The 144,179-nt window shown below is 39.8% G+C and overlaps 5 protein-coding genes across 8 annotated transcripts; 2 read left to right on the top strand and 3 right to left on the bottom strand.

The window, feature by feature from the left end:
• The first annotated feature begins 23,190 nt into the window (after positions 1-23,190).
• On the top strand, positions 23,191-24,417 carry LOC125907414 (uncharacterized). The gene has a single exon (XM_049609359.1). It carries the CDS (start codon positions 23,263-23,265, stop codon positions 24,409-24,411), a length of 1,149 nt encoding a protein of 382 aa, XP_049465316.1. The 5' UTR covers positions 23,191-23,262; the 3' UTR covers positions 24,412-24,417.
• A 7,520-nt stretch (positions 24,418-31,937) lies between these two features.
• LOC120957396 (uncharacterized) lies at positions 31,938-117,093 on the bottom strand. 4 transcript variants are annotated; one of them, XM_040379594.2, is made up of 9 exons: positions 116,911-117,088; positions 115,363-115,424; positions 100,620-101,012; positions 62,579-62,793; positions 56,063-56,198; positions 45,054-45,187; positions 40,408-40,530; positions 38,295-38,487; positions 31,938-33,297 (listed from the first exon to the last, which is right to left on the bottom strand). In XM_040379594.2, the coding sequence occupies exons 3-9, from the start codon at positions 100,681-100,683 to the stop codon at positions 33,158-33,160; spliced, it is 1,005 nt and encodes a 334-aa protein (XP_040235528.2). In that variant the 5' UTR covers positions 100,684-101,012; positions 115,363-115,424; positions 116,911-117,088; the 3' UTR covers positions 31,938-33,157. The 4 variants fall into 4 exon arrangements, with proteins under 4 accessions (XP_040235528.2, XP_040235530.2, XP_040235527.2 ...); XM_040379596.2 differs by lacking the exon at positions 115,363-115,424 and having other exon boundaries at positions 116,995-117,093; XM_040379593.2 differs by lacking the exon at positions 115,363-115,424.
• LOC120957398 (prostaglandin E synthase-like) lies at positions 86,852-87,930 on the bottom strand. Its single transcript, XM_040379598.2, has 3 exons — positions 87,693-87,930; positions 87,486-87,562; positions 86,852-87,201 (listed from the first exon to the last, which is right to left on the bottom strand). The coding sequence occupies exons 1-3, from the start codon at positions 87,816-87,818 to the stop codon at positions 86,961-86,963; spliced, it is 444 nt and encodes a 147-aa protein (XP_040235532.1). The 5' UTR covers positions 87,819-87,930; the 3' UTR covers positions 86,852-86,960.
• A 14,281-nt stretch (positions 117,094-131,374) lies between the features above and the next one.
• LOC120955603 (trans-1,2-dihydrobenzene-1,2-diol dehydrogenase-like) lies at positions 131,375-133,082 on the bottom strand. The gene is made up of 3 exons (XM_040376631.2): positions 132,717-133,082; positions 132,108-132,649; positions 131,375-131,940 (listed from the first exon to the last, which is right to left on the bottom strand). Exons 1-3 carry the CDS (start codon positions 132,922-132,924, stop codon positions 131,671-131,673), a joined length of 1,020 nt encoding a protein of 339 aa, XP_040232565.1. The 5' UTR covers positions 132,925-133,082; the 3' UTR covers positions 131,375-131,670.
• A 1,375-nt stretch (positions 133,083-134,457) lies between these two features.
• LOC120955602 (retinal dehydrogenase 2-like) lies at positions 134,458-136,430 on the top strand. The gene is made up of 3 exons (XM_040376630.2): positions 134,458-134,738; positions 134,820-135,600; positions 135,676-136,430. The coding sequence occupies exons 1-3, from the start codon at positions 134,703-134,705 to the stop codon at positions 136,326-136,328; spliced, it is 1,470 nt and encodes a 489-aa protein (XP_040232564.2). The 5' UTR covers positions 134,458-134,702; the 3' UTR covers positions 136,329-136,430.
• The last annotated feature ends 7,749 nt before the right edge of the window (positions 136,431-144,179 follow it).

The raw sequence follows: 144,179 nt of genomic DNA, 5'->3' as shown, positions 1-144,179 counted from the left end.
CCTATACGTCATGCTGGTACATAAATTAGCTATTTGCTCGCTGTTAAATGTGTGAGTCGCGAGCAAATAAATTCCACATAAAAATAGTGCAGACGCATAGAAGTGGCGTGTTAAAAATGCATCCAAACGACAGGCGTGAGCGATGTAGAGTTGAGAGGACTTCCAGTCTATATAGCACCGATGGTGGAAATGGAAGCTTTCGCAAGTGCCATCGCCAGGATGCGTGTTAGTGTTGCCGGTGTGCATTATGTGCACCGTAGTGACAGGAGGCATCATTATGCTTCTGCGTCCCCGTTCCATCGCCATTATCCCGTTATCTGCTTCCGAAGGATCGGAAATCGCTTGACAACGCACTGCATGAGTTGCAGCATTTTGTCGCTGTTTGTCAAGTCACCAGGTACCGCCAGTTGTTGTTCCATGCTGGAGTCATGCCGGCTGCAGGTGCAATTATATGCATTTGAACTTTCACATCCGACATCGCAGTGGTACGGCTACGAATGGGCCGGATGGGGAAAGCGCTTTAGTGGTATGCAGTTATTAGCATTTAATGTGGACTTGGTGGCTTCAGCGCTTCTGGTTGTACGGTATTATCAGTGGAAAGGATCGTGCACTGGCACGCAGACTTGTGCCCGTCCTGTGGGTACATTATTATCATTTGCGTGTACAAACATAGACACTCCGGTGTATGTACACTTTTCGAAGCATACCCGGTCCAGAGCTGTAGATGTGTTTGTGCATAATGAATAATCTGAAATGATAACGCGCAATCGCACCGAGTATAGGGCAAATGACCACTAATGACGAATTAGTCCTGTAAAGTGGGTGCGAAGTGTAAATCAACATTCAATTACTGACCAGAAGCGATTCGTTTCCGTTCCGTAGACCCTTACTGCATTTTACTGATGATACTTTGTGGAATGGTTCGATGTTTTGATAGCACTCTTTGAAATATCCAGTTTAGTAGAGAAGAGTAAATATCATGAAAGTAACCTAGAGATCATTTACACCTGGTCTCACGGCTGCCATAGGTTCAAATCTCGTTTGGAAGTCTAGGAACTTTACAAAATGCCAGCATACACCGTTGTGCTAAGCCTCAAGTAAATCGTTGCCAAGAAAAAGTTTGGTATAAAATGTATGAATTGTGTTACGTTTTAATATACTACACTTACAAAATTTTGAAAAAGAAAAAAAAAATCTGTAAAAAGTATAGAGTATTGAAATAAAGCACGAAATATGAAAAGTGTATCATACATTAATGTGTATTAACATGCAATAGTAACGTGCTGTCAATGTTACTGTTCTATCAGGGAAATCCATTGAAGAATTGCTTTACACAAGTGACTCAATTAGTGCATTAAGCAGTTTTCCCTAGCAATCCGCTTATTAATCTGTGAAAAAATGTGGACAACGACGATGATCAAGTTGAATGCCGGCATAAGCCTTTTAAATAAAACAAAAGACCATCCCTCGTGCAAGTCCCTGACATTTGTGTGTGAGTGGGGTGTTTTTTGTGCTGCTTCTCTCCTTATCCACTGTAATCATTGGCTGCATTTTGTAACAGGAGGAAAAAATACACATCTGAAACTTCATTCCATTTGATGCACTTCGCAGCATCGCATGAATAATTAAACTGATCCCGGCTGCATTACGCATAATTTCATTAATCAGATGCATTCCGGAGTTTCTCACTCCCAAGCGAATCATAGGAATAAAAGCGTAAAAATGAATAAAATAAAACAAAAAGAACGTGGAAACGCACCAGAGGCTGGCCTCCAGGTTGGGCACAAACATATACTTCCTATTTCACGGCAGCCACGGATATAGCGCGCTAGCAATCTGATTACTACTTTTGCTGCGCACTGAATTTACTTTCCCATTCATTTGATGTTGATGTGCTGTGTGGTTTTTATTTTACTTCTCGTCCATATACACCTTTAATTATCTATTAAAGCAAGCTATATAATAAAGCGAAACAAACAGCCACAAAAAAGAGAAGCCATTCGCACCGTTACAGCGGCCACCTGACGTATCAAACTGATGATACAATCCTGAAAAGCGAAGAACAAAAACCGGGTGAAATGAACAGAAGGCAAAAGGAAAAAAACCCCGCATGGGGTATAAATTGAATGTGGGATACACTCAAAAGCACTTCCCATTCACCGGTGTGTATTTGCATTAATTTATTCTCGAAAGCCTGTGTTAATTATTGAAAATAATTCCAAAGGGACGCACTACACACTGAGACGGGGTTCACTTCTTCGATGCGCGTTGACTATTGTGCTCTCTCTCTCTCTCTCTCTCTCTCTGTTTCTCTCTCATTCCCTCTATTTATCTTTCTTTTTCTCTCTCTCTCTCTCTCTTGCGCGACACAGCGGAGTAAACCGTCCCTTTGGGGGGTTCTACCAAAGTTTCCATTTATTATATCGGCAACTTCAAGCATGAGTATTCGTTTGTGACTGTGTTCATGTAGTCATGTGGATGTATAGTACACGGAACACATTAGCCCAACTTTCACCAGAATTCTCTGGCGCAGGAGATGGTGTGAAAATTTGCGCCTCCCCGTTTTGTTGGGGCTCCGAACTTCCGCTACCCAGCGTCCACGTTGCTGTCATCCTACAGCGCCAGGCTACCGGTGGCACCATTTTGTCACGCCATATCGTGCTGTTATCCTTCGCGTATCCTGTTGCGCCATCGGGTACATCGAACGGGGTGACGCGAGCGTAACGATGTGCGACATAATTAATGCTGGGAAAGTTATACCACCCACCGATGACGACCTCCCTCGGTCTTGTTCGGTTCTGGTTTTGTGCCTTGGTTTTGAGCACTTGACGCGCACGAGAAAGCATTGCAACGCCCGGTACACTGCGGTAGGAAAATCCATCGCACGTGGCTTCCGCCACCATAGCTCTGCCATGCACATGCGAGTGCGCGCTGTCCTTAACCAACCGGGGGGGAAAGGCCCCGTGTAACAAGGGACGGTTAAAAGGGAAAGCAAAACAATGCAGGCAAAAACAGAAATTATCGAAACTAAGGGTAACCGCGTTGCCAGTAGCAGCGCGTGCACGGGTGGGACCAACTAACGTTGATCGTTAAATTGAACTGGGAGTGCCCGGGTGGTGTAGTTTATTGCATTAATTAATGAAACGAGCAATCTGTCAGGTTCGGTTGTGATTATCGTTATTTTTCATCATACTTCTGCATTATTAATTGTTTTATTTCTGTGTAAACAGCCCGCGAATGTCCGGCAACGGTTCTGCACTGCACTCTGAATCTCGGTGGGATCGGTAGCATCGCGCTAACAAGTCAATAAACGCATCGCATCGAGCGCGAATTGGATGATGATAAAAATGAGCCATAAAAATAAAAGTCGGTTGCTGAGGTGACACGCTGTCGATGCCTTCGACGGTTAGGCGACGGTTTACTAGGGTACTGAGCATGCGGAAAAGGGTAAATAAAATAAGCAAACAACACTATGATCGGGCACTTCAGCTGGCATATTCCCCGGTGTGGCGCCAAAGGTGCCAAAACGGAAGCGAGTGCGGCCGGAGCTCGTGCACGAGAGCAAATTAAACGGGGCTGAAAATGATCGGAAATGACTGGTTGGTGCATTAATTATTCAGCGTCCCGATCGATGGCAGCAATGCGATGGCATTTATGGGCTGCGAAAAATTAAGCCCGTGGTGAATGGGGTAAGAAGGGTGCGATGCCACAGCTCACAATGGAATGAAGCGGGGTGCAAAAATCTCATCTTCATTTACAACGGTTTACCTTGGTGCCGTTTGTTGGTGAGTGACATGAATCAGTGCGGGTATTGATGAATATTAATCGTTTATTTTAGCATCAAGCTGGGTACCTTACACTTGGTACACAGGATGGTTCATTTTCTAAAGAAATTCCCAATGAAATTGGCAGAAAAAGGCAGTAAACTAATATATTGTTTTCATATACAAACATGTACAAATTAACAAAACCCTTTCAGTACAGACAACGGAAGTCTGTGTTTGGGACAGGATTGCGAATTGTTCCACCCTGTGATATAGCTTAGGCATTGACGGGGTTAAGCTCTATGGTGAAGCAAAATTTGAAGGTGTGAGTGAGCATTAACTATAATTATTACAACAGACATCGTCCATGATTAGACAAGGCGTGAAATTATAAAATTATTATGCATATTTTTAGCCATTTTGTTGACAACAATGTAGCGATGTTTCGTGTAGCGTTACAATGTTGCTCATTGTTATTTTGCAAGAAATTAATTCTGCACGTAACGTTTATTGCTGCTTAGGATGGCATTGGACAAGTAGTTTTTATTTAGTTTGAGAATATGTTTAGATCTGTCTACGTTTGAGTAGATGTATGAGAATATATAGCACGAGCTTCAAAAGTAGTTGGAACAAATATATTTTAATTTATTCAACTGTAGCAGTTCTTGAACTTATATAGCACTAACTCTAAACACTGGGCTGAATAACTTACTTAGGGTCAAGCATTAAGTCACTTCATATTCATGCCCATAAACGGTTTAGGCAGGCATTGATTGACTGCGTATGATGTGCTTAATATAAAAAATATGTTAAAAATAGTTCGATGTAACCAAAAAGCTTTTCTATTATTCAAAATGAACTCATCGTCGAATGGATGCTCAAAGTGTCTTTGTGGCAAAAATCCTAACACATAATATTGACTCTCCGGATTTGTTCGCAATAATGAGTATAAATACTTCAACTTCTAAGGATTTATAGGATTCTAAGATACTTTGAACACCTAAATAAATTTCGTTTAACACATTTAAAAATCCAATTTTATGCCCTATATGATTGACCCCACTTCATTATTTAGTCCGTTAGCCACCGCAAAGTGTTAATGTATTTTTATGTTGCTAAGGCCATTACGAAGGCCTCGGAAATGTTGCGTGATGTAAACAAATTTCATGAAGCTTATTACATGTACGCTAATACTTACTTAATTAGCTTCTTAATTAGGTCATCTAAACTACAACCAAACTACAACTAAAGTATTATAATCCTAAGGTACCTAAAACTGGACGCATTACAACCGGTAATCAGGCATTTTCTTTCTCCAGCCAATGAGCTGAAATTTGAGTCTGTTAGTACAACAGTATTCATCATCCGGGTTGTATCCATGTTACAGTTACGTTTCGATATACTGGATTTCAGAAATTGTGAACAAACTAAAATGTATTTTATGTTTTATTTTTTTGTTTTATTTTGTTCTGTTTGAAATGAGTTCTAGTACTTTTATTATAATAAAAAAATGAATCCAAACAATTGTTAACCTTTCTTGGCACCAAATTTATGAATCAACAACACAATCCATTTTGTAAATGAACGTTCATTTTTATGTATATTTATGTTTGGCATGATTAGAATAGCACCTGAACTAATTAAATATAAGAATAACTTATTTAACTATGATTTGTTTCCGTCTTTTGTTTTATTTGCATGACTACAGCTATTTAGTATTTATAAGAACAAGTTTTCTCGTACGACTTAACAACATGCCCGTCATGGGTTCAATCCCCAAATAGACCGTGCCGCCATACGTAGGACTGACTCTCCTGCTATGGGGGGAAATCAATTAGTCACTGAAAGCCAAGCCCATAAGTGGTACAGGCAGGCCTTGACCGACAACGGTTGTTGAGCCAAAGAAGAAGAAGAAGAACAAGTTTTATAAATTCCTTTTTATTTTATCTTTTGCGTCACCAGCATCTACGTTACCATCTATCGTACGAATAGTTCGCTCGTGAAAAGAAATATTAAAATTCGAATGATGTTGTTAATTACATCTAAATGTGGTACACAACAACATCTTAAAGTGTGTTTAAAAGTTCAGTTCTGTTATGAGTGTGCCTTCTCTACATCTCGCTCAATCGTAGGCTTTTAAAACTGCCTTCATACATATTTAATGAATCGTATAGAATGATAAACCTGGCGTTGCATGCGTTATGTGCTAAGCCAACCGTGTCCGGTGGCAGCAAGCATTTGAGATATTTCGTCGACATCCGGCCTGTCTGTAGTTCCGGGCGATGATGCCAGGACGCCAAACGCCGTGGTGCACCACAAGATGTTGCTTGGTCTGGCGGTAGCATCCGAATGGAAAGGCAAAACTATCCTATGAAGAACGATAACTAGAACGAAAGCATAAAAGTTGGTCCAGCTGCTGCCGTAGCAAAGGACAGTATAGGTGAGCTATGTTTTTTGCCCGTTGCGTGTTTCTGGTGGAGTTTTTTCCTATCACATTTTATGTTTCCATTCTCAATGAACAGCGTTGAAAATGTCAGATCCGGATAGGTTTACCGGACGACCCACCGGGTTGCCTCTATTAGAGAGTACTTTTTATGTCACAGTTTCAGACTGGAACGAATGAAAAAGTACTTTTTTTGGTGTATTTGTTCACGTTTTAGTTCCTCTCTGACGTTTTGCGAGACGCTTCCGACTGTTCCTCACCTTGTCAATCTCATCAATCGAAGCGCATGCCATTGTTAGTGTGGCTTTCCTTCTTTCACCGAAGGGCTGGAATCGATGGCTGCTCCTCTATATAGGGTTTTTTTTGCTCATTGGTTGGCGTTGATTTGGACTCCGGCCGATCGACTGCTAGGCTGTGGTAGATTCAAAATAAAAAAAAGTTCCTTCCTACCCTGCCGAGCGAATTCGTACGTTTCAGTAGCAAAGTACAAACACTTTTCAAAGTTTATTATCAGCCTTGTGCCTTGCAGATATATACATATAATTCTGGTCTGCGGTTTAGTACACTTTCGAATCGTGGATAGTGCCATACTTATTTCATTTTTTGTTACGCAGGATCGCTTCATACACTATTTGATTGTCAAAGTACACTTTTACTCCGAATGTTACTTTAGCCAAGCGACCCGGCTCCAGTGTTCGTGCATTCAAATAAGCTGGACGGGGACGGGGTTTTGTTTGCATTTACTTCCGGAATCACTTCCGGAACACGATGAGCACGTTCCGGTTTGGTTCGTTTTCCGGCGAACGTGATCTTCTGAGTGCGCAGCTTGTTTTATTTCTTGTGCTAGCACCGCATCTTTTAGCGTTTTGAAAAATGTACACATAAATTCAATGAAAAAAATGACAGGTTTTTGGAGCACTTATACACCTGTGAATATGTACATGTATCAAAAACATATTGAAAACAATAATGAAATAAAAACAATGCTTCATTGTTGGAACTATAAGAACTTTTCATTGTGTCGAATAAGTCACGCACTTATTCAAATTATGTTAAAAAAAACTGCTCATAAAGTTTGTATACTAAACTTCCCCATAGCAGCATATTGAATGAGCTCAATGAACCGTTTAGTTTACAGTCTGAAAAGAGAAGAGTAGATACTTAAGGTAAGATTTTATCTTCGTGAACTTGTGAAGGGGACACCTTCTTGTACCATTAAGTGATTGGTTCGGTTGGTGCACTTTGTCAACTTTAGCGGATCAATGTTTCATCAACGTTATGGTTGAATCATCTATTCTTATTCACCTACCCTTACTTCAAGGGAAGTTACTACCCTCGCTTATCTGCACCTTATCCAATGTTATAATGATAATCTTCAACCACAAGGTTTACGTTTATGGAGCGTCTGTTTTCTTTACTTGCGTCGATTGTATTCATGTGGCTGGTTTATGCGTCTGTTGACTGTGCGGTTGAATGTAAATGGATGATTTTGCGAGTGTTTTATGTGCACGTTCGCATAAGCAACTTGGCGCATCTGCGGGGTCTGGGATACGTCTTCATATAATCGGACGATGAATGTAGCTATCACCAACAACAGCAGGGAGCATCTTCAGTTGCAGGGCTATACAATCGATACCGTGTGAATGATTTTCTAAAGGAATTTTAAGGCTTCACAAGGTTGAGAGCAGTGGCATTATGTTAATATGATCTATAAAACAATAGTGCGTTAATAATTTCACTGAAAAAAGTTACACTTTAAAATTAACCTTAGCTGTATATAGTTATGGTGTTTTCGACAGTTTAGTGATATTTCACAAATAAAAGATATTTCGAAGAATTTTCATGTAAGTAAAATTATTGTAAAATATTGTCATTCTTAATTGTCGCAAAAAGCAATAATCCCTTAAAATAACCCAAGAATAAATATAAAACTCATATTAATATGCGTCGTACTCGTCTTCGATTTATGGTTTGTTAAATGAAACAATGCCGGGATCGTGGTACAGCCGTCAACTCACACGACTTAACAACAAGCCGTTGGTAAACATTTCTCTCTGTTTCTAACGACTTCTCTTCCAAAATAGCTACAACACAAATTAATTGTTTTTCTTATACTAACATGATAAATTATTTTCTTTTATTAAATTTTTCATATTTTTTATATTTATATTTAATTATATTATTTCTTTTAAATTAATTTTTAAAGATTTTTGCTAGATAATTAATTCTATTCTAAAATAGCTATAAAAACATAAATGACGACCTAATCGACAATGCAGGCTATATACAAGCTTAGTCAGTTCCCGTCAGGCCCGTTTACCATTGGACCTATTCCCAACGATTTAACAATTTCCATCCCAATCGATACTGGTAAACTTGGACTGATCTGGTGCGCAAACTATTTTCTATTTTCTTCTTTGGTACAACAACTGTTGCCGGTCAGATCATTAGATCGCTGAAAACTGTATGAAAAATACTCTATGTTAATCTTTTTTTAAAACAGTGTTTGGTCCTAAACTTTATCTACTAAACTGAAACATACTTCGTTGTTGCTAATTATTCCATCTAACATTCTTTTCAAATATTTTTATAATCGTTGGGGAAAATATTTGGAACACCCCATGTAGAAGCTATGTGAAATCGAACTTGTGCAATATCGCTCTCATATTTAATAGGGTGCAATTATTTAGCGTTTAGTAGACTTTGAGCGTTTTGCGTGTGTCCGTGTGTTCGTGTCAGTATGCACTAATTCTCGATTGACTTTTTTGTGTTTTTTATTCTAAAACATGTTATGGACTAATTGAGGTAGCAAGATGGCGTGGAGACGTCCTCCATTAAGGCCGGGATAACGGACTGGCAGACGAAGGCGCGAGACCGTGAGCGGTTTCGGACACTCCTGAGGCAGCCCAAGACCGTAAAGCGGTTGTAGCGTTGGATAAGTAAGTAAGTAAGTTATGGACTTTTTAGTATTTTCTGGCTAAACGACCTCTTTTGTGATTGGCCGCGTAGTTGATTGGCTGTGTTAAAGTGATCACATTCTATTTCGGGACAGTATTTTTTAAAGTTTGATGTTGTTCGTTTGTGCTCCGTTCACATTTTTACCTCACTGTGTGTTTTGAAGAGCAGATTTTACTATAAAAATCAAACAGGAAATTATTGATTCTACTATAACAAATGTTGATTCACTCAAATTACTCAAAACAATCTTATAATCGATTTTTCAAATGTTCCAAATAACGCGTTTAACTCCAAACATAGAATCTGCTAGACTCAACTACAACTTGATTATATGACGATATAGTAATTTAAATCAAAATGATGGTTACCCTGAATCTGGAGTGAAGAGTCGACACAACGGTTGAATACTTCTGACGCACTTTCGCATATCGAAGCAAACGGAATGCATCAGGAGGCTTTACAAAAGTTCTATCTCAGCCGTAGATAAGACTGTGGATAAAATAGGTACACCATCGCTAACCGTTAGATCGTACACGAGGTCGCGAGTAGTTCATTATGGTAGGAAATACCACGGTGATTTCGGGGACAAGTGCGGTATTTTACGAGCTTTATCCGATTAGGTCGCTTCATCGTTAGGGAAAGTTGTTGAGTCTAGTGCAATTTACTTTGCGCAACTGCATCCACTACGTGCGTAACTCCGTGGTTATCGAATGTTTGCGTGGAATTTATCAACACACTCACACCTGCTGCTTGAAAGCTGACCTGACAGGTGCGACATGGTTGGGGGCTGATGGGTTGGGAGTGGTGGTAATTGACCGAACGCTGACTGGAGTTGGAACTTCCATTCGTGTTATAGAATTTAGTCTCTGCTGTGCTGCCTCACGCTGTGGCTGATTGGTTGTTGCGTGCATAATCGGTTCGATTGAAAAGTCGCTACGCATGCATCCTGCGTGTCCAGTGAGGTTTCCGGTGATGGAAATTGTTTTGCAATGAGTCAAACTATCAATCACCTACAGCGACGGCCAGAGCTGCGTTGAACGCACTTTGTTGCAGTGGACCACCGCTAATGGTAATAGTCGTTGGATGCATAAACACTGCTCAGCCGAGTAGCCGTCAGTTGCAGTATCCAGCAATAACAGCAAAAGCATCGTATGATTATCTATTGTTTCGCTGATTGACCTCTTTCAGAGAGTGCAATCGAGGGACTTGAACCGTTCTCACCGGGTGGGCAATTTTGCATAGGAATGCTGTTGCGTATTATGTGATGGTGTTTACTATTAAGTACCATAGTTAAAGCAGACTACATGCTGATTGAAGAGTTAACATGGATGTATTTAACGGTGTGAAATTTAACTATATCTATAGTTTAGTGTAGGTTATATAGTTTAGATTGTTCTGCATAAGCAGTTTCTATGCATAGAGCATAGATAATAATATGTGTCGGTTACGCAATGATGTAAATAAATGTTTACAGTGAAGTTGTATTTTTTGGGGACGAATAGCCATGAGTAGACTTTAAAACGAGCCTTGGATGAACCGATAACGTTTTTCAACATGACAAACGCTAGTTTATGTTAAAGAATATCTAGATTCGATGCAAGTTGAAATTTTGCATTAATTACAGTACTTCAACAAAATAATTCTAAAATGCGCCACACGCCATATAAAATGCGGGTGTGTCTCAGTAGTAGTTCAAATAACTACGCTACGAGAAACAACAGCCGGTAAATATTACAGGGTTTTCAATGATATTATTCAGCCGTACCGGCGAACTCGTTCGACGAGAAACATTCGTCGCTCATGAGTGGACAGGGTTGTACCACTAGGTTGGATACCAGGGTTGTACCACTAGGATATCATTGAAAACCCTGTAAATCAATCAGCCATACCGGCGAACTCGTTCGTTCCTGGGAACGTTCGCCGCGACGCTCATTTTCACTCATTTCATAGCCTTCTAGATCAAAAATTAGAATACCATATAGATTTTGTACTGGCCAACCTAGTGGTACAACCCTGTCCACTCATGAGCGACGAATGTTTCTCGTCGAACGAGTTCGCCGGTACGGCTGAATCAGCCATACCGGCGAACTCGTTCGTTCCTGGGAACGTTCGCCGCGACGCTCATTTTCGCTCACTTCATAGCCCTCTAGATCAAAAATTAGAAAACCGTATAGATTTTGTAGGGGAAGGTAGGTAAAGACGGACACTGCGGGTAAGATGGACACTTCTCATAAATGCATGAAAAAGGTAATTTTCGAGTAATTCAACAATGTAGAATCCAAACTGAAGGTAAAACAACACATTTGAGAACATTTTTGGCATAATATATATAAAATTGGTAAGATCCACGAACAAAACAAATTTTCAGTCATGTGCACCCTTGTGGATCTAATTTGACTACTGCCGATCTTAAGCTCTACAACTTGTATTGTTTGTATTTCCGGAAGTTTTATTTCATGAATGGGTTGTCGTGATCATTAATGAAAAAAACTGGCGAAAGAACGAGGATGAAAGCAATACAAAATATAGTTTTCTGGTGGTTTGAACATCCTGATACCAAAGCGGGAAAGACGGACACTTTGTTGTAGGGAAAGATGGACACTGAATTTGTTGCTTTATTCTACTTCTTATATCAATTGGTGATGAATATATTTCTTCAAATATCTTAAATAAGGGTATTCCGCTGTTATAAATCAATCAGTAACTAGAGAAAGTATTGAAATAAGCGAGAAATTAAACATCGGTCTAATGGTCTAATGGCTACTATCATTCATTATGCTATTACTTGCTCGACGCTGATGAGGCGCTTCACGAAATCTAATATCTTCTCACGACTTGGACAACTTTAAGCAATAAAAAGATGAGGCATTTATACGACATTGTTCAGGAATAGATGAGAAATTCTATTAGATTAAAAAATCAATTGTTGAATTTTGACATGGTGGAAAATGGATTAAACTGTTAACAAGTCCCTCATGAATACTGGGGTCGTGGACTTTTTGCGGAGTAATTTCCTAAAAGGAAGTTCTAGACTGTTGTTCTGTAAGCTAGAGCAACGTCAGCTGTAAGTGCGCGATATGTCAATAATGCATTAGATGCTGCATTCTACGATATATTACAAGCGCCGTTTACAATTCCTAAATTCATGGCTGCAATAGACCAAGAATTGGTTTATAAACGTACCAGGACGTGGAAAGCGATAGAATTTGTTAAAATAAAGTAAAACTCTTCACTTTCTAACCTTTTCTACAGGTGTCCATCTTACCCTTCATCTTTCCCATATCAGGTGTCTGTCTTACCTGAACATTTCAAAACTGCACGAAAGAAAACATGTTTTTCATTCATGGAAAAAACGCAAAAATCGATGGAAACTTAAAAGTTTTAACACATTTTCTGATAAAACATGAGTGTAAGATAATGTATGCACATTTTCATGGTCGTTGCACTTATATATCCCTAGATTTTTACCATTTCCCTTAACGTGTCCGTCTTTACCTACCTTCCCCTACTGCCAATCTAGTGCTACAACCCTGTCCACTCATGAGCGACGAATGTTTCTCGACGAACGAGTTCGCCGGTACGGCTGAATAACACCAAATCGCCGAGAATCAGCATATTTGAAATAGTAGCATTTAACTATTAAATTAAAGTCATTCGGACCTGACATTTTAAATAAACTAATTCTTGGACAACTTGGAAACTTATCAAAACTTGGTTGATTCATTTTCTTGGCAGTCTTTAATTTGATGCACGCAATATGTAACAATATTCCAATGAACGATAACGGTTTGTGTATCACAAGGGAGATTCCTCTTTTTATAACAAGACAAATCGGAACACTTGTTGTACATAAAAATAAGTAAACGACCTGATAATGAAACGACATTGCTACTGTGCCATTCAAATATGGCATCCCATCTAATTCTCTTTTTTATTAAGGAAAAATTGCCTAGCCTATCGTAATGCACTTTTAATACGATTCTTTCGACGATAGGAGGAGAAACTCCGACAGTTTGAGCCAAATTTCATATCCTCTCATTCTCACTCTAAATGCTCCCATGTGCCATGCCATGAGTCCTTGTGCTTCGTTCGATGCGGACCAAAATCACCAGATAATTTATCTTCGTGCAGTTTTCATTGTTCGTTTATCTGACTCCACTGACCGTGTCTGAACTCCGTGTGTGGATAAGAATGTATGGCGGTGGGATAACCTAAACGAATATGCTTCGCAACCTACATCATGTTATGGATACTATCGCAATGGCGTTGAGTAAAGGTAACAATAAAAAGAACACCATAAAATGACTGTGTAGTGTGGCCTTTGAATTCTACAGCGAAAGATTGATGTGCATGTAATTTGTACGAATAACTTATGCGTTTTAGACGAGTGAAAAATTATACGCCGCCCACGAAACGACCCGTTGACATGAAGTCGGACACGAGTGATGTGTCGGTGGGGAGGTGGAATAAATGACCCTTGTCGGAACATACGGACGGCAAACTGTTAACCCATCTCGTTGTCATTTGTTTGTAGAATGATATTTTCGATGCATACCTTGAAATGTAACGTGTTTTTTTGTAAAATGGTAAAATTTATGCATGTACAACTGTAAATAATTGTTGATATGCTGTCACATTCATAAGACCTTTCCTTTGCGATTATTACAATCGGGTCCAATTCATCGAATTGTTAGGGCTCGTAAGTAAATGTAGAATGAAATATAACAGTATTGTATGAAGGTGAAAACTTACTCTTAGTTACACTCCTATATACCTTATTTGATTAGGTTCTAAATTATATTAGAACTTTCTATATTTTCCTCCTCTTCTACTTCCAGTTTTCGGTAGGTGAGAACACTGAATCATAGTTTATTATGTATATTATTTTACTATTTTATTATTACATACTATTTTAGTAATTGATGAAACTGAGCAATGTTTCAGCAATTGCTTATAAAAAGAAATAATATATGTTTAACTGTTAACTAGAAATACTTTCAAGTACTCAACATGTACTCAACTCCTTTAACTGCGATAATTCAAAACAACTGATGTTGATCGTTGCTGAAATGTGGTTATTGATTTACAAACTCCTCGCTTATCACATTTTTGTTATTTTTTTGTAATTAATCTGCTTAAATATCTCCTATAACGAAAAACACTCAAATGAGTTACATTTTACGATCTACCAATAAACATATTTTTATCGAATTATATATATTTTTTTTCATACCCTTTTTTTATAACATTTTATCGCACGGAAGTGCTCAAAATTACCCAAAAATACAAAATTCAAGCATTGATCCATACATTGGTTGTCTTACGCGGACGTGACCCCATGGTTATCTCTTCTCTCAATGCTCTTTCAGAACCGCTTGCCAAAAACTATCTGCAGCAAATCCCGCAATGACGATGCACCGTGGTAAGCTCCAGCAATACATTTAGGTAAAAATGTGAGCACATTTACAGTGTAACAACATCCGCCGCAGAAACCGTGGCATGGGAAATCTACCAAGTGCCGCCACATTGTCAAATTGAGGCGTACCCTGTTGGCTCGCGGCTGATGGTTTATTTGCCTTCTGGCACGCCACGGAAAATACTCATTCATGACGACGAAAACTGAGGTGAACATGAGGTAAGCGTGTGCGTGTATCGTGGCAGTGTGCAAATGTAACGGGCAGTGTCCGGTTTTGGTACGCACATAACCACGACGCATCGCTTATTTGCGTGGTGTAAATTTCCGATATTAATCAAGCGCGAAGTAGATGAATGGCAAAAGGAACGGAAATTGCATTCGAACGAAGAGAGCGCGCTCAACAATTCACCAACCCTCACCAACAACCAAAGTTATGCTTGCCATGCATTCATTGGATCGAACGAGCATAAATTTTTCCCTGTTTTTTTTTTACCTCGGCGGCCTATTCAACCGGTGGAGCACTTCGGGTGACAGAGAAGAGAGCCGCCTGTTTGCTACTAAAGCATGAAAACATACAATTTTTCGTTATTACTGGTGTTTGCGTGCATACGTGCGTGTGGGAGCTTTTTTTTTGTTGATGAATTCGGTGTGTAATTTCGCACCACCCGTCCGAATGCACACCCGTCCAAAACACTGTCACCCACAAACGACGCAGCTGCAATCGACGGCAGGCTCATAATGATTGATAGTAGCAAAAATGGGAGGGTTCGATTTTACACTCATGTGTCGTTCTTATTGTGGACAGTATTTTTTTGTTTGCATTTTCCTATCGCTGTGGTTTGTTTGCGAGTTTTAATGAAATTTTGTATCGATTTATTTTCTTTGATGTATGTCTCCTGCAAAGATAGTCACAGTTTGTCTATCTTCTACATGTTTGAAAATTATCAGTAAAACGATTATAAAACGAAACGGTAACTGAGTGGAAAACATTCAAGATTTAAATGGTGATTTTGTTTAGTATTCCTTAGGTTACTTACCAGTTTTGATCAACGTATCTAAGAAAATAAGCATATGAATAATTTGATTATTGACTAATTATTCTCATTCCATATCCATTTTCAAAATAATCAAAACAAATATTACATTTTACAGAAGACCATTCGTGCCTCTTCATTCTTGATCGCAAGAGAGATTACGCAGCAGAAATGCTATAAATATATTATATTTACTCAACAATCTACATAAGCCAAACCACAATGGAAAATAGCTCAACCCTAAACCATACATTGCTTATCGAATGGCTCATAATATTCAGCATCTTTATTGGGATCCTCATTCCACTGTACTGTACAGCCGCTGGTTGGTGATTCAATTGGTTTAAGTTTTAAACTTGTTTAGCAGGAGTGAAGGAGGTAGAGCCGATTGGGAAATATACTGAATTTTCGGTGACTCTCATATGATCTTACCTTCCCTTTTTCGAGTACCCATAAGAGGTGTACGATGCAGTGCGGATCGGGTGGCTGTAATACCTTTCGGTAGCAAACGAACTCTCGCTATTGGGCGGCCCCGACCGATCCAGCCAGTGTTTCGGAAAAACCACACACACGGGAAATACGGCCACGCACAAGCACAACCGCACCATACCGACGTCCGAAAGTTGTGAATGCTGAAAACCACAAGAAAGGAAACCATAATTTCCTCGGGGAAAAGGAGGATTAAATTTAAATTTAATTAGAGAACTACTTACAGCACTGCACAAGTCCGCCTTCGAAGGCAGGCCAACCTATTACAAGCCCGGTCTGTTGCAATATGTTCTTACGCCGATCGGTGAAGGTCAGGCGAGCGGCGGTTTTGCTGCGGGTGAGTTCTTGCCTTGCCGTCCGGCAGTTGCTTCATCACTCTGGGCTCTGGACTGGAGGATGGCCAAGTATGGTAGCATCACCACAATCTACCGCAAGCGTCAATCCTTGGAACCCTTTCACAACAGCTCCCTTTCGCCATTCCTAGCTGCCGTACTCGTGGAGCTCACACCAGGAGCCGAGAGCCTAAGTCTTCGTTAAAGTTCGGTCAAGCTGAAGTAAAGCACCATCCGTATCGGTACTTTCATATCCCCGATGCTGGTACTTTTCAGCTTTTCTGCTTCAACGGGTCGCTCGTCTTTCGTTCCGGGCGGAAGAATTCGAGCGTCTTGTTGGTTCGTGCGCTCACTGAGCTGCAATCCTTTTCCAGCGTTGGTACGACCTCGGCAGCAAAAGAACGGAAGCGTAAGCTACATCCGTTGCAGCAAGATGCATAGCGATGCAGCGGTTGAGAAGATCTAGTTGTTAATTTTTTTCCAATCTCGTTTCTACTCACCGAGACTGTTTCGCACGCCATTCGCACATTGCTGTTTATGCTGCTGGTGCTGCTGCTATTACTTATGCGCTTTAGTAGCTATCGCCCCAAAGCATTCCAAAATTTAAGCACAAACAAAAAAGGGGCTGTAGAAAGCTTCTTTCATGGCTGCTGGTTGAAGTTTGCTCTGCATTGAAAGATGAACTACGATGAGAATGGTGATGATTATGGCGATCAAAAAAAGTTTGGCCAAGCAGAATGAGCTGAGCGTGTAATTTGGAAACACAGCTGCAGTAAATGCATTTGTAATTATAAAGATTATTCAAATTCAAAGCAAGAAGGTCCATGCAGATGCATGCTGTTCATCTACCAAACGATATTCTGCAACCGTGGAGATGATTTTTATAACGTTGTGATACATTCTGCTCGATTTGGTGCAAGGTGTGGTGAATTCAGCTTTATAATGCTTATGACGATGTAGTACAGCACATTTTATTATAATTTAGTTGAAATACAGACTTTTATCAATTTGTCGTATACCAACATCACAGTTTAATTCGCCAAGAACTTAGTAGGAATAATATGGTGATAAAAGAGGACCATTCCATTTCTGGTTAGCATAGTCGAATGAGCATAGCTCTTCTAGCCAGCAAGCGAATACTGCTCTACGATGCACTGACAAAACTCGGAGGAGTGTATGAAATAGGAGAATCGCCCAGTTTTCTGAGCGAAAGCAATGCAGGAAACCCATCAACTTGTCCTGTTTTTTTCCAGTGCAATGAAATTTATCCATCATTTACTTTAGGCGCACGCAGCCAGTGCCTGCGAGTGCCAATGCACGCCCTTGCACTCTGATTGTTTTTCTGGTGAAATATAACTACTGCTCAAATCTTTCATGCAGTAAAAGTGTGAAAAAGAAACTTTTTGTTATGCGTCGTTCAGTTTCTGTACACCAACCTTTTATTACATTATACTAAATGGAAAAAGAAGACAACAATACAATATCTCTTCTTCTTATTTTGGAGTAACGACCTACGCAGCCGTGCCGGCGCTATGCAGGCTTTCGGGACTTATAAAGTACCATGCAATCAGTCCTTGCTACGGGGGGACGATCCATCCCATGAAACATTTCCTAAACTTTTTACACTTATGCATGTCTAAAGAGTGATTAACTATGAGTGTACTAAAACACATAGTTTTAACATATCTTTTGAAGATGCTTAGCAGTCTTTAAAGTTGTTAAACCTTTAAAACATTCTGAAGACACATAAAAGACTGGCTTATAAGTCTAATAAGTTGCCTGGATTTAATCAACCTGTAAATGTTTTCTTAAGCACGTTTTCAGACTTGGTATTTGAGACTAAGGCATCAAGATTAACTGATCTTATTAAATGCATATAAAGTCCTGGATGAAGGGAACTTGGGACAAACTATACAGGCTGTACCTGAGATACATTACACTATTAACACAAAACGAGGAGAAGCGGTTTTCAGCCATAATATATTTAAGTTTTTTTTCCTCATGCTTACAGTGGGTGGTTATTTTACAAAGTCAAGATAATTTTTCTTTTTTTTAATCATTCGACTATTAACTGATATTGTATCAAATCAATAAAATTTGTTCAAAGAACTGTAAAATTCAGAAAACTGCGATTGTGTAAATGTGCGTGTACCAGGTTCCGCGTATCTCTAACACTACCTATCCGTGGAGAGTTTTAAAAATTTTTAGTCTGCACAAGTGCTTCCTAAAGCAATTCCCTGTTTAAAACTATCTTAGCCACATAGATAGCACTACAAATCGACTGAACTTATGATAAGGAAGGACCTTCTGATCTTAAGCCAGTGGAATTTATTTTTATTGATATGATTGTTGATTTGTGAAACCAATATGTGCTAGCCATGTTGATATTTTAAGTAACAAATTCATAGTTTATATGACAAATAGAAAAATGGCAATTTTCTAAACATTTTTAACGTCATGTTTATTATGACACAGCCTTGAAATTGCTTTTGGTGTAAATGAAGGGTGTCTAAAAAAATATGTATTTTAAATATGAAGAATTTTTATAACTAAAAAGATGCATATTATTGAGGCTTTTTGATATTTTTCAAAGTATAATAACGTAATTCAACAGTGAATTCTTCTTGGCATGGATTTGCAAGATGCTGCTGCTGCTACCAGAGGCAAGATTGCACCATCTAATCAGCCCTGGAATAAGGATTGTATTAAGACTCCTGCAATGTCCACTGTGCCTAATTAAACGGACAAGATCAAACCAGCAATGCTCGAGCAAGCCGTGGAAAATTCCATTTCACATGATGAACGATAGCTCATAAAATACTTGTGATATTTATGGTTTCCAAATTGTATGTTGCCGAGTCGACTGTCTGATTGCTACTAATCCTTTTTTATATTTTCGTCATTAACCCTAACAGTCCTACTTACACTACTAGTAACGTTATCCTATGTACCTTTTTCCTATAATCTAAAATTCTATTCGCTTGCAGCCATTTAGGTGCCATGATAATGACAAAACATATGACCTCGACCTCTTCCACCCTTTCTTGGACTACTCGTCAAGGCAAGTATAAAATTTCGACAGCAAAGCCCGAGTACACCCGGGTGCCCGGGTGATAAGGTGCCTTCCTAAAGCTGCGAGAAGGGAATGTCTCGCAAATGTCATGGATTAAAGCGCTACATGCGCCGAATTTATATATTGTACACTAATTTTAAGGCAAAGCCGTTCCTCCTGAATAAAAAAGCAACTTAATGTTGTAAGCAATCATTAATGCAATATTAATTACTATACATTCTCACAATTCTCCCCCAGGCATTGTAAAATGTAGTAGAGAAAATTATATTCGTAAATAAAAATTAACTGAGAGTTCATTTATCTACGATCTGATTTTGTTGACTTAATCTACTCCGCCTTGATAAACTAATCCTGCATAAACGAACGTTCGGAAATCATTACACTACCCCAGGAGAAGAACCTAATTGATTTCTGTCTGATTGAAACGATTGAGAAGTGATCGGTTTTCACTGCTCCAACGATATTGCGTCCTAAGCATGATTAAAATCATTAATCCTTGCTTCTTAAAATTATGCGCGGCGTTTACTTATTTGTTTGGTTCCGCCGCGGTACGTAAAGCGGCATAACGAGTTTGCTTATGAATAAAAGATTGCAACTGTTTTAATTAGGCGCATATCATGGTTGGAGCTCAGAACTACCGAGATCGAGCAGAAAATGAACCAAACATAGCGATCACAGAGGTAGGAAAGTGATGAATGCTTGTGTCGTAAGCTCGATGGAGTGGTGTTGGAATGCAAAATGGGTACAATCAATTTTCCTCCCGGTAGCGTATATTTTGGGCGTAAATTGGGCGACGACCCGTGCAAGAGGAAAAGGCACTGCTTCAGTGTAGTGGAATTCCAGGAACAACCAGGTTGATGAATGTTGGAAAGGGAAAACATCATGAATATTTGACTAAAACCATTCACTGCCCGATTTAGCTGAACGTGTAGGCTATTGTAAGCCATTTAAAGCAAAAGCGATATGATTCAATTTGGGGTTTGTTTTTTACTGTATTAGTTCTGGAATGTGGTGGATTTTTTGTTGGCATTTTAACATTATTTGAATGCATTTAAATGGAAGTTATTCTATATTGCAGAGAAATTGTTGAAATGTCACAAACTACATTCCTATTGTTAAACCCAGAAGTTTGATAATCATTTGATTATTTAATTTCTGAACAAATTTGTGTACAAAACAATGCACATAAATTCTGCAATTGACCTGCAATTAATAGAATATGACGTACATATCACTATTGATAAAATATTCACATGTATCAAATATTAAGTGATAATTTGTGAAAATAAACATGACCAGCAGGATATGATACGCCCGAGGGAGGTCGACAGGAGGTCGAGTGTCTACATCAGCTGTGTCAAACTCATTTCATCAGAGGGCCGCAAGTACAAATTTTCAGTGATTCGCGGGCCGCAAAGTTGAGAATGGAAAATATACCCCAATATTTATGTAAAATACTTTTTTACATTTTTATTGTTAAACAAATTGACTTTTTGTACTCCTCCTTGTTTGTTATATACAAATTCGCGATGTTATTTTTATATGTGCTCTTTTTTATATGAGAAAAAAATTAATGTACTTTCAATGTTATTATTAAAATAGGACATTTTTCATTACTCGCGTTCTCTTACGGCAGTTCTGCTAGAAAATATCTGTCAAACACACTTTTTCACTGAAGTAGGGGAAGTTTAGCAGCCTGTAGTTAATCTTTTTCAAGCAATCCGAGCTATCCATCACTGGATGAATAACAAAAATATTTGCTTGCTATTTTTGAGAGATCAAGAGAAAAATTGTAATAACTCGTGTTTAAACATTATTTTTCGCTAATTTACAAGTTCCAAGTGTTCTGGTGATATATTCATTTCTTATAACTAGAACCCGTATTTTACGAATAACTTTTTTTTTTTTAATTACGATAATTTTATCTGACGAAGAGTCGTGGTGTGTGATCCCATACAGATCGGCAAATCTGTTTTTATTAATTAATTACATTGGTCAATTGGTTTATTACATTGATTCGTCTTGCAGAATGTTGGGTACAAATAATTCGAACTTGGCTACAATTATTTTTATTAACATTTATGGTGGCATGATTATGACAAAAAACAGAAGTGGCTCCAATCGAATATCAATGATGTAACATTCTAAGGTCGGAAAAAAATCGGAGCCGAATGAATCATTTACTCGGCAATCGGGGGCATGGAGATTGACAAATTCCGTGGGACAACCGATTGTGGCGCATACACATAGGCGTAATGAATATAATTATAGTAAGCTATATAGCAGAAATTATAGTAAGCTATCTTTATAGGAATAGTTGTGATTGGTAGAAGCGTGATAGTATAGGTTAGAATAGGATAGCTAATACGAAAAGATAAGGATAGAATAGGTAGCATAGGAAATTAGGCATAAGACGGAATTAAGGATACATAGGAAGTAAATGAATTAAGCTAGGATTAGATAGGGAAATTTTAGTATAAATAGCGGGATAGGATTTAGGATAGGCAGATAAAAGTTAGACTTCATAAGGGGAAACTCTGTCCAATTATAGAGAAAATTATAGAGAGTATAAATAAAAGTTACAGTGCCAACAAAACACCCCTTTTTCAATTGTACACTAAAAGTGATATACCACATGGCGACCGTGATCGTGAAATCCAACGACGACACGAATCTGTGATAAATCCACGCAATACCAAATCGGATGTGCACAGAATACCAACAACAAAACATCCATCGGTATACAAAAAAAAAATAAGTCTAACGGTAACGTGTGTAATTCCTCGACTACGCAAACCCGAAGCTAGCAAGTGTGCTTGAGAGTACATTGACCGACGTTTGGAGCAACGACCGAGGATCACGTCGAATCAGGACTAGATTCCCAAGCGGTCAGGTGAAATCGAATGCGTGTCAAGAGCGAGAGAGAGAAAAAAAAAGAACCGTACGGGAATAGCACACCACGGCAAATAGTGATCGGTAATAGTCGGAGAGAACAGAGGTGTGAGAAAATTAATAGCGTAAAAGCGGGCGTAATGAGAGTGGTGGATTGCTATCATCATCAGCAGTCGAAGGCATGAGAAGAGTGCGACGAAAGTAGTGATCTGTACGGCGAGTGCAGTGTACAGTGTTAACGACGGCGACGACGGCGGTAGACGGCAGGAGTATACTGTGTGACGACAGCAGTGAACAGTACGAGAAGTGTGCGACGACGGCGGTTGAAGGCAGGAGTATACTGTGTGACGACAGCAGTGAACGGAAAGAGAAGTGTACGACGAGAGAAACGAGCAGTAAGAGAAGTGCATCACATTATCAGCGAGCGGTACGAGAAGTGTGTTGTGACGACGGCAGCGGAAGGTGCGAATTAACGAGAGCAGCGGACGGCGTTTGGCGAGAGCGGTTGACGGCGTATGAAGTGTTCGAGAATATCGGACGGCAAATGCAGCAGCGAAATACGATAATGACCCCTCCCCCCCCCGTAAGGTAGGATATGCGTAGTGAAATAGAATTGGGTTACAAAGAATATTTTTGGGTTTAATTATACTAAGGAGCTAAGGATTAAGGGTTAAATTATAATTGTAATTGCTCAATTAATTTTTTTTCTCGCGCAAAAATAAAAAAAAAATTAAAAAAAAATATATATATAAAAAATTAAATATATATGCATACATATATAGAAAAAAAAATCACTATTCAATATACCCCTTCACGATTATTTACCTTCGTTGCCTTAAAATAGTCGACATGCTCGTTTAAATGTTACCTAAGATCAAACAATATTTAAAAAGACTACAAGATATTGAAGAAAAATTAAAGCCGGGTGATAAAAAGTTTCGCAGATGTTTGATTGAACACTATGGTGTCACTGCAAACAACACGTTCGAAAAAATTAAAAATTTAGTATTCAAATTAAAGATAGCAGAGGCGCCAGTAGAATTAGAAACAATTACTAAATTTGCAAATATCAGCTACAACAACATTAATTCGTACATAAAGTTTCAATTACAAAATAAAGTCCAATTTAAATTTAAAACACTTGTTAAGATTAGCATTGCATTACGCCGTTGGAAAAGGAAAACCATGGAGGATTTTGATATAAAAACCGCAGCAACATTAGTACAATTATATGACGGAAATGCGGACAGCTTAGAAAATTTTCTGGGTTCAGCAAATTTATTAAGGAAGCTTTTTCCGAAAGACACGAAGCAGATACTAGTAGAGTTCCTCAAAACACGATTAACAGGTAAAGCTCAACTAGGGTTAGCACCAAACATAACTGATTTTGAAACCCTTATACAGGATGTAAAATCACGATGCCAAGAAAAAATAAACCCCGACAAGGTTATAGCAGAATTAAAATCGATATGCCATACAGACACGAAGACCCTATGTGACGAAGTGGAGATACTATGTACAAAATTAAAAGTGATGTATCTCAAACAAAACATACCGGAGCAAGTGGCTAACGACATGGCAGTCAAGCGAGGAATAGAAACACTTATTGACAAGGTCAAACTCACGGAAACAAGGATTATATTACAAGCAGGGCAGTACACCTCTATATCAGATGCAACAGAAAAGGCACTAGAAAGCGAAAGAATGCACAATTCAGCTCAACAAGTGTTCGCATTTAGAAAAAACTTTAGTGCTCCCAATCGCTCCTTTGACAATAGATATTCAAATCAGTACACACGTAATACGTACAACAGGTCACAAAATAGAGGAAATTTTACTTCAAATTGGCAAACAAATAATCGGCATCAACATAATAATTTTCACAACACCAATAACCGACGATTTTTCAGAAATACCAACAGAAACAATAACAGGATTTACACTACACAAGCCACAGAACAAGAACATTTTTTAGAAGAAAACCCGCAGCATACCGATTACCAATCTTAGCCATAAATCTAAATGCCAATAACCTTATCAAAGTAAGAGTAGAAATGTCAACAGAAGAATACAGTCACCTAATCATAGACACCGGAGCAGATGTTTCTTTGTTTAAAATAAATAAAATCAAGTCCAACCAACACATATCTGCGCAAAACAAAATTAATCTGACAGGTATAACTACTCATACAATAGATACTTTAGCCACTACTTTTACAACAATACATTTCGGAGAGACGTCTGTCAAACACCAATTCCACCTGATACCAAAAGAATTAGATATTGGGGCAGATGGCATTTTGGGCAGAGATTTTTTTGCAAACTATAGATGTGTAATTGATTATGAGCATTGGCTACTCAATTTTACTCACAATGGCATGGCCGTCTGCCAACCCATAGAAGATAAATCCAATGATGGTTTCATATTACCCACGCGAAGTGAAGTGATACGAAAAGTAAAACTGCCAAACATCGACGAAGATTCTATTGTGTTTGCAGAAGAAATAAGGCCAGGATTATTTTGTGGCAATTCAATCATATCGAAGGAAAACCAATACGTAAAATTTATAAACACAACTGAGAAAAACATTTTCATCAACCATAAGTCCTTCAGACCCCAAGTCGATCAAGTGAAAAATTATAATGTTACAAAACCCTCTGATAACAAGGAAATAACCAGATTTGATAGTATAATAAATAGCATAAATATGAAAAATGTCCCACAATACATAGAAAGTGGCTTAAAGAACCTCCTAGCAAAATATACAGACCTGTTCTGCGTAAATGAAGATAAAATTTCCATTAATAATTTTTACAAACAATCGATACAGCTAAAAGACAACATACCGTGTTTCGTTCCGAATTATAAACAAATTCATTCCCAATCAGATGAAATAAAACAACAAGTCGATAAAATGTTAAAAAATGATATTATCGAGCATTCAGTATCATCCTATAATTCCCCAATATTGTTAGTTCCGAAAAAATCAGAGACAGAGAAAAAATGGAGACTTGTCGTAGATTACCGGCAATTAAATAAAAAAATAATGCCAGATAAATTTCCATTGCCCAGGATCGATGAAATATTAGATCAACTCGGTAGGGCAAAATATTTCACAACACTAGATCTCATGTCAGGTTTCCACCAAATACCTTTGGATAAAGAATCGCGGAAGTATACTGCGTTTTCCACCGCTACAGGCCACTATCAATTCAAAAGGTTACCCTTTGGACTAAACGTGAGCCCAAATAGTTTTCAGCGCATGATTACAATAGCAATGGCTGGGTTAACCCCTGAGAGCGCGTTCGTTTACATCGATGATATAATCATAACAGGTTGCACTACTAAGCACCACCTTGATAATTTAAAGAAAGTTTTTGATAGACTACGGCATTATAATCTTAAATTAAATCCTCAAAAATGTAAATTCTTCCAAACCGAAGTTACTTACCTTGGGCACAAAATTACAGACAAGGGAATATATCCTGACGAATCCAAATTTGAAGCAATTAAAAATTACCCCAAACCAGTTAACTCAGACGAAGTTAGAAGATTTGTTGCTTTTTGCAATTACTACCGTAAATTCATTCGTAACTTTGCGGAAATCGCGAAACCTTTAAACGAATTGTTAAAAAAGGGAAAAATATTCAATTGGTCGTCCGAATGTCAACAAGCTTTTGATACCCTTCGCAACAACCTTCTATCACCTATGGTCCTCAAATATCCTGATTTTACAAAAGAATTCATTATCACTACTGATGCGTTGGACACGGCATGTGGGGCCATACTATCGCAAATATGCGAAGGAAATGACCATCCTGTGGCATTTGCTTCTAAAAGCTTTACCAAGGGTGAGAAAAACAAGCCAACCATAGAAAAGGAATTGACAGCTATACATTGGGCTATCAATTATTTCAAACCTTATGTCTATGGTCGAAAATTTAAAATTCGTACCGACCATAGACCCCTAGTTTTTCTGTTCAACATGAAAAATCCGACCTCCAAACTAACACGAATGAGATTGGACCTTGAGGAGTTTGAATTTGAAGTAGAATTCGTAGCCGGTAAAACTAACGTTGGGGCTGACGCACTCTCAAGAATAGTAACAACCTCTGATCGTTTGAAATCATTGCAAGAATGCACTAATGAGGCCAACAACAATCAAGCTTTAGTAGTAAAGACTAGGGCAATGACTAGAGCTAATAGAGAGGAAACAAATCCTGTAACACAAAACGACACAAACGAGAAGATAGGAAAACCAGCATTTTGGAACACAGAGAACCCATCAGAGGTTAATAAATTATTAAAAATTCAGTCAAAAATAAATAAAGATTCAATTAAAATAACACTTTTTAACAACAACTACAACAAGGAACTAGAAAGTACAATAATCAGATTAAACCAGAATGGAAGTCAGGCATTCGAGGCTGCTCTTCTAAGATTATGTACTTATGCAAAAAAGCTTAATAGAGACAAATTAGCTATCTCCATGGAAGACGAAATTTTTACTCAATACTCGCCTCAAACCATTAAGGAAATCGTAGATAGAACCATTTTCGGTTGCGAGATTATTGGATTTGTACCACCTAAGTGGATAACAGCAAGAAAAGAAATAGAAGAAATTCTACACAATTATCACATGCTACCTTCGGGAGGACATGTTGGGCAATATCGCCTCTATCTAAAAATAAGAGACAAATATAAATGGAAAAACATGAAAGAAGATATAAAACGCTTCGTTAAAAACTGCGAAATGTGTAAGATAAACAAAATAACACGACACACAATAGAGAAGCCAGTAGTAACAACGACACCCTTAAGGCCGTTCGAAATAATTTCAATAGATACAGTGGGCCCTCTTCCAAAAACAGCCAAGCACAACAGGTACGCTGTTACTGTACAATGTGACCTCACAAAATATGTAATCTTGATACCAACAGGAAATAAAGAGGCCAACACAATAGCAAGAGCTCTCATAGAGAATGTCATTTTAACATACGGTAAATTTGCAGAAATGCGGTCGGATCAAGGTCTAGAATACAACAACGAAGTGTTAAAAAAAGTAGCAGAAGCACTGGGGATCAAACAGACGTTTGCGACTGCTTATCACCCACAAACAATAGGCGCTTTAGAACGGAACCATAGAACTTTAAACGAATATTTGAGAGCATTTACCAACGAGCATGGCGATGATTGGGATAACTGGGTCAAATTCTATGAGTTTAGTTACAACACCACAGCACATACAGATACTGGCTATACGCCATTTGAACTATTATTTGGGAGAAAAGCAAATCTCCCACAAGACATGGTGACAGGCAAAATAGAACCTGTGTATAATCACGAACTTTATTACAATGAATTAAAGTACAAACTACAGAAATCAAACGAAGTAGCGCGAAAGAAATTAATTGAGCAAAAAGAAAAAAGACACATCGCTCCAAACTGCAGCATCAACCCGCTAATAATTGAACCAGGAGATGAGGTGTACTTAAAGAACGAAAACAGGAGAAAACTAGATCCTTTATATTTAGGTCCATATATTGTTTCTAAAATACAAAACCCAAATTGTACAATCGTGAGCAAATACAGCAAAAAGGAAAGTACTGTACATAAAAATAGGTTAGTCAAACGATGAAAATCTATGCTATACGATTTTCATTTCTAAAGGGGGGAGGTGTGGCGCATACACATAGGCGTAATGAATATAATTATAGTAAGCTATATAGCAGAAATTATAGTAAGCTATCTTTATAGGAATAGTTGTGATTGGTAGAAGCGTGTTAGTATAGGTTAGAATAGGATAGCTAATACGAAAAGATAAGGATAGAATAGGTAGCATAGGAAATTAGGCATAAGACGGAATTAAGGATACATAGGAAGTAAATGAATTAAGCTAGGATTAGATAGGGAAATTTTAGTATAAATAGCGGGATAGGATTTAGGATAGGCAGATAAAAGTTAGACTTCATAAGGGGAAACTCTGTCCAATTATAGAGAAAATTATAGAGAGTATAAATAAAAGTTACAGTGCCAACAAAACACCCCTTTTTCAATTGTACACTAAAAGTGATATACCACACGATGACTTCAACGGTTCCGAATGGCTCTAAACGGCTCTATAGGCTTCGGATAGCACCGAACGGAACTGTTGGTTTGATTTGGCCGGATTCGAAGTCGGAATAGCTATGATCGGAAATGGTTTTGAGCAGTGGATGCGATTCCGACAATCAATCACTAGTTGTTGCAAAGTTTCCTAGTGTATGTTTATTAAGCATCATCGGTATCAATTCTAAGCTTTTTACAGCGGCACCCACAGTCTGATGACAGCTCCACAGTACGCTTGAAAAATTCCCCTAATCGATTGCAACACTCCCCTAAGTGATTGCAAACATTCACAGCTTGCATGCAATATTCCCCTACCGATTTGCAACATTTCCCTAAGTGATTGAACTATTCCCTTATATGATTCGAAACCCTGTAACAACATGCCCGTCATGAGTTCAAGCTCTGAATAAACCGTGCCCCCATACTTGCCCCCAACTGTCAAAATCCATACAAAAAACTGGCTAGAATCGTGAAGGGCCTGGTTGTATTGATAGTCTCGCTCAATTAATCGTATAATTGATAGGGCTGGTCCTTCAAAAAATTTACTTTCTTACACTTTTCTTATTACACTGTGCTTGGACACACTTCATATCACCTGGAAGCTAGTCAGTCCAAAAAGTATACGTCTAGCTGAATTTTTTACAGATAAAGACGGATTATGGCCCAAATAGGCATGGGATGTTGAAAGTAAAGATGAGGTTTGATAAAGGGTCTATCATTACATACGTATTGCTAAAAAATGAGCAGTGAAGTAGTGCAATAACTACTAAATTATTTTAAAAACTAAAAAAAAGTCGTTTGTTTGGCGTGCAAAAAGTATTAGTCTATCAGACTTTTGGCGTAATGTGCGTAAGAAAACAATGATTATGAAATCAAAAAAGTCTTGATCTCGTTTCTGAATGGATTTATGACTATTGGTGACTACTTGACCAACGCGCTAAATCATATGAGCCTTAAAATGGCGTATTTTTGAGCCACTCATCCTACAAGACTTGTTCCAATTAATCTCTGGTAGAAATATTGCATTTCGAGGCCACGTGGCCAAGTTCCATTAAACAATTGACTAATATCATAAAACGTAAAAGCGTTTACGTGCGGTTATCAAATACAAGTAGAAAAGATTTTAACTCAACTAAGATAAATGTAATTTTACTACTTTAAGATTGTTCGATTCTGCAGATAAATACAATCTGGTTTGAATTTTATGACTTATAAAAGAGTTTAATTTTTACATTGTCACTGTATACATCGAACCTGCAACCCGGAATTGAGCCGGTCTGGTGGTACAGTCGTCATCTCGATCGACTTAACAACATGCCCATCATGGGTTCAAGCCCCGAACAGACCGTGCCCCCAAACGTAGGACTGACTATCCTGCTACGGTAACAAAAAGTCACTGAAAGCCAAACCCACTTCACTAGTGGGTACAGGCAGGTTTTGACCGGCAGCGGTTGTTGTGCCACAAGACGAAGAGAATACATCGAACCACCAAATTTTGCTGGTGAAAGACGCTTGTAAAGTTATAATTAAAAAAAAAATCATTGAATCGATACTTTATTATATTTTGAATGAGCCTGTCCAAAAAGTGTACCGTAGAGTCCACTTCTCGATACGTAAAGTACAATTCCCGTAAGAAAGAGTCAAAAACGTGTCCCAAAATTATCAGAACTTCTGAAAACCCCAGTAATGATTAGTCAATTAATCCATATTACGCTAATCAAGGGTGTACAAGTACGATGGAATGAAATGTCATGTTAAAAGTTGTCCAGTAACATTTTATACGAATAGTTTCTTGCTATCTTTAAACATCAGGCAATTCCTTTCGCCGGCGGGTCAGATCTAATGTTGCGGCGGGCTGCATTTGGCCCGCGGGCAGGACTTTACCGACCGCTGGTATAGACGATTTGTCAAACTCATGCTATAAGATTTTTTTTTGCATTGGAAACAAATCGATTTGCATTACGTTTATTTTTAGCAAGAGCATTTTCGGACGTATGTGCTTACCAAAACGGAGACAAAATAATTGCATAGAGATTTAAAAAAAAAGTGAGCAAATACGTGCCCTTTGCTTGAAATTAATAAAAAAAAAACACAAATTGTTTTTTACCATGGAAGGAATGTTGCAGCATGTTGTTCATATAACTCAGTCTTAATAAAAACCAAGCTACGAAACAGAAAAGCACTTTTTTACTTCTAAATTCTTTGTCAAAGAGCAAAGAACATTTCGTGCCAACAGAAACAATCTTTATTACTTCTAGCTTATGGCATATGACCTATTTTGATGTCTATTGCCACTATTATTACTACCACCACTACAGGTATATTTACCATGAAGAGTGTTTGAGTCCGAATGATTTGTCAGAATCTGGACATCACGACGGAAGCATAGTGTTCTTTGAAAACCATCGATCAAAGGGACCTTTATTTCCCCGTATTTTTTAAAACAGGGCCTTAAGCTGTAAATGGATGGCCACTGAATGCTTCTGAAAACTGTTGTGAAGCCCTTTATTGAAAAAATGGTCAATGGTAATCCATGTGTGTGGTAACGCGACACGCTACCTTGCCATTTAGTTGCCAAATGCCAAACCACCACGAAGCGAATTATAATAACCACGCGTGACCTTCCCAGAACTGAGTCCTGAGTTGACTATTCTGTTTTCAGTGCAGTTGAAGGAGGGGTTAACAGATCATCAAAGTACAATTAGTCACAAAAATTATCACGAATCCTTCCCATCCTTCCCAATCGTCCTAAGAACGATTGACAATAAGAGCATTTCATCAGGATGTGTTCCACCGTGATCCACATGATTGTAATCTGCAATCTAAACCGAAACAATCTGTAGCCATTTTGGGCCATACAAAAACAAATGGGCCATACCATACAAACTGTATGTTTAGTATGTATGACTTTCGATTTCTTTTCTTTTTCAGTATGGACGGTCCCGTGGTACAGTCTCTAATTCGAACGACTTAACAACATGTCCACCATAAGTTCCAGCCACATATGGATTGTCCCCTCGTAGCAAGGACAAACTACTGGTTGCGTGGATTAACTGGCTGCGTGGACTAACTGGCAGCGTGGTACGAAACAAGTCTGGAAACACTTTATAGGCGAGAGATAGAGAGATAGTAAGTATCGCATTATTAAACCGTTTCGCGACAGCTAATAATGTGAATGCTCGGTCGCTCAGCAACATAATCTTCCAAAGAAAAGTTATTTAACAGAATTTAGTGCGCAAAAACTGTATATTGCCTGTTATAAATTAGTGAAGTAAATTGATTCATTGCAGTAGTGCATTAATAATCCATCACAATAGCAACATCGAATTTTGAGCGAAGTAAATGTTGTACCTATTAAACTACATATACAATCAAGGGTTGACGTGATATGAATCGAAAACGCGGTTTAGCTTACACAAAGTAGAAGTAGTTTATTTCCATCTGTCAGTTTATTGGTTTCTTTTCTGTTTGGTAGTGAACAACAAATTGATACATGTTTATCTATTACAGGTAATTCAAGCCCAGTAACTGAAAACCCCTTTGTGTGAGGGTGATCTACCCGATATGAAACGCAAGGTAAGCATACATTTACTTGGTACATTGGTAAAGGATGCATTGTATTCTGCTTGTTTGTATTTGTGTACGGCCATTTACGTTCCAGTTGCTTGTCGGTAGGTATTCTACATTCTTGCTTGGGTGTATGCATATTTACAGATCGTAGTATCTTATAATTAGCTAGTTAAACCTGTTTTGTTTGCCTATGTTTACTTAACGTGTCACAGGTTTCGGTCTGTTCGCTTCATTGTACGTGCTATATCTTAACCATTGCTATCATTCGATGGACTAAATTTTACACCATAGCTTACGCTGTATAACGATATATTAAAATTCATTTGACTGTGTCGCAAAAGGTGGGGAAGGGGGAAAAGGAAGGGAAACGATAGGAGTTGGGACAAGCAAGATAGTAGCGTTTTATGTACATTTAGTTAAAACTTTTTACAAATTGTACCTAAAGAGAAGGTAACGTAAAGATTTGTTCAGTACCAATGATGCAACTGTTGTATTGTTATCACCTCGACACATCACTTCCCCCATATTGACAAAACCTTCTGATCAATTCATCAACCCGCCACCTTTGTCATGGCAGCTGTCCCATACATGCTATAAAAGTAGATGTTTGTACGCTGGAATAAACTAAACCTTCATGTTTAGTTGGATCATTTACTACGAACTTCATGATAGCAATAATGTTTTGCTATTCGTATTTGCGTCGATGTAGCAATTTTATGCCGTTCCTGTGTACCGGAAAACACATTTACAGTAACCCAATTTTTAAGCTTGTTTTTGAGATTTGTGATTTTCACCAAACCGACTGGCCGGTCGGTTGAACGATTGCCTTGGGGCGGAAGTACCAAACAAAGGTATGCACACAGTCATCGGCACACTGGTTCGCAACGTGTTGCATCACCTTGGAACGAACAGGACGCAGCTGTCCAGGTTGACGAGGGCCGGCGAAGAAATGGTGGCTGCAGACGGGGGCGGCGGAACAGGATAACTGCTCGGAAGCGTATCCAGCTCGAGTGCCGTACCTTCTGCCATGGAGACATTGGCCGATCCAGCACCGCTCTTGGCCTCCCTCTGCTGGGGTCAGGTGACCATCAGATAGCGTATCGAGTATACCATCACGGTACAGATGATGCAGATGTAGAACGTTACCCAACACACCTTAACGTAGGAATCGATCTGCAAACTGCCGGATGACGATGCGAGCGGGGATGATTTGTCCGCTGAAAGTGTGGAACGGAAAATTAGATCGTTAGAATATGGAAAACGTTGCACTACGTTGGGGAACGAGTGCATTATGCAACTTTGTGTGCTGGGTATGAAAGTGGATGCATGGTAATCGCTTCGTTTGTATGCAATTATGTAGCAAATGATGTTGGAAGGTAGTGAAAAGCGAAGCTTATAGTGCAACTGAAATAAAACTAGTTATTTGTTTTTTTTTTGAAAATAAAACAATTTCTGAGTTATTTCGTTCAAAACTTTTTCCCTAAAACTTTAACAAACTGTTATGAACGAGATTCAAATTATGATCGTTATTTTGCAATTTACAAAGTCATATTTATAGTGTCTTTAAAAAATCAATCATGTTTGTCCGCCCTTAAGATAGGAAAAACTTAAAACAGTAAAGATAATGTTGAAATGCATCAGGGTAACAGCACCATACCATGAAGTATGGTACGTCATGAACATGGAAAATATCATATAACATACGGTAGAACACATCACCCACCATACTAAGCCACATCGTCAACAGCCAGTACATTTTAAAATGTTTTTACTTTCATCAAACTGGCACCGCCTGTTTTGTTTCTCTTCTCAACTCCCACGACAAGGAAAAATGATAAAGGTAATCTACCCTTCGAAGACATCTCCTCGTACTCTGTTACACTGCACCTACATGCACATCGATTTATAACAGCTCACATGCTGATACACGACCTTATTTCCATAGTGTCCCATAAGTGTATATTTCACACAAATCGTTGTAGCAAATGTTTTCAAAACTTCCGTCGCTCCTTCCCAACGCTTCGGATCGTTGCAACTTATCCCGTTCCAGTACGCCCTGGTCAGAAGCGTGGTACTACATCAAAGTTGTCTGCATTCCGGTCAGTGTGTACACGGTACTGTGGTTGAAGAAATGGAAAACCTATTTTCTTACACCGTTGGACAATCAGAAGCGCGTGAGCGTCGCTAAGGGTACGGTGTGGGCAACAACGGGTAAAACAACATTCAAGATATACGGGTTGGAAATTCTTGTAATGACATACGACAATCCGGACGAACCGGCCTGGAAGCTGGTTAGTGTAGCCCTTTCCTAGTCCACCTAGGACTGAGCAGCAGCATGATTGGTAGCGATGTAAAGTGCTACCGACAGCTCTATTTGAACAGACGTCTGTCCGGCCAATCCCTACCAACAAGCCAGCCCAGCACCCGAAACTCGTCGGAAGCGATCCCGGTAGTCAAATGAGTGCAGCAAGTTATTCTCATTTGACCGCCAGAGGATGTCAGAAAGTGCAGCATGACTTTTCGCAACACTGTCACCCGACCATGTTTGCTTTCGGTTCCCATTTTTTTTCTTCATTTTTTCATGCTTTTTACCCCACAATGGACAGAGGTTGTTTTTCCTTCATAAAACATTTCTGTCATCTTCAACTCGTCTGGTAGCCGGGTTCGAATTAACCCCCTTGGGATGTGCTGCCAGAGAGCAGAGAGAAAACATACACACTCAAGTGCACGGGAAGTAACCAAGCTTTTGCTTGTATGTTGCTGGCAGTGGACGCGCCAGTGAAAAATATGATAAAACAGTCAGCCCGCTTACCAGCAAATATGAGGAAAGTATAAATTTTCCATAAAACCCTCGAAGCAGTACCTTTCGAGAAGTTCATGCACTCCAAAAACGAGCGAAAAAGAAGCCCCAAGGAACAACGGGCTCAGGTCTGGGCAGTAGCCGGTACGAGCGTTGGAACACTTTCATAGAGCACACGACACCATACATGGTACAATTTACGAGCACTCGGTGAGTATGTATCGGAAAGGCAAGGTGGGGAATGAAATCTGCAAATTGACAAACTGGGAAGCGTTAGTGTTTTGAGTTATGTGCAAATGTGCCCGGCAGCTACCATTGGTTCGCTCGGCGCGGGTGAGCTGACTGACTAAGGAAACCGTGCACATGGCACATGGAAGGTACTAGCAACAAGCGGCCAGCTGGTTCGAGGTGTCCTGAGCTTGCTCGTACTGGCTCGCGATGGAATTAAATGCAAAACCCTGAGGATACTTTACGTTTGCTAGCGTTATGCAGCTCATACCTCGCGTTCGGTGGTGTTTTGCCCCAAAGGGATATGAATTCCTACGATGTTGAAAACGCTTGAAAACGTTTCCGGGTTTCCTTACGTTTAAATAATAGTTTGGCAGTAACCGAAGCATACAAAGATTTGAAAGAAGGTTTCAAAAACAATAAATAATATAACACAGATACGTGCAACGTTCATAGAATACGTTGTCTCACGTGTATTACTAGAATATTTCTATCGCTTATCTTTGTTCTGTTTCTACAAGCATTTGTCCACGTTGAAGGAAGTAGAGAAAACACAATAGACAACAACAGGCAGACGCAACGGAGGAATGCATCGTTTGATTATACATGGCCCCTTTGGTATTCTATTTGCATCTTAGGCAGCGTTCTGTCAACTCGAACGGGACATTAGACTAGAACAAACGTGTAGAGTTAGAATGGTGGGGTATAGGCGCACTGTCAGACATTTCTGAACAAATAAGACATACATTGTCTAGGACATGTCAGTTTGATTTTGTTTGTGATGTTTTCTACTTATACTTGTACTGTGTGCATCCTATCTGCCAAACGCTTTAGAGCACATAGTTTACGTCTGTTTTTCTGCATAAAATTGGATATTGCTTCGACAATGATTGTGCAAAATATATAGATTCAAGATAAAATGCATTGTATTATACGCATTAGAACATTAAGTGTTTTGCCATGGACGTTTGTTATAATTAAATTATAAATAGTTTTGAATGATTAATATCGAAATTATTTTTGAAAACACTAGCAAATTATTTGTTGAATGCTCTCGCTGTAATTATATATTCATTTAAACAATGCAACTAATTTATTTTCCGTTTAAAACTGTAAGTGCTTTGGATTACGTAAGGACAGTTCTGTAAGACATGGAACAGACAGAAATTGAACAGAGTCTTAGTTGCATGGATTGTCAGATCGCTGTCTTAGGTGGCTTGTAGACAGAACTATTGTTTTCAACTCATTCCAACGATATAAAATATGTTCAATCAGATTTAAGAAATTTTTAAATATAGATCTATGGTTTTCTATACGATAGCAACAATAATAATTTGTTCCAATCCAAAATTATAGCAATCTAAACCCCTTCTACATCATGAGGCTTATTAATGTGAATTAAAATTGTTTCTTTTTCACTCTCACATTTCGTTGTTCGTGTTGTTAAGCTCTACAAAGACTTAAGGAACAACTAAATCATTTAAATTATATTGCATATTGCTCCCAAGTTCTAATACTTTAATTATCATCCAAGGGTTAACCACATCTCTAAAGACAGGGACTAGCAAAGCACCTACCAGCAGCCCGAAAATATCAACAACCAGCCCCAAAAGCGGCATATGAATTATCGTGCCCATTTTTCACACGTCCACACCATCGCACAATAACCTCAATCTTGTGCCATTTTGGCCACTTTCGGTACGGCCGGGAGGAGGAAGGTTTTCTGCATATTTTCTTGCTATCTCGTTGGGTGGAAGTAAACTCGAAAATGCTGAATGTTGTGCCACCGGCAGGAGATGCTGCTGCTGCTGCTGCTGCTGCTGCTGCTGTTTAGAAGTTGCTTCACAAATCGAGCTGCATTGTCTTTGTCGGCACCCTCATCTTCCTTCGGTGTGTAAAATGTTTCCAATGCATGCAGAACGCGCGCACAGCCCAGACTTACGGCGGCCAGTGCGACAAGGGAATCTATTTTGCGCGATGATTTATACCTTCACGTCCGACGGTTGTAGCTTTTCTCATTTCGCAAGTTCTTGATGTGGAAAATGTTGTCACATACGGCTGGCGTAGGCAATAGCAGGCTTATAGCCGTACTGGTGGAAGAAAAGCTGATGGTGGCAGTGTAGGAATGCTGGAGTGTACTGGGATGGAATTTATTCCCAACCAGATATGAAGCTATCCATGTACGAATCGTGGCTTCTGTTCAAGCACGGAATGGCCCAGAGACGCCATTGGATAAGGATGCCTCTGGGAACGGTTTTGCCGCTCGGTTTTAAGTGGCACGAAGTGTGCTGTTATTGCTCTTAGCTCCAAAACAGGACAGAAGTAGTGAAATTACTTCATGTGTGGTTCAACAGCAATATCATCTTACTGTTTGCCCATATCTCTCTTGATGCTACTCATCTTGCAACGTTTGCATCTGCACTGTACGGAGTATGCGCTGTAATTGCTGCCCTGGTTATCGACACAAATTCTTGAAAAATACACAGAAACTGTTCATGATGGAAAAGTAATGTTCAGAAACGAATGATAATACTGATATAGTTTGCTAGACTGCTGATTACTTCATTGGCTGGATTAAAAAACCTATTTCTATAGAGAAATTTTATAACACAATTCTTCGATGCGTCCGTATAAATATCAAATTTGATGCCGTAGAAATACGTTATAATTTATAGTGGTTTAAAATGATCCGATGATAAAATTGCAAAAGAAAAACTAGCTGTTAAGCTTGGTGTTTTAAATTTTGCTCAATTATTTGCCTTAAACTAACGTGGTAAGTGCCGGTCTCATGGTACAGTCGTCAACTCGTACTCGTACAACATGCCCGGTATGGGTTCAAGCCTGAAATGGACCGTGCCGCCATACGTAGGACTGACTATCCTGCTATGGGGGGAAATCAATTAGTCACTGAAAGCCAACCCCATAAGTGGTACAGAGGCAGGCATTGACCGACAACGGTTGTTGAGCCAAAAAGAAGAAGGTGGTTAGATGAATACAGATTTTGAATTTTGAATACCTTTTAATAGAGTCATGTTTTTATTAACAACTTTGCTTGATCGTTTTGAATCTCCGCAAATGGCTGCATTTCTCGTTCAACAGGTTATAGCAATTCAAAGTGCATCATGGAAAGCTGCTCGTTCTATCTTGTACAAATTATCTTAAACCACGAAGGTTAATACCGCTTACCTTTGTAGCCGTTCACGGTGAGATAGGCGTCGCTCTGATCCGTCTGTTCGGACTCGTGTACCGTGCCTTGGTAGAGGCTGATGCTGTGCCCGCTCGCCGATACGCCTGTTGCCAATATCCGCGGCCGATCTTCCGGCACGAGCTGTTCGACGGTCTCATGATATAGCTGGTGTATAGAGGCAGAGCATTTCAACTAAAGCAGGAGAGAAAAAAGAAATGGTACGATAGTGTAAATGAAAGAGCATAGCTAACTGCTTAACAAACCCTAGAAACGACTATGCAGTGAACGGATTCTTATTTATGCTTTCATTTGGTTAAATTTCCTTGGGATTGCCAAGTTCGTTTGTTATCTTTTTCGTGATTTTTGTTCGGGTATGAATAAAATGGTACGGAACGCAAAAAATAATCTGCCTTTCATAAAAAATAAATACGGCATCATCACAAAAAGCGAAACTCCTCGACCAACACAAACAATTGTGTGAAATATGACGTGAATCGAGCTGATCCCAGACTAAAAACACCAACAAAAAAGCTCATTGAATATGGCCAACCAAGCCAGTGCCAGAACTAGCACGTCTCGTTAAAATCAATTTAACTTTTAATTAATATCATGTATTGTTTGGCTAGCTCTTGTAAAAGCGTTTGTTGAAATTAGTGGTAAATTAGTTTCGAACATTCCTGCTTGTTCTGTTGGAGTAAAATTTGACGAGAGCAGTTTTCCGAAAAGTGCTTTGGTTGGGTAAAATATTTCTAAATCGTTGTCCAAGTTAAGCTGACGGTTAAGCTTTGCTGTCGTTTTCATTGATTAGAGAAGACAAAAAGATCAACAATGAAAATCAATTTCTTTTCTCTAGGAGTTCGTCACAAAAAATTCGTCACTTTTTTCTATTAGTTAGCAACTGGCGGACTGTTTTGCTAAAAAATCCATAACTTTGTGGTGTTTAAAATTGTAAAGCGATGTTTTCTGTTTTTCGTACCATTATACCTTGCTTATTGTTTTGTTCTCGTATCTTCCGCTTTTCTGTTTCTTTTGTCAGGTGTGGCTTTGAAAATTTATAATTAATTAATTAAACTTTTCCTCTTGACCGCTTGAAAGCGATTCTCTTCATCTCATCCGTGAGTCATTGAACACATTTCCCGGACAGCCAGTCATAGCCAAAGGAGAAATAAATCGAGGTAGTTGAGATTTTTTACTTCGATAGGACAGTCGGGCATTAAAAGTAAAGGATATCCATGATCAGCGTTCCCGTTGCTTTGTTCGTTTTGTGATTCGTTAATCTGCTGCGCTACAACGGTGTCGCTATCGTACTGAATACAATACTTTCCCACTTTATACAATACAATTGTCCCCCAGCTGACTTGTTCGCAATCAAAGTTACCGGAGCTTCAACATAAGACACTGATAACACAAAAAAAACCAACAAGCTCACACAATGTACCATCGACCGGTGTTTTATGTTCTGCAGAAAGCATTACACATTACTCGCAGCATCTAATGGAAATCATTAAACTGCTTCTGGATGCCTTCCAATCATCAGACTGAATGCACTTCGAAGTTGCGTGGTCCGCTAACAAAGGAGAGGAGGGTTTGGAGGATCCAAATTATTTTGCATTGAGATGGGAAAAGTTTTTCCAAGCACGCAACACACAGGCGCATGAACTGTCGGGTTGAGGACTTTCCAAACTCCGGTCCGATTGCTATGGAATAAATTTAGCTATTTGTATTCACCGTGTGCGGTAGCAGAATTTTGTGTTCTTGTTCTATACTGCACTCACAATCCGGGGCAAATGTTGTTCAAGTATGTCTGTGTGCGAAATATGGTCACCCTCTGAGAACATGGTAACAGCAGTACTAGTTACAGTACTAGTTCCGCAATAGCAGGAATGGTGTAAAGAATAACACGCATCGACAAGAATAAATTGTGCGGTTTTTGATTAGATCAGACCAGGGAGGTGACTTGATTAAAAGATGAAGAAGAGTTGGACAGCGTTAGATAAAGGACAATGGCCGAAATGACAAGAAGGTACTCAAACTTCCGGGTGAGTGATGAAGGATGACAATAGCTAGAAAAAGCAGATGGTAGATGCAAATTTTGGTCGGGTGAATAATTACCTTCAGCTTTCCCTTTACGAAATGATCGTGCGCCACCATAAAGTTGACACCGGCAATGGAAGTCTCCAGTCCAGTGAACGTATCCCTTATAGGTCGGTACAGCTTCACGTACTGTGCCGGAATCTGTGAATATAAGGCGAGAGAAGGTGAGGCAGTGTAAAGGATGATTTATATGAAACAAAACGAAATTTTGATTAGTTTTGCCGGTAGATAACGGGAAAAGTTTGAAAATAATTCCAACCCAACTGGCAGATGCGTGAAAGTTGGCGGGGAAACAGACCGGTGCATATGCATTAAGGATGGAATATAACCCATGATATGATTTATTATCTAGTCTTTACCGCGTTTCATTGCATTTGTTACATTTAATCATAAAGATCAAATGATGGACTGTATTATGTCGTATTAATTGCAATTATGATTATGCTGTATGTCTGTTTCAAGAATGGTCTCTTGTGAACCATCAATTGATCCTGAAGTTTACTCCTAATGACATTTTAAGGCATTTTTTATTTTTTCTTCCAAACTAATTTCATTTCATTTCTTCTGTTGTGTGCGCTATAAACGTATGTAATTAAGTTATATTAAATAATGGTACATCATGTAGCTCTCAACTATCGCATAACCAGGATTAATTAAACGAAATTACTTATATGATTTAAACATAAAGTTGCTGATGACAGTTATTATTTCTCGTTATACCGCTATTAACCGAAAGTTATTGTAGCAAACACATGCATGAACTAAATTGATGGTTTGTTGGTTCAGTTTTATAAATAAGCAACAAATACTTAGGACACATTAGTCGAAGCTATCCTCAGTTATTTAAAGGATTTACTTAATGAAAAAACAGGCCAACATATGTGACTGTAGAGAGTCGAAGTCTATAAACAAAGAGAGAGAGAGAGAGAGAAAGTAAGCCTCTGAATAAGGATATTCAAACAACCGTTCGTTGTTTGAATACTTTATTTTTGTTTGAATACCCTTATTCAGAGGCTTACTTTCTCTCTCTCTCTCTCTCTCTCTCTCTCTCTCTCTCTCTCTCTCTTTCTTTGTTTATAGACTTCGACTCTCTACAGTCACATATAATGGCCTGTTTTTTCATTAAGTAAATCCTTTAAATAACTGAGGATAGCTTCGACTAATGTGTCCTAAGTATTTGTCTATAGTCCTCAACGAACGAACATAGGAGGATATAACCCCTCTCACAAAATAGAAGAAGAATAAACTTTACAATACCTGATGCAAAACTGAAATCATTACTCATAAACAAGCATATAAAAGAAATAGACTACAATCTTTCCCTTGGTTACACGAATAATGCGTTCCAGAGACTTTCGCGTAACTCGGATTTACGCTTATGTCGAATATTACGTTTTACAGGCAAAATATAGTTGATTATTGATTATATTATATTGATTTTAGTACTTTTATACACTTCATTATTATTTATAAGTATCTTAAATGTGATTAGTTTTGTCTTTCAAACATTCAGCAATAATGCAATTTATTTGCACAATTGTTGGAGCAAATTGTACCGAGTTGACATACGAACTGTCAAAATTAATTAATATGCAGCCAGGTTGAAAATGTACTTTTCAAACACTTGTTTGGCTTTGCGGATTCATATTTAACATTAAAATATAGATTAAACACAGGTATTGCAGTAGACAATAATAAGAACGAGTGCTATTTCATGATTGTACTGTAAAAGACACTACGTTTGCGACGTATTGATTAGAACTTGGTGAACTTGGTACTCATACCTACTTGATTTTATGTTTTGTGACTAAAAAACCATCAACTCTTTCGTTAATATGACTCATTTTTCCGATAATTTCAATAAACATACTAAAACGCGCTGTTCTAGAAATCTGTTCTATTTGCTATGTACGCGGAAACTATTGGTTAACCCATTTCAAATGACGTAATGTCCTTCAAATATACGAGGAAGTAGATATTGTCCTCACTCAGGTACTCACGGAACACGGGTTCTTGCGAAGCTACTTCGTAGAGAGAGGCATTCTGGCTGGCTCACCCAACTACCTCGCGTGCGAGAACGCTGTGGAAGACGTAGAACACGTGCTGTTCCGCTGTCCACGATTTAATTGGGCCAGGATTGAGATGCAGCAGCAGTGCCGTTCGCTTTTCTACTATCTGTTCTCTTAAATGTACCTTGGCATAATTCGAATTCGTGTAACTCCAGAGTAGTGTAAATCAGGGAAGCATGATACAATACATTTAATACACGCATAAATGTATGTTTATTATAATGCAAACAATAAGTCGGAATTCTCCCAGCAGCAAATGTTCCAACCTCAACAGCTAGTACACGTACAATACAAACGAATAATCATTTCATTCATCGCTCCAGACATCGTATTAACTATAAATAATAACCTGCTATCAAATAGTCATAGTTACAGTTAGCTGAACTACACAAATTAAGCACATTCCATTGCTTACTGCAACGGAGCAACACATCCGTCAGTAGATCAAAGAGGAGAAAACGTTGCAATATGAAATCTAACGTTGCAATATGAAAAAATACTGGGAGCAAATTCTGTGAAATTACTTGAAGAGCTTGATATTAAAGTACCACTTGAAGTTTGAATATACATCAAACAAGGTAGTGGGGGAAAATATAAGGCACCATTTTGCCATTGTGTGATCAATTATATTTTCTTTTCTTTCTTTTGTGGTATTCACCCGCTGGTAGAAGAACAGAAGTTGGAGCAGTCATTAAATTGATTTGTATTAAGTAAATTGTAAGTAGGTATGTATTATTATATATTATATAGTGTATATATTATTGTCTACCATTCCCGGTATCTGCTTTTAGAAATTAAGCCGTTGAAAAAGTGCCATGAGATAGCTAAATGCCTTTTTATGTCATTAACTACTCAACCACCACATTGATGCTGCTACTTTATTAGCTACGATAGAATTTAACGAGCCATCTAGGAATCTACGTACACGTCAATTCATATCCGTCCCTGGTTATAGAACTCGTTTTGGCCAGTCTGATCCTATGTCAGCTATGTGTCGAACTTTCATCAATAACTATAATTTATTTGATTTCAACATATCAACTATTCTTGTACACCAGTTCTCACCTATCGATTTATGTACCTTACATAGTTTATAAGCACTAATTTAAGTACATTCATGTAGGATCTTTAAAATCCTGATGGATTAATCAATAAACATATTATGTTATGTGTTAGATTATAATAAAACCGAAATGAATTGTGTTTTTTTATTGTAAATAATCATCCAGATTGAGGTATCATATCAATAAATGAATAAATAAATGTACTGCATCATTCCAAAATCATACCACCAAAACCCTACCTTTTCCATCGCTGCACATTGAAACACCAAACGCAATTAAATTGTAAGCTTTACAAAAATTCATTTTCTTTTATGTTTTTAATTCCATTCCTTCCTAGGGAAGTTATCTATTCAAGCTCTCCACAATTCAACGTTTAGCTTTTCGTTAACGTGTTGCTAGCCTAACCTATCCTAACACCTTGAAGCTCGTATCTATGCTCAGCCGCAGTCTTGCGTGAAATTATCTTTGATTGAGAAGTGTAAATTCAATTATGCCCTAAATAGGTTTTTAAATCCTGTTTGGTTTGCTACCAGAGAGAGCTCTCAAAAATCCTGTGGCCACAGCGACATTTTCAGCTCGTTGCTTCGGTTGCACCAATACGGTACGGCAACGATTTCGCTCGAAAGGGAAATTCGATTTTCATTCATCTCCATTCTGTCACGCTACCGCTGTAGCTCCTTCTCCTCTAAAGCTTCCCCTCCACTCGGAACTTCCAAATCAAACGTGTACATACATTTAACGAACAAAATCGTTCCGCTAACCTAGTGATCGTTGATGGGTTTGCGAGCAAAGTTTACATTCCATTGGTTGAGCTGGTGGTTTTTTTATCCCCATTTTGTTGTGCTTACCAGGAAAAATCTCGTGAGACCATTCACTGGAGGAGAAAAATGAAACATTTCCCGTATACCGCAATCCTCGTTGCGTACTTCGTCAGCTCGAATTACCCGTCGCGCCTCGTATCTTTCATTTTATTCGTTTGTCAAAGCCGGAAATCTAATTTCATTCCGAGTTTGCTTTATAGCCCGACATGCGTATGCTTGTCTTGTAAAACCCACCAGTAAAAAGAAGCAAAAAAAGCGCCCCAAAAAAAAGAAACATGCTTTCCTCATGCGATGTCGGAACGTGCCATTCAACGATTATCAATAGCCCAGCAGCTCGCTATGGAACAGCACCACTAAGTGCAGGCACGCGTTCTCTTACTCTTATTGGTAAACACAGTTTTTCACCGCGCTCCACGCATATCACTTCCGCGTAATAGCTGTGGGTGCGTGCTTTGTCGTTTCCATCAATAAATTCGTTCGTTTACTGCAAGTCAAATCCATCGACACGAGCACCATCATTCATTGGCAATGAGCCAAACGGTACCGAAAATGTATACAGCACCGACAACGAACAGAACATGGTTTTACCTCGCCTGCAGGTAGCGGTATGCGGTATGCAGGATTCGAACCACGCCAGGTTAACAAGGCGAAGCAATTCGCTTTATTTATTTTACTCCCAACATTTCCTCTGAAAAGACAATAAATCTTACCGGTACATCATTAATCGTCCACGTCAAATTTGCTGCTGGTTTCGAATTATGCGAGGTGCAGTTGGCTCGTAGAATATCGCCTGGCCGATACCTCGCCTGCACTCCCGTCACGGATGGCTGTTCAATAGGTGGCTCTGTGGAAAGATGTCGAAGATTCCATCCGGTAGAAGGTGCCGATCAGCGATGATTATTATTTCCAAGAATTCCCACCACGATGATGGTGATGATAATGCCAGCAATGCAGTTGAGTTCCAGTTTCACCGGTGTTCGAATATGGTCAGTCCGCATATGTTGTGCATCGAAAAAAAGAAAATGAATGGAAAAAGTTGAATAAGACCAACTGATTTGAAATGAGGAAATTGTGCCACGCTCTCTGGGTTTAGACCAGTGAGCGATGGAAACGAATTGAATAAGATAAATGAAGATTGTATGGATTTGCTTCTGACATTCCTAATGCAGAACCAGCCATAGTGGGTCTACATTTTTGTCCTGATTGCGCCAGTTTCGGTGAAAAAGACTTTTGATCTGCAAATGCAATCTCTTAAAAAATCTCAACATTCATCCCATTGGAATCATTTCAAATAGTTCAAAAATAAGTCTGCATCGAGCATGATCGAATATTTTAGATGCTCTATTTCGAGTACGGTGGCTAAAGGCGACGAAAGGTTTCCACAAGTGACCTAGCAGTGTTGAAAAATGATGTCACCCTTCGATTAGCTAGAGCCTGCCTGACAATCGATGCTGCTTCCATTCTACTGCCCAGTACAAGCAAGCAATGCATCTGAGTGACCTCTAACTGACGACAACGACGACAGCCAGGCACAGTTCATTAGATTTATTGATGTTCTTACGCTACTCGGACGAGGGTCACCATCACTGGTGCATTGGTGATTTATCGTGCCGTACACCATCGTTCAGTGCAAGAGCAAGCTGGCCTGTACTGCACCGAAGCGAATTAGCCAAAAGAGCAAATGCATTAGCTCGCCAAAGGTGCACGGTACCGGGCGTCTCCACCAGGCGTCGAAAGTCTCATACCGTTGGCAAAAGAGTTCGTGAAGTGTTTGAGTGAACGGTGGTAAGATCATTAATTTATACTCGTTGCGACAAGCACCGGGAGCGGGAGGCTACTGTGGCTGTTAATGCAGTGAGTCAGTGCAGCGTGCTGTCGGAGTGCACGTAAGTGTACTTGCGGTGTTGTGTATCGTGATGATTAGTAAGATTTTACAGCTAATACATTATTCATTATCGTCGTGATCAAGGCCTTGGTGGCCCATACAGCAATGGTGAGAAACTAGGCTACTGTGCAACCACCGGCAACATCAAAAGCGAACGATTGCAGCAAAGCACAGCGAAGACGAGCGAACCGAAGCAATCTGATTTGCTGCCTAACTGCTGCGTAGAGTCTAGCCCAGCGCTCCGCCCGTTGTAATTAATATGTAATTAAATAAGGCTTTCCAGCGATTGCAAGTGTAAGCGCCGCGTAAACCGAAACACCCGACGTCATCGTGTGAATCTGTACATCCTCGTTACCGTCTCAGGGGCTGCGAGAGAGCCCGGCTGGTGCCAGGGCAGGGGCTGGCATACGATTTTCTCCCTTTCGTTCCCTTCACTGCCAGCATAGCGTTCGCGTCGGGTATGCGGGCGATTTGTATTGCCGGGATAATAAATTTGTGATGCAAAAGCGTACGGCCATCGGGCATATCGGGGATGTATTTACTGCATTTGATTACAGCGCAATTGATACGGCCGCTAAACGGTGGGCGGTGGTCATGGAATGCGCTGGGCCCAATGCATATATGTAATCATATTAACCGGCATAATAGGATGCAAAATGAGACGAGGGATTTGTAATGGGATATGTGATTTGCTGCCACAAAATTTTCATATTCTCCTACGTGCCGTGCCGGTGTTCAAAACGCTCGATACTCGATAGCGTTACCGTTTGTTCGGTTTGGTTTAGTTGTGATCTGAAACAAAACAATTAAAATCGAAACTCAAATTATGCGAATCGCCGTACGGTGGGTGATATATAGGGGGAAGCGATGGCGTTGCAATTTAAATTTTGACTAATGACCGATTTTAATTACATTGCGTTCATCGCCAGTCGCACAGTAGCTGAATGTACAGGCAATTGATTTGTTCGAACGAATTAATGTATTTCAAAGTAGGTAGAATGGTTTCTTACTAGCATTAACCTACCAACCCAATCGAAATGTTTGACCACTGACCGCTATTGTACTGTAGCTATATTAATGAAGAATGTTGCATACAAATAGCAACCTTTTGTTCGATATAATTCATGTCAAAAACTGCAAGTAAAACAGGGCTTACCACCAAACTGCTGCCATAATCCACCCATTCCGTAAGCAGAATGAGCAGATTTTCCCAAACTACACGCTAACGATCTCATTTACCTCTCGATACCACAGAGGCAAAGCAGAAAGGAAACATTTTATACTGTTCAAAAAATGTGGGCTCAAAGAAGCATAACAAAATAAGTGGGCAAAAAAGTTGCTTCCATGCGCGTTCAATAAATTCGTACGCTCCAGTTGGTGCCGGATTAATGCTTCAACGTTGCAGACCCCTAATTCCAGCACGCCCCAATGCTTGCCCCAGTGCGCTGGCAAGTTGTGCAAGTTGTTTGCCCTGCCCTGGTTCGCCACGATTGCGTCACATCGTCGTAGCCGCCTGCCGGTGCAAAGGATCATTACGCTTTTGGGAGCTGACATTTATGCGGTCACGCGGCTATCTTTTGCGTCCGTTTCGTTTTTGTGTGCGCTTCGCCGAGCTCTCGATTACTGCGCGCACCCGGGAGGAGCCGCAGTCGCAAGCGTCTCAGGAAAGATGGGAAATCAAACAAAAACAGTGTAGAGGAAAATATTCCAACTGCCTCTCAATTGAGAGGTTAGAAATGTACAGGCATCGGGAGAATGGCGTTTGGGATGAGTGCTTGAAAAGGTATTTTTTCACGGAAAGAACATAGGCAAGCCTGCAGCGAAGAAAGCACTGGTCGGTGGAATTGCCAAGGAATAAATAAATTCCACGGCAATTTTGTACGCTCCAGCTGGGAGCGGTAATATTCAATAAAAAATCATTGAACCATCCTGCCCTGGAGTGGAAAAAAACGGAAACATCATTGGCAACATTGGGCGCGGGTGCGAATAAAGCGCACCCGATAACGCAAACCGTTACCTCGCTGCCTCTGCTGCCATTCATGCTGGAAAAGTGCTTTCGAGTGCTTCTGCACCCGCAGGCTCCCTAACGCGAATGCTTGCAAATGTCAAACGGAAAGGGCAGATTTGATGGTGAGAAAAAAGTGGGGAACGGGATTGGGGAGAAGCAGCAGCGCAACATTACTGGATGACAGCGTCGCAATGTTTCAAAGTGAGTGAGTGAAAGCAGTGGTAAACTGGCCCCGGATCGATGGAAACCGTTGAGATCAAAATCTAATAATTTTTTATTGGCCATATTAAATTGTACGCCTCACGGCTACGAACGGTAGCACCGGTAAGCATGGGTTCGCTGTTGAATGTTGATGCTTCGATGTGACGTTGTCGAGTTTTCTTGTTCGTAATACGAGCGTGGTAATCACATTTTGGACGAATTTTCCCAGAAATTCTATTATTGTTTTCCACGTAAAGAGCGTTTAGAGCGAAACCATTCCAAAATGTGTGCTTTAAAACGGTTCCGAATAATGCAACGGCACAGGTATATAGAATGGAAAGGAGAAAGAATGAATAGTGACTAAGAATTTCTTATTCAAACTATGATTGATATATAACATGCGTGCATTTTTGTTTTGGTTTGCTTCCCATGTCACAAAGGCGAACTAGGCCAATCAGCTCAAAGTCTCTATGAAAATAAACAAAACAATTCCCATGTCATGGTTTTTTGTTGATTCCCAAAAATATTGGAATGTTTCCCGTATTTTTTAATTCTCCCAAAACATGCAGTACGTTTTCTTGATTTTCTTTACAATTTCTTACATTGTTTTTAAATTTTTGAATTTGAAGAAATTTACATAACAATATCATAACAATGTGTAGGTTACGTCCAATTGATTGTGAGACGAACCTTACATTTTTCTGAAAACAACCAACAAAACATGGAAAACTCTGTAAACATTGTACCTTTTTCCGATAATGGGATAATCTAGAATGTAATTAGGCTATGATAGATAATGATATGATAATGGGACATGTCCTGATCACAATCGTAAAAATTAACAGTTCAAGATAAAATCAGACCTTGCCAATACTCTACTTCTTCTGCTAAAGCACTACAACCGTTGTCGGTCAATGCCTGTCTGTACCACTAGTGTGCTTGGCTTTCAATTAAGTTGAACTTATTGATAGGTCATAGCAGGATAGTCAGTTCTCCGTAACAGGGCATGGTCCAACTGAGGCTTGAGTTGTTGACAAGCATGTTGTTAAGTCATTCGAGTTGACGACCGAACCACGAGACCGGTCTCGTAATACTCTTATCTTCTTCTTCTTTGGCACAACAACCGGACATTCAACCGCTTCTTTCGTTAGATAAACTGTAAATGATGACTGCTTACATGATAGTTTGACACACAATTAGTGTCAAAGAAATTGCTAAACGCTGATCAAATGAAGGTATGAGGCCTCCCTCATATTTTGTAACCTTGAAAAATGGGCAGGATAGGTTATGCACGGGAATGAGATATGATTTTCGCCATGATGCTCCATTCCTTTAACTCCCCCGCCTTTAGTGCCTCACTGACCGCTCGAAGTCCAATTGAAACAACAGAATTGCATTAATTTAGAAGAAATGCACTAGGAACATTGATAATAATAAATTTAATTCACGTCTACGTAATGTTTGGCCAGCGTAAATAAGTAAAAATCTTTATAGACTAGTGATGGGCGGGTCGACCCAAACCTATCGGGTCAGAGCCATCCGTAAGCGACCCGGAGTCGTTCGGGTCGACCCGAAAGGTACAAGTAGGTTCAGTGGGTGCAACGACTCCGGTAGGTGCGAGAAAGCATAAGCGACTCCGACCCGTTGGTGCAACGAGTTCGGGTAGGGTCGGGTCACGGTAGGTTCAGTTTGACCCGAGGGTGCAGCGAGTTCGGGTCGACCCGATAGATCATTAGGTGCGAGAAAGCATAAGCGACTCCGACCTGTTGGTGCAGCGAGTTTGGGTCGGGTCGGGTCAAGATAGGTTCAATCCAACCCGACCCGACCCGAACTCGCCGTACCAACGGGTCGGAGTCGCTTATGCTTTCTCGCACCTACTGATCTATCGGGTCGACCCGAACTCGCTGCACCCATTGGTGCGGCGAGATCGGGTCGGGTCGGGTCAAGATAGGTTCAATCCGACCCGACCCGACCCGAACTCGCCGCACCAACGGGTCGGAGTCGCTTATGCTTTCTCGCACCTACTGATCTATCGGGTCGACCCGAACTCGCTGCACCCTCGGGTCAAACTGAACCTACCGTGACCCGACCCGACCCGAACTCGCTGCACCAACGGGTCGGAGTCGCTTATGCTTTCTCGCACCTACTGATCGTTCGGGTCGACCCGAACTCATTGCACCCGCGGGTCGGATTTGATTCCGACTCCGACCTAGCGCACCCGCTGCACCCACGGGTCGGAATCGATTCGGACTGGCTTGCACCCGACTCCGGGTCGGGTCGTGAAATGAATCGTATGACCCAACACTAATATAGACGAATACTTTTTGCGTGCCAATCAAACGACTTTTTTTGGTTTTGTATGTGTTTTAGTTGCTATTGTACTAGTTTAATGGTGTTTTTTTTAATAATACGTTTTTTAATAATACGTTTTTTTAATAATACGTTTAATAATAATACTATTAATAATAATAGTAATACGTGTGCATTGATGGTCCCTTTAGGGGGCGATACCGTGGTACAGTCGTCATCTCGAACGACTCAGTAGCACGCCCGTAATGAGATCAAGCCCGGAATGGACCGTCCCCCCGTAGTAAGGACTGACTATATTTATTCGGTAGCGTGGTACTAAACAAGTCTCGAAAGCTTGTAAAGGCCGGCATGTCCGCGTAAGACATTTACGCCAAACAGAAGAAGATGATGGTCTCTTTATCAAACCTCATCATTACTTTTACCGCCCTATGCCTATTGCGGCCATAATTCGCCTTTTTTCAGCTAGACGAATATTTTTTGGACTGACCGTACATGAGATGGAAATGTATAGTTACTCTAGGTTTTGTGCAGAAAATGCACAATTGTCCCTAAAAAGTGTTTGGCTGTGTGGAATCGTTTGTGAACATGTTTTCATCTAACTGTCAAAACCAAGGTTTAAAAATGGTGGACCGAAATCAAGCTATGCATCGAACTCTGTATTATATAGAATTTGGCCTTAATGATAACAACTAGCAGGATAGTCAGTCCTACATATGGTCCATTCCGGGCGTGAACCTATGACGGGCATATTGTTAAGTCGTGAGAGTTGACATCTGTACCACCAAACCGACTCAATACTCTTATGATATGGCTTATCATATTTATATTTGAAAAGTCGCAGACTATTTGAGCTATTGGGTTTCAAGGAAGACATACACTTCACATTCTGAGCTTAAGAGCCTTTTATTATTATATCAAGAGTTTTATCAATCTAAAGTAAGGGTTTCCAAACTACAGCCCGCGGACCACATGTGGCGCTCCAGCGCCTACTATGTGGTTTGCGATGACTTTGTAAAGATCAAAATAAATAGTCTATTGTTTTCATTATTCAAACAAAAATAAAAATATGTTTTTTAGTTTTCGAGTTTTCTGTCAGTTCTGTCAGTCAACAACACTATCCGGGTTTTTATTATTTGACAGTTACGGTACACCGTATTGAATTTCAGCGCTTGTGTACAAAGAAAGATGTAAAGCAAGATCGTTTTGTTTTGTTGTAGTTTGTAGTTTGTGTTTCAAAAGAGTTTTAGTAATTTTAATAATCTTAAAATCGATCCAAACAATTTTTAACCTTTCTGAGTACAATATTTATCCTTCAGCAAAAAAAAACTTTCATAAGCTAACCTGAATGCCTCTGCGACGAATAGACTTTATTTACATATTTTACAGGATGAAACAATCTAGGCTGAAAATCTGAGGCAAGTATTGTGTGTGGTTTTCCATTGTGCGTTGACATGATTTCTGCCTCCAAGAATCAAACTCCATATAAAACAGCTGGGTAGTACCGTAAAAGCCCATTTTCAGCTTTTATGCACTTGAATCGTTAGTCGCAATCATGGTCTTGTTAGCAACAGCTGAGTCAGTTTTTTTTTCGATGTCGATTCACAATTGCTTTCACATTACTTACTTCATCTGAAAATTTGTTTTTAGTATATTAATAGTGTTGGTAGGGTAAATGCCCCAATATTGGTGCAATTTTTAGGGGTACAGATGTGTTTTAAAAGATTTCGAGTGTCAGGATGGTAAATATTTTTATATATTTTAAATTAAATGTGAATATTTTAACATATAGCAATTGCAATATGTTTTATCTTCGCAACTACAACCATTTTTAAAATCAAATACAACAGATTTACGAAAAAATGCATATTTTTGTGACTGCTTTGTTGTACCTATAATCGAGATATGGTCCATATAGTCGTCGTATTGTGTTCCTATAGTGGTGGTAAACAAAGATACCTCTAAAATAGTTTATAATATAAATGAAACATAGGTTTCAAGCTGTTTTCATGTGAACAGTAAGAATTATTGCCATAATATTGATTTCTTGCGTAATTTGATAGGAAAAAATGTTTACAAAATTGAATGATTAATATACAGTCAGTCCAAAAAGTATTCGTCTAGCTGAATATTTTACAGAAAAAGGCGAATTATGGCCGCAATAGGCATGGGGCGATAAAAGTAATCATGTGGTTTGCTAAAAGGACCATCAATACACACGTTTTGCTAAAAAATAAGCATTTAAATAGTACTATATCAACCAAAATACATAAAAAACTAAAAAAAGTCGTTTGATGGGCGCGCAAAAAGTATTCGTCCATCTAGCTTTTTAATTATTTACGCTGGACAAACACAACGTACACGTGAATTAAATTTATTATTATCAATTTACTGGTGACTTCCTTCTAAATTAATGCATTTCTGTTGTTTCAATTGCACTTCAAGCGGTCAGAGAGGCACTAAAGGCGGGGGAGTTAAATAATTGGAGCATGAAGGCGCAAATCGTAACTTGAACTTATGCATAACCTATCCTACCCATTTTTGAAGGTTACAAAATGTGTGGAAGGCCTCGTTTCTTCATTTGATCAGAGTTTGGCCATTTTTCTGACACTAATTGTGTGACAAATTGCCATGTAAGCAGCCATCCTTGACGGTTAATCTAACGAAAGAAGCGGTTTAATGTCCGAAAAATCAAATTTTACGAAAGAATCAGTGCATTTTGTGATGGCCAATAAGGTCAGGAGAATAGATGGGTCACGTTTGGTTGATGGGTCATGCTGCATTTCATCGTAGCTGGTCATGTAATAGCTTGAATGAGTGAGTTGTTACAAACATGTTTTGTTTGAATAATACCATACACAGAAAGTGGCCAAATCTGTTAAGTTGCATCAAATAATTCAGGAATTTGTTTCAAATTAGGCTCTACTAACATATTCAGCCGTACCGGCGAACTCGTTCGACGAGAAACATTCGTCGCTCATGAGTGGACAGGGTTGTACCGCTAGGTTGGCCAGTACAAAATCTATACGGTTTTCTAATTTTTGATCTAGAGCGCTATGAAATGAGTGAAAATGAGCGTCGCGGCGAACGTTCCCAAGAACGAACGAGTTCGCCGGTATGGCTGATTAAAACATGTTTAAATCGCCAAGGTCAAACGGGCGACGTCTACCATAGCGAAAACAGTCTACTAAGATCCAACATCTAAATCTCGGGTAACGGTAGCATCATGGAGTCATGATACTAGGGCTCAGTGCGGTAAGGAGAGCTAGAAAAAAGATTCAAAATGATAGGAGACGAGATGGGAAAACATATTAATGGAGTTTTTAAGTACTTTGGGTGCCAGTTCTGAGAAATTTTACTTAAATAGTACCACATGTTTCAGAACAGTCGAGCTGGCGAACAAACAGGGCATTGTCATTTGCCCAAAACGTCAAACCAGCTGAAACCAAACTGATGAAAATGATTTAGTAGGCTCTCAATATGATATCAGTTGCCATTTTTTAATGGAACTTGGCCACGTAGTCCGGAAATGCAATATTTCTATCAGAGGATAATTGTAACAAGTCTTGTAGGATGAGTGGATCAAAAATACGCCTTTTTAAAGGTTCAAATGAGTTCTTGAATTGTGCAAGTAGTCACCAATAGTCATAAATGCAATAAGAAAGAAGATCAGGAATTTTTTTGATTCCATAACCTTTGTTTTCATACGCATTTTATGCCAAAAGTCTGATAGACGAATACTTTTTGCGCGCCCATCAAACGACTTTTTTTAGTTTTTAAAAAAATTAAGTTGTCATTGCACTATTTTAATGCTTAATTTTTAGCAAAACGTGTGTATTGATGGTCCCTTTATCAAACCCCATGATTACTTTTACCACCCCATGCCTATTGCGGCCATAGTTCGCCTTTTTCTGCAAAATATTCAGCTAGACGAATACTTTTTGGACTGAATGTATTGACTTAAGTACTGTATAACACCTGTCGTCAACCCACATCCCGAAGAGTGTGTTTTATTTCAAGTCGATTTTTCACTCAGCCAAATATGCGAATTTTGGCCTTTTTTGGTAAATTACATACAAAAAAACTCATTTTTGTTATTCATTTTAACGAAAACAGTACGAAATGTCAAAGATATCAAGTGAAAAATCTTAAATGGCCTGTTTTCACTGGTTTTATGGCTATAACCACTACAGGAACATGCCTGTTTTATGTACCTATAATGGCACTATGGTAAAAAAAAAACATAAAAAAATGAGAAAATATTATAAAAAGGCTATCAATTTCATTACATCAGTAACATTTCATAACAGTTATTTAAAAAAAACTAACAATTGTGTTGTTATGTGGTCATTCAGAACGTTAACAATTTCGTTATAAAAAGGTTTGTTATAAAATCCTAAAGATTACGGAAAAACATTTCACAGAATAATGAATTTTTCAGTCGCTAAGTAAAGGAAAGGCTCCATTTAAATTTCAAATACTTTGTAAAAGACCAAAGAATATTTTACACTCACATAAATAACAGATGTACTTTAAAATTATCGTATGGAACGCATCAATTCCAAAATAAATAGGAAATAGAAAATATCGCCGGAAATATAGAAATATAGCCGGTCTCGTAGTATAGTCGTCAACTCGTACAACTTAACAACATGCCCGTCATGGGTTCAATCCCCAAATAGACCGCGCCGCCATACGTAGGACTGACTATCCTGCTATGGGGGGGAATCAATTAGTCACTGAAAGCCAAAGCCCACAAGTGGGTACAGGCAGGCCTTGACCGACATCGGTTGTTGAGCCAAAGAAGAAGAAGAAGAAGAAAATATCCTATTTGATACATCACTACTCGACAAACTCTGTCTAGGACTAGAGGAATTAGATTCAAAATAATGCATTTTTTTAGGATCAATAACAAAAAAACCAACCAGTGTATTCCCTTTCTGGTAGAAAGCACCTTGACTCGGTGAACCATTAGCTGTTGCACGTAATAAATTACTATCTTAACCGATTGACAGCAGAAAGAAAACAAAACTCGGTTTGGTCGCACACAGTAGATATATCTCTCTCTGCAGTAGCATTTCAGAGTAGTCGGTCGATAAAGACAAGTCTCGGGGGCGATTTTCATCTAAAATCGCCCATTCAGCACGACCATAAATAGTCAGCAATTTTCCAAGATCCTTTGTGTGATGTCCTATCCTGTAAATCGGTCGATTGGTACGTATTAAAGCAACGATGAGGTAGGACAGCAATAATTATTTGCCATTCCCACTGGAATGGAGAAGAGATGCACATCCATGTCGACCTAGCTATCTACTCACCGATTACTTCCATGTCCCCTGAGACGATGATCGTGTGGAACGAAGGCGCATCTGCCGACACCTCGCAGCTGTACTTCCCCGCGTAGTTTGTCTCAACCGCCTTCATCACGACGTGGCTTTCGTTGGAAAGTGACCGCTGGTGTAGAACGATGTAGTATATGGAATGAAAGAGGTGGTGGATAAAAAAGACGTTCTTTTAGATGAGCGTGTAACAGTAGAAGCAAAAATGGTTACACCAAATGGCGAATGATTAAGAAACCGAACACACCGAAGATCCTAGCTGAACAAAATGCAGGACATTAGTACATTTATCTTTCTCCAATAGCTGACGAAGGATTTGGTATGCGAAAACAAAAACAAAACTAGGCGGCTATACACACACATACACAAAAAAACAAAAAGCAGACTTAACAGCCAATAAGCGCACAGCGGGAAAATGAAAATGCGTTTGACGACCAAACCACCAAATGAAAAACCATTCATCCTCCTTGCGTCCTCCCATGCTACAGCCACAAAGCTGTTGATTAGCTGTTCGAGTACATTTTTTGCAGCCATTCTGTGTTCGAGGATCGTACCATCATAAAAAAATGGAACGCAAATCCCCGACAATCAATCACCATGTGGCACCGTGGTTGTTTCGTTTCAGGAGGAAGCGGTGTTTTTTTTTTCGGGTGGTTTTGTTGCCCATCCACTTTAACGCGCTGGCAACATAACACAAAATGCTGTGTTCTGAAAGTGGCTTAATGGCTTGCCACAGTTACGGCCACATGGTCGGTAATTTAGAAGGAAAGAAATGTCGTTGTCGTGTCCGTGTAGGAAATTATAGTGTAATATTAGGTGAATATGGGGTGTTAAAACAGTTGCATTTGTCACTTGTAGACGACGAGGCTGACGAGGATCATGATTTTAGGCAATTTTTTTTAGCTATCATCTTGTTCTTCCATTGAGCTAGCAATAAATGATGTTAGTGTGTATATTTTTCAGTCTTTTTCTATCTTAACGAATGTAGAACGGGATCACCCTTTTGCATATTACGAATCTAGAAGTGTTCCTGTTGTTTATGAATAAAATAATGTTTGCACTAGAAACGTTACAATAACGCCAAAAGAATATAATTTTCATAAGAACATTGTTCCAAGGACAAAGAATTATATTCTATTAGATGAAGTTAACAGACAAAATAATGTAGAATAAAACTTTGTTTAAACATTTTCCAAATTAAAGCTCTCTTATGCAAGTTGAATGAATCAAGCTTGGATAGGATTAGAAGGATTAAACAACATCTATGCAAATTAATAACTAAATGATGAAGATACATTAAGAACATATTTGTATCCATTAGCTTCGTAGTTCCATTCCATAAGTCCATACCACCGAAGGATGCTTTATTCCGGTTTCACGCCCCAATGACATCATCGAAAAAGGTGAGAGTGTCTACGCTATATCAAGTTAAGCATAAAAAAAGCATTTCAAACTTGCATGTACTAGCTTCACCCACACATACCTCAAAACTGCTTAGCTACAACCGGAGCAAAACGAATAGAAGCCGGCAAGCCGCTTATAAGCTACCCACAGGATCACCACACGAGCGTCCGAGTTACCGATTTGGCCCGTGGTCCTGCCTGCAAAACTTCGCTACGAAAGCGTTCTCCACAGAATAAGCCCAGGGATCTTTATCGTTGTTGTTTATCGACCGGAAAACAAAAAAAACGAGACACACGAGAAAAGGGACACAAAAAAGACACTAGCGGGAAATACAAGCAATTTATTTCTTATCTATTTTGCGGCGTGGTTTGTCTCCTTTCCGGAGAGAAAAGCTGATTTTCACCGTGAAACCAGCCTGACGCTGGGCCACCCGTACCATTTTCGAGAAAAGCCAATATCCAAACGCCAATACTGCTCGATCCGATTGGCATTTGTGCCAATGTATGCATTGGTGGGTGTGCGCATGTTGTGATTTTTTTTTTTTGGTCGTCCAGAATGACCTTACCAAATGGTTTGGCAACACGGTGGTACTCCTTTCACTGTACGGGAGGATTCGTTCAACCGGCCGTTGGCAGAAACGGGAGTACTCGATAAATGCGTCCGCGAGGTATCCTGTTAGCAGGCTGCCTGTTCCGGTTCAAGACCCCTCTAGTTGATGACCGGCGTGAAGGAAAGTGGCAACAGCGACAATTGAGACACAGGGGGAGGGAAAATGTGCGAGCAAAAACCGAACGGAAATCAAATCCACAAAAAATATTGCCCCGAACGACAGTTTGGTTGGAATTTTTTGCGGTGTTGTACTTTTTGAGGTTCCAAACGCTGTGCTGAGAGCTCCAAGGGATGACGCCAACTGTAGTTGATCTATGTGGCGTTACCCTCGCGCATTGCTCTCTGGAGGGTGAGTAAGTGTACGTAGGTTTCGGCTTTGTCCGTTCTATCTCGCGCACAGTGTTATATCTGAAGAAAGCCTGAGGGACAAATTTTAGCATTCTTTTTTGTGTCATCTGTTGTATTTTTGTTTGTATGCTAGTTTGTGTATTTCGATCAGAACAAGCGATGCCACGAACGCGTAAACAAAGCATAACTGTAGATGATATAGTAGACCTGGCGTTTCTTTATAACTAAGCAATACATTGACAGTGTTTTAGTGACAAATGTTTCACATCATCACTGCTGCTACTTGATATGCGACGCCATTGTTTATTCTTCACCTAACTTTTTTAGGAACAGTAAAGTAGTGAGAATTAAAAAAGTACAAAAAATACAGAACAACAAATTTTGAAGAATACAAGATGCAAAAATCCTTACAAACAATACAAACCCAATAAAAATGTATCCCTCTGTGAAAGCTATAGAATCAGATATTTCTCTTTCCTTTCCTAAGCATTATCGTGTGTCTCTATAGCTGCATAGTAAATTCTCCAACTTGTGGTGAGAAATTGTTTATTGGTGCTTCCTATGTACGTTCGTCTTCTAACGTGTGATAACAAAAACGCACTTTTCTTGCGGTTTTGGCTACTGATAGCAATGAAAGACATATATTTTTCCAAATAGGGGAACATTTGGAAAAAAGACACAAGGCAGTTGTTTTACCATGGCAGGGAATGACAACAAGATGATACCCAACTATAGCACGCTCAAATATAGTGGCAATATGAAAAAAAAAACACAAAACGCTCGTAAACAATCTCAATTTCTGTGCGTCCCTTTTTACTTGGCCAACCGTGGCCAACAGTTGTTGGATCGAATGAAAGATGAGAAACGTTTTTCGTGCTTCTCAGCCAACATAGCGTTTGCTTTTCGCGGTGAAGATGGTTGCATGTTGCCATAATTGGAAGCTCGGGTCACGCCTCTGTGGAAACGCTCAACTGGCGCTGGTCGGAAGCCTTGCAATCGATAAAATAGTGGAGATTTTGTACTTTTGATTGGTAGTCTCGATTGAAATCGGTTTCCATGCTGCATCGGGATTCGATCTATTCGAGCACCCCCTGCTTTTCACGATCGCGCGATTGACTGATTTGAATTTTCATTAGCATCCCGGGCGCCAAAAGCTTCCCATGATTGGCGCTGGCGAGAACAACCGCTGACGAACCGCTGTCTTTGCCGCCAAAGTTCTGTGTTTGGTTTGGCTATGTCACATTCGAGATTGATTTGTGGCTGTGAGCGTAAAGATTTATGGAGCTTCGCGGTCTCACGCTAGGTGTCCGTGTTGTCGGGCTGACCGGTATAGTGTACTCGTATGGCAATTTATGCTACTCCGTATCCTGCCTACGGTTGATTGTAGCGCCATCCTCATTGCTCGGGAAAGAGCGTAGTGAAAAGAAGATTAGTAAAGTGTTTTAAGTTTTTAGGTCACCGAAATTCGATCGGTGTACAACGGTAGAGGGAAGATTGAACCGAAGCCGAAACTTGTCATTGATTGCCCAGGCCTTGTTCTAGGCTAATTTTAGTTTTTATCTCTGTTTTTGATTATATGCGCTCGAAGTACCTGGTAACATTGCAATTGTAACATGAAAGGTAAAGAATAGCAGGAAATTATTTCTATTATGTAATCGAAAATCAACTCACATATCATCCTTTAGTTTACAATATGCTTTTTTTAACAACAACTATCAGACATACATTGAAGTAGAATATTTAAAAATGGAGTCTTTTTGAATATAGTTATATAGCTTGTTCACAGCATCACCATGGGCAAGATGAGGCATCCCCTTTTACTAAGACTTATATCTACTTGTGCTTTTCCTTGCGGCCACAGCACACAGTGGCGACAAAAATGCTTAGAACAGTGTGCCATTAATCAAATTTGTCTCGCCTCGGTTGCTGGAGAGAATGAGCTTCTTTTTTCTTTATTTTAGATACATTTAGTTACTTCTCTTTGGTTGCTGGCTTAGTCGTTCTCTCCCAACCGTGCCCTCATCTCATGCTCAATGGGCTCAATGTGTGTTTGTTTTCCGCCGGTATTTCCGCTGCTATGCCACTTTCTTGCGCGATTTCTTTACACACGGACAAAAAGACGCGGTAACGGCACTGCTTTGGCACTGGATGTGGCGCTAGCAGCAAAAAATTAATTGCTCCCTTAGCTCTTTGCTATCCATGACACGGAGAGACAATTTTCCGTCCGTTCGCCCCCTGTTAAAAGCATAGACATTGCATCCTGTTATTTGCGCGCCTCTTATAGCGCCCATGGATGCTTTCCTTGTGTCTTTGCGCAGTTTTTGTGTGTGTGTGCTGTGTCTGTTCATTCTCATCGCATTTTTGCTCACTTGTCATCGTGAACTGCCAGCGCTGTTGGATTCTTCTTATTTTTTTTCTCACGATTTGCCACCCTTCACCGGGTTTTTACTAGTTGTTGTTGTTTTTTTTCTCTTCTCCGTTCCGTTCTGCCGTGACATAGGACCGAGCAGATTTCCCATGGGCAAAGCATAAGAAAGAAGGCATAAACGGTAAGCTTTTTCAGGAGAAACGGTTTTTGGGTTCGCTCGCTTGTGTCGGCTTGTGAACGCGCACGTCATCGAAATGGAAATGGATCTCGCTGGGTTTTTCATGCTGCTGTCCAGTGGGAGCAATGATTTCTTCTGAATAATGGAGTAATTCAATATCGAAATCCGTCCGCCGCGATGGTAAACAGCCCTCGGAAGGATTTTTAGCCTCGGTAAACAATTTATTGCTTTCGCGGGCGCGATTTTCAGCCCGGAATTGCTGTTTTGTTTTCACTTTTGCACGCAAACAAAAAAGATTTAAAAAATAACAAACCATCCATTCCAAGCTGGGGTTCTAGATAGGGGACCATAATGCTTTAAATCAAAGTTAATAACATTTCTCACACTCTAAATCATTTATTATTGCGTGAGTATAAAATCGACGGTTGATTAATCATTCGACAGAAAACAAAATAGTGGTGAAGTAACGGAAAAATATTCCGATAGTGATAAAAACACAAAACATTAATACATAGCCTCGGCGTGCTAATCGTTGAAGCGTGTAACACCACGCAAACTCTTTTACGGTCCGGGGGTTTTTTTTTTGGGAAAACCATTGCAAACAGTATGCGAAAGTCATTCGTTCAGCAAAAAAACAACACATCTGAACTTTCACCAAATGCTTGCTTTGCAACATATATCTACAACTTTGTTCACCATGCTCACCCCCGGCTCGCTGTGAACCGGAACGCCATGTAAAGTGTTGTAATTCCATTTGTAGAAGCATGCTCGTATTCGACGGGTTTGTAGTACAAGTAAAAATCCAACCCAACGTTCGGCTTACCAGATTTATGAGCGGAAAGTTCAAAAGTTTTCGCACAACGACATGGGCACGCGGAAGATAGGGTCATGTTTTGTGGGACGAAAATAATAGCAGCGTGGACGCCTGCGGCCCGCAAAGGGTGGGAAAGCGGGTAAACTAAAGCATTTCGATAGAGCACGAGTTGCACTAGCATTCCAAAACGTAACAAAAAAAAGCATTCTTCAGCGTAGGGCGAATGGGCTCGGCAAAGTCATCGTACCGTTACGGCCTGTAGTGAAAATAGTCGGCTGGCTGTAGCTGATGCTAAGCAAAGATGGTCGTAGAGCAACGGTTTACGAAAACGTCAGGGCAGTAGGGTGTGGTTTGTCGAAAAAGGAAATAATATCCACTAAAAGGTTGTGTCAAGCACACCGATTTCGGAAACTATTGTATGTATAAATTTTATTTTGAACTACGCCTTTGGCTGTGTATTCCAAGCATTGCTTTCCGATGCGGAAAAGCATTTCGATCAATTTTCTATCGGAATTTAAAAAAGGATAAAAGAAGGCATGTGAATCTGTGCTAACTACAAGGAAGTATCATGTGAAATTTATTATTAATAGAATTTTATTTTATAAAATGATAGAAGTTTATATTTTGATTATATTCACTTAAATTAAATATGAAGTTTTTTAGTTATGTATACTTTCAGAAATCGCTAACCAAAAATAATAATGATCGCTTTCTAACACATCAATCGCCATTCCATATTTTATTTGAAAAAAAAAACATGTTAAAATACCTTACCTCTACGTCGATTCCACTGACGGTACTGAATACTTGCACTGACGGGTGCACCTGGGGCGTATAGCGATAGAACTCTCGTTTGCCTTTGTACCATTTGATCGAGTATAACCGCTCGTTGTCCTCTAGCTCGTACTCGCAGAAGAGATGGACCGGATCGCCTCTGCGAACAGCCGTTGGGACGGTGACTCGTACGTTGCGCAGCCCTAACGACAGTTCTGTAGTGTTGCACATGGAAGATAAGCGAAAAAAAAACGAAGAGAATAAAATAAGATGCATACAGTCATTACTCGGATTAAATCCCGCGATTAGAGGGAAATAAAGCCAATTTTATCTCTCAAACTCATGTGTGCCACGACTAAGCAAGCGCAGATTGCGGCAAGTAAATCCTTTTTGGATAAAGTCATACACCACCCTTGCACGTTTTCTTTTTACTTTGGATATCTCTTGATTTACTCCTGTTGCAGGATTCTTCTCCAGCCTGGAGGGGTACAGTTCCAGCTGCATACACAGCACAATACAGGATTCCAAAAATCAACTATAAAAACAACAGTTTGAGTACAATTTATACTGTAAAGTGAATCAACAATACGGGATGGCATGAAACCATTTCTTCTTCTGGCAACAGGATTTGGACGAAAAAATTGGTTTAATCTTGCATATTGTGCTTCTGTATTTTTTTAGCTTTTTTGTTGCATGTTTGCTAGCTGGCAAGCGTTAAAATACAACCCGTTAATAATATCTTTTTTTATTGTTCTTTATGTTTGCCGCACGTGTAGTTTTTTTTCCTTTTCTTTCCATTCTCTCTGTTATACTGGTACGCCGTGTTTACTTGCTCGATGCACCACTTTAGCTTTGATAATTTAATTAAAAATTCGTTTTTATGCCTGTAGGTGCCTCTGCTAAGCTGTATTCGAGCGATGTCCTAGATATTAAAAATGAAAATAAAAGCAAATTGAAAGCAAACACACAAAGAGAACATTTGGTTTTTGTTTCTTCTAGTTTTGGTGTTTTTTTTATTATTTGCACCGGCTAAACGTGTTTGCTGCAATCGTGGTAGCAAATGGCTATTTTTGTGGCACATCTAGTTAAATATAATAGCTATGTGTGCAGTCGGCAGTCGAATTTTTGTTTGTTTGAATTCAAAAAAGTGTTTTAACATTTTTGCATGCTTTAGCGCAGTGACAGATGACGCAGTGAAAATAAGTTATCATGTTAATGCAATCCATTGGTTGATCATACAATTGTTGATATGATTGTTGCACTGTACCCATAAAAATGATATTGTCCCTATAGCTGAAGCATTAAGAATGACGTATTCAATTTAAATAGCCTCTAAATGATCTTCCAACATTTTCTGTTAATATGGGAATTAAGGATACAATTTAATTATTAACGCGACAGGTATTTAACACCTGACTACAACCATAATTGAAAAATCATCACCCCTACCATTCGTCTGAAAAAAAACAAAAACTTCATTTTGTGGCAGCATAATCGTTTGATCATCGTCTATCACTGATTGGGCCGAAGTCTTAGGATCTTGATTAGGGGAAAGACGAAAGGTCACTCTTTCGTCTAACACTGAGACGAATGAGGGAGTTTTTAGCGTCTCTAAATGAAAATTTATGTACAAAACGAGCTTAAAAAATGCGTGTTTTTATTGAAAATTAACTCTCCTGTCTGCTCTTCAACATCGCCCTGGATTGTGTCATTCGAAGTGTGGGGCTAAGCAACGACATCCGTGTCAGCACGATCAGCTACCGGTCTCTCCAATTTCTTGGCTTCGCGGATGACATCGACATCATCAGCAGTACAACAGCGAAGGTTTGTGAGGCATACACCCGACTCAAACGCGAAGCAGCAAGTATTGGATTGAGAATCAATGCGACGAAGACGAAGTACCTGCTTGCCGGAAACTCAAACAAACAGGGGGATGGCTGGGGCATGTCATGTGGATGCCGGACTCATGCCCCACCAAGAAGGTGTTCGACAGCGATCCTCAGTTCGGCATAAAGCGCAGGGGAGTACAGTGTACTCGATGGCTGGACCAGGTCTCGCATCACCTTTCGGAGATCGGAGGCTATAGCCAGGGACCAAACATCCTGGAGAATTGTTGTTGACCGTGCCATGTCACACCGACGTGCTCTATCGTGAGCAAGCCAACAAGAGAGAGAGAGAGAGAGAGCTTTAAAATTATAATTTACTGCGGGCGAAACAAAGAGTTCTGTTCCAGTTTTTAACAACAAATTTTGAGCTCTAAAAAATATGAAAAGTTACTAGTTCTTCTTCTTCTTCTTTGGCACAACAACCGTTGTCGGTCAAGGCCTATCTTATACCCACTAGCGAAGTGAGCTTGGCTTTCAGTGACTTATTGTTACCATAGCAGGATAATCAGTCCTACGTATGGGGGCACGGTCTATTCGGGACTTGAACCCATGACGGGCATGTTGTTAAGTCGTACGAGTTGACGACTGTACTATCAGACCGGCTCAATGCTCAAAGTTACTAGTTACACAAGCAAAATATTTGTATCAACGCTTGATTTAGTGATCCCTTGCAGATCTCTTGATTAACTTAAATATATCCATTCTTACAAATATTATGAATCAACCAATCTACCTAAAATACTAGTACTAATACTAATATTTTATCTTTATTGGGTAAAGTTCATCTGACATATCATATCTTAAATATTCTCATAATAATTGAAATGCTTACAAACTAACAAGACATTACAACACCACCGTTGTTCTTTTATCAGTTTAATTAAATCTTATTCTCTCTTATCTCTTAGCATACTGAACAGTGTGACTATAATGCTATTAGTATTGTATGAACAAGTGTACTAGTGATCAATAGAAAATGTATCTATATGGACGGTCCCATGGTACAGTCGTCTATCCTGCTGCGTGGTAATGAAAGTCTCGAAAGCCTGTATAGGCCGGCATGTCCGCGTAGGACGTTACGCCAAAAAGAAGATATAAATATACATATACATATACATATACATACACATATACACGTCAATGAGAAATAACACTAATAATGGCATGGTACATCACTAGTACACTCAGCTGCAGAGCATTCAATGCCGCAAGAGCTTACGAAAATCCTTTACTTATCCAACCATCAACGCCATTAGTGGGTTATACACGGTTCTATGGTTAAATCGCTCACCATACCAACTTAATATCGACTGAAACTGTTTCTACCACCACCGACAAGCACAGGAAAAACTGAACCCGAATGCATCCGACTATCGGTAGTGCACCAGAACTCAGAAAAACAGTATCCTCTAACCAGCACCGGCTCCAAAAGCAATGGTGAAAAATCGTTTCATCGTACCGTAAAATGTACGCAGATTGAATGAGGCCATGTGCTGCTCGGGCGCATACGTTTCTGTACGCGCACTGACCACTGTGCAGCGGACACGAGTTGTGTACTTATCCGTCGAGTCGTGTCGTGACATTCGTCAACAGACGTAGCAAATAGTGATGCCGGGCTGGGCTGAGTGATGTCCCGCTTGTCGAATGCTGTAGGATGACAAGCAGCAATGTGTTTCTGCTGTGGTAAAAGGTTAGTTGGAAGAGCGGCTTGGCTGAATCTAACCCCAAAGCAGCACCTATTTCCGGGATAATAGGTTTTGCTGCATAACGCCAGAACCGTGGCGAGAGGAACAGCTGCTCGCAGTGAATGTGTGGCATGATAGAGTGGAAGGGAGATATTTAAAGAAAGAAAAATTAGCGCGAAACAAATGAGCAAATAGCAAACATCCATTCCGCTAATCCGATGCCATTACTGCAATGTTTTGCTTTGGTTCGTGCGGTGTAGAATACCGGATTGTTCTAAACATATAACTGTAGGAGTGAAATCAGCTTACAGATAGCAGTACATGCTAATGCATGTTGTAGTAACAAATGCAGTGTTGCGTGGAACTTCAGTTTGGTGCCATTTTATGTCCTGTCAGCATTCTCATATGCTGATGGAGACGCCTGGTGTGTTGATGTTAGCTTTTATTTCGCTATTATGATATACTTCGGAAGCGATCGTGTGGTTCAATATTAGACGCTTCAGTTCTTATAATAAAACAAAGATGTGGTTTGATTTCGACACATGATACTTGATTTAATTTAAATGCCAACATTAAATGAATAAATAATAACAAAACAATAACTTTGTTGCAAGTGGAAAGGCTCATTGACTAACAACAATGGCCTGTCTGAAAAGGGTGCCGTATCGTCTAAATTCCGTGATAAAAAGTTCATCTCCCCTTAAGTAAGAGTCAAGAAAGTGTCCCAAATTTATGAGAACTGCTCAACCCCTTTTAATGCAGCTGCAACCGAAACATTTCCAATTCTACTCAACAGCTTGTTTGTCGTTGTTATTTTTACTATGTTTACTGGTTCGGTGTTTGTTTTCCTTGCCGAATGCAAAACTCTGCCAGACTGTTGTGTGGTATGCACGGAACCGTATGTGAAATGTTTACGCACGGAGGAAATGGTACGGGCATAAACATCGCACTACCAAGAGCGATTCTTTCCATCCGCTATTCCGCATTATTGCCTGATATTCGTAGCGCTTGCTTCTGCTTGTGCCCTGATGTGTAAATGTGGCGCTATATCAAGCTTCCACCAACCTAACGCATTAGCATGGCGCGGGAAGGTGTTTGTGCCCATCCGCCAAGCTGTTGTAACAAGCAAGGAAGGCATGGGTAGGCTACTCAAGCAAAATACTGCGGGCTATGAGACCGCCACTGGCATATACACGCCATCTGCTTTTATTATTATTTGTTTTTGCTCGATCTATCTATTTTATGTTATTTTTATTGCTGGTTTGACTCAGCCATCCGCCAATGATTGGGTGGGTAAGGCCAGGACCATTTTTCTTGCAACTTTTATCACGTGAAAGGGCCAAGCTATCGTCAAACCTAGGTTGCGATGCAAGAGTGGCTTCATTTTTCCACGCTGAAATGTGAACTCGTCACTCGCGGGTAATCGTAGACGAATTCACTCCGCAATTGGCTCAGCGGTGGACGGTTACAGGCGGATCCCCCGATGTTACATGTTGGCACTGCTGTGCTGTCGTGGCAAGAAACGGGAATAACAGAAACACATACCAGACAGCTAAAAATAAACGGCCGGAAAGCAGTTGCTGGCGCCAACGCAATCCGTCCACAACGGTAGACGTTTGGCATCGTGGGATGCGACGTCTGAGCATCGGAGCATCACGTTGGTAAACAGGGCACAGATGCACGGAACACCCAGTTTTGCACAGGATGAATGCTTAAATAATCTGCACGTGAGTAAAAGTGTCTCGCTCAGATCATGGACTGGTTCGTTGCAAGAACCAACACGGGCTAATGACATGGCATTTTGGAGCAGATAAATAGCCATCTAAACCTTGCTTGTTCTAATCGAGATGGCTGCCCGTATGGGAACGTTTGCAACAAGGGCTTGAGATTAGTAGGTCGTTGAGGAGATTACTAACCTATTACTTGTATCTATCCTACTCGCGGTTGCAATTGTTGGTTATGGTGAATTGCATTTGCTGCACTTGGTAATTTCTATCTTGTAATTTCTATCATTGTTTCAAACATTTTTTTACAATGTTTTTTTACAAATTTATGTTTACGTGAGTAATGAAAGTGAGCAATTCGGTGCTCCTTTGCTATCAGTAAATAGACCAATTTAAAGATGCTTATCTTCACAAATAATTAAATTCATTTAGTCGTTATCATTTTACCGGTATCGTGTCTTATCTGCAGACACTTACTGATAACAAAGATTTTGTGGATTTGTAAAGTTTTTTAACAGCTTGTTTTTAGTTATTGCTACACTAAACAAATCATCCAAATCCTAGTTCACATAGTTATAGTTACACTGTAATTTGCCAAAAGACGAAAGCAATTGCTTTTGCTTGTTTTTCACTACCACCAACTGTTTGTGCAATTTATTTAATTCAATTTTAAATTTGCTTTCATTGAAATGGAAAACTGGTCTAGATTTGAGCATCAGCGCTCAGTCACTCAGTACCCTTTGACACTAGATGTTTCCCAGAGTGCCCTCTTCTTCCATTCTCTTCTAATGTTGGTGCACGCTATTTGAACAAACTCTTGTTTCTTCCTCCAAAAGATTTCGTGTTTGCGCTGTGAAATTTGTTTGCTTTCCATTCTCTCGCCTATTTCCTTTCGAACGCTATTTTTGAACCAAACACTTCCGGCCCATGCAGAAGTAGCAGGAAAACCGGTGACGAACGGAGGAAAAGCAAAAAAACAATAGAACATATTTTCCACTGCTCTAGTCTTCGTATCGTAACTGGGTTTACGCTTTTCATCTTTGTATCTTCTACGCATACACATATACACACACAAACATACTTCGAAACGCTAACGCTTCTGTGTTTGTTTTCCACCTCGGAAAAGCCCCGGTTGAATGCGTTTCAGTTCCACCGCCCACATGGGGCAAAAGGTGGAACGGAAAGCGACGGCAGAGGCGTACCGCTTTTTGCGTTCTTCTTTCGCAAACGGAGCTTTTTAACTGTTTGATTCGTTGGCAGGGAGTTAGTGGGAAAGTTTTCCGTGCTATGGTTTTAACGTATGGGCCTGGGTTTTGTTTTTCCTGCTTAGCGAATGCTGTTATTTCTATCGGTTGCGCTAAAGTACTTTTCGTTTTCGGGTGCGCATTCAAGCAAGCTAAAATAAACAGTGCTGCAAATGAGATTTTTTGCTTAGGCGAGGCTACTCTCCCTCCTTTTGCCTGGGCTATTTTCGCATGCTTTTGCTATTTCCTTTATTTGTTTACGACAACATCCTGCCCAAGCAAGTTCACTTGCACATCCTTGATGGAGCGCAGAAGTTTTTTGATTTTGTTGATTGTTCTTGGAAAAATCACACGAAACCGGTTGCGTTGAAAGGCGCTGAAAGTAGCACCAGGTCGAAAATTTTCGAAATTTCGCAGAAGGCTATCGATAAAGAAGTGAATCGTGTGAAATGAGTTTCGTCGATTGATTTATTAGATTTCAAGATTTTCAAAATAACCAAACCGTGCAAGAAAAACAACCAGGATAGTGTAATACGGCTGCTAGAGTTAGTGTGTGTTTACTATGTTCGTATAAATCACATAAATTTAAAACGTTGGACATGAAAACCATATGCAACAATTTAATCCAAAATCATTGATTTAATGGTTATAAAAATAAAAAATAGAGAGAACATCAAGGCAAAAAACATAACAATAAAGCAAATATTATACGTTTTCCCAATTGTGAAATTATTAACTGATGAAATTAAACAATAACATCTAAGACGCAAAGTGGATATTCATCCCCAGGTCAGCCGACTTCTACGGTCCCTTAATATCATGCTTCAATCTTCTTTACTCCATTCAAAATGGGTCTTTTGGGTTGATTAAGTTTCGCACAATGAAACTCATTATTAATGTGAAAATCTTTTGTTCCAGGAAAATGTTCCGATAATCTTTGATAACATTTTCCTGCCAGCCAGAACTTTGACCGGCATTTCGGTAGCGACGGCCCGAGGCGGTAGCCCAGAACAGGGAATAGAAAATTCCACTCAAGATTTAATTTCGATCGGTTTTCGGTCTGGTCTCGAAGCAGCAGCGAGCTTCCGTCTCATCCCGCCTTGGAAAGTATTGTTTGCTTCAACCATCAGCCAGCAACAACCTCGGCCCACATCAAAACACCCGACCATCATCGTCATCTGCACATCATTATGCTCGGCCTCGGCCGGCGGTAATCTATGTATCGCATCGGTCTAAAGTCAAAAAAAATGTGCGGCCTGAAAGTTATGACAAAAGTTCAACGTGAAGCTGCTCGGTAAAACTTTACACAATGCTATCGCAAACCGCTGGCCAGCATACCGGGTACTGTCTTGGAAAATACGATGATGGCGGAGGAAATGAGACTTGAAAATCGTCCCACATAAGGCGGCGTGCGATACGTGTGTTGAAAATGGCATAAGAAATCCTCCTTTTCCGCTGGCGTGCTCAACCCTCGCCCAGAGATCAACAAGAACTGAGAATGGGAGAGCACAATTCCTCCACACAACTCACCTGAACGGTGGCCGGATTGTAAAATGGTAAACTTTTCTTTTGCACCTATCGCTCGGTGCTGCCTCTTTTCGTTCTCAATTTACTGGAGGTTCACGATCTGTGGTTCATGTCATGGCAACGAGACAGAGAGAGAGAGAGAGAGAGATAGAAGTTTTGAAAAAAATAAAGTTCTCATGCTGGTACGCAGTATCTGCTCAGGTGTTGGTAATATGTTCCCGTTTTCTCCGAACCACTAGGCTGTAATGGAAGTACAGGGGAAGGCATGCAGGCTGACCGGCCAACCGGAAGTAACCAAACCGACAGCTGCCCCGAGGAGGGCACAAACTTTTCTGTCATCCCCGCACACCCGCTTTAGCTTCACTATCCACACCATCCAGAGTTTCAGACATTGGCGCACCACGGTGGACGCTGTGCCAATGTGTTTGTATTGGGACTCGATCTCACTCACTGTTGTTGGGTTGGGAATTGTTGAGGAGAAAAGTTTTCCTTGTGCCCGATGTTCCTAGTGGACGTGTTCACCGCCTATGGAAGCACGAAGCTGAAGGACATTCCAGCAGCGGCTTTCGATGCGTTCCAGCACGGCAGTGAAGCACTTGTACAAAGGGAAAAGTTTCCGATATACCACCAGCACACCGCACAACAATGCGGACGATATGGTCGATTCGATGCGAAAACATCCTGTAGTAGACCAATCCAAGTACAGCATGGGAGCGGAGTTGAAGCGAAACATAATTCGATGTCATCAGCATTACACGTAAATTACCGAACAAATATTAGCTTTTCGAGTTTCGATGGCGAACTCGGGCCAAGGGGAGGGGATGAGTGGAGAGGCAAAGACCTCTTGGTGATAATGTTGTTGGTATGGGTAATAGTTCAAACAAAGATGGAAGAGTAGAAGCGTCAAGGAACGTTCTTGTATCGTTTCGCGCCGGGCAGGTCTGTTCTATGTTTAGATTGTATCACCTGCTAATGTAAATCACAAGTAGGGGAGAGCAGTTTTTGCAGTGGGATACGCTGCGCTGAAAAGCGGTAAAGTTTTCTGTTTGGTTAACTTATTTTGGTTTTGCAAAATCAGTCCAGTAAATCAGCAATGCTGTAGGAAGTGATACTGGTCCCATAGAAAATGAGATACGGCATGATGGAGATCATAAATTTACGTTAATAACTCTATTTTCTTTGTTGGGTACATTCACTTCCCAATTCTTGTAGCGCTACAGGAAGGGAAGAATTTTTTGTTAGGTAGGTGTTTGTGTTTGAAAATTTAGTTTTACTCTAAATTGAAAGCTCCAGTTCGATGGACACATAATAATTGTATCGATACATTGAGATTAGCATTAAAGCCATAAAAGTTGAGATTTTTGTTTACTTATTTAAGATTTAATAAGAATTCATTTCATTACAATCAAAACTTCACAACAATGCAGCTACAGAATATTTTCGATTAAGAGGTGTAGTTTTGGTGAAAGGTAATTTTGCTATATTTTCAGTACCGTTACTCAACTCAACGCACATGATCAAATATTCTTTTGAATGAGAGTTTGGAAAGAGTTTTAGTACATCGAACAATGCGTTTTGATTGATCCTAGCGAGATTGATCAAGTAGTGATTTTATAAAAAAAAAAGAACATGCATGTTGATCAGATGAGACTAGATTGAGTCGTGCAGACAAAGTATCATCAGATGACACCGGTCAGCAGCGCGTGAATTACGAAAAAATAACAAGTGAATGCACTACAAGATACCGGTTTATGTGCATCATCAACGTGACTGCACCGCCGTGGTATCAGGAACAATCCTATGGTTGCATCTACCTGCAACGCAAATGTAGAATAGACCAACAACAGGGATTATTTAGCAAGACTCTTACCAGTTAGGAATTAGTCCTAAGATTGATATAAATAAAAGATGTAAGACACAAGGTTAACTTAACCTCTGCTATTAATTCAACATCACATTGTCACCGCAATTCTTTGGAATGCAGAGTTTTTGTTAATTAAATTAAGTACATTAAATAGATTAGTCGAGCTGTGTCTAGCCCACTCGCTTCTACACTGCTTTCCTTTGTAATTCTTACTTTATTTATTTATTATCTATTTGCACTTCATGGTGGGGCGGTTCTGTGATCGTCAAATTGCGAGTTTTACCACATGGGCATCATGGGTTCAAGCCTCATATCACCGTGTATGACGCCAAGTAGAAGAAAAAATTCATTGGAGCCCATGGACATTTTTATCTGTTTATCAAATTTCATGTCTGTAAATCTAGAAATGTTCCCTTTTACAGAACCTCAAATACTAATAAATGTGTTGAAAATTCAATCAATTTTATTCAAAATTTAAACTATTAACTTGCAAAAACAACCTCTGGTTATTTCTAAAAAGCACTGCATTATAGAAATATTGAAAAACTTCTAAAAAGTATATGATTAGAACTCTTACAAATTGATTATTTTTCGCAGAACATTTTCTTTCAACATGTTACATCATAAGAAGGATAAAGTATCCTCCAATTACATTTGTTACACCATTCCTCCATTCATAAAATAGTTAAATAAAATATATTCTTCCCAAATCGTTCCAGTCACCGCTCGGAAGCAGAGGAACGCAAAACGATGTGCTTCTTCGCTATCGCATCTGTTCGCTTTGGTTCGTGAAGCGAGTGAAATGCAATTTACTCCACTTATCCTAAGCCCTCCAGGCAATCTTGCTTCAACGTCAGAACCGTCAAGGTGCCAGCATCCGTGGAAGGAATACACACACACACACACTACACGCGCCACACATTCACACACCGAGGGATTTGAGATTATCATTAGCATCTTTTTCGGTCCAAAGGGCACCACATATAGGGGTGGCCGAAGAACGGGCCAGGGGATCCAGTAACCCCCTGTGGCCAACTGGTTCGCAACTGGTAGATTACTGATAGGCAGATGTAGTAGCTGGATGTGCCGGGTTTGCGAGAGATTTCCGAGAACCAGGCGGTACTTCTATGTGTCAGCTCGTGTAACAAGTTCGTCCATGTCATAAGCATACGGGCGAGATTATTGGGTTAATTTGGCAGTCCTGTGGGAACTTCATCAGCCAATGCTATCCATTGCTGGGTTGGCAAGTCTTCGACGGGGTTTTGGCTTGAGTAGCTAATTTCAAAGTATGAGAATCACCATACTCGCCGTCAGGACAACACGAAGGTGCTCTCATGCCCTGCAGACTCATCCCGCGTTCCGTAGCAAACTTTCGGCCCGAGAAAGCAGCAGCAGCTAGCAGTGCCGGGTGTGAAAAGGGGTTTTGCAAGCAGGGAAAAGCTAATCCACTTATTGAAAAACTAGCACGGTTCTGTTACATATTAAAGACGATCGAACGTGACACTTTTGCGATCGAAACTTTTACCACTTGAGCTGGGTTTCGGTAGAAAGATGAGGCGACCGAAAGGATGGGATGTTTCGAATGGGTCAATTTAAAAGTTAGAAAAGAGCAACCGCGACGAGGCTTCTGTAACGTTATTCGGTTCGTTGTTTTTCGGTAATGGAATGTGGCGGGTACTGTTGGGGATGTTTGACGTTCAGTAGTAAAACAGCTCTCTGTTAACTCTTTACGTATAAGTTGCTGAAGCATGTGGCATACGTTGAAAGGTGTGTAGAAGCATATTTTTGTCAGCATCCTATAAAGTGTGTAATAGGAACTATTTATTATTTGATATTAGTTATAGGAGCCCAAGAATCATTAATCCACTCCGAAATAAATATGGCTTCGAATCCGGCTGCTCCGAACAAATCCAGATACAGGTATAGAAATTTTGACCAACTCCCACTATTTGCTGACATTATGGCATTTTTTAAACAAATAAGTTAAACAATTTTGAGAAAAGTTCAATATAATGTCGAATTGAACCAGTTACAGAATTGAATTGAAATAATTACTGGTAGCTTACAATACATCAGAAGATGAGCCCAAATAGTAATCGGTAAGCATTAAACAAATCACAGAAAACAACCTAAAAACCACGCAAAAACCACGCGCTGATAAACATCATTATTGTAGCCTGCTGTCGTTATCATTGCATTTGTGAGTGTGTGATGGATTTTTCCGTTAAGTTTTGCAGTTTGATCCATGAGCTTATAGCTTCGTGGAAATACAGTGTATAGTACAGGAATGAAAATTAGGAAGAGTAGTCATAAGTTAGTAGGCTAAATATTATTCCATCGGAACCCTCTCTCCTCTCCATGCTCTTAATTTCAATGTGGATCTGAATCCAAAAGCAGCGAGATTCGTATCAATCGGAATTTGACTGCAGGCAAATTTTGTCCATCACTATTGGATATGTTATAATTATAGTATTACAACATCAAGCTTTGAAAAAAAAACGATTTCAACAATGAAGCAACACAGTTTCCGGGAATTAAAACACAATTCAACTTAAATTGTATAGAAACAAACAACTATAAGCAAAACACTTCAAATAAAGCATAAAACAACTGATACATCTACGAAACATATGTAATGACCTAGTTGTGTTTATTTCCTTTAAACACATATTTGTACTCAATGACTCAATTAATGAGAAATAAATAATCTTCTATTACTTCACTTCGTTCCAATTATTTTCAGTCATGTATTTATCCATCAGCCATCCTTTCTAAAATTATCATGAAAAAGTAACCCAGAAAAAAGGGTACATGGTTAGTTTGGGCCATTACGGTCGGTAGTTTCAACGAAGCAATGTATTGTTATGCCTCCGATCATAGACCCTTTTGGTTTCTGATGTTATTAAATAGTCGTAGTTTGCAACATGCGGGTTAAACCTACTACGGTAACCGGACAAAAAGTCAGAATGAAGCTTGAGGTTAATTGCATAATTGGATTCGCATGGGAATTTGGTGTATTTAGTCTCATGTACTTTTATTAAAAACTACTAAAGCTACATAAGCCAGCTATGCACATTGGGTTAATCTTCCAACTAATTCCAATTGATGCTTTTGTTGGACATACTTTCTCTAGCATTTGAATCAATTGCAAAGTTTTGCTGCTTTCCAAAGTAGAAGCTTAACTGCCTCAACTTCCATCCCTTGAAAATTCGTATAAATTCGTTTGCTTCTTTGTGACGCCTTTAAGGCGGAAGTTAAATAAACATACACCCCACACCTTTTGAAAGGTGCACTACCGTTTGTGTCATAATTTATGACACGATAAATATCAATTTAGTGACCCTTCCTAGAAAGGAAGCCGGATATCTCATTACTTTTTCCATTTCCGCCCGGAAGAAGCTACACGATTGGGTTTCAGGTCCCAGAATGACTTGCGTTAGAAAAAGTAGTAGCTTAGTCGTACCCTGTTTCAATCTGCGGATGTGGTTGAGATTTATGCGCGAAGCTGTCAGACGAGTGTGTTGCCTATGGTGAAGGGATTTATGAGAAAATGAAATGAAACAAAAACCACGTGATGGGGTCATTCTTCGTCACCTACATTTACTTCTGACAGGTAATGTAATTTTAGGAGATTTTGCATTTTTAAGTTTTGTGTCCTATGTTACGTACATGCTCCAAAGTTGTTTATTGTTTTCCGAACATGCTGGTTGATTGCTTCACATATTTGTTTCGGGTATTTTGGGTGACGATTTTTTTGCGTTTCCTAGAATTTTTGTTGGTTTTATTGTATTGATGTCCAATACCAAAAAATCTTGGGAGCGAAACAACCATCTATGCGATGAATAAATTATGAAAAAAATTACGGGAACCTGCCAATGAATCGTGGGAAGCCCTGTACAGCAATATTGCGTTGCATTGCTGGCTACAAACAGTAACATGCATTTATTATTCACCTCTGGTAACTTTTCTGTGTCAAAAATTAAAAGTTTTATGTTCAAGCAACCAATTTTGCCAGGATAACTCTTAAGTAAATTAGATGTAATGTTAAGATTTGTCCGTTGTTATGTACGCTCGGGGGATGGTAAAATATGCATCCCTCCCCCAGCGGAACCCTTCAGATCGTAAAATTATAACTGTTTTTACGATGGAGGAAGTAATACTAATGATTGCTGCGCTGGTGTTTCCGAGCGTCCATTTTCTTCTTTGTTCTAAAACGACCCTCAGGCCACCACATTTTGTGACGCCACGTACGGGAACGGAATTCTAAGACCGTCGCACATACCCATCACTCAGTGTCGCAGTGTCGAATACAACTTCAAACAACCATCACCACGTTTACGATGTCATAAACTCGGTCTCGTCACACCCAACACTTCTGCTGCAACACACCGTGTCTTAGCTGATGAAGCTGACCAGCCGAAGGATTTGCTCCAGCCATTCTGTCACCAGCCAATGCGTCTTGATTCGGTCCTCGTTCAAGACACTTCCGTCGATTTATCCCCCGTCGGTAGTTTTGGAAAGTTGTTTGTCTCCTTCAGAAGTTACTCGGGAACTAGAATCCGCGACTGGAATCTGGAATAACGGAGAAGCGGTGCGGTGCAGGTTGGACAGGCGTGTTTTATAGCGCAGAGTTTTCCACTTGCCAACGGAGACTACCGAGAGCAATTTAATTTGAAAGTTTTGACATCGATGCGCCTCCCGTCAGCCACAATCTTATTGGCAACCGGCACATCAACATGTTGGCTTTTCACTTTTCATCTCCAAAAAAAAGACAAAAATATACACAAGCTTAAAAAGTTTTGCATGTTGTGTAGTTTTGTTTTTCATACATGCTATACGCTTACCGAGTGAAAACAAAATGATGTGTTCGACGTGCGACTTTACCATACATACATACTCACCATGTTCCAGTACATGGAACATGTTCGCAAAGTGAAAGATAGTAACGCGAACAGCATAAAGTCAGATTAATATATATTGTGTTCCTTCATGATAAAACATTCATAATTTAGACAGTAGCCAGTTTCGCACTTTATTAAAGAGAAAAGCGTTTTGACTGTCATATTTACAATACACAATCATGTTTGAATGTCGATAATCAAGTTATTTCTCTTATTTTTCGTAAAAAATAAAGCACTTCTTGCGTCTGGGTTAAAATGATGCTAAGCAACTACATAGCAAATTTTTAAAGTTTGCTTCAGTAATATAACGAACATCATTCAGTAATAGATAGATATACTGAATTCCAGCATAAATGGTACGTTTTTACTGTTTTTCATTCAAACAATTATCTTAATGCATTTCAGTAATGCAATTTTTACTGAAAATCAGCAAAATAACTAATCGTTTCACCGGAGATCAGTAAAACAAATAACTGAAAATGCAGCAAATCATTCTGTCAAGTCGCTCCAACAGTCAGAAAATCAAAACAATACAACGCGACATGCACTTGTTTTAGTAGGCGCTTACACACACCGCGACAAAATTTCCTATGTGATTTAGGCTTGCGGGATTAATGTGAAAGAATTGGCAACCGTGTTGGTATGCTAAATCTTCACACCACTGCTCTTGCTGAAATTTCGTGAGTGCTTACCGAATCATCAAACTTGTTTCGACAAAATAAAGTTTATTATTATTCAGGAGGAACGGTCCTTAAAATCTGTATCAAACTTTATGAAAGATGAATGAGCATGAGCTGAACGGACTGCCACCCTGCTCCTCAATAATCAATAAAAACCTCAATTTGTATGTTTTTTTACTCTTTTTAATTGCAATCAATTACTGAACAATCAATACTATCAAAATGGCTTTACTGTGATGTACTGTAAATATTACTTGTTCGGAGTTCGGGATATGAATGTACTAAAAAAGAAATAAATGCCAACAAAATGTAACAGTGGTAGGAACGATTCCAACACTAATTTTAATCCTTAATTTTACATTCTAGCTAAAATTTATGTTTTGAATTGTTACATCTCTTATTTCGAATTGAAAATCTTTGAAACTAGCCAAAAATCTAGAAATATGTTATGTTTTTAATTCGCATGATTGTGAAATCCACTCTGTGCGAGAAATGAGTAGCATATTGTATATATTTTAAAATATCGGGGTAAAACGGTACAAATAAGTATTTACAATCTGTAATTGAATTTTAGAGCCCAGCCACTCATTAAATATTAAACTCTACTATCAAGTCGCTTTTAACACAAACACTACTTGTTACAAGTAACTGTGCCGACAAACCACGTGCCTCTTTTATGGCCCATGCAAAACCAAAACAAACACATAATGACAGGAGATAAGTGTAAACATCTCGGTTGCCATAGTCGATCTTCCAAATTACAGAGATCGGAAATAGGGCAACGTTCGCTGCGTAATGCGATGGCGCAACTGTCATCGTGGGAAGAAAGGGCATAAATACGCCGTGCTCAGGATAATCGGCCCCTTTCAAAAGTTAGCGAACGACAAAGACTGCGTTTTTCTAAACTACAATTTACAAACTTTATACAGTTTAAATTGGTCGATCCGGTGTCTGGATCAAGTGAAATTGTACGTTGAAAAAGGTTATTTTCGTCGAGGTCGAGGAGCCGACGATGTTGCTTTCGCAACACTACCTTTATGCTTAATTTTAAAAAAATGACAAATTTCTTGTATCAGCAGTAATAAAAATGTGCTTGTGATCTAGATCAATCAACTGCTGACCATCGTAAATCCGACTCACAATTCTATGAAGCATACATTAAGGGGATAAGATTCTACAGGGATTTTCCTGTATCTATCAGCACCAAAGGTTCGCGTCGGTTATTTTTAGCACTAATCCTCATGTGTCATTCTATTTGAGTTCAATTTAGTTTCACATGCTTTCGGTTCCGTAAAGGTGTTTGTGACCTGGTACCTGATTTTGTTACACAGCATTACGATATCGATTTCTGCCCATGGTCCAGCTGCACTGGTCTTACCAAGAGCAGCTTCAGTTCGTTGTGCTGGTATTGCTCCCAAACTTTCGCTTTTATTTTTGCCCTTTTTTCCAATGATCCTTTGGTGGCAAGAGCAGTTGGAAAAACCGCAAAATAAACAAATAAATTACAGTTCTTTATTGGAGGATTACAGACAGTGCGAACGTTCCGAAGGTTTCCGGATCGGATCCTGGGTAGCTTGTTAAGTTTGGTTATAATGCCAAACCGGTAAGGTATTTGTGAACGAAGGTTTTCGACTCGATTAATCGTCTCTGTACGGCCGTTTTTTTTCAATCGCTTTTCTACTTTTGCACCAGTTTTCTCGTAGTGACGCATGTCCCCTAGCAGCGTTGACGGGCAAACAGTTCAATTGAATGCGTACAGCGCAAGTTCGTTAAAATTCAATCTACTTCTACCACCGATCTAAGGGCTTCAAATGGAATTGTAGCTTTGGTGGTAAAAAAGAAGCGCTGTGAAAGAAAATGGGTGGTAAAATGAGTGTTTTTCCACACCGCGTGAAAGGTCTCGGTTTTCCAGATTACGCAGCTGGCGCCAACGAGCTGACTAGAGTTGTTTGCTGTGAAGTTGTGGTGTGGTTGTGGTGCAGGCGAGTAGAAACGAAAAGGGAGTCTAATCAAAATTTCAACAACCGACACTAAATTTTACTCCCCGCTGTTTTTTCACGCCGGGAGGGGCTAACAAGTATTGGCAGAAAACACGGCCCCGAAATCTTTGTGGCTGGCCGATTGCTTCAAAAATAATTGGGTAAACAGATTATTGTGATTGGAATCGATTTGATCGTAGCGGTTCAAGGAGCAAGAATTGGAAGAAAAGGAAACCTCATGGAATTGCTAAAAAAATGTAAGGAAGAGATGGGCAGAAAGGTGTTATTTAAGAAAAAGGAACGATACCAGTAATGCTGTGGGAGCCGAAAATTGAATTTCAATTGATAGTTTTTAGGTGTAAAGTAGCTGCATAAAGACATTTAATTTTGCTCGCCATTCGAGACCGTGAAGGCGTGCCATTGAAAGGTTTATGAATGGTATTAGATTTGACAGCTAATTTGATTTGTTTTGAGAATGATGCTCGGTCAATTGGGGGGTATTTCTTTCCAATGGTTTAGGGCCGTTTTGCAATTCTAATATCTGGTTGTTGAGTTTTCTTTCAAAAAAGGTTGGTCGATTTAAATAATAGATCTCCAAACGCTGTTTAACAAAGGTGCGTAAATCTGGCATCAATAATAAGCGGCACGTTTTCCATTATGGTTCGCCGAAGGGTTCTGTTCAACTGACAGACTATCGAAACTCCTTCACATTCTTGCAACCTATCTTAAATGCTTGCGAAATATTCTTGAGCACGTTCCGTGTACTCAAACACACACACACTGAACAACGTTGAATTACGTTGAAGTAAAACAAATCCTACCCGTACCACCGACTTACGATACTTGCTATGAGTTTAACCTATTTTCAACGAGAGCTAGATGCGAATCGATTTCTTACTATGATGTGTCCTCCATAACTAAAAATTTGTTTTTCATAGTAATTAACATAAAATATTATGAAATCTATGTAGTTCAATATATAAATCTATCCTAAAATTTCAATGGGATACTATTCCAAGCTCCAAGTCTGATAAAATCTTGTAGCTTAGCATACAAATTTCAACGAACATTTCAAACACACAAAAGACACATAAAACCTTATCATAACCACATAATTGCTCGTTCTCACGTAGTCTGCGCGTCCATTTTTAAGAGCATACCATTTCTGCCTAGACTGGTTTTATTACAGCCATTGTCGTTTCGTCACCTCGTGCCTTCAGAGTGATTTTAGCGCGGAAATTTCGAAATGCAGTTCGTTCGATTCAACTGTTAACCAAAATGGAAAAGAAAAGATCCGCACAAGGCGATAATGTGTTTCTGTTTGGTGCTAGCACGGGTGATTTACAAAAAATGTAGCGCAACTGTTCCAAAGAGGGGCTTTTCTGAGAAATTTGTTATGGATTTCTTTCTGTCCTTCGTCCGCCACATGGAAGCACATTATTCTGGCGTCATCAATCAAAAACTCTGGCCTGTGAAACGAAAAAAAACCATTGCCATGCCAATGCTACACTACTGGATGTTGTACCAGTTGGTAGTGAAAACAAAACTGGATAAACGGGTAAGGTGCACAGCAGAGGCAGGAAGCAACCCAGAACCTCAAAAGCACATTGCCTTGCTTCCGTAGCTTTGGCAAACTTTGAACGATCGAATCGGACCATCAAGTCCCGACTATGTCTCCTCTGAGCTGCTCTGTTCTCTGAGCTGAACTCCAGAGTACAACAAACCCAAGCTACAACAACAAAAACAACAACAAAAACCATTCCTCCTCTCCTCCCCCACCCACACTCTGGTGATGTTTTATCATGCGCTAATGCTGCCAAACGTCCCTGTACCCTCGAGATGATGATGTTTGTAAAATTGGGTCCCTGGGAATGAAGGATTGCTTGGTCATGGTTTCGGAGATTTAGCGAACTTCGGATCCGGGTGAAGTTTTGCATTATGTTGCCACGGGCCATGTGGTTCGCCGGCCAGTTACGTGTGTTTTTCTTTCTGCTGTTCACCAACGCGCTTCCATCCAGCCGGTCGGGTCGTGCTGGCTGGCGCAATGCAGTGGATTTGCCGATGGAAATTCAATCAAAACTTTTCCATCCATTCTGCACATCCCCACCGTTCATCGGCGAATTGTGGCGACTTTTCCCTACATTCCTTACCGACCAGTTCTGTTGATGGTATCAAAAATCGTAGCGCTGTTCGCACGGAAGTAATTATTATTAATGAATGTGTTTTTTTTGTGCGACAGTTTTTTTTGTTCTCGCTCTGCATTCATTTCCGTTGAGTTTCGCGGTTCTTTTTGCTGTTGACATTGAATATAAATTGATTGTTTATTCTGGGGACACTGTTGTCAGCCATTGTCGTCACCGCATCAGGCCAAAGTCGGACGCCGTCTGATCGAAAAACGATCGTTAAATAAACGATATTTAAAGCTCAATTTCGAACCCTCGAACCTCGTTCACATCGTTTAAACCGTGACGAAGCAGGTTGAATGTGCGTGTAAACATGGCAAAATAAATGCCCTATTTGAGGTGTTAAATACGTGAGTTTTATCATTATTCGTCAACTACCGGTTTGTTGATGATCAATTGTAGGCATCATTGCATATGTGACTGACAAAAGCAAATATAATTAATCAACGGCTCAACAATTCGTGATGAAAATGCTTTGTAAATCATGTTTATGCTAAACATTTGTTTAAATTCTTCTTCTTTTGGTACAACAACCGCTGCCGGTCAAGGCCTGCCGTAAAGTGGGCTTGGCTTTCAGTGACTTATTGTTACCATAGCAGGATAGTTAGTCCTACGTATGGGGACACGGTCTATTCGGGGCTTGAACCCTGACGGGCGTGTTGTTAAGTCGTTCGAGTTGACGACTGTACCACCAGACCGGCCCTAAATTGTTTAAATTACTTTTTGATTTTCAATTAACGCGCACTATAGCATAAAATCAACATTACATTAAACATTCATTTATGTAATAGGAATCTATTGAAAAACCAAGTAATACCTTTAAGTGTTTAACAATTTACAAAACTATTGAGTCAATATAATCATAATAATAATTGAACTTTAAAACATATAAAATTTATGTTCGTTTATTAAATTGTGTTATTATTTATGTAACGTTTAAATAATGTTTAAAGGGAGTTAAAATTACCTTTTGACTATAAGATCGGTATCATTTTACTAAAACAATAATAATTCTTAATCCATTGTATCTCATAATGTACGCATAAGTTGAACAATTATCAATTAATTTTTGGTAAAATCATTTCCATAGTATTTTTTATGTACTTAACAGAGCTATTTTAAACGCTACGTTACGTAAACATGTGGCAATACAAAATCCTCGTAACATAACATATCGATTTTCGCTTAATGGTTTTAATCTTATGAGGATGTTATCGATTAAATTGACCCCAGGTGACTGTAATAAAATGTGTCGTTTAAAAAAATGTTCATGTTTCTGCCCATGTTTTGTAGTTCAACATACTAATGCATATCAATTATCCTTTTTTATCACCCGTAAATAACATTATTAGCTAAACATTTCCATTAAGCCATCCGATGGAAATTCAATCTCAGTTTAATACGCGATGATTCTTCTTTAAAAAAAAACATAACGAAATTAAAAAAAAAGCTTAAACGAGATTTGTAACCAATCGAATGGCTCGATTTATCATCAGTCCATGTGCAAATACCTAACTCTGCCTCAAATCACGGCGATATGTGACACGGATTCAGTAAAGGAAAGCCACTAATTTGCTATTTCCGCTTGTGGGGTAGGGAGTGTGATACTATACAACAAAAACAGAAACACTATAATCGACACCATTATCACGGCTGTCCGGTTTTGTGGTGGCTAGACCAATTGCATAAATCATTCGGTTTAATTAGTTGCGACTATGATTTAAAATGTTATGAAAATAAGCAACCTAATTTCGGACCCGTCGACTGTTGTCTTCCCTCTCCGCTCCTCGAATGCAAACCAATGGGCAAACGAATTTTGTCGCACTCGGTCGGTCGCTTTACGTTGAGATTCCGGCAGCGACGGTAGTCAAATATTTAGTACACCCGTGGGGCTGAGTTTTTCACCAAAAGGCCAGTACCAGCATAAATCGCATAAATTTACCTAATTGGTGCATACATGCCCGCAGCCGGTAGGACAATTTTGCAGAATCGACATTTGAATTTGTTTGAGCACCGTGGAGAGAAAGAGAATTGTACTCAGAGCACACCGGCAGCAACAGCACCCAATATTGAAGCTTTTTTACAGTTGCAGTCGAACATGTCCGATTTCAATCTCTAGCTTTCTCCATATAGGCTTCGTTGGTCCAACGACTAGACTAATTTGCATGAAATAAATTGTACGGTATGCCGGGTGTTTCACACCACACGGGAGAGTTGTTAATTACTTTGGACCGAAAGTTTAACGATTAACGATTAGACAAGCAGAGCTACTTTAGAAGAACTTTACGACTTAGGGTTAATAGTTACGGTTTAAAAAATAAGAACACTAAAAACGAAGCCAACGAGAGATGTAGGATGAAAATGGACTTCAACACGGTTCTAGTAATCTAAATGCAGAAGCAGTCAATGAATGCATGAATGAATTTATTAATGAATGAAACATATAGCATGTAATTATTCAGGACTGATTTAATCATCTGCACTCAGAAACACTCTGCAACATAATTTAGCTTCATTTTTTACCCTTAATAATGCCTTTGTAATTATATTACAGGATAAATATGATCAGTGTAGAGCTTTTACATGAAAAAAGGTAGTGACTAATGTTAATTTTAGTTTTTGATCAGCTAATTTAGAAAAAATTAGAAAAATTGGCCGATCTGGTGGTACAGTCGTCAACTCCTACAACGTAACAACATGCCCGTCATGGGTTCAAGTCCCGAATAGACCGCGTCCCCATACGTAGGACTGACTATCCTGCTATGGTAACAATAAGTCACTGAAAGCCAAGCTCACTTCACTAGTGGGTACAGGCAGGCCTTGACCGACAGCGGTTGTTGTGCCAAAGAAGAAGAAGAAGAATTTAGAAAAAATATTCTGTTAGCAAGCCTTTTGACCATTTGTCATAGTTTGAAATATTGTTTAAACTCTGTTGATTTATTTGTTTGTTTTATGTTTCATTTTGTTCTTCATATTGGCTTTCTATACGTCACGTAAAAATGTTTGTACATTCTACCGGATAATCTATCTTGTTGTCGAGAGATTTTTTGAATAATTGAAACCACTAAAATCCAGCTACTGATTCCAGACAACCATGTATTCGTCAATTATCAAACTTTATGTGTTTTGTTCAATGCTGCAAAAAATGGACGTGACTTTTCTTCGAAATCCAAGTGTTATGATATTTAGCTATTGGTCACACCATCCTATGCAACGTTCAATAAGTGTTGCGTTCGAATTTAATTTAAGTAGCTGCGCGGTTTCTAGCTAAACGCTTCGAGGCAATGAATGTTGTGCTTGTTATAGATGCAGTACAGAACCTTGGAGTCAACTTCAGGAAGAGCGCAGTTGGTATGTTCTTCCAACGTCCTCCGGCACTGCGTAAAGAGCCGATGCACAAACATGTTCGCCATCTTTGGGTGTGGTTCGCTTATAAGCTGCCGGTGCACCAGTTTGTGCAGGCCTTACCGATACGCTCCGAACAGAACGGTTCGTAGCTTGCGGGTTCAATCGATATGCTCAACCCCTTTTGCTGTTATCTGGTCGTGCAAGTGTCGGTTATGGGTCAATAAAATGGCCAGAAGCTAAATCAATAAAATGGTAAACGTCATCAACTTCCTACAGAAGTTTTTGAAAGGTTGAGTCGTTCTTGGAGCACCGTAGAGTCATCACATATTGTGTCATTTAGAGTATGAAATGTATCCAACCTTGTAGGGGTGTGGTTCAAGCATTGATGTACTTTTATTTATGGCGAATGCATCGATGGGAACCGAAAGGAAATATGAAGCAATAAAATATGTTTGATGAATACAATAAGCTGATGCCTCTTTTCAGCAATACATTTTATGTTTCTCGGAAACCATTTCATTTGTAAATGGGAAATTTGTCTTTTGCATTAATGAGCGAAAAGCTTAAAACCGTTCGAATTATGATACTTTTAACAAGGATGCCATAAATAAAAAACCCACCATCCTCGCTGTTGGTGTCTATTTTCTAGCTACGTGATGTTCCAGATTAGAAAACAATTGTTTTCATAGCTTCACTTACAAATAAAGCCACGTTAGCAATCTTTTCATCGTGTTTTTTCTCTTCCTATGTTCTTCTACGCAATAGCATTGCTTTTCAATCTTCACCAACCAACGATTACAGCATGAGGTGTAACAACAACAAAAACATACAAATAGAGCAGTAGGATACATTTGAACACTCTTATGAGCACATTTTAGCTACACCAGGATTCCAAATATTGGGCACCATTGTCCTTGTAACATCTGCATTCAATGCAGCCACACTGCAGGCAAGGAGCCGCTTAAACACATACATACTTCACAAAGATTTCGATGGGAAAATAGTATTTGGAACACAAGCATAACGTACTCTTGAACCGTTGCTGAACGTGCCAAAGAGTGCTTATGGTCTGAGGGGCACTGCAAAACTGAAAACTGATCGTTTCACAGCCATTATGAGTCGATTTAAGAAAATGCGCACTGAATAGTAATGATTTTTCTTTCAATATGCACACTCTCGCTGGTGGCACGCTTTCCGCACTCAGTGGGACTGACTGCTTGCAGAAAGAATGGATTTTAAGTACACTTAAGGCTGAAGAGCTTTTTGACACCCAAAGAACCATTGGCAGTTCTCCGTATGCATAGAGGGGCAAGCTTTATTCTCGTGCTTTCCGTACGAGTTGAGGTGTTTCTACAAGAATTCTACAGAAAATGCAGCACTATCTGTACGCCCATGAAGGCGGTCGTGAAGAAACCGATTGCCCAGGACATACCCCGAAACTTGTGCACTGGAACGAGTACGTGAAACACCGTGTGGCTGATGCGAACGACCGCTACTAGACGGAACAGGTTGGTCGCAACGATCACACTCGGATTGGTGAACATGTACAGGAAGCCGATGATGAAGTAGGGTAAAATATTTTCCATATCATTCCGATGGGCGCTAGAAGAATGCACGAAATAGGAAAGAGAGGTTAAAACATCCCAACCGATAAGCATTTCGAGCAGCTGGACCACAAACAGCAAGGAAACCACGCAGAAATATGGCAATGGAAATGTGTTGCATCTGAATTGCAGCTTCGTGGGACAGGAGGGATACGAAAAAATTCCAGCACAACCACTAGCTGCAATCTGACACCAAAACCATCTTCCCTTCCAGTTCGTCTGCACTGGGAAGCTAGCCAAAACGTGTACATTGCAAAGGTTCAGCTGGCAGCCGTTACATACCGTCGAACACGTTCCACATCCGGATCGTCATACGCAACCTTGCCACCCGGCTTAACGTCTTCAGGATTCGAAAAGACCTGAAACGAGCAGCCAGCCCATTCGGTGAGATTCACAAATCGGGGATTAACGTACCGACATACCCAGAACCCAGAAAAGGGAGCGTGTTCAGTGTTTCGTCTTTTTGCTTTATTTCGAGCGTTTCATTACCTTTTTGGAGCCACGCTTTAGGCCAGTCAGCACAGACATGAGCAGCATCTTGAGCCCAAGTACGGCTGCCCAAAAGGCATAGGCTTGAAAAACAGCCGGCTCGACTTGTCCGAACACTAGCGACATGGTGATGATACCGGTTTCAATACAAGCGGCACAAGCAATCTACCGGAAGACCGGACCCGTCTGTTACGGAATGCTTATCGCACGAAAGGTGAAGTAATACTAAGCGCCTGAAGGGACTCGGGCTCAACCGGCCTTACCCATGGAATCTAGTTTTTCTTATCAAAGTATAGTGAGAGGCTTATCAGAAGAGTCGAGTGCGAAACGGTGACTGGCAGATAATAACCGACAGCCAAGTGAGCGATATACAGGGAAGGCTGTGATTTTATGTGCATACGTTAAGCGCGTGAAATTATTGCAATTTATGCAGTCAAGGATGAGTGATGATTATTATGAAGGTAGCTTTAAGATACGAAGCATTTCAGTATAACATTAGCTCATTAATATTGAGCTAATAAATTACTAAATCAACTGGTTGTGATTTTGTAATTAAGTCCTCCCACAACGCCCGATTCGGGAATGTTCAGCAGAAAAATGTACAGAAACGATTGTGTAAAACAAACAATATTTTCGTACAAAAAGCATCAGGTTTTTTTTATAAAAAGAAAGCAAACATATTTTGATGTTCCTGAAATGCAATCATAAAATGTTTACAATAACTGGTAGCTATTTATATCAGATATTGTTTAAATACTACCTTGTTAATACATAATCATTACATCCTGTAGTATTTTTTAACAGGGCCTTCTCATCAAAAATTTAAAAAATCAGTTTGAATCGATAAAACTGCAACTGACATAATTTCTAAAGTTCATAAAAAACACACATCAAGCTCATCACGCATCAGACTTCATACCTAGAACCAGCGGTTTACAAATTCTGACTCCCGGGCCAAATGCGGCCTGCCTCAACATTAAATCCGGCCTGTGAAAACATTTGCTAGTCTTAAAATTCCTATCTTCGTATACAAATTACTGAACATCTTTTCTACTACTGAACATCTAATTCTACTTTTCCAAATTTAATGATCGTAACATGGATTGACGGCTAATCAATATAGTCAAACTTGTCAAATTTCACGTATGTTACACTAACATTGCTTCTGCATGACAATTCTCATCTCCATTTGAAAATAAGAACGAATATTAAAAAAAAACCTGAATATTGTTTTTACATGTACGACGATTACACACTGTTGCTTTTAAGTGTATAACGATTATCAAGAAGTTTAAAAAATCCATATTTTTTTGGCAGCATGGGAGGAGGATTTCACCAAGAAACGGTAATGCTATTGTTTTGTTGTTTTGAACTCTTCAACACTTTTGAGCATTGTGTAGCCGATCCTTAACTGAGGAATCCTTACAATTTGAATAGCAGTTGTTTCGTTATAGAAATTTGAATCATTATTGGATGATATAATCAAATAAATACTATATTACACCCATTGCATTGCTTAATATCATTAACCAATTATTTTGTTTATAAAATGTTTCGATAGCAATAGGGACGACCTGTCCCTACTGAACATTAAATAAAATAACATGTAATAATAACAAAAAAAATGCAGTCTCCTAGCTCGCGACATTTGCTCATAAGCTAATTTGACGCTTTCTCTCAAAAGTTTTTTAACTGCTGGCCTAGACTAATTGAGCCTGAAAAAATGTAATCAAATGCTGACTTGTCGCAATCTCGATCAAGTGAGTTTTATTAAGGTTTTGTCAATAAATAAATAATGCAGTTTGAAATAATGTTATCAAATGTATCAAATGTATTATAATTGATTTCACATGGATGATAAAACGATTTTGTCATTTATTTTTGTTTGTCCACAATATGAATCAACAAGTTACAATATGAAGGATCGCAACTATCAATTTGGTCTGGTAAAAATAACCCGGATGATACATATTATTCCACTGACACGCTGAAATTTCTGTTTTATAACTGAACTTGTATCGTAAAAGCCCCCAATAAATAGATTCTTAGATGCATTACTCGGCATGATTGATGACATTTGCAGCTTGCACAGAACACTTTTCATCATTTTGATCTTCCGTCTCACAAAAACATCGTACCCAGTAGTTGAATTTTATATTATTATTATTATTATTATTATCAGTTTCACAAATACCCTCTTCCTTAGTGTCCATTTACATATTTTTAAGCTGCCGCTTCCACTACAATGATAATCTAATGTGAGACAATTTATCTTTTTACTCTCCACCAGCAACCCTACTAAAGTGGCCATAACTGTTGGATGACATCTCAGCACACCCTGAAAAGGTCACCATGAAACTGCAGTTCTTTAAATAGCATATAACGCTCCCGGCCCCCTCGTGTATCCGAGTGACAAGTAATCACTCTCACCCTCACAGGCCCCGTCAAAATGTGCAAAACTTCACTCACTATCAACGACATAAAACCACATCACTTTTATCGTGGCGAAGCGGTTCAGAGTTGACTCAGGTCGTAATAAATTCGAAACCAACAATATTCAAATTTTTGTACAACATCTGAAGGATGTAGAACTTGGCCAAGTGCTTTAGCTCTCTTGGTGTTAGCCCTGCTGTCAGCGTTTACTTTTGTGGCAGGTTCCTATGCCAGTTAGATAACCTCACAAGACACCATGAAGCGATGACCATCGAGAGAATGACCCGATTATGATGCCGGTGGTTAAGCTTTTATCATTCTCCTACTCTTTCAACACGGCTGACACGGGTCACAGAGAGTATCATCATAATTTATGCCATTTGCTCACTTTTGTGATCTGTTGCAGTCCTCTAGTGGATCACAACAGCTAGGATCCGTAGTGCATCTTTGATGGTATAAAAATATGGTATCAAAATAAAAGTGCACCAGCGTCGGCGGCATGAGCATGGAAGGCAAAGTTTGGGTGGAAAATATGTACGAACTTGACGATATTTTTTATCAAATATGCCACAAACCGACTGCAGGACAATCCTTTTTGAGGCCAACTGCTTCCATTAACCTAGGGTGTGTCGCGAGGCTGTCCTACGGTAGCTTCGCACACAGACAAGCAAGCAACGATTGGATGGGCGTGAATGGGTTCGTAAAAGTTAATCCAAAACTCAAACAAACCTCGTCGTCTGCGTAGCGAGCAGTGTATGAAAAAGTAAGATACCACAGAATATTAAAATCCTGCAATTTGAAATTCAGTACGAGAAAGGCTTTGGAAAGGCGAAACAAGAGAAGATGAAACGCCGGTTAGCAGGAAGCAGCGGACCAGAAGAAAGGATACAATAAGGGAGGTGAAAAATGAGTATCAAAAAAAGGACGGTCAGGCTGGTGGGATGGTAGAATAGTGTGGGAAAAACGAGACGGAATGAAGCGAATTAAGTGCGCTGTGCACTGTGGAAAGAAGACAAAAACACACAATGGTCAAATGGTAGTGTGGTGGGATGATTGGGGTGGCGAGAAAAGTTATTATCACCAGCTTGGGCCAGATTGCAGACGACGGGCTTTGCTTTGGCCTTGCCCGATTTCACAGCGTCCATACCGTTTTGTCGTGGAAAAACGTCCTCCACAAGTCTGGTGGGGCGGCGGGAAGATGTGGTGGTATAGCCGAAAACCAAACCCAACACGATAGCGACGGGAAATGCTGGTCGATGACTCTGGCTAGCATAATCTCGTTTTAAAAGGTCGCTTCGCCTTGAGTGGGTGTTTTTATTTCATTACCTTTCTCACTCTCCTTAAGCTATCCCGCTACTTCCTGCGAGCTGGAACAGGCTTTCTGCTTGGCATTGAATTTCACTGCGCTTCGCGCTTGTCACCCCACTTTTGCTCGACATTTGGTGCTAGAAATATACACTACCTCTTTCTCGCTCTCCCTATATCCCTCTATTGGTTCCGTGCAATAGTAGGCCAGAGCTCGCAAAAGCTTTCCAATGTACCACAAACAGAAACTGCACGACACTAACAGGTGTGTCGTGGAAGCAGAGGAGTAGAGAGTGAAAGATTGTGGAAAACGTTCGCCCGAAACATGAACTGTAAGCTTATTTTATCTTTAATGGTGGTTATTTTTTCTTCCAAAATAATTCCCGAGACGTTTGTTGGTTTTTAATATAGCAAATAATCAGAGTGGTGTCGCGAGACTAGGTTGAACCAGATTGTATTTGGCCGGTAGCAAGATTTGCTTTGTCCTCATTCGCAATGGAAGATAGAGACGATGGTTGAATGGGAATGGTTTATAGATTTAAAGAATTTTTATAATTTTTTTAAATTGATTGCTTTTTATAAAAACTTTGTACCAACATGTACCAACAACAGTAGACACAATAAATATTAAACAAAAGATGTTTTATGACAAATTGAGCACCCTTTTTTGGCACCTTAGCAAATGTGTCGGGCTGGTCTGGTAGTACAGTCGTCAACTCGTACAACTTAACAACATGCCCGTCATGGGTTCAAGCCCCGAACAGCCCGTGCCTCCATAAGTAGGACTGACTATCCTGCTATGGTAGCAATAAGTCAAAGAAGGCCAAGCTCACTTGATCGGTGGGTACAGGCAGGCCTTGATTGTATAACTAAGCCGTCAAAAATGTTAAATTTTGTTTGACAAAAATAATGAATGTATAACACAATGACAAAAATAATCATTGTATAACACAACAATATAGAATCAAACGTCTAGAATATATCAGAAAACATATATGCACCTTTCGGCATCGTCTGGGCTGGTCTCTTGATTCTACATATCCATGATAACGGGCTAGGTGCCTACTTGTTAGCGTCTGGAATCCCTTAAATACAGGCGAATGAATGCTCAGTGTAATAAAACACAAATTTAGTAGTTCTATAGTCATTTACAAATTTAATGGAAACATAGAGTTTTTTTATGAATTATATTTCTTAAGAATTACACTTATATTAACTGAAAAATGCACTATTAAATTGAAAAACGTTCAAAAACAGTTCAATGGCAAATCGCTATAAAACAAATAATGGAAAAAACAGACAAATTTTACATATGCACATGTTTAAACATCTATTAGTCAATTTTCAATTATAGATTCGCATGTGCTGACCTTTTACACCATTATATGAAATGTTTATTTCATTAGCGCGTGTGACATCGATTAAGATTTCCACTTCACATGAGATAATAATTTAACGCATTGCCTTTCCCCATATACCACCTCTTCCAGTGCCTTTCATTTGGAAGAAAAGCAATCAATCAATCATTTAATTGCTTTTCCGCCGATACACTGCTATCCCATCGTAAGGCAAGGTCAGGACGGTGATAGAGAGGTTTTTGCTGTACTAAACCCCATGGTGACATTTCCGATTTGCGTCAGTATCGAGCATACCGTGTTTCAGGGAGGAAACACCTTACTGTGCCAGCGGTACCGGAAAATGTGCCGATACCGCAGCTCAGTAGAAAGATAGACATCGTAGCCCGAGAGCACTCAAGTCTGCAAAACATATTTCCTGTTTTGTGGATTTGCTATCTGCGGCTACGCACCCGGAGGTTTCGATCGCAGTCCGAATGGTAGTCGGACGACTTGATTATGTCTTAATGCACGACAGATCACGAAACGGCCATTATAAGTCATCAACCTGCACCGAGGCGAGTGGTCGCTCGAACGGCGAATGCATGTTCACCAAGGCCCACCATGGGTTGTGCCGGGCCGTAGCAAAAGTACATATTCTAATCGAGATTCTAATCGAGCCCCGTTTAAAAGGAATTAGCGGTGATGTGCGTTAAAACGGGTGCTCAAGGTTTCTGCTATTTCATCTTCAGCGATTGTGTATTTGTGAATACTTCCCTCTGCTAGTTGAGAGTGTGGGGACGGGTAGGCTTTTCAAATCGCTCAACGATCGTGCCGAGTCACGCTCATCGCCTTTAGGCTGTGTTTGGAGTGTTTCTCCAAGGACGCCGGGATGGAAAAGGATTGCACTGTGAAGATGCTAAGCATTCAGGAAAAGAAGCTCCTCAAAGCCCCGACGCGGCTGATGATGATGATGATGATGAGGATAATGAATGAGTAAACATTGAACAGCAATCAAGAGTCGATCGCTTCCATTTTCTCTAGACTCTTGCTTCAACATCTCACGTTTCATTCTAGCTCCATTACCCTGCGAATCGGGAGCAAGGATAGTTCAAACGGATGGCGTGCGGTGATGTGCTAACCGAGAGGGTTTGGTTAATGTCGTTCGTATATCTAGGTTGCCAGCTTCCATCGGAAGAACATTGTTGAGTCATTTCGAGACGCAAAGCTCTTCTTCAGCCACTAAATGCGAATAGAAGCGGGTTCGCTCGTGCGAAGCCGCATAATTTTAGCAATCTCGGCATCCCTTTCTGAAAAACATACAAGAACCTGTCTTTCAACGAAGAGTAGTAGAACTATCGATGGTTTGCTTTAACAGGAAACTCCCAAGGAGTGGCAGTGGAGAGCTCAACCTAGCGAACGGTGGATTTGTGAAACGCTTTCGCATGGCTCTCCTTCAGGATCCCCTGCTGATGGTTGTGAGATAATTAGAGAGGGAAAATTCCAATTTACTGAACTCGAAGGAATCCCGGCAATTTTTATACCGCAAGCCAGCTCTTCGTTGTATGCTCGTGCCTCGCAGGGAAGGAAAATCGGACAAAAAGCAGACGAGAAGGTGGAAAACGGGAGGAAGGTTAAGTTTATCCTTCTGGTGCGTTCGTGCAGCAATCGAAGAAATGGCGAGCTGGAAGCCATTCCGCTTTTATTGGCAATCTTTGTTATGCTGCCGGGGATACTCGTGTTTTGAATTGGTGCTGTGATGTTTTCAGACTAGCCTGGTTGTGATTGTTCATACTGTTTCCGCTTCCTGCACAGTATCTGCTGTTGCTTTTAGGTTGCCACCATTATAGCATGCTGATTTGTTGGATGCAAGGTTCTTTTATGAAGCCAGCATTCTTGCTGCCACGGTTTTGCTGTTTTAGCTACTGTTTCTTCTTTGACGCTGCAAAACATGAAGAAAATTAGCACGATTACGAATCTTTTCTCCTAGTCCTGCAGTCGCCCGCGTTAAATGGAATGTCTCTCCTGTCCTGCTCTGGGATCGTATCGATTTTTCCATTGGCAAGCAATTGTCATAATCGTGCTGGGTTCGGTGCGCTTCGGCTCGTACAAACACGGCATAGGAATCTGATACGTCAATTAATGAGCCAATTCCAGTGTTGTGGAATTGCAAATCAAGGCTAAGTTTTGCTATCAATGATCTAATTAGGATTAATATATTTAACCAGGCAATTTGGTTTCAAACCTAAAAATAGGATCATTCACGATTCTAGTCAACTTTTTTATATAGAGTTTGACAGCTAGAGGCTGAAATCATGTAAACACTCCATACAAAACCACACTCAAAACTAGTCAGCAATTTTCATCCTAGATTATTTTAGCCTCAAAGCTAGAATTAGAATGGAGTACCTGCTCAAAAAAGTGTTGAGCTACAGCCGGACTGAGCCGGACTGGCGTTCGTCGAACGCGCGCACTGTCACATTCGTCCGGTGTGAAAGAGCTCTCATAGCCTGTTTTTATAACCAAATTTGAACGCCACGTGTTGACAAGACGAGTGAAAACTTTTGCTCAAACAGGTTTACTGGTAACTTGACGAATACTAGTACATTCTCGTTCGGTTTTTAGTTTAATTTGATACAATATGTTTCAACCAGAAAAAAACACTGGTTTTTACAGATGATTGCTAATGTCATCTAATTATTGAAGAATTCATTCTCATTGTTTAGGCGTGTAAGTTAACATTTATTGAAATAGTTCTAATTGATATACCTTTTCTAAATATGAGGATTCTTCAAATATTTTACGATTTTGTGTGTGTTGATATTGCTTATGATTATACAAAATATTTAACATGATATGAATTGATATAGCGCGTGGCCACGGAGGTGAAAAAATGTTGAAAAAATTTTCAACTTTGTCAAAATTGCTTGTCAATTGCAAAAAAGAGCTTTTCTCGTGGCCGCACCAAAAACTTACACAAAAGCGACAAAAAGCTCCAACATCTGAATATCATCGATATTTTGATTCAGAAGCACGAAATAGGTACATAAATCAATTAGAATCATGCGTTTTAGCAGTATTATCATAGCAATGGGTCACAACTACCCCAAATAGCTGTTTGTTTACGCTTTTTCGCGAACGTCAAATTTTGTCACTTTTTGTCAACTTTTGTCTACTTTATTTCCTGGCTGCTCCAGGTTACAAAATTTTGACAAAAGCTCAAAAAAGTGACAAAAGCTCACGTTTTGAAAAAAATTTCAGCATTTTGTCATTCTCATGACCTATCGCGTATAAAGGTTAAAACATTGCAAATAATTAACCCAGCAGATTATCCTACAGCAAAAATGTTTCTGCTGAAAACATTATTGGGAACGATGAATCTTAAACACAGTTAACTTTAATAAAACTTCGGAAACAATCTTCTTCTTCTTCTTTGGCTCAACAACCGTTGTCGGTCAAGGCCTGCCTGTACCACTTGTGGGCTTGGCTTTCAGTGACTTATTGTTACCATAGCAGGATAGTCAGTCCTACGTATGGCGGCACGGTCCATTTGGGGCTTGAACCCATGACGGGCATGTTGTTAAGTCGTACGAGTTGACGACTGTACTACGAGACCGGCTAAAAACAATATTGACAAATAAATGATTAAAGGATGATGATGTCAATCCAGAATGGTTATTGACATTCGAATTACTCAAAAATCAAATAAAGCCATGGTTGCTGATTGGTCGCTGGTTTACAAAGAAAAAAATGTGTAAACAAAAGCGTGCTTTGCGAACTGTGTGGAAGCACAAAAAAGACTTCGCAGGAAAATTGAATTTCTCTCTTTGCTGATATTAAAGGTAATATCGTTAACGGCTGACGGAGGAACACAATGATCAACTGGAAGTAAGATAAAGAAACAAAGAGATCGGTGATGTTTATCGATTCCCAGCTAGCTTGCAGCTAGTTACTGGAGTGCAGAAAAAATAAAATTCTAAATTTTTCCATTGCCGGCCAACCGATCGATCTTTACATCGAGTCCAAATTGATATCTGAAGCTCATATGTAAGAACATGATAATGTGGCGACTATCGTAGAATGATTTCGACCTCATCACTTTTTTTTCTAACTTCTATCATCTTATTTTTCTTCTTCTTCCGCTTCATTGGCTCAACAACCGTTGTCGGTCAAGGCCTGCATGTACCACCACCACTTGTGAGCTGGGCTTTCAGTGACTTATAAATTACCCATAGCAGGATGGTCAGTCGTACTTATTATGGGGGCACGGTCCACTCGGGGCTTGAATCCATGACGAACATGTCATTAATTCGTACAAGTTGACGACTCGTGGTCTCGTGGTACGATCGGCCAACCTGTTGTTCAGTTTCTGAAACCTGTTGAATATTAGGCTTAAGATACGGTTTGCTATATATGCGGCGGCCCGATTACAGCCAGAATCGATGTCCAACCTGACAGTTCTCCCGTAACAAGAATCACTTATTCGTCTGCGTGGTACCAATAAGTGTAGGAAGCCTGTGTAGGCCGGCATGAGGTCGTTACGCCAACAAGAAGAAGCGTTATAGGTGAAATGGTTTCAAGATCATCATTTAGTTTTATCTCTTTATGCTTCCAAAATTAGAAGCATGGAAAACATGTAGGTACATGAATTAATTACAATATGCAAAACCATAAATGATTAATATTTCTGAATTTCATGGAATTCTCTCTACGGCAGGGCGATTAACAAAAGAGATTTGTAAGGTAAGATCCTTAGAAGAAGGAGATTTACAGATGATCAAAGTATAATAGTTTCTGCCAACTTAAATGTACCCAAAAGCTTTCGATAATACATTGTTTCCTTCTTGCGATATGGTTTTCTTGAGAAAACATCAAATTCAATCCATTCTGCCCCAGTCACAATAACTATTTCGAACTATGCATCAGCAAACTCGTTTCGTTTGGATGAATCAGATCAAATAGTTCACACTCTTACAAATTAGGCTATCTGCCAAGGACTTTGTACTTTCTCGCTTGAGCTAAAACCTCCTTTTCTAGCAGGTTCCACAATTACCCAAACATGATTTTCAGAAATCGTATTATTAGCAACTGTCAGGTGCACAAAAGACCCTCCTGCTGCAAAGTTAACCTGATTGCAAAGGCAAATAGTTCCATACACAAGAAAGTGTAACTTTCCAACTGACAACTTTCAGTATGTGGGATCGACCATTATTGATTGCAAAGATGGTGGAATGTGTTCATGGTTATCTGACAATAATCTTTTAGTTATTTCACATTACCATACACACGTGAAAGGGCATAAGAATTTTTTCATTGTAATACAAATATTCTGGTGTCATAATGAATAATATTTTTCCGACTCTATGAATGTTTACATAGCTTGCGGAAGCCAAAGTTAATCCTGGTGTCAACTTGTTCACAAGTAATTTTCAATAGACCATATCTCGACTATAACAGTACCGTACAAATACTTGTATATGCAACTAGTATGTATGGAAAAGGTTTTTTTTTATACTAACTTTATCTTATGTTGATTTTAACATTCTTTAAGAATCTTCCGTTAGGCGAAGGAAGATTTTAAATTTTAATGTCTGATCAATCCAAATTATTAAAAAACAATAACTTTAAAATTGTTTTTACCGAAAAACATGCTATTTCTGTTATTTGTGAATGATAATGGGTTCTATTCAAGAGACTTCTTATTCAAATAATTGAAAAGTTTAAAAATACTTTGTTTCCAGTCGCTGGTCTAATTTTTCTTACCAACCAAACACAGTATGATGCTTCTGTAATGTTTGTAAACCAAACGTTTTTCTTCTTTTCATAGTTCGTCTCGCTTAGCCGGCTTGCCTCAAAAACACTCATTGAATAAGCTCACACTTTCACGATCCCACGTTCACTTGAGATATGAAAGGTTGGAGAATGAGTGTTACGGCGCCATCTACTGAGCCACAATATCAAACTGCCGGTTGCAGAACAGCTCGGAAAATTGTAGGTGGCTCTTGGGATAGTTTTTTACTGCCTGTGGTACCTTTTGGTGGTAACTTTTGCTGCCACAAGCTTCCTTATTGCTGTGATGATGCTTGCGGTTTACACATCACTGAACCGATGTGCTCTGTTGCAAACGTTTACCGATGTAAAAACTCGATAGCTTTAGCTAGCTTATACTAAAGGCTACCGATTTTTCCTAGCAATGGGGTGGTACTACTACGCTGGATGCTCCTTAAATGGCGCCAACACACATGCACATACTAATGTGAAAGAAGAGAGCTCCAGAAGGTTCCGGCACAGGTTCAGCTAGAACGTACGAGTTCAAGGCACAATCTTGGCGACCTGGCATGTGTAAATATTAAAGCTCGTTTGGCACATTTGGTTGCATCCAAACCGCATCGAAGAAAGGATCTTCTACCTACCCATCCATTCGGTCTTGCCGCACTGCACATATTGTTAATTACATAGCATATCAAGCAAATTAAAACTAACGATCGTGATACGACGCTGTGCTGAAACAACCGAGGCATGGCAGGTTTAATTCAGTTTCTTCAACTGGAAAGTCGATCCAGCTGCAGGAAGCGAAAATGACAACAAATGTAAGATATGGTCACCGGTGATGTTGTCGTTGGACATGAAATGCTTTAATTGAGTGTTCTGAATGAAAACGATTTCAATTTTAAAGTTGATATTTATAGATCAGTTCACATGATATTATTTATAAGTGTGAAAATATGTTGTTGATTTTCAAACATTAGAGAATATATTGTTTTTTAACTATAATAGTCTATTCTAACAAATTAAACAAAAACCCAGTATCAAAACCACTCATTGAACTATGGTCTTCTTGCGAGCTTTAAGCATAACCAACCGAGCGAACAAGCGATAAAAGTAAAAGCCAAAGGTTGGAAGCGGTGATATAATCTTGAAGCAATTAGGATACCATGTTTTCACACCTGACGTGGAATTGCATCCCTGCCATGAAAGTGTTGCTTCACTTCCGCTTGCTTCATCACACCCTTATGCAACCGTTGAGTTTTGCACATCGTTATAACTTCAAGTGTCCGAAAGCGGAACACAGCTAAGCGTGGGTAAAATGGATACGCTTTGTTCTCTTTGTTTGCTGACTGACACTGGCGCGTACTCTACTATTCCATGTAGAATGCACACTGGCTTACAAAGCACGGTTGGGCAGATTACTAGTTAGAGCAGCGAACTAGTGTACTGTGCTGCATTAATTCGTTTTTCTTTATATCTTATGTTTCATCTGTTGGTCTAATTGAGATGCCTAAAGCATGTGGGCAAAAATAGGTATTAGGAAACAATGGAAGATTATTTTTTCAGACAAGTGTACTGCGCAGTATTGTATATGGTGTGTGCTAGTAATTGTTTCTGTGTGAAACTTTAGTTATTTGCTCCGTTTTCGGAAGTAAGGCGCTAACAAGTGACAAAAAGTTTTTTTAAATATTTGAAAACAATGCCTGTCTTTGGGAACTATTCTAAAAGGGTGGACAATAAACTATTATTCAAACCAATGATTTTTCTACAGTTTGTAGTTAAATTTACTTGTTAATATCATAAGTTGTTTTGTTTTTATCGACAAAATAGCACCAATTTTTATTTGTTGAATTTTATTTGTTGTTCAAATAGGGTCAAGTTCCTTATTGTCATTCAGAGAAAACATTAATTTTTTTTGCCATAATTTATTTTTTGACTCTCTCTTAAAACATTGTTTCGTTCAACAGGCCACTGAAAAGATTCTATTTTACTCGTCGAGGCAAAGTTGAAATCGGCACACAAACAACAGTTAAAACGAATGGAAAGTAGCACATAAGAATTTTAAGTGAACCATTGAGTCACGTACCTGCCGCCAGCAGCAACCACAGGATGGGAAGCCGTAAATCCATTACGCTCGGAAGTGTTCCCATGCTCCACAGTAAGGGAGAACCCTCTTTTTCGGATTCTCTCTCTGAACCTCACTAACGCGCACCACACTCACCAAAGGTTCAGAATGATTTTCGGTCAGCTTCCGGGCTAGGGGTTACGTACACTCGTTTTTTGCAGTAGCGGCACTCACTCGTTTCACATTTGCTCTTTTACATGCACACAGGCACACTCACACAAACATAATCTTTTACGTTTAGAGGATCCAGAACTCTGACCTCATTGGGTGCACGTTCTGCTGCCGATGCATTCACAAACTTCAGTTCACTGCAAATCTGTTTCACAACACTTTTTTCACATTTTTTGTATGATCCTACAAAACACCAAAAGCGGCAGGTTGTTAAATCGTTTTGATGGTGAGAAAGCGGAAGATCAAACCACAGAAAAAAAAAGAAGTATCACAGACTTTTGAGGTGCACATAATCCTGTTGCATGGAGAAAGCACCAGCAGGGTATTTTAAAGGATAACCTTTTGCCGCCCAATCTGAAGTGCCAACGAGTGCTGATGGGATGGTAGTTTACGCTTGAAGTGTTATACGGTGGACTCCAAAAAAAACAAAAAAAAACAAAAAAACATCCCCTCACACACACAAACTACAAAAACGGACGGAATAAAGCACTCACAAATTTTCACCACAAATACAACCTAAGATGCAAAGGAAGGAAGTGTTTTCCAGACACGATCCATTATATGCAAGGTGAGAGAAAGCAACCAAAACCACCTTAACCAAAACTGGTTTCACCCCGATAAATAGAAAGCTCGGAGAATTCCCTGTTAGCTTGTTGACTTGACTGGTCCTGTTGCTGCTGCATTGCTGCCTCCCAACGCTGGTAGCAACGTAATGGTGTTTCATGTTTTTGTTTATACATGCAGGAGTTCAATGTAGTGACTGTTTTGTTGTCGAGCTTTAATCACAGATTTGTTTTGGTCTTCCTTAGCAACAGGAATGCACTCTTTGACTTTTTTAAAACTCATGAGATGGTCCGCACAGTATTTATTGTGGTTTAAGTTTATTTTTTTATTTGTGATAATTATTATTTGCTCTTACTACACGTTGCAAAGTTGATCATCATTAGGGTATGTTAATTTATAAATAGTAAAAGCAGAGTAGATCGAGTAGGAGTCTTTTGTGGGACGTATCATATTCTCCTATTTTCTTCATATACAATTGATGCTATGTGAATAAATCATAGAATCCTTGCGGTTTTGGGTGTGTGTAACGATCTCCTCAAATAACCCTACCGGTCGGGCATTTTTTCATGGATTCATAAAAGTGTTTACTTGTTGTTAACTTTTTGTGGCGCTGCATTGTGAGGTGGAAATTTATTCACGTGTTGGTAGGTCTGTTTGTCCAATTTTTTATTTGTATTTGTTTTACAAGGTGCAGATGTTGTAGAAAGTGCAGTATATTTTTAACACGTTGGTCAAATCGGCACCGATTTTCGAATGATTTCTGAAATTTAATAAATACGGTAAAGAAGAGTTCAATTAATAGAAATGATTTAAGAAATCTACGATGTTAGCTTTAAGCAATATTTTTGTTTTATTTAGCTGACAATTGTTCTAAATTTGAACTACATTTTGATACATGTGTTGTACATGTTATTCAAAGGGTTCAACGTACTCATTGAAACTATACCTTACATAACCATATGTTATGTAAGGTATACATAAAGTAGGCTAAAGTAAGTTAAAAAAAAGCTAGTGAAATCCATACAAAAATATGTATTGATTTATTGTTACATTGAAAATTTATCTGATAGATCGAAGTCATAATATTAAATCTTGGATTTTTTATGCACATTTATTACTACCAAATAAGCTCTTTAATACTTTACTTTCAACCAAACGATCCTCCTTTCTTTTACTCAACTAACTTACTCAAACGTAACGCATGTGCCTTGATGAATCCTACATCACGCCATGATAAGTGGCCGAGAATAATTCATGTTTGAAATTGGGAAATTTTCGCCTACCAAGATACACGTGCGCCGAAAAAACTTCTCCACACACATACGCACACACACATCATTACTAGCCTTGGCCTAGATGGAATATTTCTGCCACACGCGTGGAATCCGCTTCCAATGATGAGGTGCCACGGTTTCGCTTACATATAAAAATCACTTGGTGTTCACGATTTCCTACACGAGAAAATTGCTCGTTTTGATTATTCATGCCCTTCTGTGCTCGCCCCTCCGCTCCCATGAACGCCTTGGGCATGTATGAAGCAAGAAGATGAAACGTTGGTATGATCCTTTGGTGACAGCGGACCAGATTTTGCCATTCTTCTGGGATTATCATTCGGTGATGGGCTGTTTTACAGTGATGAGTAAAAACTGTAAGTACTTTGGTTTATTTTTTGCTAAACTTTGCTCCTACTTTGAATCAACCCTGTATAATGTTTCGGAGAAAGTTTAAATATGTTATCCCTCTGCGTAACAGAATGGTAGGTGAAAGTCAATTGGGATTATTAAAAATTTAAACCAATTTTTAAGCCAACCTTGGTACTAACCCCTTGGTATGCTTAATAGACATTCCGGCCCTGTATGCGTGTGCGCTTGTCAAAACGTTTTCCCCGAAACAGTCGCTAAGGCCTGAACATGGAATATATATTCTAATCTCTTATGCGACACAATTCAGCAACAATTTAATGAATGCCTGACATCGAGCCTTCCCCATGCCGACGTGCTTCGAATAGCAACGGGGGAAGGTAACGCGAGTGGATGTATGGATGGTGAAAAATAAAAGTCAAGAAAATGTACCCATATGCAAACACACTCTGCCCGAAACCTTGAGCCGGGAAGGGTTTCGGTACGCGTAAATGGTATGACGAAGAAAGATTGTACTTAGTATTCCACCGAAATGCTTCCTTGGTTTGTCTGCCTCTCTTCTTAAAAGGATTATTTGGTGTAGTCTCGGTCGGAGCAATGAAACGTTCAGGCGAATCAAATTGAAGCAACAGACCGCGTGATTTTGTTCCACGTTTTGGCATTTATCTTTTTCGTAGCTTCCCCCTACCCTAGCCGCAAAGTTTTAAAAATAAACGCCAACAGGTTGCGCTGAAAGAAGACGGCTAAGCGAATCGAAAAGATTCGAGGGCTGATAAAGAACTTTTCTCGCATCAAAACGAACAGAATCCGGCAAGCGCATGCAAGATGGATGTGTGAAAAGTTTTATCCCACTACCAAATCTACCCCCGTTTGATGCTGTGCTTGTCATCCTATGCTTTAGCTACGATGTGGAAAATCTGTCACAAACTTCACTTTAACAAACTCAATCGAAACACGGGAGTATAATTTGCTGCGCCCGCGTAAAACGAAATCATGTTTGACAACGAAGCGAGCGAAACATCTCAAGAAGCGAAGAATTAAGTGCGACAAGTCTGTGGGTGGCATGTGAGTACACGTCGAGTAGTGCATATTTTGAAAGGAAGGTTTTAATTGAATGTTTGCTCAAGTGTCACATAAAACGTTGTATGCATTGAGGGGAGAAAAGGTTAAAGGATACATTATTCAAGTTATTTAAAGGAAGCATAAATGTCTGGCAAGTTATGCTGAGTCATGTTTGGAGATTTGAGATAAATGGTATGAGAAATACTGACGCTTATTTAGTTTGAGTTGTTTTATTTGTTCTTATTCAATTGTAAAGTTAACATCAATGTCATGGCCACGAGTACACGAGTTCAAATCAGTAGTTTTAACGACCATTTTTTAAAGGACATTAAAAGAACCCGCAATAGCAAGATTGTGTCAGTGATTTTGAATAATTTTATATTCCCTCATTTAAGCCATATCATCTTCTTCTTCTACTATTTGGCGTAACGTCCTACGCGGACATGCCGACCTATAAAGGCTTTCGGGACTTAATTCATTGCCACGTAGCCGGATAGTCCAATCCTTGCTACGGGGGACGGTCCATTCTGGGCATGAACCCATGGCGGACATGTTATTGAGTCGTTCGAATTGACTACTGTACCACGAGACCGCCCCCGTTAACGTTTAAGCCATATTTTGATTACATGCAGGCAGAAGTACATAACGGAAAACATTATTGATAACACTTATTCAACATAGGTCAGCTATCACAATAACATATTACAGCAAACAAGGCAGCAAATATGATTTAAATTAGCATTAACATGTATAATTTCTGCTGTAACTAACTGGGAAGTGCAAAATTCAGAAGAAAATATAAAATTTGCAGCTCGCAAAAAGTTATAAAGCATTGGATGTGGATATTGAATTATAATTGAAAAATGGCGATTTTCAACCAATAGATGAGTTTTAATTCTTCTTCTTCTTAGGCGCAATAACCGTTGTTGGTCAAGGCCTGCCTGTACCACTTGTGGGCTAGGCTTTCATCGACTTACTATTGATTACACATAGTAGGATAGTCAATCAGTCAGCTATGTATGGAGGCACGTTCCATTCTGGGCTTGAACCCATGACGGGCATGTTGTTAAGTCGTACGAGTTGGCAACTGTATCACCAGACCGACCCGAATTATAATTATCCGTTGATAAACGTTTTGCTTGATAAAAATAGATGAAATGACACCGAAAATGTTTATCTTATACCATTTTGATTCAAATTACGCCCACTTTCAAACTCCGGAAATGCATCATGATTTATTGAATTTCTTCTTATCCCTGGTCATGTCGCTTTATAATTATACATGTTTGCCTTGGTTTACTAGATTTTCTCCGTTGGAGCCAAGGCCTCTCTGAACTATTCCAACAATAACTTGGTTTACTAGAATCTAATGTAAATGTGCCCATATTAGGCCCTTATGGCACGGTACATTAGTGTTTTCTGTCGGTCACTTCATCGCTGGAGACATTCTTAGCAATTTTGCTTCAAACCTTGAAATACAGCCAAATATATATTCAATATTGTTATCATTGTTTAAACTTCAGTGTTTTATCATATTGGTGTGTTATTGTCACAAAAATGGATTTCATTCTGTCCAGGATTCGAAACAACAGTATCATGTTTTAAATTTCAGACAGCGAGGGGAAATTATGATTTATTACATACAAACATTTATTTACAGAGTGATAATTGGATGAAAATAACGTTATTTGAAGATAGCAGCGACAAATTTCTAGATGGTCATAAGGGGAAGATTGTAAATACGCGAAGCAGTACTTCGGTTCAATGCAACTACGAGTACCAGAGACAACCAGCACCCAAACCTAGTTATCAGTAAGTCCAACGTCCTGTCGATTCAGGAGACTTTCCTCACTCAGGATTGGGTTCCGGACTTAAAAATAAGTAAAAACTAAAAAGGTGTAGTGTGTGGGAATGTGAAGATTATTTATGATTTTTTAGGATGTCTGTAATTTGAAAGATTAGCTCGACACTGTCCGGAATATGGATCAACATATAGTAGCAATTTCATGATTTTGCTCAATGTTTTATGTAAAATTAGTACAAACCTTTATTTTTTCAAAATTAGAAGGTTTGCTTTAGTTATGTGAATTATGCAGAGAGTAGACCGATAAAATTAGAATTGGTAAGATAATATAACCCGCCAAAAATGCCTTAAGCGTTCGTAATTCAAAGCAATACGGTCTGTCAATGGTTCAAGAAAAGCTTTAGACAATGAAAAAACCGTTAATGAAAAAGTAACATCAAACAAGTTGCTCTCCCTGATTTTATAGTCCTATATCTAACATATCAAACTCATCGACTCAATCTCCCAATCTTCGGTGAACTGTGCTACATACAATCAATACCTATTTTCCTTCAGCAACGATGCCAATCTCTGAGTTAGGCATAGCAAATATTTAGTTCTTTTAGAGTACGATAGGTTAAGATACAAGGACGCAAAATTAAGATGCAAGGACGCGTGTGTTAAGCTTTTTTTTCTTTTTGTTCTTTTTCCTATAACTACTGCTATCGCTCGTAATATTCAATCCTCTTGATATAAATGACTAACAGTCTTCGACTGCTGTAACGATGCAAATATTAAAGTGAAAACAGAGGTTTCAAAACACAGAGGAACACTTTCCTTAGCTTACTACCATGAAAGAAGTACTAAAACTTGACAATGAAAATATTTTCAGATGGTTTTCAAATGGCATTACGATGCATAAAATACACCCCATCATAAGTGCACAAACCTTCTTCCCTATATGGCTGTGCCATTATTTCAAATCTACGTTTAAAAAATAGTACATAATATCCTACCAACATCGTTCAAGCGATAAGAAAGTAAGAAGACCGCCTGCAAAGAGTACATTCATCCATTTCTGTTGGCTGGTGGTTGAAGCTTCCTTCAGTTCTGCTCTGCAACAAAACACAGCTGAAAAAGAAACGGCTAGTCATGGTCCAACGGAGAAAAATAAATAACCCTATAAACACCCGGAACGAACCATGACTGCGAATCGGTGTGAAGCAAACAACCAACGAACTTTCCACCCTAAAACTTCGCAATGAACGGAAACTGCACAAAGAAAACGACCCAACCATCTTTATCTATGTAGCTTCGAATACACCCTGTGCCGTCAATGGTACATTGTGTCGTTACGAAAAAGGTATAGGGTTTGTTATCTTTTCTCAGAAACTCCTAGCAGCTTCCTCTTACGCCTTTTTAGCGCCTTATCCTTGATGCACTGACAATCCTTTCGTGTGCTTCATCACACATTTTGCCATTGATACACATACACAATGAGTTAGGCACAACCTACTTGCTCGCTGCTGAACTTGCGTGTAATACCATGCGAATCATACGCGTCGCAAATGATGTTTTGATATTTTGGTAACGCATCTTCGAAAACCAGTGGTGAGAAAGTAAGATCTAGATACGTTGCTTGTTGAATTCGGATGAAATGTCCTTCTGCAAACTGTGCGCTTCACACATTGCCCTATATTGCCATTGCCGGTTGATGTGTGAGCATTCACAACTCTTCGCTGTTGATGGCATAATATATCTCTACTTCGGTAAGGCATCCTCGACACTGTCAAAGGAGACACGGTTTGCTACCTGTTTGGTGTGATGAAGAGCGAGCAAACGAGCCAGTGCTTGCCTTTCTCGCCGTCCAATGGTTGTGGCGAATTCAATAATGGATGTGATTGTGATAACGAAAAATGCGAAGGAGACGCCTGGTATACAACGGAGGCGCCTGGTCCTTGTTCGTTGTAAGGTCGATGGAACCACCCACAAAGACACCAGTTGTTGGCATGGATAACGATTTCTCGTGAGCGTGAAATGAAGAGGATGGAACCGGTTTCATGGATAATGGTGATGAAAAATATGTTTTGCAGACGATGATTGACTTTCTTTCTTTGTTGAAATGGGATTGGTTAGAGGTAAAGGCTTATCACTTGCGTTTGCTTTATACATTGTGTAAAGCGATTTACGGGAAGCATAATTGTGATGAATATTTCCATACAACTACGTTAGAGATAGGAATTATTTTTAGACGGTATAACGTTCTGCAATGAAAGACACTGATTAAAGCGAATGTATTGTGAGGGCTATGACCATGTAGATACCGCAATAAATATTCCAAGGGGAAATGTACAGCGCACCGCGTCGCATTTCATCGAATTCTGCAATTGTTGTGCTTCTGTTTAGGATAAAAGGCACGTTTTAAACAACACCAGCTGTAGATAAACAGAATATAAGTTTTGCATTTGTTTTATTTGCTACGGCTTTCATCATATAATACTTAGAGTGCTTTCATTCGATTGATGTGTTTTCAATAAATGTGTAGCGTCAAATTCGAATTATTTTGTTAAAATTTAAACTGTTTCAATTATAATTCAACAATTAGATCATCGATACCCCTTGAGATGTAAGTATCTATCGTGCATCTCGACCTGCAAAGCGTTTACTCACTCCTTATTCTTCGGTATTTCCCTTCAGAATACAAATAAACAATTAAACGCTGCCTCTCATACCACCCTGAACAAGCTCTCGATCGATAAAACCAATTTGTTCTTCCAAATGATTGCCAGACTGCGAAACATTTACGGCCTTCCCAATCCCCAAACTGCAAGCCACTGCAAGCCACCAGTATACACCCAATCCAGCAACCAAACCCGCAGGAGACAGGTTTAATCAGCTCCGGCGCCTCAAAAATAACATTCCTGCATTCCCCGTCAGCCGCCTCCGTCGCTGCCCATGGCCTTCGTTCTCATGATTGAGTCGAAAAACTTTCTTCACCTTTTGCACGCTTTCCCACCGCAAGACACTGTGCACTTTGCCCGCCAGCGATGGCTTTTTCGTCCTTTTTCGGTCACCTCACCTGGCAGCCTAGGTTAAATTGGAATAGATTAGGCACTATTCAAACAGATATCTCCGGCATCGGAATGGTGCAAGGAAAATAGTTGGCATTCCATAAATTATCCAAACGAAGGATTGCCTTCCGTTTTCGATTGCGAGACGAACGAGAGCGTTGGCTCACGTGCGGCTGCCACAGAAACGTTCCATCCTCCATTCTTTTCCCAATCAGAGGTGCCTCTGCCGCCAATCTCTATCTCTCTCTGGTCCATGTCTTTCCCTGTGTTTGTGGCAAATGTTTCCCACGGTGCAATCAGCAGACGCTGCTGCTGGTACAGGTTGGTTTGATTGAAAGTGTACCCATCGTTTTCATTTAAACACGATGCCGGCACCCGTCCCACAGTATGCAAACGGATGCATAAATCATATCAAAGTTTGCTCATGAGGTTAAAATATTTGCTTCCGACCCAGGCCAACCAGCTGGTTAGGTTTCTCACTCGCTCTCCATCTCTCTCTCTCTCTCTCTCTCTCTCTCTCCATCTATCTCACACACATTCAGTCCATCTCTCATACGCCCTCCAATAGTTTCAACAACCTACTGGCTGAGCTTGTTTTATTTCGGGATTTTACCTCGACATTGAAACGTTTCATGCGCTTCGCCTTTGACGGATTGCTCGAGGAAATGAGAAGCGGGTGGGTGGGACCGTTGGTGTACAGTTCCCGTGTACCCTCGTGAGCTTCCTGCAATAACAGGATCAGAAAGCGAGCCACCGTTTGCTGCTATCAAACTGGCTGCAGCTTGTTGTTCATGACGATGCTGATGATGCTGATGAAGCTGACGGCAGACGCGCATCCCGGCCTTGTCTGACAAGCGTACGAACGCTCTTTGCTAAGGGATTACGTTGTTAGCTCCCGTTGACGAAGACACCGTCGACTGTGAACACCGTCAGCATCGGAGCATCGGGCAACAAAGCCCGCCACACTCGCCATGACTTGTATGAAGATCGTCTGTTAGCAGCTTCCGTTTGCTGTTTCTGCACACAAGAAATTGTTCCTTCCGGCTGGGCTGAACACGAAGGGACGACACGCAAGGAATCAGTTCCATTTCGCAAAAGCATCTCATGGTGCTCGGGTTTAGTACGGGTAATGAGAAAACGATCTGACCAGGCGTTATGCGTTACTTGGGGTAGGACGTGCAGGGAACAATCGGCACAAAGGTGTTCTTCATACGATTGCAACATTATCCTCCGTACAGCAGCATGATCTTGTGAATTGCGTCACGTGTGAAGCACATGCCAGCGCCCCTGCACTCTACGGAACCATGTGCCTAAATGTATAATTGTGTATGTGTGCAGGTATGTTTGTGTTGATTCTGTTCCCACTTTTTTCGATCTTCAACATTTATCTCGTCTCAGTTGCAGCAGCTTGCAGGGAATTGGCAAGCCGTCGTTTGTGGTCGCATAAACGCGCCTCACTATGAGCACGACAATCCCTTACGCGCTACGTGCTCAATTTACTAAGAACAAGCAGTGGCCATGGGTATGGGTAGAGCGGGGGTTCTCAGGTTTTGTGACCAATTATTACCCCCTTAATAGGCGACCCATTGCGGATGGCGTATACTCAGCCGTGCACTGGTGAGTATTTCAAGATAAAAAGCTCAGCATTTCTTCTCTCTACGTTTACCCGATTGAGTGGGTTCGCTTATCGGCGCTAGGAGGGAAAGTAACACGGGTGCACGTCTGTGCCAAGGGAGGTTTGTTATTCAAGGGCAACTTGGGGTTAATTTTTTCCATTCTTGTAGTACGCTTTAAGCGTTTAAGTAATGCGGTGTGCATCATTATTAAAGCATTCGAACGCTTTAATGGGACAAATTAGTGTCTTTCGTAGGAACAATACAGAGGATTTCATATCATCTGACAAAGTTGGTATACTTTCTTATCTCTTTGTAATATAAAGTGATACCGTGTGGCCACAAAGAATGAAATACACAGCGAAATGACATATTTGACATTTAAAAATGTCTGATAGCAATAAGCTGATGTGCAATGTAAACACTTGTCAAAGAATATGCAAAAACGCAACTAAATCCATCCAAGAACTTCAAAATCATCAATCATCAAAATCATCAACCATTTCCTTAATTTTTGGTAAATATTTCATCAATTCTCCCATTTCATGAATGTAGTATATTAAAAAGATACTGTTTTTAATAATTTCTTTTTTTCTCTTTTTAGATAATCGCGGATGCGGATGTTGTAGATATACCCAACTTCGAACCAATTAACGTTTCTGTAGGATATTTCAGTGCTCCAAAAAGTATGCTAAAATAGTTAGAACCACTGACAATGCCTTTAAGACCTAAACACCATTCTTTACAATAACATAATATACAATTAAATGCTTATTTTAATTACTTTTTTTACATTTCGAACCTGGTGTGCTGGAGACGACGACATTATGTGTTCAATCTGTTCCAATATTTCACCAGTTAGAAACACTCATCACACGGGATTATTCTCCTTGGTAATTGCCGGAGCACTAAACCTTTTTTCTACACAACAAAACGTACATACTTTCATTTTGAGGTATACGAAGGTCCCACAGCATTCGCAGCAAGACTCTTAATAAATCTCAGCTGCCCGCAAGAACCCGTATGACAAATGATGACACGCACTGTAGCTATCTGAACTGAAAACCCGCAGCTGATGGTGGACAACAAAAAACAGCTCGATAGCCATTTCTGCGGGCGTGTGGTAGAACCATAAAGCACAAACTAACGTAATGTACCATTAATATCACATTTCCTTCCACTGCTCCACCACCGTCGGTCTGTTCGGCACTACCATCGTTTTCTACCATCCCCCAACACCCCTTTTTTCTCAAACCATCAACACAAAGAGCTTAAGCCTCACAAATGAATAAAGGGAAGAAGATGAAAAAAACGCTGAGCGGAACGCCGCGTGTAATGAATGTCGAATCGCTGTTCCTTCTCATTATCCTGACGCGAATAAATGATGCTGCAGTCTGACTAAAGCGCTCAAAGCAACGTCCCAACCAGCGGCATTCGTTAGGCTAGCCGCATTCCGCACGAACCCCCGTTGCATGCTCGCGCGCGCATTACCAACACAAAATAACAACTACAATATGACAGAGCAGAGTGGGAGCGAACAAAAAATCGGACAAACTAACGATTCTTCTTTCTTGGCACTCGTTACGGATCGCCCAGGATCGCTTCCGATGCGAGGAAAAATAAGATAAAGTGCGCTACACAAAAAAGGCAAGAATATGGCCTCGAAACTAGCAACAGGATTTGTACTCAATCGCACCCCGCCAGGAGCACACGTTCACGACGGGAGATTTTGGAAAGTTTCCACCTCTATGTTTCTCTATCGGTAAGGGTAGTTGGAAAAATATCATATCTTTCTCTCTATCTCTCTCACTCTCTCTATCCGTCCCTCTTTTCTCAATGGTCCTCATCAGGAGGACCATGCAGAACAGGATAACGAATGACAATAATCCGTAGTCGTAGCTACGTGCCAAGAATCAATTATTTGCCGTATGAATCTCGAACCAAACTCGCCACCAGCGGGTCTTCGCGTCGCTCCGTTACGACTCAATCGCATCATTTGCGTTGCTTCCTTGTCACAGGGATCCACCCGTAGCGTAAACGTAAGCCTTGTGAAAACTCTTGTGTCTTGTCACAAACTGCGAAAACGATTGAACCAAGGACAAAACAAAATACACCCAATACGGGTGGACACCGGCCCGTTTATGTGTGTGTGTTTTGTGCCCATGTTCGGGTCTCTGTTATGAATGATGATTTATAGCTAGTTTTCTGCATTCCATGTTGCTCACTCACTCACTGCTCGCCCTGATTTGTTTCGGGCTGTTGTTATTTTTATTGTCTTTACAATGATGCAAACTTTTCCTGCGTCATACGGACAAGGCACCCGACTAATCAGTGGCATTTTTTCTGCAAATATTCACCAACGCGCAGTGAATGTGTTCAATAACATCTGTGTGTACACACCCGTACGAATTTTCATGCATTTTGGCTCATAGGAAGCTATTAAATTACAAACCGAAAGAATGAGATGTTTAGCTTAATCAATCATCTGCCATAATGGTTTCGGGCTTCTATTTTCTGTTTTCTTCTCATTGCGGTATTGTGATTTTTTTGTCTTGTTTTTCTATTATTTGACCAATCTTCCAGATTATTTGCGGCCTTTCCAGTGTACCCATTCCAATCCTATCCGCTACCATCTATCGCCTAATTCGGGTTCAATCAATTGTCTAGCTCCATCGCTAACCCATCTCATCAAGCGAAACAAAGCAACGATTGATTTGTATTAAAGGGCAGATTGTACATCTGGCTTTGCTTCTCTTGCCTTAATCCTGAATTTTTCTGTAACTAGCTTAGATGGTATGTGGCCTGTTGAAGAAAGCATCAAATATGTATACGAACAGCACAGAATGATTTTTGGTTTCTATTTCTCCAACAAGAGTACGATTAGTGGTTAGAATGAAAGTTTAACCAGAGTAGGCTAGAGGATTATTTGTCGATGATTCTCCATCCAAATAGCATCGCAAATTGCTTATGGGAAACAAATGGCAGCATTTTAGTGATTGAGATTTACCTTTCTCCTCCACACACCCTACTAAACATACAGTCAACAAATCAACTGAATAAACAATTCCTATTATGTTAATTAGAAAACGATATATTTTGCTTTTAGCAAGGCAGTGAACATGAAATATGTTTCTAAATCACAATATACATCGTAAATCCATTCATTTTTAATATCTTCTTAAAAAGCGATGTATTGTAGAGTACGTGTGTGAAGGTTCAATTTTTAAATTCTGTACGTATCGTACTATTTCAGTTGATCGAATTTATGCTATATCGTTATTTAATGGGGACACGCACCATTTCATCACAGAGCAGCCATTGGATGTTTGGGTAATTCCTACTTCGCAGAGATTGAAGCAGAATTATTAGCCTTCGTTGAGCCGACCGTAGACCGCAATCAAGAATGAAACAAAACGGAGGAAAAATATCGTCTCTTTCATTGATCTGACCCAAATCCAAACGGCTTCTCGTTCCCCCTGCAAGGAGGAACGGAGGGGTCAAGCGGATCGAATATAATGCCGGTGGGACTAATTTTAGTGACCGTAAATCTTTACCAAAGCCGCGTGCGGTTGGTTATGACTTTTGTTTACGGTACGAGATACAAAATAGTATAGGTGTGTTTTGCAGAATGGTTATAAACTCACGTCAGATTTGAACCAAAAAATTTGATTTTGATGCTGACAGCAATAATCCTCCAACGTCAGCATTTATACTGACTTTTCACGATGATCTTAAAGACAGTATTTGTTTGATTTGATTTGTTTTTTATCAAATAATGCATATTGACAAAGCATTTTCATTGTTTTAGTATCTATTATCTTCTTTTAACCGACCTTAAATTCACATGATCGTTACAGTTTAGCAAAATAATCATTAGCCATAACATGTTTTGTAGATTCCTAAAGCAACTAAAATTGTAAAAACAGATTATGGGGAGCAGTAGGACTATAACTATTGAAAACAAGAATCAATTCAATGTTGAAGAACATACACCACAGTCAATCTTCCAAAATTCTTTTTTTTTAATTACTATTTTCAGTTATGAGAAAAAATTCAAACTGGTTTAATTCCCCAAACCTTTGGAGATTTACACACCTTTTTGTTTTTTTTTATTAAGTGGGACCCTCGTTTTCAATTTATTTTTTATATTAAGTGTTAGTTTTACTGACGTGGTTACCAAACAAGAGTCAAAGCTTTTCCAGTTATTACATCCCCTAGGTCTAAATTTCTCTAAACCTCACAAAAATTCAAATGTGTATTTTTAGTTCTCTTCTTCTTTTTTTGGCTCAACAACCGTTGTCGGTCAAGGCCTGCCTGTACCACCTGTGGGGTTTGCTTTCAATGACTTTTGATTACCCCCCATAGCAGGATAGTCACTCCTACGTATGGGGATACGGTCCATTTGGGGCTTGAACTCATGACGGGCATGTTGTTAAGTCGTACGAGTTGACGACTGTACCATGAGACTAGCTAGTTTTAGGAAACTCAAATAATCTGCTACACTCGGTTGCACTGTTGTTGATGCTGATTGTTGATTGTTACTACTCTTATTATTTTATTATCACTAAATTTTGATTGCTATTATTTTTTTCACATGCTTTTTAATTGTCATCAATTTATAAGGCTGTTCCGCTTAGTGGTCAGAGAGACTAAACCGATAATAGTAAAGTCATAATGTTTTTTAACTAATATGATAATTATATCTATACACGCGAAACGAAACATTCGAACTCACAAGAACAATTTAGGAAAGAGAATTTAACAAATCTAAAAAAATCGCCCTATCCTTCTGATGCTTACCATTTGCTACCCGGGAGCTTTTTTACAGTTGGATTTCCAAGATCTGCCACTCCGACAGAAACCTATCACTCAACCATAAGCCGGGTTAATTGAAATCCACTTCAAACCGTCAGCTCCTGCTTTTGCATTGCCCCGGTAGTGTCAAAAGCAGAAGCCTCACAGCGCGAGTAAAAAAAATTAAACAGGACAAAGCAAAGCCGTACACTGCTCATCTGCAAAAGGAACGCTATCACGGCCGGCACAAAGGACACACTCACTGTCGGATGTCACCAAACGCGACTGTCTCGCTCTTCTCTTCCGGTCGTCTGTGGTGAACTGCATTTCATTAGTTCGAACATTGGGCTTTGGTCCAGATTTTCGCTGACGCTGGTCTGTCTTCATGTGATCTTCCTCCGACTTGCGTGCTGTATGTATGTATGTGTGTGTTTGAGAGGAGAGATTGGGGCTTAGGGGGGAGGAAGAGGGGATCGGATTCACCACCGACACAAGCGCACGTCGAGTACAAACCTTTCAGTTGGCCCAGCTTAGCAAACTGACAGATGTATTATTCATTTTCCATTTCCTACCACTTCGATAAACCGTGGGACGAGAATCACTTGCAGCAGCATGGCGGGATGGAAAAAGCGATTGCAATGGCGTGAAATGCCGACCACAAACAAAGAAAAACCTTGCACGAAAGAATGACAAAACGGTATCAGAAAATAAACACCGAGTTTGGGAACATCACGTGCACCATGTGCTACCGCAACAGCGCGCTCACCCAGTTCCCGATCAGCAGAAGAATGAATTTAGATTTCTCGCAAAACCATCCACAGAGTCATTGTTTTGTTCTGGTTTAGTTGCGTTTCCACTCGGCTACTCGAAACACTTTCGGCACTATTATCTCGTTTTCCACGAACCACCGAATTGTAAAATGCCACAGTATCGGTTTGCGTAATTCGAAGAACACAATCCAATAAGAAAAAATCCGCTAGCACGCACGTTTTTTTACATACACCTTTAAAAGCACCATACCGACACAAACAAACTCACTCTCACACATTTACCATGATAGCATCAATGCGAAACAACGAGCCGAAACAAAACCGTTCAGAGAGAAGATCTAAATCAAATAGACAATTTTATAAACGTTGTCCTTTTTCGTTTGTTCGGGCTGCTCTTCGTTGGCCCCGAAGCTTCTTTATCGTTAGCAGGCAATACTTTGTTATTGCTGGCAGTCGTGCGATTTGAATGATAAGGATTCCAGACGATTCCATTTCTGCGGCCAGACAGGATGGCCGACTCTTCAATAGCTCGTTTCGCTTGGTTGCCTACTTTAGGCATCCACTGATCTGGACAAGGCGGATTTTCTATGTGGCATAGTCATTCTAGACTTAGAAGATAAAGGTCGGCTTCGTAGTTCAACACACATACACCGCACTGGACCGGAAAAAAATGCTTTCGGAAGGATTTGATATGAAAATAGAGAAGTTTACTCTTCTCTCATTATTTTTTGCAACACTACACACAGATAATATATTACACACACTTAGGGGTTTTCTCACTTACAATGCGGTAAGTAATACCATCATCAAAACATCTAAGGTAATGCATGCCCCTAACCATTCACAATGACATCTGGATCCATCGCACCTATCCTGCCGTAGATGTACGAACAATACAAAAATACACAAAACATACGAATCCTACCGCGTGCAGTATCCGCGAGTGACTGACTCCGCTTCAGACGTCGAATGTTCGTGCGGATGTTTCCATCCGTGCGTTGGCTACGATGCCGTCGTGTTTGGGGTGTTGTATCCTGTTTTGATTGGATTCGGCGCGTGGGTTACCTCCTGAGTTACCGATGATCTTACTCTTTGCTCGTGCGAAGAGCATCTCCCGAGAAAACATGCAATCGAAACTCTCTTACTAGGATGCTGCGAATTGTTTTTCCTGTGTTATGTTCAATTTTATTGGCCAGCTTTAGTATTGGTGACACCGATGCCATTGTGAGATATTTTAGGATGCTAAATACATCTCACCAGCGGCAAACATTTCCATTGTGAATCTGGTGATTTTTCAGGCGCCCGAGATTCATAACACGAGTTTTCTCCTTCGCTAGTGTAGCCAGTAGTGAGACGGTATTCGGTGAGATATTTTAGGACGCTACATACATCTCACCAGCGAGAAACATTTCCATGGGGAATCTGGTGAGTTTTCAGGAACCCGAGATTCATAACACGAGTTTTCCCCTTCGCTAGCGTAGCTAGTAGTGAGACGGTATTCGGTGAGTCACCATAGTGACACGACAAACCATCACGCGTTTTGTGAACAAACTTACTCATGAGGAATGTCGTTTAGACATGAGAAAATCCAGTCATCAGGATTCCTAGACAACAGTGAAAGTGAAAACTTAATACTTCCCCTTTGTAGTGACTTTTAATCCTGTTTGCTCACAAAGTATGATAATATTTAAGGCTGTGCATGGTGAGATATGTGAGCTTGTGAACATTTAAATACGAGGGTGTAATATACTAGGGGAAAAATAGGGGAATACAAACTGGAGAATACAACCTTTCATAGCAACGAGGGAGATTTTTTTTATCTAAACTTAATTCTCACTATTTAACAATGTTGTGAACATTGTGTTTATTTTAAATTTGAGTTGCTTACGGTTATATTCGACAACAATATTAAACATGTAATACTTATGTAAAAGTTGTATGAAATGATTCATTATCGTTCCGTTATTTGGTTGAACGGAACGGACGGATTCCATACTTTAAACGAAAATAAATATTAAGCCGACCATAAACACTTAAAAATCGTAGATACTAAGCAAATTTGGCTGAAGTCATATATGTCACAAACGAGTCATATAGTTTCCATTTGTTAATCATTAGCTTTGTAGCCAACGTACTACTCTACGTTAGATACTAGTTTTATTCAAAATGTACGCTCAAAATGTATGTAAGTACACTATACTCAAAATGTACTTGTTGTGTTTCAAAATGTACATGTATCAACTAATCATCAGATTGCAACATTGAAGGCATTCAACAACTCTCCCGTACTGTTATTTGAGCTACTAATATCGACTGTCTTCTATCCAAATTTACACCATTGCACCGCTTTATTTCTCCCTTTGAATCCAAATTTAACTTTTCTCGTCTCGGCAAACCGCACACAAACTATGCTGCGAAGCGTGATATAGAGAATAGATTACAACATACTTATAAAATTAAATTTCGCTCATGCGTTCAAACGCTCTCAGACACCACGGGTCTGGGAAGGGTATGTTTGTGTGTCACAACCTGGAAATTAGCTTAAGCCATTAGACTGACTGACAGCAAACATTAATTAATTTTATTCCTCAATCCTTTCGTTTCATTTTCCGCCGCTCGATGTCGAGACGCGACGGCAGGGAAGCTTTTCGGAAATTAGAAATGGATCGTTCTTGCCAGTATGTGGTCGACCGTCACACGAAAAGCGTGTCCACAATCGCCATACCCAAAATTGCTCTCGTTTTTTTCGGAAAGAATCGGCAATGCACACGGGCACAGAGGATTTCATACCTAAGATTTCTACATGAAATGATGAATGTTGAATGGAGTGATAAGTGTGCCACGGTTCAACGCCGCAGTTAACATGGCCTGCTGGAAAGGACCCCGCATAAAGCTAGAACTGTGCTAATTTGTGTAGTTTCCGTCCATTAGTTGATTCATAAATCATCCAGCACATAATCACAGGAAGGGATAAACCTACACACAATGGTGTTTGTATGATGAGAGATGAGGTATTTTTACACAAATTGTTTTTATTCGCTCCTCGTGTTTTGCCTTCCCCAGACGTCCAATCCTCTTCGAAGCATGTACCGTACGATTTATCCATGGTCGACGTTAAAGCAATATTTAAATTGCGAAAGAAATGTCTCCCTCACATTTAAAGTTACTTACACTTGATTGAGGAGAATATGTTAATGAATATAAATGAATCCCGAACAACTTTGAATCTCTCTGCTAATAAATGGTCTCTGTAATGTTCTCAATCCTATATTTGTTGAATTATTCAATTCTTGTGAACAATAGTCCACAGAAACTTACAATTATTTTCAATCATTAAACTCAGTTATTAAAATCGTGGTACAGTCGTCAACTCGCACGACTTAACAACATGCCCGTCATTTCGGGTTCAGTAACCGAATAGACCGTGCGCCCATAGCACAGTGGAAGCAGACCGGATTGATTTTTTTTTTTATTTCAATGGCAAGACTATTTTTGCTTTAAAATAGATACTATTACATTAAGCAAGGCAAAATAAAGCTTCCAAACCCCATGGATTGCATGGAAAAAAATGTCAAACTTGACAATGTTTCAAATCCTTCATATTTAGGCAAATGAATGGAGCATCTTTCAACCATAATATTGCACAAAGTACTGTTTTGATTTTGAAAGTTAATAGTGGTTTAGAAAGATGCCCTAAATAACCTTTCAAATTATGCCTTACTATTAAATTTTTATGAAAGTTATAGGAATAACTACAACAATAAAACTTGTTATAAGAAGAAAATATATAAAATGTTTGTCTTCAACGTGGTAAAAATAATAGAGTTTAGTATATTCATGTTTTCCCTAGTATTACACATTGTAGAATGAATTATCATATAGCTTGTGTCCAAAATTCAAGATGCTTCAAGATTCACTTTTCGCAACTTTAGAAGTTACATCATATTTTGTAATCATCAGTTTGTAAGAAGTATAGGTCATAGTACTTCTTCTAATAGTGTTATTTTGGAAGGGATAATAAAGAACAAGGTTAATTTAAACAGCATTTGAATTATGAGTTTTTAGAACTGTAATCATATTTACAGGACGGTGAAAATGCATTTTAGCAAATTTTCATGAAAACGAAATGATGAATGTGAAGTGTAAATCACAGCTGGGATGTTAACATTATTTCGTAGCTTTTCCATAGATGTAAATATTAAAAGAATTATACAGTCGTAGATGATATTTTAGATTAAGTTTAAACGTAAGTAAAGCACGACCTGTCACAAATCATGAAATACTAGTGATACCGCTTTAATTTCAATACCTTCGTTCGTTTTTACAGTAATACGAGTTTGTTTTTTGTGTTTTTATTTTGCTTATGATTTTGTTTGCCGCTAATTTTAAAACATATTAGTATTTGCAAGGTCTTACAACATGTAAATACTTTACATTTATGTCGTAATTAATTTATTTATTTATTTATTTCTCATTTAGTATCTTGCATAGATTTGCTGGGCCACGTACTTATATAATAAATCCTTAGTTCCTCTACAGCTTAGCTACAGTGCTATCAATAAGGAAACGAGAGACAATTGGTTTTAAACTGAGCTATACTAATATTGAAGTCGAAGAATCTTTGGTATTTGTTGAAGCTATGTATCATTTGGTTAACAGGCGCATTGTAGGAATGTGCAGATCTTGAGAACGTAGGTCTTAACAGCTCACGTATCCTGAGAGTTCGTTCAAGAGCATAAAGATTCAGCTTTTCAAGCAGGTAGGGAGAGTCTATGTCCCCACTGATTAACTTCGCGACAAAAGTAGCTTGCAATGCCCGACGTCTATGTTCTAAGGTTTGTAGACCAAGAAGCATGCACCGTGACAGGTAATCTAAATGTTGTGATGAAGCCCTTTGTAATTGGTGTATTGCTATTCTGGAGAATCTTTTTTGTATGCTTTCTATCCTAGCCGTCCACACGTGACAGTGTGGGGAGAAAAGAACTGAATTAGACTCTATGATGGAACGTACTAATGCGGTATATAATGCTTTCAGACATATTGGATCTTTTATCTCAAGAGTTTGCCTGATTACAAATCCTAACATCCTATTGGCCTTGCTAATCATAGAATGGTAATGCTCGCGAAAGGATAGTGATGAATCAAGGATCACACCAAGATCCCTGACTGATGATGCGCGAGACAAATTGTAATTGTGCAACGAGTAACAAAAGTTTAAAGGGTTTCGTTTCCTGCTGAATGTAATCGCGCTGCATTTATCCACACAGAGGCTTAGTTGGTTTGCCACACACCAATTGCTGAATAGGTTGAGATTGTTCTGGAGTGCGAAACAGTCATCGATTGACCTGATAACTGGAAAAAGTTTAATATACGTAATGTACGTATAAGGCAGCTAATTTACGGTACCACCATAAGGAAACTGTTAGAATAGCGTTAAACTACCTAAATGTAGCTAATTATGTGAAATTTTAATAATTTTCAAGGCAAAAGAGAATATAACATTCTCCTTCAATATAAAATATTCAGATCTACTAACAACATATTTTTATCCCGATGTTTGTATGGGCTCTTCCACTGTGCATAGGTTGAAAAGACTATCTTGTTATGGGTAATCAATAAATCTACAATAACCAAGCCAACCAGTGGCACAGACAGGCCTTGACTGAGAACGGCTGCTGTGCCAACGAAGTAGAGGAAAATCATCAATAATTTCATATTCAATTATTCTATCAACCAGATATGCATACGACTCGACCTATATGTTTGTAATCTTCAGTCAGTGTGTGCTGGGTGAAAAGTTTTAAATATTACTTTAATGGACACTTTTGTAAGAACCTATCTTGAGCATAAGACAGGATATAGGTCTTGTTCATGTAATTATAATGTATTAAATTAATTACTGACAATTCTAATCAGTGATGAAATTGTACAAAACCATTGAATAAGTTGCCACAAGCATGTGTCTAGGATACGAAACACTTCCCTACTCGACGCACACTCAGCTCAGAGCACACATTGTTGACCTACTCCCTTTGCACAATTAACAAAAACAATCGCACCCTGATTAAGGACCGAATTTGATTTTTACCTCCCAAACAATCGCTGTAGGGGTCGGGGAAATTTGATTGATTGATGCGAACCGATATGACTTCGGAAGGTCGCCCACACCATCAAATGTCAAATGGTACCGGAAGCCGGGTCTTATTGTAAGTCAATCAAACGTCGTCGTATCGGCTCCCCGAATCCTTTGAGCCGGAAATCAACCTCAACAGTCCGCTGTACTAAGAACGACATGAAATCATGACCCTGCCCCGCATTCGCTTTGCAGATTCGTCAGATACGGTCCTGGTGTTGAACATATCCTTACACATGACTATAGCGACCGCGAGATAGTAACAAGGCATGTTCTAATCACCATCATCGTCATCGGAATCCTGGGCATCGACTTAGTGATAAAGCTTTGGGGCACAGACGCGGCGCAGAGGATACCGTTGACAACCGGAAGCGGATCTTTTGTCACTGGAACACTGTTCCAGTGTTTCTCTATTGATTTTGCTTCTACCGTTCAATGTCATATCCACGCCTGCCACATGTCACACGTACTCGCAGGACGAAAGCGACGAATGGAAGCAAAATCGTTTTCCCTGCTCGGTTTGTTTTTCTTCTAGGCGGCACTGATCCTCCCCGAGGGAGAATAAGGTAAGGGTAGAAAGTCGTTCGTCAAGCAACGCTCTTTCAATTTAATCGACCGATGTCAGTGGTGTTTGTTTAATCTGATTTACGTGACGAGCGCTATAATCCTTTAGCACCCTTGGAGGTGTCCCAATTCCTGCTCAAGGGTTGCTGTTCCAAGAAAAGTGTCAGAAAATCCTCCTGCATTGATGAATCCTTTTGTTTGTTGACCTAAATCCGTCGGCAGGATCTGTTTGGCAAAGATGGGATGACTAATATGTCCAAAAGTGCTATCTGTTTCATTGTTTGTTTTTGTATTTTTATGTTTACTCACGATCTTAATATTTGTGTAATTTACCAGGAGGATTTAATATACCAGGATCAAATTGCAATATATTAAACATTGAAAACTCAATAAGAATAAATCAAGAATGCAGATCAAAATTATTGCTCAACGAAACTTCTCTCGTACAATTTCCAGTGGCGGATTTAGGGTGGTGGGGGCCCTAAGCGTTAAAAGGAGTGGAGGCCCCCCGGTTGGTGTCGAGCGGGGGGTGGGGGGGGGTTCATATAGTTGCATTAGGTTTTGAATCAAACACACTTTCATGGTTTGCTGGGGGGGGGGGGGGGTGCTCAGAATCCCTGGACTGGACCCCTATAGTTTATGAGCCCCTTCATCCATGGGGCCCCTATCTAGCTCTTGCTGAGACTACTGTACACACTGTTCTATATGCTGGAATTACCATACACGGGGCCCCTACATTGACGGGGCCCCCCGCGGCCGCTCAGTCCGCGTACCGTTAAATCTGCCACTGACAATTTCATACTGAAAGATAAATTTTCCTACAAATATTTTGTCTTCTGTGAGTTCCTATTTTAGAGCGTAAATAAATAAAACTCATCTTTTTAACTGATTTTGGTCTCTGATCTTCAAAATCGAGCGAAAATGCATAAAATTGTATGCTACTTAACAAACTACGTATTTGATACGTTTCATTAAGCATAATTGCTATTGAATGTTTTATCTTTTACAATTGATAATGTGCATTGTAGACACAAATTGTTAAAATGTTATGTAAAAATGTTAAATTGTAATGTAAAATGTGAAATGTAATTTTGTATATGTTAAATTAGTTTTTGAAATTTATATATAAGACATCGTATTTTAAACAATTTGTAATATTGTTACTAAAATATTCCATGGATTCGAATACAAAAATAGAAAAAGTACAATATGGCTATAAATTACAATTATACAACAATGTTCGTTTAACACCAAAACTTTATTTGATTTCATAAAATGTTAATTAAAGTATCTACCTGCGGACCAAACTAAATCCTTTAAAAGATATAAAAGCATTTTTTTAATAAATATCTTTTTGTTTTAACAAATTATTGATTTCACACGAAGCAAACGCAAAAAGAATACAAAGTTATATAAAAAAACGAATCGAAATCAGGTAAACTACAAGTACTTTGATAAGATATAATTAAATGTATAAATCTTAGTACAAGTTTCATGCGTAACTCAAATGCCGTCGGCCGTTGGGGAAACATAAATTAACAACAGCTCCATCATACTCAGGTGTGTACCCAAGCATTGTATTTGGAAGCTAAACTTTAAAGCTCTTTGTGTTTCACACAATACTACGCACCAAAAGCGCAAGTTTGCGGCGTTGTACGTTCGAGTGCTGCTAAATTAAAGCCGATTAAACTAGCCTTCCAGCGACTATAGAATCCAAGAGAAAATGGCTCACAAAACACATCTTGCTTGCACCCACACACGCGATCATTCACACCGATAAATCATCATTCAGCAGGGCTTGATGCCCGAGGAGCATGTGCGCGGAATTTCGATTAGATTTATTACCCTGGAGAATACATTCGCGGACGGGATGATTCGTATGAATATGTAATCGAGCTTCAAATCGTGCGGCACTGTCTTTCGACGATAGCCTTAGGACTGACATAGGCCAGTGAACACTGAAGGTTGTTGTATACAGTTCTATGCTATTGACATTTAAGAGCAAGCGACAATTTTGATGTGTGTCCATTTGTGCTCACTCTCGGTGCAGTTCATAGGCTTTTGTGTAATGTTTTCATTTTATTATCAATGAGTTTAAAAGAAAGTTCCTCCGCATAAGTATAAGATGTCTACTTTGTAATCATTTCCACAGTACATCAGTATGCACAGCAACCCCAGCAACAGCAAGTATGTATATTTTTTTAAATTATTTTTTACAAAAAAATAACTCTATTTTTGCTTTGCAGTGAAGGATTGATTAACAAAAATCGCAAACTAACATTTTGTAGATCAGTGATATCAAACTCGTTTTGGGTCGCGGGCCAGATTACAGTACAAAATATTCTCGCGGGCCGCAGTTGGGCGGCGGTGGGATGGGAGTGCTTTCAGTCGGCAAAAATCATTAAAGACTTATCCTAGAATCTTATTTACATTTTTTTCGTAACCTCCAATAAACAGTCCGTGAAATTCATGAATTTACTCATGACAATGACGGTCGTGCCTACTCGGAAATTTCATGATTCATATTTAATTGCTTCAGATATATGCTAACTTTTAGGCTACCTGGACAGTTCTTTAAACCTCGTATATTGCCTCGTATACACACGAAGTACAAATGGTGCATTTTGACAACGGTAATGACTAATAACGACGAATCAAAATGTATCACTACATCGGCAAATATTGACTAGATATGTTGACATTTTGTTGAGGAAAGGGGATTACCAGCATACAGTCGACCTCATACAGTTCTTACCTTTTTTGAGAGCTTGGTTTTTCATGAGTTAGTAGATATCTAAAAAGTACTCTCATCAATAAAGTGAAGAAAGTGGTATGCCAATACTTGATTTCTGAACTTTTCGAACTCAATATCGGAAAATGGGTGAAAATATTGATAGTCCGACTTAAGAGTGCTCTCAGGCTACATACAATCCTCGCGAAAATTTTCTCAAACAAGTAATTAATTATAACTTATTTCATTCTTCGATAATCGAACTATTAAAACTGAATGTTGAAAGCTTCTTCCTCAGTGGATAGATATTAATACACCCATTTTTCTTATCTTATAATTTACAATCTATTTCTGCTTCATTCAAATAACTTCCAAAGATCTTCGCGGGCCGGATTGAGAGTCTTCGCGGGCCGTATGTTTGACATTTCCGAAACCGACTGGTCCATTTTCAACGAAACTTTGCGCACACCTTATGGTGGTATGATAATAGGTTTTAGATCTACAACATTTTCAGATGTTACACTTCTTCTTCTATTTGGCGTAACGTCCTACACGGACATACCGGCCTATCCAGGCTTTCGAGACTTCATTCATTATCACGCAGCCGGATAGTCAATCCTTGCTTCGGGGGGACTTTGGGCAATCCTTGCTATGGGGGGAGCACTTTGACACTCGATGTAAGGTGCCTAAAGGTTTACACTCGATGCAAAGTGCCTAGCGGTTTACGATGCTGTCTCAAATATTCTATGTAATAAAGCAGTCATTGTATATATTTTAGTTATTTGGAAATAACTAGGTTTACTGGGCCAACTAGTTATTATTTATGTATAGTGGGCGGTCCCGTGGTATAGTGGTCAATTCGTACGACTTAACAATATGCCCGGCATGCGTTCAAATCTAGATTGAAAAGTTCCCTCTTAGCGAGGACTAACTATCCGACTGTGTGGTAGTAAATAAGTCTCGAAAGCCTGTATAGGCTGGCATGGACGTGATCTGCACCGTTTCCGTTTAACAATGCCAATAAAATGGAAAACCATTGGACTCACTTTAGAAGATTTCACTTTGCGCTGGTAGAACGTTTCCTTCAGGCTAGATAATATGAGTTCCACAACATTCGAACAAAATACTCTGCCCTTAACGTCCATGTATAGGACACCATCCTGCTATGCATACCGAAGCGTGTACCGAGCCGCTTTGCTCCTGCCACTATTGGCTCAGATGAATTAATTCAATATTTTCATCCGCTTTAGAGAGCGAAAATTTATTGTTTGTTTCGCTTGTCCGCTTGTCTGTCGGAATGTGCGCTTTGAAGCAATTCGGTAGCAGTCAATCGGTGGAAATGGCGAACCGGCTGTGAAATCATTTCACACCAGTGCCGTTGTTCGCCACCGAGTCAAAAGCAGCCACATTAAATTGAGATTCTGTGCCAGCGTCTGACAATTGAATTTTAATCACTCTGCACATGCCTCTTTCTGTAGGATTTTGTGCATTCTGGAGCATGAATTGGTCGCGCAAATGTTCCACGTCCGTAGCCGCCAGACTGACCGGGAAGCCTTGAGCAGCTTTGCACTAAGTTGGAGCGGTCGAATTAGCGATGTTGTTATTAATTATTTTGCCACCAGGTATCGACCCTTCGGAAGCAAATCCGAAGACACATTAAAAAATAATTCAATGTGTGTATGTGTGGCTGATATTAGAGTGTGAGATCAGTGTACATACATTGCAGAGAAATAGTACGACGTATAGTACACTGCGCCAATTGGTGTTGGGGTTTCTCAAATCGATCGCATCGATAACACTGTCACTAATTTGGGAGCGGCAAATTAGGCGTCGGTTTCACCGTTTTCCGCTTCGAGTCCTACGTGATGGGGATGTACAAATTATTAGGCACTTTGGAAGCAATGGCAAAGAGAATGCCATTTGCACAGAGCAAGCCAGAAGCACAGACAAAGTACGGCTATAGCACACTTCCGGTCCGATGGCACATGACACTGCCACCTGCCAATTAGTTTAGATTACTTTCCTGTACGCGACCATACCAAAATGGTGCGGATATTCTTCTATTGACGAAAGAGTTTGATATACTAACTTCATTTTCCTTTGTTGGTTGTTCTTGGTGATATATGTATTGATTTTTTGATGCTTTCAGTGAAAGGTGTCTTTTAATAATGTACAACCTGTTGAAATCGGCATATACTATACGAAAATTTATACTATAATAACATAATAAAAAGACGTTACTGCTGAATAAAAAAAAACTTAATAAGAAGATATATAAAACGATTCAAAATATCTGTTAAATATCGTTACTGTTTACCCGCTTATCTCATTACCGATCCGATTTGATGGTATTACCATAACGAAGCTCTTATGCAATATCCACCAAGCGCCAAGCGCATTGTCGACTTTTTGTTTTGTACCTAATTAATGGAAACACAACTGCCGGAACAGATTTATTTCATTTGGAGTTTAACTTTCTTTCACCTGTCCTCCCTACCAGTATTTGCCAACCGGGTCCAGAAACCTCCAAATATTCCAACCTGAAACGGCGCTACATAATTGCACCCGAATGCGTTCTAATTTGATTGAAAATGTCTCAGTGCATCCAGGGTGATCCGGCCGACAAAATCCGTTTGGCAAAAACCCATTAGCGAATTGAAGGCTACGGCAGGCTACGACATTCTCTCTGTAAGAAGTGCATAGTTTAAGTTTCTGGCCCGCGAAATGACTTTTCTTAGATTAGTTCAACGAGTTCGAAGGCTGGTGCTTTCGTAGCTCCACAACAATCTGCATTGCGATAAAATTAATTACTTTTAATCACGGCCTTTGCACCTACCTCGCAAGGGGTGGAAGGGGGAAATTTTTCGGTAATATGTTTTTGGAACTGTAGCAAACTCTACCTGTTCCGAGTGAACAAGGACAAAAGGACAAAAAGCATTGCGTTTGAGCCTCTGAGGCACTGACGCAAACGCTCAACCCAGAACGAAACGGTACGCACCTTGAAGTCGGTGGAAGTAATTTATTTAAAAGCATCGCCACCTTTTATTTTCTTACTGTTGTAGTACGGAAAGAGAAAAAGCTTGCTGGTTTGTTGAAGGCTTCCGGTGTCTTATGCTTACTCTTATGCGAGCCAATCTGCCGCAGTTCGTTCCCTCGTAGGTTCATCTCAACGTCGGGAAATGCAACCGAGTAGCTTCTACCAAAACGATCTCCAGAAAATGAAGGTACTGGCAAATAACGATCGCTCTCTCTCTCTCTCTCCCTCTCTCTCTCTCTTGGTGTTTTCTCTCTCTCTCTCGCTCTCTCTGATATCGCTTCAGCACGTAGGAAAGCAAACTAACTATCTTCTGCCGCTGTTCCAAATGGCAATGGGAGAAGGAAGTGTAACATTATGTCGAGCACTGTGTAAACTGTAGGATTGTTTTCTGTCATGACTTACCTTACGCAGCGCTATGCGAGAAGCAGCAAAGCTTTTACACAAACACAATGGTTGGTGAGGCCGGAAATTGAATTTGTTAAATTTCTTTAGCAACCCACCGCAATGCCCTCATTGCACATCATGGTGTGATTTTCTGCAGCTTTCTGCCTACGGAAACTCTCTGCAAGGTAGCAAGTTTATGTAGCCTGTTCCGCTACCTTCAATTGCAACTGATCAGTCGAATGTTCGCAAATGTTCTATGGTTATGTTTCCTTCACAATTTTGTTTGGTTTTTTTCTCTTTCTTTTAATGTTTTCTTCATTCGCTAACCACAAACACACGTAAGCTAAAACTTTTATGTGAGAGATGTTGACAATCTATATCCATCTGTTGGCTCTAAAACCCAACCAGACCAGCTGTCAGTCAAGTTTAACTCAAACACGTCTACGTGATCAGGGAGAAAGTTCGCTAATGGCATTGTCCAAATTGCTTCATTAGCACACGTGCAGCATCTTTTTGCGCTACCACATTTGAAAGCGATTGGATAACAGGTGTTAATGTTTTGGGTGGCTCTTCTTTGGAATGCAGTATACGTTTAAAAGAATAGTAGCTTAGGTTTTGCAGTTGTTTTGTATTTTTTGCGTATCATTTAGATTTAATGCATTTGTTATAACGAATATCCTGTGGTTGGTCCCACAACATAAATTCGATTAATTCAACGATATTTGGTAACAATTATGTCGAAAAATAAAGTCCACAAAAAAAATGTAACTGCAACAAAATAATGAATAAATAGTGTTGGTGGCTTTTGCAAATAACACTACATATAAAGCACACCCGTTTAAAATATGTATTTTCAATTTATTTGTCTCCACGCTAGCTTTTCAATAATCCCGGCAACTATTGCACAGCTTGATGTTCAATGAGTTTTTGTACTCTGATCTATGTACCTTCCCAGCTCATCACAACCATCAACATCATCAACATTCATTAGTAAGATTCTCTATCACCTTTGCCGAGTGTATGCGTTCTCTATTCCAGTGATTTAATACGTACCAATCTTTACTGGCAGCGCTCCTGTCTTTTGTGCTCTATTGCACAGGGCCCCGAAAACAGGGACCATTTCCTTTGAACGAACAGACTCCGGTGCCTTGTGGTTCGGGTTGATTGAATTTACCGTTCACTTGTAACGACGACAACACCGACAGCTTCCGGTCGATCCGTCGCTGGTGCACGGGATGGCCATTAGCTGGGCAGGCCAACCCCGCATGCCACTTTCGACGGGCCACTGGCTCCGAATGTTCCTCCTATTCCTGCTTACAAACAGCCAGCCATCCTAACACAAACCACACAAACACAGACACAACAACCGGCAATGAGTGTGTATGTGTGTCGGTTTTCTTGTTATCGTGTGAAGGCTTCCAGCGCTAGGTAAAAGCCAAATGGAAGGCTATCATTTCCAATCTAATTTCGTACGAAGTGAAAGAGTTACACGTTCCACGCACCCCGAATGCGTGGAATGCGAAAGGAAAAGCATGTGGTAACCCCATCCTGTCGCAGGCAGCGATGCAAGGAAAGGTGCTTAGGGATAAATTTATGGCATTAGCAGATGCAGGTTCACTCCACAAGGATCGGTAAGCGATATCTTTATCTTGGGTTGCTTTTGGTTGCCATCGAATACCGAACCTCTCCATCAAGACGAAGGTGCTTGATTGGCAAGGTGCTTGATAGAAGAGCATGAAGAGGAGCACGGCGTCAAGCAGTAGTATGCTTGGTACGCTGATTTCTCGTGAGCTGGGTCAATGCCTTTGCCAGCAATCTCATCTATCCGCGGTGCATACCGCCCAACTTACACGGACAGCATTCTCCTATTCGCCCGCACACGTTGAAAGTAACGAAGGTAACAACGCGAATCACCGATCCATGCTGTACACCGCATGGTGTACATGGAACGTCTTTATTTTCAACGTCTTTAAGGATCAGTCTTTTGGGTCAAATTTATTCAAGCCGAACTAGCCGTTAGTAGGGTGGGAACGAAAACAGTCAACATTTAGTGCCGTTTGCGTCATTTGCATGAACAAGGTGGGAATAGAATGATGTCAAATTACCTCGCTCGACTCTAATCGTTCGATTCAGGTATGCTTTGAACGCGATGTAAAAGGGAACGGAACGAACTATTACCATGGCAATGACATGATTCAATAAATCAGCTCACCTCAATTTAACGTTCACTGGAAAATAGTGAATGAAATTAACCTAACTCGATACTATCCGATTTTTTACGGTGTGCTCCACTGCCAATACTAACGTGTACTAAAATGTAATGGTGCTAGAAATGATATAACAACACAACAACAACACGTCAAATTTCCCTTAGAATTATCACAAAAAATCGTTCAAAATTTATGTTGTAGTTGAATATTTATTTAATGGTTATTACCAAGCAAACTTGTATTTAGTAAAATAATAATCCTTCCTTTTTTATCATATTTTTCCTTTTCTTTTTTTCTGATAGAATGTTGAACAGACTATCAGTAACTTGTTAATGATATCCAGTATGATTGTCATAAGTTTGATTTAATCCGATAATCTCCAAACGACTGTTCACCATTATATGAAAGTAATAATACACCCCAACTAAAACCCAACTGAAATGAAGCAGCAGCTTAAATGTGTTTACGGAAGATGATAACGAATTTTAAACAGCAAACTGCTCATCTTCCGCGAAAACTACGCCAACCTGCTTTCGAATTTGGTCCTGGATGCGGGCAATTAGCAAACTGTCCACATGTGATACAGACGCCGATTGCAATCGGCCAGCTACAATGCACTGGCGCACTTCCTCTGCCTCGTACCGTAAACCACAACTGTTAGTAAAATTGAACGGATGCCGAGCGTTGGGAAGCGTGTCTACTAGTTCCTTGCCGTCAACATCGGTGAGTAACTGTGGACACCAGAAGCCGTGTAGCTGTAAAAATTGCGTAAAATATGTTATTGTGTAACCATATTTAATTTTGATAGATTTATATAGAATTGATTATGTATTCCATAGAAATTCAATACAAATGGATGTACTGAAGATGATGGAAACTGGAATACGTAGTTTTAACCATGCTGATGATCATACCAACTTACCGTTACACTGCCTTTACTGCCACGAACTACGGCGGTATTCTTTAGCTCCCGCAGAGCGCTCGTTTTCATACGCCCAATACCTCCGCCGGGAAAATGCAGCTCAGCCGTTACCTCCAAATCAACGCCCTCGTCGTTGGTCACACCAGACGACACCACTTTTTCCGGTGCTTTTCCACCGAACGCCCACAGACACACCTGTATCGTGTATACTCCCAGATCCAGCACGGTGCCTCCACCGAGACTCTTGAGCCGCAAGCGATCGACATCGGACAGTACGAACCCAAACTCTACCTCCACCTCGCGAATTTCTCCCAGCTCCCCACGGTCAATGCGCTCGCGTAGCTGACGATAAAACGGGAAAAATCGGGACCAGATAGCTTCCATGAGGAAGAGATTCCGTTCACTTGCCAGCTTGACGAGCCGCTTCGATTGGCCTTCGTTCAGACAGAGCGGTTTTTCGCACAGCACATGCTTGCCGTGCTGTAACATCAGCACTCCGAGCTCGTAGTGTGCGTTATTAACTGCCCCAATGTAAACGACATCTGCGAAAGGCCGTATGGACAACTTTATCCCATGCTTGTTGAGGTGAGAAACGACAGTTCTACCTACCTACGTTTGGATCTTTCGCCAACGCCTGATAGCCTTCGTATGCCCGTTCAATACCATGGAGAGTGGCAAATTTTTCAGCATCCAGCAGCTTTCGGGCAGCTACAGCTACTACCTGATGGTCCGCCGCTGGCAGCGTTCCGACAGCATTCACGAAATCGTGCGAGATCTTGCCAGCGCTAGCAATTCCCCATCGAAGTGGCGATCCCATCGTTGTTCTGTAGTTAGGTTACAACACAGTTGATAGTGTAACTGTCACGTAATGATACACCGATGCACCTTGATTAGACGGACAAAAGGCTAACTGCAACCGATAAAGGCCACCGTATTTATGCCGTAAAACTAAAATAGAAGACGGTAATGGGAAACCACTTGTCTGAATACACAAAAAATACAAACAATATATTCTGTCAACTAGCTCAGTTACAGTGTAGAACACAAGTTTATGTTTATCGATGTACATATTGTGTAAAAAAATAACAATAAGAAAACGTCAGTTATCCAAATTATTGTGCCAAATTATCCAAATTATAAGAATCTTATAACTACAAAAAAAAATCGATTGCTATTTTATGACTACTACAATGCTATATTTACTATAACTATTTACTATTTACTATCACAGGCCTATCAGTTTAATAGAAGTGAGGTGGCTGTTTAATCAGAATAAAAAAACTCTGTGTACATCTGCATTGGTAGAAATCTGTTCAAGTAGGGAAGTTGTTATTACCAGTCAAACAAAAGCCCAGATATACGGTCAACTGAACACAAACATAATGATAGAACAGAAATTTGCTATTTAACGGTAAAGATTGCATCATTTTCCTACCAGCAGGAATTTCATTGAACGATTTTCTAGTGTGATTTTACTAGAACTAGAAACTAGAACAAAAAATAAATAAATTAGAATTTTATTGCAAGAAAATACATATTAAATATTGTTTATATTACACACGTATACCGGTACATCTTTCTACGACAAACACACACAGAAGTACCGTAGAATAACTATTATCAAGCCAACTTCTTATATCTAGCCTATAGTTGTTTATTCAAAACACAGAATTTCACCACAGAGAAGTGCCAAAACAAACGATGGCAACTGCAAAGGTACCACCAACACACAAACTCAACAAATAATAATGCATTTCTATCGCGTTATCATTTTTGTTAATGCCCTGCACAATTATGTGATAAACCACTGGATCTGTATTTGTGCACCCCATTTGTTCCCCAGTAACTATATCTCAACGTATGTTGATTCTATACGCCAGAGGTCAATGTGGTAGACACTAAGTGACAAAGATTAGATTTGAAAAAGGCAATGTAATTGAAACCAGTTTTACAGATGATGTCACTCGCTCTTACAGCTCTTGCAGGATAGTTTATGTTCGTTGAACAATTAAAACATTTTATAGCTCATGTAGTACGATTAACGATCACTTTGTTTATAATTCTGTAACTCACACATCTAGGATGGATTTTTAACTGCAATGATTTTTTTAAACCAAGCATCTGACACATTCATCTCTCCCATCATTCGATACGAACCATCTGGAATATTGTGTACAAAAACGCAAGTAATGCACTGTACGGAATGCTGATTAACGATCGTACTAATACAAACAGCGGCTCACACACCAGCTTCATCCCCTAGGCGGTACACATTCCAATTTTACCGGCCGGCTTCATTCGCTCTGCTAGGTTGGTGATTGTGTATTGCTGGTTGCGTTAGGCCCTTCGTATCTCTCGGTCGCGGTTGGATTGCACGCACACTAAAGCCGCGCTGTTTGAACGAGTTGTGAATAAAAATTGAAAGCCACACCTCGCGGACGGCGGTTTCCATCATCTTCTTCGCGCAGACATCGGTCGTGCTGGTTGATACCGCGGTTTTGACTCCAGGTTGACCTTGAGCGTTTTTGTTCGGCACAAAGTGTGATTTGTTTGTTTCTTTGGTGTTGTGAAAACTATTTATATACCTTGTATACAATGGCGAACCCGAATCAGGAAATTAAGTACACCAAGGTTAGTTTAATCTCTTGTAGTAAATTGTATTTTTGATCAAAAAATGGACGGCGCTAATGGCATGGTTTCTCCGGTACACAGATCTTCATCAACAACCAGTTTGTGGATGCAGTAAGTGGAAAGACCTTTCCCACGGTGAATCCATCCACTGGCAAGAAACTGGCCGACATTGCCGAAGGTGATAAGGCCGATGTTGAATTGGCAGTGAAAGCAGCCAAGACTGCCTTTGTACGCACGTCCACTTGGCGCCAGATGGATGCCTCTGCCAGGGGTGCTCTGCTCTGGAAGCTGTCTACCCTGATGGAACGTGACGCTAATGTGCTCGCTTCGCTTGAATCGCTGGACAATGGAAAACCATTCCCAAATGCCATGTACGATGTGCAGGGTTCGATCAAAACGTTCCGATACTATGCCGGGCTGGCTGACAAGGTCGGGGGTGATACGATCCCATCGGATGGACCTCATTTCACGTACACGCGCAAAGAACCCGTCGGTGTGGTGGGACAGATTATTCCCTGGAACTATCCGCTAGCTATGTTGGCATGGAAATGGGGACCGGCTCTGGCCGCTGGCTGCACGATTGTCATGAAGCCGGCCGAACAAACGCCGCTGACCGCTCTGTACATGGCGGCGTTATCGAAGGAAGCTGGCTTCCCGGATGGTGTTATCAATGTTGTGCCTGGCTACGGTCCGACGGCTGGTGGAGCCATCAGCTCTCATCCGGAGATTCGTAAGGTTGCCTTCACTGGTTCGGTTGAAGTAGGAAAGATAATTATGGCAGCAGCAGCAACTAGCAATCTGAAGAAGGTTTCTCTGGAGCTGGGAGGCAAGAGTCCGCTCGTCATCTGCGAAGATGCTAATGGTAAGCGCGGTGGTTCACGTATTTGATCAGTCATAAAAATTTCCATTGCATTCGTTATCTTTTTCATATCCACAGTTGACCAGGCGGCTATGATCGCCTACATGGCAGTGTTCGAGAACCAGGGACAGTGTTGTATTGCGGCTACGCGTACCTTTGTACACGAGAGCATCTACGATCAGTTCGTCCAGAAAGCGAGCGAACTGGCAAAGGCGCGCAAAGTTGGCAACCCGTTCACGGAAGGAACTGTTCACGGGCCACAGATTGATGATACGCAGTACAAGAAGATCCTCGGCTACATTGAGGTCGGTCAGAAGGAGGGTGCGAAACTGGTCACTGGAGGCAAGACGGTCGGCAACGAGGGCTACTTCATTGAGCCTACGATTTTTGCCAACGTCACAGACGACATGACAATCGCGAAGGAAGAAATATTCGGCCCGGTGCAGAGCATTATCAAATATCGCACACTGGATGAGGTGATCGAACGCGCCAACAATACCTCGTTTGGATTGGCCGCTGGTATTGTCACGAATGACATCAACAAGGCTCTCACCTTCAGCCATGCGGTGGAAGCTGGGTCCGTTTGGGTCAACACTTACCTGGCCGTAGTAAACCAGGCTCCGTTTGGCGGTTACAAGCAGTCTGGCATTGGGCGTGAGCTGGGCAAAGACTCGCTCGAAGGTTACCTGGAGACAAAATCCGTCTCCATCCGACTTCCAGCTAAAATTTAAAAGGGTCTGCTTTTCAGCGATTACAGTTATCAAGATTTACGATTGTTGCTTTGTCGTGCTCTGTTGTTATTCAAAACAAATACATCTTCATCTTTACCTGTAGCTTTATTTTTGTGCTCTTATCTCAAGTCGCTCATCGCTGTGGAGCCGTTAAGTGCGGTCGAAAACAAGCCCTCGACATGTATTTTTGGGAAACGGCAGCTAAAGCGATGCGATAAATCTTCAGTCGACAAATAAGACGCTGGGAGAAAACGGCTGCCAGCGCCAGCTGTTCGATAAGAGACATTGATAACATTACGGATTGCCAAAAAAGGGACAGATGAACATGGTAAGAGAAGGTGGTCTGTGCTTACATGTTGACTAATACACTTCATCTTTTGAACTCATTTTAAGCTCAATTTCCAGCAACTAAATGAATATTTGTCATTTAACTAAATATTTAATTTTACACATTTTCTCAACATTTTTCATTATCTCCTTCTTCTTTTTCTATTGGCACAACAACCACTGTCGGTTAAGGCCTGGCTGTACCACCCACTAGTGGGCTTGGCTTTCAGTGACATATTGGTTACCATAGCAGGATAGTCACTCCTACGTATGGGGGTACGGTCTATTTGGGGCTTGTACCCATGACGAGCATGTTGTAAAGTCGTACGAGTTGACGACGGTACCATAGGACCCAATATTATATGTGTATAGTATACATTACATAATAGAATTTAAAAACCTTGTTGATCCTGCAAAAATTCATCCCAAACCCAAAACTTTCCGTTTACATGAGTATTTATCCAACGTTCAAGGAGCGTTACAAACACGAACTCGATGTACGCATAAAAAACACCCATTTCTTGGATTAAATCTTCTACAACACAATCACAAAGCCCTGTGCAAACGAATTGACTTCTCAAATTACATCGGTTGGTTCCGGTTGGTGCAATTTCACCAGCCACGTGCTTTACATTAAAGCTTAATGCCATCCAATTATTCACCATCAAAATGGTGCGAAAAATGTACCCTGGGCTGTTCCATGGAATGCCATACGATGTGCAAAAGGATGAAATAGACAGAATCGGGTATATAAAGGAAACGCAAAGACTCGAAAGATTGTCGGTGCATTGATGCATGAAAATTAGACCAGGTGACGCTCCGAGCGTAATGAGGCGTCTAATGCTTAATGCGAACGATAGCGATGGGAGCATTAGATTAAATAATGTAATGCTATTTTTACACCAGACAGCATTTTGTTGCAGAACAATCCTGTAAAATTTCCCAGAGAAAAGGTATTCGTTTAAAGGTGATGCTTGAGATTGGATTGATGTTGGGAATGCGAACAATTCTTAGACTAAGCGACACGACACGTGCTGCAAGATGCCACTGAACGCTGCACCTTTATTCGATGCTGAGCTTTTTATTGCATATTCTTCTTCCCAACCCACGAAGACAGAAGTTTGAAACTAGCTTCAACAATTGCCTACTTATCGATACAATCATTTGCCTCTTCACATCTTGTGCTCTCAGATGCCATTTCTATGTAATGCTAACCCAACCGTTCGTTTTGACGTACCCGTCGTTGGTAGCCACTTGCATCAATCGGCTGAAGTGTGCTCAATTGAACGCCGAAATGGCATCAATGATGATAGCAATGCAGCACGCCATTGTCCAACTCACAGCAACGACTCCACTTGACTTTGGCAAGGAAGAAATAGGAATCCAACGATTCGAAGAAATCTAAAGTCAAAGTAGGCAACAACTGAAGCATCATTCCACAGGAAGAGAGTGCATAGAGAGAGGGAGAGAGAGAGAAAGAAAGAACGATAGAATGCAGCAGTCGAATGTCGGTTTCCAGTAAGTTTTCGTCCCGTTTGAACTTTACTTCAAAGCATATTATTATCAAACGTTGATAGTATTGGAGACACGGAAAGAAATGCTGTCTTGCTGGATGAGCTCGTGTACAGTGGAAAGAATGTCGATGGAACACGAGGGAGTAGGTTGAAATGTAAAATTGTAAGACATTTTTCAGCCCGAGAAGTGGAAGTCTGTTTTGCATTGGCAAGCAAAATGGGAATCCTCGTGAATGGAGTGCAGTATGAATGTCAGCAACGATCGCAATGTCGGTTGTTACTTTCTCCGATACCACTCACAAAAACACTGTTGTACAAGTTATTCCACGAAATCTTCAATGAAAGGCGGCCAAACGTGCTGAAAGCCGAAAAACTGGATGCCAGAACCTGCCTGGTTAGAAGAGATCGATAAACTATTGGTTGATCTAGGGTTAAATTAGTTAAAGAAGTTTTCAGGTTATCACATTATTAAAGAACAAGAAGAAGAATAAAGGATAAATATCTGGCAAAGTTTAAATCAACTTTCTGAGCACCTTGGGAACCTCATGTTTGAAGGCACATACTTTAATAAAACATGATCCGGTTTGTATTAGCTCGTAAGTCTTCGCATAGAAAATATCTACCTCAACTTCCACTCAAAATAAGAAAGCAAAGCAAAAAAGAAGATTAACCTCATTTCATTCTGTTCGCCTAAAATATGCATTTTTTTGCGTAGAAGAATGGAAGGAGCGTGGTGTTAAATTGAACGCGTGTAAAAAATGACAAAATCTAGCAACATGCTTTAATCACACTTTTCTTCTAAAACTTCATGACCTTTTTTTCGTGTTTTTTTGTTGCTTTCATTCAGTATGTATTCACCCACTCAGTAGCATCTTACTTGCTGAGCTTCATTTCTTGCAATCTTTTCCATCTTTCCAGTCTTCTTTGGTGCACTTTTCAACCAACCAGGCCAACCAGTTACCTTTGCCGATCCGGCACGAGCTTTGGGCACGCAAGCTTGCATTTGCATAATTTCAGAATACAGCCGACGAAAATCTGATAATTTTTAAATTATTCCTCGACTAGACACAAAGGCTCACCGCTAGGGATGCCATTTTTTGCGTTCGAAATAAACCATTCCATCCCAAGCGATGGCTCATTCCATTCTGCCTAGGATTGAGTGAAAGACACACGAGAAACGATATTCTCGTTGGCATTCTAAAAGTTTCGCTCTTGGGTACATTTGGTCACTTGGCCATGTCGTTCGTGGAAAGGAAGGTCTTTTCTGTTTTAACATCGTGGAACATTTGACGTTCAATTTTGGCTTATTACATTTTTTGTGTTTAGTTTTTGCACTGTGCAATAATCATTTACGCCAAATTCTTCACATTTCCTCTGGGCGCTCCTAAAAGTCGTCAACAATGTATCAATACAATTATTCGTGATGTGTACGTAAATGATTGCTGATGTCACATTGCTAATAATCGATGTTTTATCAACAGGTTAACAAGTGCCAGTAGTGCTATCCCGGACCATGTCTTCAAGAACTCAGAAATTGTATATTTCGCACGTGCAAACTGCTCTCCCCCTGGAATTTTGAAGATGCAAATGTCGGCTAAACTGTGCATACTGTGACATTAATCATATTCGTACGGAAGAGCTTCTATTTCCATAATATTATCACCATTTACACAACACGCTTGATCTGGCCTGTGGTGTTGGTTATTTGATTACGAGGTGGTGGTATCTAACTCATCTAGCCATCGATCGATGTCGGTTAGCAGAGTAGATTTATTGTCACATTGCTTCTGCGTGGGTTAACGAGGGGACAACATTGAGCGCAAGAACGTAGAGCATCGCCTAATCCGGAAACGGGTTGTTTGAGTATTTGCATTTGAAACTAGGCAATGAGGCTGAGGGGAGGGAGTGCAAGAGAGTGCTACTGGAACCACTTCAAGAACAGTACTTACAGCCACTATCTCATTCAGCGTTAACGGGAGCGTTTCGTCTTCGTTTTCATTTGCATTTGCGCTTTGTAACCACCGTGGGAAATGGTGCGACTATTACATTGAGCTGCACCATAATGGTACTATAATGCAAATGTGATGCTCCAAACTCACTGCACTCACTGTTTTCCGACCTCCCATTACCTCAAAGGTGTGAAATGCTTGGAATGGTGTTCTGGTAGGGAAGCATAAATCATGTTTTCCCTCGCGGGGTGTAAAGATGTATTCCCCTTCCCATTGGAATGCGCACAGTTATCCGTTTATGGCTAGTTTGAAGCGTGTAGATTTCAAACTGCATGGAAGTGAGGATTTATTTGCTTATTATATAATTTATAAAGTTTTTTTTTCATGAGGAACGGTCCAAAAAGGTCCAAAATTGCTCTATATATATTTATAGAGTTCTTGAGTTTGAATTGTTCATCTGTTTTTTTTTTTTTTTTTTTTAATTAAGTGACGATTTTGCTTAAGTAAGTGTAAGATCTATTTCGTATGTGTCTGATAGTAGTTAATACTTCATTCAATAAATCCTCGGTTTAACATATTTTATCTCTTGTTCTTCTTTTGGCTCAACAACCGTTGTCGGTAAAGGCCTGCCTGTACCCACTTCTGCGGTTACCTTTCAGTGACTTATGGATCCCCCCCCCCTTCCCCCATAGCAGGATAGTCAGTCCTACGTATAGCGGCACGATCTATTTGGGGGGTTCAAGCCCCAATGACGAGCTTGTTGTAAACTCGTGCGAGTTGACGACTGTACCACGAGACCGGCCATATTTCATACATTTTATAATAATTCTTATGAATGGAGAAAAAAAGTATTCAAAGAAACATCGCATATGTTAACAGGCTATTGAAACACCGTTTCACAAAAATAAAACGTCATTTGCAGGTCTTTAAAACTTGTATTTTTGCTATGTGTGTTTTACCCATACATTATCTACGCACATCTACGCACCTTACGCACCTTCTAACACTTTCAAGCTCAAATCGACATAAAACAAAGTTATTTTTGTATGTCTTTTCATTAAAGCAATCATACCAAACGTAATTGTTTTGGTTGTAACCTCTCTTACGCCTGTTTTACGACCTGTCACCCGAAAGTTATAACCGCTAATTAACACCATAGGATATTCCGTGGTTAAAAGGTATTTTTAATGAAGCCTCTGTAAAATCTCCTCACGCATTTGAGCTTCCTGATATCCTTTATCCTACCAAATAGCTGTGCGTGTATGTTTGATTGTTCTTGGTCTCTTTTTAGCCCAAAGGACAAATTAACGAAATCTGCTGTGGGAGGTATAAATTACACGACGAAAAAAACATCTAAGAAGTTTTATTACAACTCACACGAAGCAAGTACCAGCTGGTGCGCAGGAGTAAAAGAAAAGAAATGACTCTCTACCAAACGCTATCATTTCTTTTTTGCGTGTGCGTTGCCTCGCGGAAGTAGGACGTGGAGTGCTGTGCTTGGGATCACGAAACACGCGGAACAACCGCGACAATGCGTTACTAATTAGACGCGCACCGTTACTGATGGCAATTTTATGGAGCCTTTTAGCGATAAGGTCTGTCGGGACAATTAAATAAAATTGTGGGAAGTCTTTGGGTGTCTCGGGATCACACGACAGGGAGTTGCAGAGAAGGCAAAAAAAGAGTTTATGGATAACAGGTTGTGGAAACGATGTTAGTTCGAAAACATTAAAAGGATGTTTAGGATGGTCTAACAATAACGTCTTATTTGTTTTGAGAACGTGGTGAGTTGTAGCCTGAAGGTAATCGATGTATCATCTGTGCTTTTTAAATTCATATTGAGTGTTGTAACATTCTTACATTGTCATCATCAAGTTTGATGGTCTCACCGTTTATTCCCAAATTTAAATATGATAAAAAATAGCTGACTATTGAATACGACGCTTTTCCTCTATACGTATTGCGTTAGTAACATAGCATAATGCCAATGACTGCTATAACTCAGTCACTAAACGTCGTAAAATTGTTGGAAGTTAAAACTGTTGCATATCAATACAAAATATATGAAACATTACTTATTCTTTTGATCTGTCTACTTTCAGTACTCTTGAATTGTTCTTTCTTTACGACATTTTCTTATTGTTATAATGCTTTTAAAATTTATCCTCAAAATATTCGACCTAAATATATTCAACCAGTTTGGTGTCATTGTGGCTTTGGTTTTATTTTTTCTTGCTTAAGAAGAAATTAAAAACTTTTACTGTGAATGTTTAAAAATTGTCTCAATATGAAGGCATCATGTCAGCGTTTGTCCCGTGATAGCTGCTACGCGGGCACAAAAGTAGCAAATCGTTTACAAGATTCGCTGAATCTCAACCCAAGCTCCCCTTTTGATGCTATTTTTCACCCGCTCAATTTACCGGTCGAGCTGTGCAGGCCAAACATGCAGAACTGTCCCTGCCATCCGTTTTAAAACGTGCGAATGGAATTTCCAATCTGAAAACGTGTCAATAACGACACATTCCTGGTTGACTTCGTGCCGAAGAATGTAAGCAACTTCTCAGACCGATGCTGCACTTGTTTTTATTCATTCCAGCCATCGTGCGTCACACGAAAAAAGGTCTACGCTTGTCGTGACGATCATTTCCATAGAAACACCTTTCAGCCGCTTCGAAACCTGCTGGAGCGTAGCGTAGTAATTTCAAAGCTTTTTTCTACCGGTCAGAAACATGCTCCGTTTGGCAGCTGACGGCCCTAGAACTAAGTCATTTCAGGGCGGCCTAGTTAGAAGATGGCATTCCAAAGTGAAGCAAAGCTTAAACGATTCTGCTGCAATCAGCCTCCTCACCGTCCGTTATGGGACGGAATTTGAAAGTTGCCGACAAAAACTTGCCTCCATAATTGCACAGTATGCCACCGGCAAGAAGCCATTGGACTGTGTGCTTCTGTAGGAAGGGTATTTCTTTGCGAGATTCCTCGCTCATTCAAAGTTAGCCCTGTCAGCGGTGACATTCTGCTGCTACGAACTGGAGGATATCGATGGGTTTTGATTGAAGCTTTCCCACCGTGCTCCACATCTTTGGTTCAGACGTTGGAACTGCTCGAACTAACATTGTCATTTTGCTCATCTTGGCTTTGATGGGACATTCTTCTGCCAAGTATTTCGGTACAAAAATATCCTTTTCCTATTAACAAAACGCTCAAACTTTGATTTTTTTTTTCAAAACTTGCCAACACAGAGGTAGTTAAAGATTTTAATACGGTAGAATCAAAAAATGTTGAAAGGATCGTTAAAAAAACTAGAGGATTTATAGTTTATAAAGGTCCAAATGGGTATCGAAACAACTAGTATCGGAAGCGTTTTCAATTAATTTTACACAGTTCACATATATAGCAAATATATGTGTATGTAAACATTCCACTCATGAAAAGTAAGATAAAGCTTTAGCATTTTGAGTGCCATGGATGTCATACATGATAGCCAGTTATGGAGGCCATGGATATCATTTTAAGTTATCATCTGATTTTTAGTGTTAATTTCGTCTAATATGTAAGTAGCATTATCACGACATTTAACGACAAGACAAATGTAAAAAACCTTTTTAAGAACAAATTTGTTGCAATTAATAATTTGCCTTCTTTTTATTAAATAATTCATTCATAACCAAAAATAGTCAAAAATTGTGCATATCATTCGAAAATAACATTTTTTTTCGTGATGATATTGTTGCCACAAATTTTATAGATATAACATGAGTTTTCAAACTTTCTAATATATAGCAACTATTACTTAAAATATCTACTAAATATCAACCTACTTTGTTACATGATCGGTGTTTCCATTTCATCAATCTTATAGAAAATAAATCCATGTACAACATAATACTGTTTTGCAATTCGGCAAAGCCGTTCCTCCTAAATAAAAAAAATATAACTGTTTTATAACTGACTAGATAAAAAAGCCGATCTCGTGGTATAGTCGTCAACTCATACGACTTAACAACATACCCATCTTCTTCTTTGGCACAACAACCACTGTCGGTCAAGGCCTGCCTGCCTGT

Source organism: Anopheles coluzzii, chromosome 3 (genome assembly GCF_943734685.1).
Source record: "Anopheles coluzzii chromosome 3, AcolN3, whole genome shotgun sequence".
NCBI classification, from domain to species: domain Eukaryota; kingdom Metazoa; phylum Arthropoda; class Insecta; order Diptera; family Culicidae; genus Anopheles; species Anopheles coluzzii.
The sequence above is the reverse complement of the archived record's forward strand: the minus strand, read 5'-3'. Positions and strand labels throughout refer to the sequence as shown.

Coding starts and splice junctions, on each gene's coding strand:
- LOC125907414 (XM_049609359.1), top strand. CDS start 23,263: ATGTTACCTAAGATCAAACAATATTTAAAAAGACTACAAGATATTGAA.
- LOC120957398 (XM_040379598.2), bottom strand. CDS start 87,818: ATGTCGCTAGTGTTCGGACAAGTCGAGCCGGCTGTTTTTCAAGCCTAT. Junction 87,563..87,692: donor TAAAGCGTGGCTCCAAAAAG/GTAATGAAACGC, acceptor TGCTCGTTTCAG/GTCTTTTCGAATCCTGAAGA. Junction 87,202..87,485: donor GATGTGGAACGTGTTCGACG/GTATGTAACGGC, acceptor GCATTCTTCTAG/CGCCCATCGGAATGATATGG.
- LOC120957396 (XM_040379596.2), bottom strand. CDS start 100,683: ATGGGAACACTTCCGAGCGTAATGGATTTACGGCTTCCCATCCTGTGG. Junction 40,531..45,053: donor GGACGATTAATGATGTACCG/GTAAGATTTATT, acceptor TTATATTCACAG/ATTCCGGCACAGTACGTGAA. Junction 38,488..40,407: donor TCGTAAAGGGAAAGCTGAAG/GTAATTATTCAC, acceptor CTCCTGCTTTAG/TTGAAATGCTCTGCCTCTAT.
- LOC120955603 (XM_040376631.2), bottom strand. CDS start 132,924: ATGGGATCGCCACTTCGATGGGGAATTGCTAGCGCTGGCAAGATCTCG. Junction 132,650..132,716: donor GGCGAAAGATCCAAACGTAG/GTAGGTAGAACT, acceptor GGCCTTTCGCAG/ATGTCGTTTACATTGGGGCA. Junction 131,941..132,107: donor GCAGTAAAGGCAGTGTAACG/GTAAGTTGGTAT, acceptor CAATTTTTACAG/CTACACGGCTTCTGGTGTCC.
- LOC120955602 (XM_040376630.2), top strand. CDS start 134,703: ATGGCGAACCCGAATCAGGAAATTAAGTACACCAAG. Junction 134,739..134,819: donor AGGAAATTAAGTACACCAAG/GTTAGTTTAATC, acceptor TCCGGTACACAG/ATCTTCATCAACAACCAGTT. Junction 135,601..135,675: donor CATCTGCGAAGATGCTAATG/GTAAGCGCGGTG, acceptor TCATATCCACAG/TTGACCAGGCGGCTATGATC.